This window comes from Herpailurus yagouaroundi, unplaced genomic scaffold, assembly GCF_014898765.1.
Source record: "Herpailurus yagouaroundi ecotype Mexico unplaced genomic scaffold, PumYag 189, whole genome shotgun sequence".
Lineage (NCBI taxonomy): Eukaryota > Metazoa > Chordata > Mammalia > Carnivora > Felidae > Herpailurus > Herpailurus yagouaroundi.
This window is the reverse complement of record NW_024412420.1, coordinates 6,057,969-6,202,147: the sequence shown is the minus strand read 5'-3', so window position 1 is coordinate 6,202,147 and position 144,179 is coordinate 6,057,969.

Here is a 144,179-nt window from a genome sequence, read left to right as displayed (position 1 = left end):
CTTTATCTTTATTGATTTGTCATCCCTTGAATATTCTTCTTCTCTTTGTGGTTGAAATTGGCTCACTGGCACCAAGATCACATTCTATCATTCAGAAAAAGAGGAAAAGACAGCATCTTATTTTTCAGAAAGTGACCAAAACTTTCACATATTACTTAATTGCAAGAGAGGCTATAACATACAGTTTAGAAACTGACCAGGTACCACCTGGTGAGGTGTCAATTTGGCTACTAAGTAGAAAGGGAGAACGGATACCAGAAAACTACCTATTTTCTGCCATAGGCAGTATATAAAGCCCAGGGACTGGATGTGCAGGGCTTCTCAATGTGGTCACTATTGACATTTTGGACTGGATAATTCTTTGTTGTGGGAGGCTGTGCATTGTAGGATTATGCATTCGCCACCAATATTTATTTTTTATTTTTATTTTTATTTTTTTGATATAATTTATTGTCAAATTGGCTAACATACAGTGTATACAGTGTGCTCTTGGTTTTGGAGATAGATTCCCGTGGTTCATTGCTTACATACAACATCCAGTGCTCATCCCAACAAATGCCCTCATCAATGCCCATCACCCATTTCACCACCAATATTTAGCAACATCTCCATCTTCTACCCTCTAGAGGTCAATATCATCCTCCCACTCTTGAGAGTCAAAAGTATCCTTAGTAATTGATTAATATCCTCTGGGAGAAAAATCATTCCCTGTTGAGAGCCATTAGGGGGAAGGGATAGAAAAAGAAGGTGAGAGTGTAGCAGCTGGGGTTTGAGGAGTGCCAACATTTGAAGACTTAGTAGAAAAAAAGCAAAGGAGAGGAGCAAAGTGAGCAGAGGAGACAGGCAAGGGGTAGTCAATGGTATATAAAGAAAAGCAGGACTATAGAGTGTCACAAAAACCAATATAAAAGGTAGGAATAGTTGACTATGTTAAATGTTACTGTGAACTCAACTGAGATGAGGAAGAAATGTGGATTTGGCAAGAAGGAAATTACTGTTGACCTAGACAAGAGCAATTTCTGTATAGGGGTAGACATGAAACCCAGACTGCAATGAGTAAAGACTGAGTGAAAATGAATAATTGGACAAGTTATTTGTAGACAGCCCTTAAGCAACTGAAAAAGTACAGAAAAATGGGGCAGCTGTTGGAAGGTTATAAGAGTGCAGGTGTTTGTTTGTTTGTTTTCTGATGGGAGACACTAGAGTATGTTTCTATGAATTGAAGAAAACAATCTAGTATAAAAGGGAGTGACTTATGATCCAAGAGGAGGAAAAGACCAAATGGTGAAAATCTTTGAGGGAATGAAACCCAGTGTACTTATTGAGAAATTGGCTTCTGAGATGAGAAGGGATACTAGGTGGTAACTGGCAGAAGGAGATGAGCATACAGTTAGGTTTACCAATGTGCTGATGGAAATATCAGAGGGTTCCCATAGGTTGGAAGCTTTGTATGAAGTTGGAGATGGGCTCCTGGGCAGAGAGTGGTAGGGTCACAGAACTGCTGGGGCATCCATTGTATGGGAGTGCAAGGGATAGTGCAGAAGTTAGCTTTGAGGCAGGCATGAAAATAGTAGGGATATTGGACAATGTTGCATCTGTTTAAGATCTGAGGTCACTTGTCTAGAGTGAATTAGTCTTTCTGGTTGTACGAACACCACAGGAATGAATGGAATTTCTTAGCATTCCAAAGTGAAGCATACAACAGTGCATACAGAGAATGTACCCAAAAGCTTCTCTCCTAGACCAAATGAAAGTGACTCTTCTCTTTGCTCCCATTTCTGGAAGGGGGCCTGGCAAGAGCAAGAAAGGATGAAGTCTTATACAGCCATGGTGAACTAAGGTGAGACTTTGTGAATTGCAGCCAAGACAGGTTGGCTTCTCTAGAATGAGAGGCTGAGATGGAATTTGGGATGTAAGATGTTCATTACTGATTGTAATGGTTAATTTTATGTGTCAACTTGACTGGGTTAAGTGTTGCCCATAACTAGTAAAATATTATTTCTGGATGTGTGTGTGAGGTGTTTCCAGAAGAGATTAGCATTTGAATTGGAAGACTGAGTAAGGAAGATCACCCCATCAATATGCATAGGTATCCTACAATACAATGAGGGCCTGCAAAGAACAAAAAGGTGGAGGAAGGGTGAATTTACTCTCTGCTTGAGCAGGACATTAATTTTCTCCTGTCCTTAGATATTGGCACTCCTGAGTCTTGGGCCTTTGGACTGGAACTTACTCATACTATTGGCTTCCCTGGTTCTCAGGCTTTCAGGTTTGAACTGGAACTATAGCACCAGATTTCCTGGGCCTCTAACTTGCAGATGGCAGACTGTGGGACTTCTCAGCCTCCATAACCACATGAGCCTATCCCTCATAATAAATATCTTTCTCAATATATCCTATTGGCTTAAGTTTCTCAGGAGAACGCTGGCTAATATAGGGGATGAATACTTGTGAAAGAAAGAGGGGAAGCAAACGAGATTGGTCAGAGGAAGCAGTAGAAGTGGGAAGCAGGCCCGACAGAGTTTTGGCTAACTCACTGCGAATTAGAGCAAGTATTGCTCAACTGAGTTGTCTTGCATTGGGTAGAAAGGGCTGGGCATTATGCATGTATTGATCCTACCACTGTATGTGAACTGCCCTGGGAAAGGTGTGACCTTGGGGAGGTGGCTCTCTGCTGCTGAGGCAGACCCTGTTCTTCTGACCACAGGAGGCTGTCTGCTGACTTCACTGCCCTCAGCTGGGCAGCAAGTGTTTCCTTGAGGGGAGCTCTGGGTGGTGTATCTCTATGTCTACCACAGCCAGGTAGCACTGAGTCCCTCTGGATCTCAGTCTCCTTCCTCATCTGTATGAGACATCTTGCCTGCTCACAGGTACTTACATGAGATAAAAAATGCAGGAGAGAAAGAATGTTGCATTGAACTATTTTTTTCTGTTTCTTTTACCAGATCTTTCCCTTTACAATTCAATCATGAGACGGCACCTTTTTTTAAATCAAAATTTAAACATATATTTTATCATATTATTTATAATCTAAAGATTCTTCTATGAGGAAAATCTCTATTGATTAAGTCTTCTATATTCAAATGCTCTTTTGGTGTGAATTTCAGAAAGATAATTTTCTTTTTCTTTCTTTATTGTGGTCAAATATACCTAACATAAAAGTCACCATTTTGACCATTTAGAAAATTTTTTTTATGCTTATTTATTTTTGAGAGAGAGACAGAGCGCAAGCAGGGGAGGGGCAGAGAGAAAGGGAGACACAGAATCCAAAGCAGACTCCAGGCTCTGAGCTGTCAGCACAGAGCCCTATGTGGGGCTTGAGCTCATGAGCGTGAAATCATGACCTGAGCGGAAGTCGGACGCTTAACCGACTGAGCCACCCAGGCGCCCCACCATTTTGACCATTTTTAAGTACAGTTCAGTGGCATTAAGTACATTCACAATGTTGTGCAACTGTCACCACCATTCAGATGCAGAACTTTTTCATCTTCCCCATCCATTAAATAATACTTCTGCATTCTTCCCTCTGTCTAGCCCCTGGCAGCTACTACTTTGTTTTCTGAAGAGAGAACATTCTGTATATATTTCCATAGCTTAAGTACTATTGTTTCTGAAGAAATGCAAAGAGAAAGAAAAGAGTGATTGCTCAAGATTTGGAGCACTGTCATCTTTTCATCTGGGCATTCAGGGCTCAGAGGTCCTGTGCTTCAGAAGGTGTCTTTCTGCTCCATCATGCTTACATGCTTATGTCCCCACAGGGTGAGGAGTCCAGGGGGACATGACCACCTGAAGTCTGCCATTCTCCCACCCTGAAAAATGGCCTAATCATCAGTCGCTCTCAGTCACACTGAGAACTTGGCAAGGAAGCCCACTACTCAGCGAGAGCACACTCTATAACTACTAGAACAATAAAACAGCTTCATATTTCTATCTTGTGGCTTGAGACTCACCACCTAAACAAGTGTCTTGGTTATTTATATATTTTGTATGCTACTCTATTATCTGTCATATACATTACACCAGCTTTAAGTGGGGAATTCGAGCTCTTCAACTTGTCTTGCAGGTATTTGAGGTTTTGCCTCCTTTTTCCAAGGCCTTTGTCAATTTCTGATTCTGCTGAGAGTTCCTTGGCTTTGTCCACCATCCTCTTCCCCGGCTTTGAGCTCCTATTCTGTTTCTGGGACCTAGGGATTTTTCTTTTATTATATACATTTTTTCTTTTTGTTATATTTTCTCCAGTGTTTTGTGTGTTTGATGTGGGAGGACACTTTCCACATTAGTTCACTGACTAAAAGTCACTCTAACCTACTCATCTGCATTTTACAGATGAGGAAATTAAAGCTCATGAAGGATAATCATATTATCCAACATTTCCAGCCAGCCAGTGATACAGCCAGAAATAGAATCTGCTTCTTTTAGACTCCAGAGCCCCTCCTCTTCACTTGCCACACTGTTACATTTGGGTGGGAGAGGTGGATAAATGGCCCATGCCAAGGCTTAAAGGTGGAAATGAGCAAGTTTTAGGTAGGAGCCAGCGATCAGGAGAGGAAAAATAAACCAAGTGGTAGACTAAAAAGGCTAGCTTATAATAAGGACCTAGAAGGAAGGTATTATGAATGGCCAAGATCGGCTTCCAGTTTTCATGTGTGCTTTACACATAAAAGAACATCTCTGTGGGTTCTTGACTGTAAGAACTGACACAATAGGTGAAAGTAATCGTCCATACTGCCCACTATGAAAAACACACGAAAACACAAAAGTATTGGAGTCATTGCAAAGGAGAGCATGTAAGAAGCTAGAATTGACCCTGAGTGGAGGATAGACCTTTTCATACAGGTCTCTGGCATTTACTGGAACTGATTAGAATAACAAAAAAAAACCCAGAAGATTTAAACACACAGTGGAAAGAGCTACTCATAATTTTAAGTGTATTACTGAAGATAACTAAATTTGATTGCAGTTGTGACAAAACTAATAAATCCAGGCTATCATCTCCTGAATGTTCACCAGTGGCTTAAGTCTACAGCAAGGATTCTTAAACCTACCTGTACAGCATTATTGCCATTGTGCAGAGGAGAACATCAAGATTGCAAGAGGCTAAAATTTTAGCTTTAGAGCCCACAGTTGATAAGTTATGGCTGAGCTCCAAGTACCTGACTCCAGCTGTTAACCACTCTGTTCTAAGCTTCACTATGGCCAAAATATATTTGTTTTTAAATGTTTATTTATTTATTTTGAAAGAGAGAGAGAGAAGGGGAGCGGCAAAGAGAGAGGGAGAGAAAGAATCCCAAGCAGGCTCCCCACTGTCAGCACAGAACCTGATTTGGGGCTCGATCTCAGAAGCCATGAGATCATGACCTGAGCCAAAATCAAGAGTGGGACATTTAACTGACTGAGCCACCCAGGCACCCCCAGCGAAGAAATATTTCTTGAACATGTTTTGCAAAGTTATATGCTAAACACTGTGGGGGGTAGAAATCTTAGTTAGACATAATACTGATTCATAGTTGAAGATGTCATAGTTTACTAGGAAAATTCTAATCACCTACAATGCATGGTGGACAATGGACTTAGGGATAAAGAATTCACATTTAAGAAGACTCCCTGGGGGGTGTAGCACATGACGTGGGCCTTGGAAAAGGAGAAAGATGTGTCCATGATGAACCAAGAGGATAAAGAACAGAAAAGAAAGAGGCTAGCTGTCCCGGTGGCAGGCAGAACAGGAGCAGAAATATAGAGATGACAGAGAGAAGCAAGGCATTTTTTGGAAAAGTTAAATAGCCAGTTTGGGAAGAGAGGGTATGTGTGGAAGTACAGAGAAAGAGATGATGCTGAAAGATACAGTGAAGATGTAAATGGTGTGAGTAATAATTATAGCTAATATTTCCTAAGTACTTGGTATATGCCAAGCAGTGTCCTTGTGGCTTTAAATTTATTACGTCACTGAAAATTTCCAACTAACCTGTGAGATTGATATTATCCTTACCACCCAAGCCCTCCATTTTACAGATGGATAAATTGGAGCCTAGAGAAATAATTTGTCTAAAGTCGCATGGAGAGTACTGATGAGGTTGAGACTCAAACCCAAATTTGTCTAATATTAAAACCCATGTTCTTATTCATGGAACTTTATGGTCACCTAGAAAACACCACCATTGATGCCAAATGGGCTCTGCTTCAGAGCAGATGGGGGAAGAGTTGGCCCTCATTTCATCCCAGTGGAGAAAGAAGAAATAGAAATTGAATCAAGTTATCCTCTGCTGAAAAGTTCTTCTCCCCCAACTTAATTATATGAAGGTTAGGTCACATTCTGCTGTAAGAGAATGGACTCATTCAACCTTAGACCTACACTGGGAGAGGGATCGAGGGGATCATTCCCTAAAGCTCTGGATAATATGTCATTTGAAGCACCTTAAAAAAGGGGATATCATGTTGGCTTTCACATAGGGTTACTGATTCAGGGTAACTGTACAACCTGGTTTGCCAAAAGTAGTCTTTGTCTTTGTCTGTGCCTGTTAACCTGTTAACCTGGTATAAATATTAATAGTTCCATCTTTCACTCTGAAGTTGTAAGAGTTAAGATGATTAACTATATGGCCACTCTACTGAAGGTCAGACTAGCCAAAGAAGTTGGAACAGTTCCCAGTACTGTCACTTTGGGTGAGATTTCTGCCTTACAGGGAGTTGCAGCTAAGAGTCTGGACCAATAGGCTTCTCCAGTTGTGTTCCTTCACAACCTGGCAGAAAAAATAATGCCTTAGGGATGTGGACCTTTCCCATTAAACCGGATGACTGCTGGTGTTCTTGGCTGCTCCAGAGACAATGACATCAAGTGCTCTTCTGGGCATCTGAGGGGATGATCTCAGGGTGATAGAAGAGGAGAGGCTGTACTCATCCATGAAGTCAGAAGTTTTGGGAATGGTCTAAGCACTTCAGTCCCAGGAGATCCCATTGAAATCAGTCATGTGCTGAGTCCCATGAAAGGAGACGCAGATTGAGCCCTGGCACTGGAAGTCTCCTTAATGAGTCATTTCTGAAGACCTCTTTTGTCTAGGAAAGAATGTATCTATACTGGAAGAGTTACTTGTAGTCATTGAAGTTTCCTTACCAAATATTAAAAATTGTATAAAATAGTACTTATCTTGGGTAACCTCTTAATTTGGCAAACTTTGATTGTTGATGATTTGAAGGATTTTTTTCTCACGCAATTTATTCGGAAGATATTTGTTGAGTACCTACAAGAGGCTGAGTCACTGGGTTCAGGGATGTGATTCTGAGAAATAGAAACCACATTAAGATAATGTTATTCTTGCTCATAAAGCTCATTCTCACCATCCAGTATAATGTGCCACTTAAACAGATCTTTTTAAACACCCCAAATACAACTGCATATTGTTTGTGGAAACATTCATATATAATAAAAGCACAGAACATGCATGGGAATGATCAACAACTCTTGGATATCAGTTAACCTTAGGGAGGTTGGGAGGGAAGAAAAAGGAAGGGCCTGGCTTTAGCTGTGTTGGAAGAATTTTATTTCAGAGAGAAAAAGAGAGGAAAGGAGGGAGAGAGAGAGCGCGCTGGCAAGAGAGTGGGCTGAAACATGAATGGCAGCATTTCAACATCTAAATCTTAAAATGTGATCAGTGATATTACTTTCTGTAGTTTTCTAAATGTTTGAAATATTTTGTAATTAAACACTTTTTAAAATTCCACAACTGCTTCTGAGGAAGGTGGGTCTATTAAAACAGATGTCCCTTTGGAAGGACAAAGACTGATCCAACAAGGAGGGAATGAAGAAATACAGAGGGAGGAAGAGGGGCCAGTGAAAATGGATGAGGCTGGGGCCTCATGGGGTCATGAGGTCTATGAAAAATCCCCAAGTATGGTTTGGCTATTTCACTAAAAGGGGTATCTATATGGAAGTTGAAGTTGTATGTATGTGGCTCTAATATAAACCTCTCGAGCTACTCAGACACATGTGCCTGGTGAGCACTTTTCTTTTTTAAAGCTGATGAAGCTGTCAGGTTCTTACTTGGGTAACTCTGGTGTAGAGAGAACAGCACAGCAGGTACAAGATTGACAACCCACACAGACTCCAGTGGAAGCAAGAGTTGAGAGCCAAGGTTGACTAAAAGGATATACCTCTTGAGAGGTTCTCAGAAAATTCGTGGAGAATTTTGGAATTTCATAAGGCAGGGCATAAGAGAGAGGAGACTTAAGGACAGGGAGACCTCAGAGGACTCTGGGTAAAATGATTTCTCACACAGATGAGGTGGGAATTAGTACATCCTTCAACCACAGATTTTATAAGAGAGATTCCAGGAAAATAAAAGGGGGGGGGTTGAGGAAGTGTGAGGGAGATAGAAAGAAGGAAGTAAAAGTACAAGTGCATGTGATAGGAATTTCTGGAGGGGCCCATGGGGATCCCCGAGGTCTCGCTGACACTGGAAGGAGAAACAGGCAGCCAGCTGATGCTCGTTTGTTTAAGAACATCCCCCAGGTCCTGATGGAACCTGTCAAACAGTAGAGGATGTTCAGTGTGTTCCAAACACATTCACAAGTTCTGGGGGCAATGGCATTGCAGCGTGACGGTGGTCTCATCCAACTTTATCCTGCCTTTTGAACTGTGGGCCACCAGTAATCTCACAAGGAGTCCTGCTTGCAAGGTTGTGGTTGTAACCACAAAATGGACTGGGGTCTGTAGTCCCTTTAACAACATAGGCAGGAAGGCAGTAACCTAGAAAAGGCAAAGGTTGGGGAGTTATATTTTGCCACCTGCTGCAGTCGCTGACCAAACTTTAATCCATTTATTTTCTAGGTCTTGTATTAACTAGGGTCATGTATCAACTTATTTCCTAGACAGGGAGGAGTTGATGAAGAGGAGATGGGGTTAGAGGTGAGGCAGGGGGAGGGAGCAGGGCAGGGGAGGGGAGGCAAGAGCCCGGAAGAGTGTAAAGGAGGAGAAGCAAAACAGGTTTCTTGGAAATGAAACTGCTTCCAATAAAGAACAGCCTGATGTGATAAGAGCGAAGTAATCAAAAACAGACAGCTCACATTTCCCTGGAAGTGGAGGGAGCAACTGGATTTTGACTGTTTCCAGATTGTAGTATCTGCCCAAGTCCTTCCCTAGCCTTCTTCAAAGGCTCCCCACTGACCCTATGGCAAAGAGTGCAAAGCCTTGGAAACAGTGAGCTCTTCCTCCTCCACCTCCCCCAAACTATTACTCCTATCAGACTATAATTCATGAGTGGAGAGTCTCCTTGCTCAGCCCACCCCTCCTTTCGAACCTCCCCCACCACCCATCTGTGCTCCCCACAGCTACTTCCCTAAATCATCCAGCTCAGAAAGAACTGTTCACATACTCGCCATTCATCCTTTGGCTGTGTGGAGGGCCTGTCTAGGTGACAGAAGGTAAGTGGCATCTCCAATTTCACACAGCTCACTGTGAGAGGGCTTCATCTGATAGCCTTGTTCAAAGGAGTCGGTTTTAGGATTTGACTTGGCTGAAACAGCTTATTCTTCCCACTCCCTCCTAAACCTTAGTTTTTTGGCTGTTCTCCTCCTTAGCAGGATCCCCAGAGCTTTCCAAAGTTTGTACCGACACACAGTCTGACTTCTTACATCATCAAAAGGCTGCAGTTTCTGAAACCTGGCTGGAGCACTCTGTTTTTTGGCAGCTGGAAAAGGGAAAGAGCAGATCTCTAAGAAGAAAGTGGGACCCTGATTCCAAGCTTGGAGATCAATGGACCTGGAGGAATAGGCCGGTGTTAACCCAGAACTTTTCTTTACTCCTGAGAGCGGCATCAAGGCCAGCTCCAGGGCACAAAGAGCTGTGCAAAGGCAACCATGATCATTTGACACTTCAACTAAAGCCTAGTTGGGGAAATGAAGAAAATAAGAAAGTCGGTTATGCAACTTTCCAACATGTTAGCTGGAGACCGAATCTGGGCACTGGTCCCTCCATGGGCTTTCCTCTTGTGATCCAAATGGGCTCTGGGTATCCTAGTCCTGAAAGCAACTTAGCGGAACATGATCTCTCCTTTACTTTTAATTGTCATGGAGCCCAGCACAACATTAAGTTCAGATTGTGTGGGGGCCCTTCGATGAGTTAAGTCCTGGGGTGGCTGTTTGCAAGAATTGAAGACATGATTTGTGGTCTAACAGGAGAGGAAGGGCACATTTTGTGATTTACAAATAGTTTAGTTTAGACTTACAAGGTGTACAGATGACTGCCAATTATTATAGTGAAGGCATGGTACAAAGCAGTCTGTCTGATACTTGGAGAAACTTTGTACAAGATTCTTATCCATTAAAATTTTAGCTCTAGGGGTGCCTGGGTGGCTCAGTTGGTTGAGTGTCAGACTTCGGATCAGGTCATGATTTCACGGTTCATGGGTTCGAGCCCTACATCAGGCTCTGTGCTGATGGCTCGGAGTCTCGAGCCTGCCTCGGATTCTGTGTCTCCCTCTCTCTCTGCCCCTTGCCCACTCACACTATATCTCTCTGTCTCTGTCTCTAAAATAAATAAACACTTTAAAAAATTTGAAAAAAATTAAGCTCTATTAGGTCAGGGATTTTGATATGTTTTATTTCCTATCATATCCCTAATGCCAAGAATACTGTCTAGGGATACTGAACATATTACTCAATTAATTCTGTTGAATGAACATATCTATTCCAAAACCAAATCTTTTCTATTAAGTACTGGTTAGAACTCTTTCCTAAAATTTTTATAAGTTTTACTGGCACCCTAAAGATAAGGGACTAAACTTAATTTAAACTTTGCTTGGTAGCTCAGGGCCCGATTCCAACTTAATTACATTGTTATAGGAAGAAAGTAGCTTTCATCAGATATGATTGAGATATGTGTCTGATTGCCCCTACTTGTCCCTATGCTAAATCACCTTGAATGTGATGAGTTCTTCTGTTATATTTGTGTTGTTTTCCTGTATCCTTTTTCAAGGGTAAATTGTGGTTTCAATGTGTGTGTGTGTGTGTGTGTGTGTGTGTGTGTGTGTGTGTGTTTAGTCTGTAAGCATCTACCTATAACCTCCTGAGTTCTGATTTGCTGCTTTGAATCTATGACCTGGAATGACCTGGAATCTATGACCTGGATTTAGTGTGACAAAAGTACAGGCCTTGGGGATCCTGGTTTGGATTTTCCTCCTAACTCTCTATATGTGTAATTGGACAAGCTGATTAACCCCTGTGGGGCTCTGTATCCTGATCTGGAAGCCGGGAATAAAAATACTTTGCTAGTTATTGTGAGAACTTAAAAAAGTAACTCGTGTAAGTCAGATGCCAAGGAACTCACAAGCCTCTAAAAACAAAATATAATTATTTTATATAAGTATTTCTCCCATGTCCCTCCCGCCCAGTCCTCAGCACCTCTTAACCAATCCTCCGCTATGTCTTCACACTCTCAAAGGCTTTTCTTCAGCTTCTACTTCGCTTGCCATGTATGATGCTCTCAGAATAGTCCCTCAGCACTGCTGTAGCCACTTAGATGAGCTCCAGTGTGTACAGTAGGGAGCTGCTTTCAGATGATCCTGCATGTCAGTGGGCTGGAACACTGCTTGGATCTGTGCAGAAGGAAGAAGGAAGGGTTTCTCCCCAGCTGAGCAGCACCTGGGGTGCAGAATAGCCCTATCTATATGTTCAGAGTCTCACAAAGGTCTCCTTGAAGGGCTCAGACAGCTTCTGTGCATCATTTCTTGTCTAGAGTCCTGCCGTCTGTCATAAAAGAACAGCTCCATCAGTTTCTGGCCCTTCCCCCTCTAAGGCTGGCCATGTACTCCCAGCCAGGGGGGGGCTGTGTGGGAATGGGCACCATTTTATCTGCTCTATACCCATTCACTCTCTCCTTGACTCCTTCTTCCTGGAATCAAACTTTTTTACTTTAAGTCCAAGTTACAGAATCCAAGCTGTGACATACCTGGGGGTGGAAAGAGAGTAATAGGAATGAGACAAAAACCATCAGTTCTAATGAAAAAGGCGTCTGAACTGAGAAGCATTTGTAAGAGGGGTCAAAATGACAATAATAAGGGAAATTGCACATACGGTAACCCATCAGACAGGAAGCCAGGGAACTGTTCCCCCAAGTTTCCCTTTTAATTATGACTATAACATCTAACATGCAAGGCCAGGCTCTACTGTTGCAGGTTCATATCCAGCAAGGAACTATTATTGGGAAATTGATCTTGCATTTAAGAACAGATTGTGTAAAATCCTTCCATTCAGTTAATATTAGTGGAGCTTTTACTATGAGCCAGACACTCCCCTCTACTGGGAGTGTGCTGGCATACCAAACCTCATTGTTCCTTCTGTAATAGAGACTTCATTCTGGTGGAGGTGAGATATGTGTGTAAGGCTTGAGGTTGGGGTTGGGGATACAGACCAAAAAAAAAAAAAAAAAAAAAACCAGAAAGAGAAGAAATAAACAGGAAGAAATACCAGCTTATGGTGTGCACAGCCTTGCAGAGAATTAAAGTCAAGGGATCTCATGGATGTATTTTAGATAAAGTGATTAGGGAATATCTTTCCAAAGGAATGATATTTAAGGGGAAACCTGAATAATGAAAGGAGCCAGACAGCTCGAAGGCCTAAGTCAGGAATAAGCATGGAATGTTGGAAGAACTGACAGGTCTGCATACCTGTTACTTCAGGATGGTGCTGGGGTGGTGGTGGTAATAGTTACAGATGAAGTCAGAAGATACCAACATTAGGTCTTATAGAGTTGTGCAAGACAGTAGGAATTTGGTTTTTAGTCTAATTTCCATTGGAGGGACTTTAGAAGAAGATTGACATGCCGTGATTTACCTTTTGGATCGCTACGGCTGCTGTGTGGAGAATGGACTATGGGGGCAAGAGTGGCTTTGGGTAATGGTGGGAAACTGGTGAAAAGTGGTGGATTTGGTGTATCAGGAGGTATATCAGGAGAGCAGAACTGGCAATATTAACTGGTAACTACTTTGGAGGGGGAAAAGTGAGAGAAGGAGCAGTGTCAGGGATAATTCCTAAATTTTTGATTTGATTAGTTGGATGCATGGTGATGCCATTTACAAAAGTGGGAAATGCTGAAGGAAGAGCAGAGGTGGTGGTGGTGAGTCAGGCACTGAGAGTTCTGCTTTAGGCATGTAGATGTGAGAAGCCTACGTGCCATCCAAGTGGACTCTCGGGCCTGGAAGTTTGAGGAGAGGAAGGGCTGGATATGTTTATTTGAGAGACATAGGCATATACATGATGTTCACAGCTGTTGGAAAGATGTATAGGTAGGGAAGAGAAGGGGGTCTGACTACTCACCTCCTGAACATCATTCGTATTTTCCTCCAGTGTCTTCTTCCTCATGGATGCCTTCCCAGTCTCTAGATTAGACTAATCCTTGTTGTAACTACTCACAGCCATCACATACTTCTCCTTCTTAGCACTCAAACAGTTGAAATCTAGGTGGGTGATTGATAATGTGACAACTGTGTCACCCAGGGATAGCTCCCTGAGGGTAGAGACTGTGCCTGCTTTTGTTGATCAGGTTAAGAAAGATCACCCAAAACTTAGAAATAAGGCATAAAGGATGGCTACATTCTTTCAAGTACTCATAGAGAATTGTGTAATAAGCTTGTCCACGGGACTCTGGTTATCATTTGAATGACTATTTACCATTAATTGGGGCCTAAACTTTGTTAAGTTAGGACTGAACTTGTAGAAAACTGATATTACATAAGTGATTTTTGTCCAATAGAGAAGATTATTACTACAAGGGTATGGTTTTATTATACTGCAAGAATTAACTGGTTTTGTATACAATTTAGCAGTTTTATTTTAGCTTTTCTCCTTTTTAAAATTTTGGTAAAATAAACATAACAAAATTTATCATCTTTAAGTTTACAGTTGAGTGGTATTAAATATATTCATATTGCTGTGCAGCCATCACTACCATCCATCTTCAGAACATTTCTTATAAAACTGAAATTCTGTACACATTAAATGGTAGCTCCCTTTTCCCCTTTCTCCAACTCCTGTCAAAGCACCATTTTATTTTCTGTCTCTGTGTATTTGATTACTCTAAGTACCTCACATAAGTGGAAGCATGCAGTATTTGTCCTTTTTGTGACTGATTTATTTCACTTAGCATAACATCCTCAAGGTTCATCTATGTTGCAGCACATGTCAGATTTCTTTCTTTTTAACGCTGAATCATATTCCATTGTATGTGTATACTACATTTAGGTTATACTTACATTTCTTGGTGAACACTGAGTTGCTTCCATGTCTTAGCTATTATATACAATACTGCTATGAATATTGGTGTACAAATGTCTTTTCCAGGCTGCCTTTAAGTCTTTTGGTTATATAACCAGGAATGGAATTACTGAAAACAGATGTGGATGTAGGTATGTACACATTTCTTTAATTTCTTTCAGCAATGCAAGTCTTTCACAACCTTGGGTAAGTTAATTCCTAATTATTTTATTCTTTTTGGTGTCATCATAAATGGATTTTCAAATAGTTTTTTAGTGTGTATAAATGAAACTGATTTTTGTTTGTTGACTTTGTATTCTGCTACTTTGCTGAACACATGTACTAGTTCTAACAGCTTTTTTGTATGTAGAATCTATAGGATTTTTTACATATGTCATATTATTTGAACACAGATCATTTTATTTCTTCCTTTCCAGTTTGGACGTGTTTTATTTCTTTTTCTTGCCTAATTTCTCTGGCCAGTAGTATTCAGTAGTGTGTTAAATAAAAGTGGTGAGCATGGGCATCATTGCCGTGTTCTTGATCTTAGAGGAAAAGCTTTCAGGTTTCCACCACTGAGTATGATGTTCGCAGTGGGTTTTTCATATTTGGCTTTTATTATGTTAAGGTAGTTTCCTTCTATTACTAGTTCTTTTGAGTGTTTTTGTCATGAAAAGTGTTGAATTGTGTCAAATGCTTTTTCTACATCAATGAGATAGTCATATGTTTTTTCCTTCTTCATTCAGTTAATGTGTTTTATATTGATCAATTTTTGTACGTTGAACCATTCTTGCATTCCAGGAATAAATTCCACTTGATCATGGTATATCATCCTTTAAATATACTGCTGAGTTTGGTTTGTCAGTATTTTGTTGAGGATTTTTGCATCAATGTTCATAAGGGTTAGTCTATAATTTTCTTTTATTGTAGTGTCTTTATCTGGCTTTGGCATCAGGGTAATCCTGGCATATTAGAATGAGTTAGGAAGTGTTCTCTCCTCTTCAGATCTCTGGAAAAGTTTGAGAAGGGTTGGTATTAGTTTTTTTAAATGTTTGGTAGAATTTACTAATCATCAGTCCAGGGCTTTTTGTTGTTGTTGTTGTTGTTGGGAGATTTATTATTACTTATTCAATCTCCTTACTAGTTATAGGACTATTCATATTTTCTATTTCTTCGTGATTTAATTTTGGTAGGTTTTATGTTTTCAGGAATTTGTCTATTTTATCTAGGTTATCTCATTTGTTGGTGCACAATTGTTCATGGTACTTTCTTATAATCCTTTTTATTTCAGTGTAATCGGTAGTAATGTCCCCACTTTCATTTATTATTTTAGTAATTTGAATCTTCTTTTTTCTAAGTCCATCTAGCTAAAGGCTTGCCAATTTTGTTGATCTTTCCAAAGAACCAAATTTTGGTTTTATTGATTTTCTCTATGTAACCCATGTTATGGAATAAACAATATGCACTTTACTAAGTTGCTAACCTAAGCATAAATATATATGTATAATATACATATCATATAAAAGGAGTATACAGTGTTGTTTCAGTATTGATTTGTGCTCCCTCATTAAGAAATTGGTGAAACTCTTACTTAGTTGTAGGTTAGGGAAATGCCTCTGACTTGCTCTATTCTAGATTATTTCTCTCCCTGACCTTGTTCATGTTTTGAATAGCCCACTGATTTTGTTCTTCATCTTAATTTTTTTTATATGTATGTTACTATTTCCTCCTTCTATAAGTGACTTTATTTTATTTATTTATTTTTAATGTTTATTTATTTTTTGGGGACAGAGAGAGACAGAGCATGAACGGGGGAGGGGCAGAGAGAGAGGGAGACACAGAATCAGAAACAGGGTCCAGGCTCTGAGCCATCAGCCCAGAACCCGACGCGGGGCTCGAACTCACGGACCGCGAGATTGTGACCTGGCTGAAGTCGGACGCTCAACCGACTGCGCCACCCAGGCGCCCCTATAAGTGACTTTATATAGAATGCAGAAAATTCTCAATCTCTGTGTGCAACTGATGAAAGTACAGATTTTATCTGTCAACAGTATTTCTGTAGGTTTCAGTTACTACTCCAATGCTAAAATCTGGAATGCTAGAGGAAGAGTTCACCTTCAAAATAGTCAGTAAAATGCCAACTGTAGCTGTTGCATTTTTTTTTTTTTTTTTTTTACAGTTTAAAAACCTGCCACCTCCTGGGTTCATTTGCCTCTACTTGTCACTCATAAATTACTTCAGAAACAATGCATCTCTTCTTGTGTTTCCTTTCTGCTGAACCTGCTCCCTCCCCATCATACTTTTCTCTGTTCTGTGCTTTAGAAAGTAGGGGTTGTTGGATACCTCTATGGCATTTGTTGGGAGATAGCAGCATTTAGGATGGGCCTATCTTGAAAATCTCTCTTTTGTGGTGTAGAGACTCTTACTGCAAACACATTAAGCATTTCTGTGGGTGATAAACAGTCCAGGGACTTGCTACTTAATCATCTATGTCCATATGAGATGCCCTTGGACACACTTGCTCTTTTGATGGTGTAGAAGTCTTTTGTATTCATCTCAGTGTCCTTGGCAGTTCAGTGACCTCTGTGCAACTGAACTACTATGTCATATGGTTCAGGGCGATATGGCATAAGGACATGGACAAGGGAATAGTTGCCTAGAGAAGATGGGCTTATAAACTGGGTTTTAAATAAAGATGGTATTGAGGAAGCATGCTGGTGGTGAAAAAGGAGGAAGCCTTTTAGAAAATTATAGTTTAGGCAGAGATACCAGGATAATATCTTTTTTTAAAAAACTCATTCAACAAGTATTTATCTACCATTTACTATGTGTTCAGCATCTTTTCAAAGAAATGAGGAACAAAGATCAATAAGACACTATTTGAGGCAAATTCATAGAGACAGAAAGTAGGTTAGAGATAATCAGGGTCTGGGAGCAGGGGGAAATGGGAGGTTATTGCTTAATGGTTACAGAGTTTTTGTTTGGGGTGATGAAAACGTTTTGGAAATACATAGTGGTGATGGTTGCACAACCTTATGAGTGTAATTAATGTTACCGAATTGTACACTTAAAAATGGATGAGATGGAAATTTTTATTTATGTATATTTATGCTCAAGCTATTGAATTGAATACTTAATCATGTGAATTGTAAGGATGTGAATTATATATCAATAAAGCTGTTAAAAAATAAGGCACTACCCTTGCTTCATAGGAGCTCACTGTCTAATGGAAAAAAATCTCCCTGTAAGCAGATTATTACAGAAGGACAAATATATCAAGACTGGGTGGTTAAGAGGATATTTAGAGAGTCATGTTGCTCTGGTTGATCACCACTTTTCTGTTTCAATAATGTAATGATATTTAATAATAATTATTTTGCTGGGCATTACAGCCCAAAATAGTGAACGACATTTTTCATGTATGTTTGTGACTCTTCCTTCTACTGAGTTATGATGGATGTCCATTCACTCACAACCTGAATGTAGTACCAGCAGGCACAGCATAGGGAGCATAGGTAACACAGGATACCTATGTTACTTGCTTCCTTAATTTCCAAGTGACATCTCAATTCTCTCATCACTTTTTCTGATTGCACAACTATAAACCTTCATTTAAGCAGTGCTCTGTGGGGTCATTTGGCCTTCACTTAGTACCAGTACGTTTACCATCACAAATATAAAAGTGGCCCTGAAATTGTGTGGGAGAACTCAGCTAGAAAGTGGTCACCTAGAACATACAGCATGTACTTGGGTTCATTTTCAGTGATGGGTTATTTAAGCCCACTTAAATCACTTAAATAGGCTTAAATGATTAAGTTTAGACATCATTTAGAAATTCACATGGAACTTTAAGACCTCAGAATGCACTTCTGTTTTTCACTCAGATGTATCTGATGTTGCCAATTTACGTGGTAGTGTTATGTATTGTTGATGTTCCTATGCTCTCACTTTCTGTTTTTCCTTTGTAACCTTCCCCCCTGAAGTCTTATCTGTGCATGGTCTCCTACATCATCATCCTACATGCAAATCAAATGTCTATATATGGCTACATCTACATTTATACCAATATTTATGTTAAGGTAAGAAAATAGTATCATTATGTACCTTTTCAAAATTGTTTATTCTATCTTTTTCATATTATTCATCAATAATGAGGACTATTATGATAAATGCAAACAGAGCAACTATAATCATAATGGATATTTTCTTTAAAGTTCATGCTTAAAATTTTGAAACACAAGTTCCCAAATCTAATGTAATAGTTCATATCAGAATATTTGGCTGCCATATTCAAATTAGAACTTGATCCTTTCTTTGCCTCAACTTTATTTTCTGTAAATATTTGAAGATTGCACCAAGTAAACACTGATGCTCTCATTAGGCCAACTGTTCTCAGATTCTTGGTTTTCTCCTCTGATTTAATTATGCTCTTCCATGAACTACAGAAATATCTCCACTGGATAATAAGATCCATGAGGGTTGGGATTGTGTTTATTTTCTTTACATTTAATCCTCAGTGTGGAGGATGAAACTTCACACATATTAGACACCCAGTAAATTAAGTATAGAGTGAAAATTTACTGAATCTCTGACATCATACTTGCTTTGCTTCAATCTACCAGCCATACAGATTTGATAATGCTGTTGTTTCACAATCTCTGAATGGACTCAGAGTGCCTACTTAGAGAATCAGATCTAAACCCCTTCCTATGGCATTTAAGGACATTTACAATAGGGTTCCATCTACATGGTGGTGCAGAAAACCATACACAGATAAGATGTCAGCCAGGAAGCATAGGAAGAGAGGAAAAACAGAAAGTGTTAGTCCCATTTCCTGACACTCTGTCCCTGTAAAACAGCCACATTAAACTACTTACTGCTGTGTCACTGCTCCACCCATCAATTTTGAAAGTTCTGGCTGCAAATTAGTGATATATTTTTATAAATTTGATTTGTATCTCCAGTAAGGACAGAGACCTGAGATTTTCTCAGATATTTTAACGAAGTTACCTTCTTTGTTTTTATTGTAAATACTGTTGATCTTTCCTCCCCCCCCCCTTTTTAATGTGGGCATTTCAATGACTTGGGGTCGATGTCTGATTCTTGCCATGTGACTGACCACTACTAATTTTTATGAGAAATCCTTCTCATTATGTTATTATTCCATTCATTTATTCTTTTAACCACTGTCTCACAATTTTCCTTTCAGACTTAAATATTTTAATTTGTGTAACCTAAACATTTCCTGGAGGTATGCAAAAAAATTATTTTCCCCAAATATATGCTATTTGGTTATGTTTGTTTTATGTTAATTATTAATCTTTTCCTCAAAATGTCTTGCAACTTGTTTACTAAATTTACACATTATGGCATTTGGATGCAATTAATAAAGTCAGCCCTCAAAAATCACTAAAAAGTGTATAATTTAGTATTTCTGTTTTCTCTCCCTTGTTTTTGTTTTCACTTGAACTATTTCTAAACTTCCTTCAACTCATCACCTAATGTTACGATGTTTATCCTTTGATTTCCACTTGGAGGTTTTGTTTGTTTGTTTGCTTGTTTATCTTGCCATTTGTAAGCTAAAAACACTGGATGTTGAACTTTTTAATTCCTTAAAAAGGCTTATTGAGATTTTAGGGAAAATTGAAAGGATGTAGAGATTTCTAGGCAACTAAAAGTTTGTATTTTACTTATTGTAAAAGTAATTCCTATGCATCTACTTAACTAAGTAATTCCTAATATTAATAATTTATTTTATGTCACTTAAAACATACTTACTCTTTGCCAGGTACAGAGCTAGACTCTGGGTAAGACAGGTACATGGTTATGCTCCCTCCTTTCAGGGAGCTCTCCATTTATCTAGGGAAGCAGACGAGGAAGAGCTGGTATATTAGTCAGGGTTCTCCAGACAAACAAAAGCAACAGGTACATATACAAATAACATATATATTATATATTAGGGGGGATGACAGAGGGGGAAAGATTGATTTGAGTAACTGTTTCACATGATTTGGGAAGCTTGGCAATCCAAAATCTGCAGTGTAGGTAAGAAGGCTGGAGACCTAGGGAAGATTGATGCCCAAGTCCAAAGGCAGTCTACTGGTAGAATTCCTTCTTGTTTCAGGGAAGTCAGTCTTTGTTCTATTAAGGCTTTCAACTGATTAGATGAAGCCCACCCACATTATGGAGGGTAATCTGCTTTACTCAAAGTCCACTGATTTAAATGTTAATCTCATCCAAAAAACACCTTCACAGAAACATCTGGAATAATGTTTAACCAATTATCTGGGCATTATGGCCTGGCCAAATTGACACATAAAATTAACCATCATAGAGAGTGGTACTGCACTCCATACATTCAGGGTGATGCCAGTTGTGTGAGCAACAAGACACATGAGTGTGTGACAGTGAGGAATAGTGACATCTAACATTTCTAAGGTGAATCCTATGATGACTTCATAAAGGAAGTGACTCTTACAGACTTAAAAATAAGGTTATAACCAGTAATAAAATGATGTTTTACCTAGATCATTCCCAGTAGTGCATCTTTGAAGACTTCATTTTCCATTGCTTTAAATGACTGTATTTCCTTTTTAAGTATCCAACTTTTGGGGGGCTACAGTGCCTTTGATATTGCTAAATGCTCTTTTTACTCAGTCACACTACTGAATGTGATCAAACCACCTCTTGTGTAAGGGATTCGTTGTGAGGTATAGCATGCCATTGTTACAAAGCTGTTTGCTTCCTTCTGTATTTTTATTTTTTCTAATAGGACTTGCCTAATATTTTCTAAAGTGTGCTCCAGGACATACTGGGCCTGAAGGTGCTCTGGGGAATAAAAGGTCAGATATACATGCAAATAGCTACGTGCGATTCCATTCTTCGGGATTAACCACACCCATCTATATTTATTGGCCTGGTGTTACAGTGAGGTTGAAAACATCCTACCAGTAGACACTGGATTTCCTTTTACAAGAAAGGGTATTATGTTTCTTTAGCAAAATACCTTTATGAGCTGCTAGGAGAAGAAGGTGAGGTCCCAAGGACTTGGATTAGCAAAACACAAAGTCACAAGGGAGACAGCTAAATCATAGTGTACTAGAAATGCTCAAGGGTTTGGGGGTGGAAGGAGAGTAGGGAAAAGAGATGAGAAGAAGTAGGAGGAAGGAGAAATGAGATTAACTGAGTGACAGGATAGATATTAGTTATTTGTATTGTTGCCATGTAACCCCCATTTATCATAGTTTGTTCCACACACAAAAAACTTGTGTGGAAAGAATGTGACTGATTTCCTCATTTAGGTTGACACCAGACTGGTGCTAGAGGAATAGCTGTAAGACATAGTAGGGAACCAACATTCAGGGAATATGGGAAATCAGACAGGTGGCAATCATGAGCATGAGCCCTGGAGTATTTCATTGGAATCATGGGGAAGTTAATGGATTTCCCACACGAGGCAAAGAGAAGGGGTTCAGAACAATGTTTTTCTAGTCTTCTAAAGCACAGAAGACCCCCAGTTGGCAATTGGATTGTGTATATACATTTTAAAAAAAAATTTTAATGTTTATTTATTTTTGAGACAGAGAGAGACAGAGCATGAACGGAGGAGGGTCAGAGAGAGAGGGAGACACAGAATCCGAAGCAGGCTCCAGGCTCTGAGCTGTCAGCACAGAGCCTGACGCGGGGCTTGAACTCACAGACCGTGAGATCATGACCTGAGCCGAAGTCAGATGCTTAACCGACTGAGCCACCCAGGCGCCCCACGTATATACATGTTTTCACAGACAGGTGATAGAGGTTTACTAGAATGCTAATAATTGTCCTTTATGAGTGATGAACTCTTATGTGGCCTTTAATTTCTTCTTTATACCTTTCTGTATTTGAATTTTCTTTATTAAGCGTGTATTATTTTTATAATCAGATTAGTTTAAAATTCTATTTCTATTTCCAAAAAAAAATTTATCATAGTTTGTTATTCACAGGCAGGTTTTTGTTAGATATTTGGCAATAGTGTGCTCCCTAAGATTGTTTACCCCAAGATTATGAACCTTAGGCTTGGAGGAAAGCTAACCAACGTTTCTCATTACCAATCTACACATCTTAAGAGATAGTATAGCTGGGGCAGAGTGGATATTCCTTTAGGGAAATAGGTCTGAGAGCACAAGTAGTAGATAGAAGGCCATCCCATCTCCCCTATGAAGTGGCCTATGGGAGCAACACCAGTTTGGAATCTCACAGCAATTGATATATTGGTTCAGGCTCAAAACATTCTTTAATTTATTATTGGTCTTTTCTTGTTTGAGGGAACCAGGTAACTGGTTCCTCATCTAATTCTAACTTTGAAGGTAATTATTCTTTCTTGAAGAGGTCTTCATACTGTCTCAGTTCTATTTTTAACAACCACGATCCCTGGAAAATGAGCTTTTTCTGTTTGGTCCGTAGGTCTGCCTCTCAGCTTTAGGTCATGACCCCAGCTACAAAACATTAACATCCATGCTGTAGGTTAGGCCTGGACCAGCAGTGATCTCCTAGCTCTGGTATATCACACAGGGTCCCAGTGCTTTTACTTGGCTTTGCTTCCGCCCATATGGCATCTTTTCTCCTATCTTTTCCTTAAGAGTCAATGCGGCATGGAGATGAAGAGCATGCAATTGGGAGCAATGCAAATTTTGGCTTGGCTGTTTAATAACAGCATAATCTTGTGTAAGCTACTTGACCTAAGTCTCTGTGACTCATCTATAATGTGCAAATAAAAATAATTTCTTCTTCAGAGATTGTTGTGAGGATTAATTAGATGAAAAATCCTTAGTGGACTTTTTAGCACATCATGAGGGCTTAATAAACATAAGCAGTTATTTAAGAAAAAAATTATCTCAATTTCTGTTTACCTTACACCATCCATGATGTTCTTGTGAGGCTGACAACAGAGCCTACTGAATTGCCATCCATTTCTACACCTTCGTCTCTTTTCAGCAGGATGCAGTTTTTAAAAAGCATGGATTTTGAAGTTATAGAGATCTGGTTTGTACAACTTACTGTGTCACTCCAGTGACTTATGGTACCTGGGTGGCTCATTCAGTTAAGCATTTGACTTTTGATTTTGGCTCAGGTCATGATCCCAGGCTTATGGGATTGAACCTTACATAGGTTCCTCGCTGAGGGTGGAGCCTGCTTATGATTTTCTCTCTCTCTCTCTCTCTCTCTCTCTCTCTCTCCCTCTCCCTCTCCCTCTCCCTCTGCCCCTACCCCGCTGGTGCTCTCTTTCTCTCGAAAAGAAAAAATAAAATAAAGTGGGGACAATAAAACCAATTGAAGGAGCTTATTGTGAAGATGAATTGGTATCCTCATCACTCTGATGCCAATTATCAGATGCTCTACCTGTGCCGTGGTTAATGATGAATGAAAGTAAGCACTACACTCGTTCCTTGGATTTGAATTTCTCTAAGATTTCATTCTCCAGGTCACCAAACTCCCATGTGGGATCAACACCACCCTCCTCCTCCACCTCCCTCACTATAAAAGCCGTATCTTTGTCTCATCCATGGATAGATTAGGAGGGTGTTTAAAATCTGAATTTGATTCCTATTTTTCCCAAATCTGTGCCGGGTAACTGGGACAATTTTAAAGTTTCTGACATTCTATTTTCCTCTTCTTTAAAATAGACATAATGAGGGGCGCCTGGGTGGCGCAGTCGGTTAGGTGTCCGACTTCAGCCAGGTCACGATCTCGCGGTCCGTGAGTTTGAGCCCCGCGTCGGGCTCTGGGCTGATGGCTCAGAGCCTGGAGCCTGTTTCCGATTCTGTGTCTCCCTCTCTCTCTGCCCCTCCCCCATTCATGCTCTGTCTCTCTCTGTCCCAAAAATAAATAAACGTTGAAAAAAAAAATTTTTATAAAATAGACATAATGATACCTACTTCAAAAGGTGGTTTGGGGACCCAATTAAATTTACTGCCTCTGTTTATTTTGGGCACCTACTATGTGCCAGCCATCATGCTAGGTGTTGGGATTCCAATAGCAAGCCAACTGGATAGTGCATTTATATGGTGGTTAGCACCATGCCTGGCACACATGAAGCTTCAACACATAATGTCTAACAACAGCAGCATCATGGTCATCATTATTATATCTGTGCTATATTCCATAAGCACAGAACAAACCAATTCCATTTTAAATTCTTCTGGTCTCAATCAAAATAAAGGAATACTTCAATCTTAGGAATTCTGGGGTGATAAGTTTTCCCACAGAGGTATCCATAATCCTCATGAACACCACGGTATAGTAAAAGCCATGAGTAAGGTAAAAAGTTATTAGGGGCGCCTGGGTGGCTCAATCGGTTAAGCGTCTGACTTCAGCTCAGGTCATGATCTCGCAGTTTGGGAGCCTGATCCCCCACATCAGGCTCTGTGCTGACACCTTGGAACCTGGAGCCTGCTTCAGATTCTGTGTCTCCCTCTCTCTCTGCCCCTCCCCTGCTCGTGCTCTGTCTCTCTCTGTCTCTCAAAAATGAATAAATGTAAAAAAAAATTTTTTTTTAAGTTATTCAAGTAATTTGAACATACATCTGAGGTTGCCAATCACTGATGTAGAGTTTACTGCCGTGGTGTTGTTAGTACTTGAATGTAGGGAAAGTGTAGCCTGGATACTCCCAAAGAGCAAAGAATATTTTCAAAATCAAGTGATTGAATAGTAGGATGGATAAACTGTGGCGTATTCATAAAATGGCGTTTTCTTACTACACAGCCATGAAAAAGAGTAAACTATATTTTGCCAAAGTGAGTGGAAATCTCACAAACATGATGATGAGAAAGGAAGTCAGACACAAAAGAATACATACTCTGCGACTTGGTGTACAGGAGGAGCAAGACAAATAAAACTTATCTATGCCAACAGAAGTCAGATTATCTTTGGGGGGTGGTAGGTATTGACTAGGAGGGACATGAAGGAAGCTTCTGTGGTAGAAATGTCCTATATTTTTGGGTGCCTGGGTGGCTGGGTCAGGTAAGCATCCGGTTCTTGATTTCAGCTCAGGTCATGATGTGGTGGTTGGTGACTTTGAGCCCCATGTTGTGCTCTGTGCTGACAGCGTGGAGCCTCAGGATTCTTGCTTTTCCCTCTCTCTCTCTGCCCTGCTCTCTCTCCCTTTTTCAAAATAAATAAGTAAACTTTAAAAATATGTCCTACATTTTGCTCTAAGTGATGATTATACTCTCCTTCTCTCAGCAGCTTGATACATTTTAATATGTTCATTAAAGATGTGTGTACATTATTAAATGTAATATTACCTTTAATATGCAACATTTAATGTTAATTGGAATATGTAAGAATAAATGTTACAATTAGTGCTATATCAATACAAAGTAAAACATTTTTAATTAGGTAACAAGTATCTATCTATGTATATACATTTTCTCTTTATCTCTTTTTCTCTTTCCTAGTGACCTTTCTGAGCACACATTGTTGAGGCTGGTATTAAAATGAGTTTGTGTTTTCTTTACTTTTTAAAAATTTTTAAAATGTTTATTCATTTTTGAGAGACAGTGACAGAACGCGAATGAGGGGAGGGGCAGAGAGAGGGGGAGACACAGAATCTGAAGCAGGCTCCAGGCTCCAAGCACAGAGCCCGAGGCAAGGCTCGAACTCACGATGAGTGATCATGACCTGAGCCAACGTTGGACGCCCAACCGACTGAGCCACCCAGGCACCCAAGTTTGTGTTTTCTAATTGCATTCTTGGCATTTCTCTTCTTTCCTCAAGCTCCTCAGCAGTTCTTATGGGGGAACAACTTGATCAGTGGGTGGTGGGGTAAAGTCACAAAGCAAATACAAAAGTCATATTTGACTTAAAGTGTGCTGTCAATGATTCTTAAATCAATAATTGTTGAGTCATCTGTATGTAGGTAATTGTTCATTATATAAAGGTGTTATGATTTTTCTCCAGGGCATCAGCAATGGAGCATTAAGGTGCCTGAGCTCTGCCCAGAATTCAATAGGATAACGGTAATTACGACCAGGTCTCTAGTTCTCCAAGTTATTATTTTGGGTGGGTGATAATGGCCTTGGGAATAGAGGTAAGAAGCAAAGGGGAGATTTCAGGACTTGAGTGCTTTTCTACTTACAGATTTTGGCCTCTGCCAAAAATCTTTAGATTTGACTGACATTTGAGGGATTAAGGGATGTTGCTAGCCCTTCAGTTACCATCTTCTTCCGACTTTAGGGACCGGCCATGATGGTGTCTGTGGCAGAGTGCAGCTCACTCCCTGAGGTTTGGAAGAGGAGAAAGGCAATAGTCAAAATACTGCTTCATAAGTGATCACGTGCTCCGAGAGTTCATTTCCCAGCTGGGCCCACAGCCCTGGGAGGGGGCAGGCGGGAAGTAGCAGAAGGTCTAGAATGCAGAGGGAGGAAGCAACTCAGGAAGGCATCGGAGTAAATAGAATCTTTTTTTTTTTTTTTTTCATAAGAGTGGATGAGAGAGAGAAACTGGGCTACAGAAGAGAAAATAGGAAATGAAGTGGAGGGAGGTGGGAAAGACAGAAACCAATGACTAAAGAATAGTTACTTGACAACCTCCAAATCATAATTAGGAGAAACTTCCTGGCCTCACATTTTCCACATAAACACTCGGGCGCTGGGCAAAGTTAATGGGTCCCTGCACAAGAGAGTAGCCTCTGTCCAAACCCAGCAGCAATTGACGTCACAGACGGAGTGTCTCAGAGGAATGTGCTCCGCTCCCCTCATTTATATGTTTGACCCTAACCTTTCCCAGATGTGCAACTGTTGTTCCTTCCAAACAGGGACTTTCAACCCTGGGCATTGTGTGCTCTCTCAATCCCGTCCTGCGGCAAAAACAAAAGCTCCTGAGCTTTAGAACTGGACTGGTGTGCTGGGATCTCTCTAGGCCGCCGAGTGTCCCCTCTGGAGGCTTGGATAATGGGGTTTCTGTCTTGCCCGTGCTTGTGTTCTCACGCCTCAAGCTGCTCCTCAGCATTTGGCCCGCCGCCTCTCTTTGTCTGGCTGTGGAGAGGTGGGAGCACAGGGCAAGCCAGGTCCTTTATGGTCGAGCTCCAGCCTGTTCCTCCTCTCCTCCTGCCTGAACTCCCTGCCTTCCTGGCTCCAGGCACATACAATCTTTGCAGTTGCGCTAACACTTCTTGGTGACTCATGGCCCTGTGGCTTTGTCCACTCTGTTCAGGCGGTTGGAATGTCCTCTCCCCCTTTCCCTTTTTGAGTTGGTGGACACTGAGTCCTCATTCAGTACTAAAGGCAATGCAAGCTTCCCCTACTCCTGGAAGCCTTTTCTGACTCCCTTCCTGTTCCCTCCCAGTCTCAATTGGCTTCTCTCTCCATAGCTCTGAAGCTCTGCTTTATGTAGACTCCTAACCTTATGCTTCATGACACTGGCGTGTTTACTTTTCTCTTTGCTTCACGTTTGAGTTGGTTGTTCATGTATCTATTTCTCCAACTGGACTGTAAGCCCTGTAAGAATGGGAACCCTAGTTTGCCCATCTTTAATCGTCTTTTAGCACTTGGTACCAGTTTAGTACTTAGCCTGATTTAGTATGTAACCTGATATGCAATAGGCTTCAATAAATGTTTGTTGAAGGAATTAATGGGTATGCCCAAGGAAGTGAGGCTAATGATAATGTAACAGAAGTCAGGTATCATGATGAACGTGGAAGAGTTAGTATTGGCAAAATAGCAAGGCCTCGTTACCATTGATGAAGAGCAGCATTAAAAAAAATAAACACAAAATTTGCACAATAGGAACAATTACTGTTGCTGTTACAGGTCCTTAACCCTGTCACTTCCTAAGTGCTTCATCAATATTACCTCATTTTCTTCTTGCTACATCCCGTTTCCAAGTGGTATGGGGGTTCTATAATTGCTGTTTGTATTATTTCAAGTTTCTAGACAACATAATTCTGTAGCCTACAGTGGAGACATGTTCCAAGACCTCTCAGCCCTTTGGATAGCCTGGAATCCCTTTGCTGCAAAGCAAGTGAAGTGTGCTCTCTGTTACAAAGCAGCTGGGCAGAGGATTGTGGCTTCAAAAGTCCCTCAGTGCTTATTACAGGAAAACCAAACTTCTCCTCCCCTCTGCACTCAGAGTTAGTAGTCTTCTTTTCCTCAAACCTAAAGTCCCTGATATGAGACCAGATCCATGCAAAGGTAACAGGGACCACCAGCTGGGCTTAATTAGTATGCCTTTTCCCTAGAAGTTAAGAATGTGTAATTAGGAAAGAGCTACTTATATCTCAAAAAACCTATGCTCCACACTGGACTTCCATCTGTGAGGAAGAGGATTGGGAGTTGTATCAAAATCCTCAAGTAGGAAGAAATGAAAAGAAGGCTGAGGAAGCATTTTTGACAACCTGTCTTCCTAAGGTCTGACTTGGGTCCATCCACCCATGGCACATCCTCCTTCTCCTCCTCAGGGAACCTGGCCCCAAATGTACAGAACTCAAAGAAAGCAGGAAGAGATGTCACCATGTCCTCATTTTAAACAGCCAGGAAGCAGTGATCTCTTTCCTGGTGCTAAACAATCATAAGGATGATTTCAGGACTTACAGCAGCTTGGAGGGTGGATGACACAAGTTATCTGTTTGTTATCATTTCGATAAGTGGAGTTGGGCAAAAAGTCTTCTTGTCTGACTATCCTCTGGGAGACAAGCCAGAAGTGGTGATGTCTTCCTATGATCCAGAAATTTTTCTAGCCTCCCACTGGGAAGGGAATTTCCACAAGGAATTTTCAATTGGCCGCCTCTCACTCTGGGTTCACTTTTATCAGAGTTAAGGGCTAAGTGGATTAGGCCCTTCAGAGTTGCTCAGGATTCATAATTATATAAAATAATTGGTAAATTCTGTAATATAATTATGCATATAATTACATTTACCTAATTATATAATATACATAAATATAAATTATATGAAATAATTTATAAATTGTATAAATAATATAAAAACCAGGTCTTAAATATTCTGCCACTCCCATTTTTCAGCCACCTTAAGTACTGCCTTCATGCAAGTAGGACAAAGTGGCTTCCCAGAGTTCTAGGGATTTTCCCAAGGATGCTGTGAATGTGTTAAAGCTGGTAGCACTGTGGGAGATTCATATTTTGAATCAGAAGCAAAAGATGTGTGTTTTTCCAGAGTTATGGTGGATAGGAATTGTGGATTACATTATTTTAATTTCAAACTTGTTGTTTTTCTTTAAATTTAATATCAGTGCTGGGCAAAGAATGTCAGCTTGTGCTCCTTTTCAAATCATGGAGCAAACCCAACATTCACTTAAACTTTCATTAACCGATATTTCTAGGGAGATAAAGAAAATGATGGGGAAAAAGTAAAAAATCCCTAGCCAAATCAGAGAAAGGAATAATAAGATGAGGAGAGGCAGGGAAAGAATGAAACACACACCAGCACTCCAGAAAGGTGGCAGGGAACCCGGGAAAGGGGAGCTGTTCTGTTACTGCCCCAGTCAGCAAATTCTTGCTAAGTTAATTTAGCCGGGACAAGGGAAGAGTAAAGTCAATACACGATGGCTTTGACAAGAGATTTAAATGCTCAGTATCTCAATGTTTGCAAAAAACATTCCACTCCAATGAGTACAAGGTGGGAAAGAATACTGATGCTTATTAGTGCTGCTTTAGGAGTTATGGTCCCCTGAATTACCGTCTCTAACAAACACTTATGATATACCTACTATGTGCAAAGCACAGGCAAGGCATTTGTAGGTATAAAAGTGAATAGGCCACTTGACTTACCATCAGTGTGGCCCTGAGTTCTTTGAAGGGATATGAACCAAAGAGAAAAGGGAGGCCAGGAAAACTGATTATTGTCTTGGCTGAGTCTCTCCTGCCTCAAGTTTCCAAAGTTGCACAACTAGCATTATGAATCATTTTTATATCTTGTCCTTCTCTGTGTCTTCCTTCCCTGCCTCCCTTCCGCCTGTCTTTTCTTTCTTCCTAACTTCCTCACTTCCTTCTTTCCCTCTCCCCCCATACCCCTCTTCTCCATCTCTCTCTCTTGCATGCTTGCCATTATCTGATTAAGGAAGAGTGCTAAGAATTTTTTAAAATTACTAAAATATTGTTAAATTTTATGACATTTTTTCCCATCTATGAAAGTGATTATATTGTTTTATTTTTTTTATTCTATTAATTTGGGGAATCACGCTGGTTGACTTTTGAATGAACTAACCATGCATACTAGAAATAAACACAACCTAGTTGTTCATTTTATATAAATCCCAGAGTTGGTTTACTAATATTCCATTTTGGATGTTTGCATCTATGGTCATGAGTAAGAAACTGGCCCATAAATTTTCTTTTTTATAAGGCCTTATGTATTTTTTTTAAATATATGAAATTTATTGTCAAATTGGTTTCCATACAACACCCAGTGCTCATTCCAAAAGGTGCCCTCCTCAATACCCATCACCCACCCTCCCCTCCCTCCCACCCCCCATCAACCCTCAGTTTGTTCTCAGTTTTTAACAGTCTCTTATGCTTTGGCTGTCTCCCACTCTAACCTCTTTTTTTTTTTTTTTCCTTCCCCTCCCCCATGGGTTTCTGTTAAGTTTCTCAGGATCCACATAAGAGTGAAACCATATGGTATCTGTCTTTCTCTGTATGGCTTATTTCACTTAGCATCACACTCTCCAGTTCCATCCACGTTGCTACAAAAGGCCATATTTCATTTTTTCTCATTGCCACGTAGTATTCCATAGTGTATATAAACCACAATTTCTTTATCCATTCATCAGTTGATGGACATTTAGGCTCTTTCCATAATTTGGCTATTGTTGAGAGTGCTGCTATGAACATTGGGGTACAAGTGCCCCTATGCATCAGTACTCCTGTGTCCCTTGGATAAATTCCTAGCAGTGCTATTGCTGGGTCATAGGGTAGGTCTATTTTTAATTTTCTGAGGAAACTCCACACTGCTTTCCAGGGCGGCTGCACCAATTTGCATTCCCACCAACAGTGCAAGAGGGTTCCCATTTCTCCACATCCTCTCCAGCATCTAGAGTCTCCTGATTTGTTGATTTTGGCCACTCTGACTGGCGAGAGGTGATATCTGAGTGTGGTTTTGATTTGTATTTCCCTGATAAGGAGCGACGTTGAACATCTTTTCATGTGCCTGTTGGCCATCCGAATGTCTTCTTTAGAGAAGTGTCTATTCATGTTTTCTGCCCATTTCTTCACTGGGTTATTTGTTTTTCGGGTGTGGAGTTTGGTGAGCTCTTTATAGATTTTGGAGACTAGCCCTTTGTCTGATATGTCATTTGCAAATATCTTTTCCCATTCCGTTGGTTGCCGTTTAGTTTTGTTGGTTGTTTCCTTTGCTGTGCAGAAGCTTTTTATCTTCATAAGGTCCCAGTAATTCACTTTTGCTTTTAATTCCCTTGCCTTTGGGGATGTGTCGAGTAAGAGATTGCTATGGCTGAGGTCAGAGAGGTCTTTTCCTGCTTTCTGCTCTAAGGTTTCGATGGTTTCCTGTCTCACATTCAGGTCCTTTATCCATTTTGAGTTTATTTTTGTGAATGGTGTGAAAAAGTGGTCTAGTTTCAACCTTCTGCATGTTGCTGTCCAGTTCTCCCAGCACCATTTGTTAAAGAGGCTGTCTTTTTTCCATTGGATGTTCTTTCCTGCTTTGTCAAAGATGAGTTGGCCATACGTTTGTGGGTCTAGTTCTGGGGTTTCTATTCTATTCCATTGGTCTATGTGTCTGTTTTTGTGCCAATACCATGCTGTCTTGATGATGACAGCTTTGTAGTAGAGGCTAAAGTCTGGGATTGTGATGCCTCCTGCTTTGGTCTTCTTCTTCAAAATTCCTTTGGCTATTCGGGGCCTTTTGCGGTTCCATATGAATTTTAGGATTGCTTGTTCTAGTTTCGAGAAGAATGCTGGTGCAATTTTGATTGGGATTGCATTGAATGTGTAGATAGCTTTGGGTAGTATTGACATTTTGACAATATTTATTCTTCCAATCCATGAGCAGGGAATGTCTTTCCATTTCTTTAAATCTTCTTCAATTACCTTCATAAGCTTTCTATAGTTTTCAGCATACAGATCCTTTACATGTTTGGTTAGATTTATTCCTAGGTATTTTATGCTTCTTGGTGCAATTGTGAATGGGATCAGTTTCTTTATTTGTCTTTCTGTTGCTTCATTGTTAGTGTATAAGAGTGCAACTGATTTCTGTACATTGATTTTGTATCCTGCAACTTTGCTGAATTCATGTATCAATTCTAGCAGACTTTTGGTGGAGTCTATCGGATTTTCCATGTATAATATGTCATCTGCAAAAAGCGAAAGCTTGACTTCATCTTTGCCAATTTGGATGCCTTTGATTTCCTTTTGTTGTCTGATTGCTGATGCTAGAACTTCCAGCACTACGTTAAACAACAGCGGTGAGAGTGGGCATCCCTGTCGTGTTCCTGATCTCAGGGAAAAAGCTCTCAGTTTTTCCCCGTTGAGGATGATGTTAGCTGTGGGCTTTTCATAAATGGCTTTTATGATCTTTAAGTATGTTCCTTCTATCCCGACTTTCTCAAGGGTTTTTATTAAGAAAGGGTGCTGGGGGCGCCTGGGTGGCGCAGTCGGTTGAGCGTCCGACTTCAGCCAGGTCACGATCTTGCGGCCCGTGAGTTCGAGCCCTGCGTCGGGCTCTGGGCTGATGGCTCAGAGCCTGGAGCCTGTTTCCGATTTTGTGTCTCCCTCTCTCTCTGCCCCTCCCCCGTTCATGCTCTGTCTCTCTCTGTCCCAAAAATAAATAAAAAACGTTGAAAAAAAATTAAAAAAAAAAAAGAAAGGGTGCTGGATTTTGTCAAAGGCCTTTTCTGCATCGATTGACAGGACCATATGGTTCTTCTCTTTTTTTTTGTTAATGTGATGTATCACGTTGATTGATTTGCGAATGTTGAACCAGCGCTGCATCCCAGGAATGAATCCCACTTGATCATGGTGAATAATTCTTTTTATATGCCGTTGAATTCGATTTGCTAGTATCTTATTGAGAATTTTTGCATCCATATTCATCAGGGATATTGGCCTGTAGTTCTCTTTTTTTACTGGGTCTCTATCTGGTTTAGGAATCAAAGTAATACTGGCTTCATAGAATGAGTCTGGCAGTTTTCCTTCCCTTTCTATTTCTTGGAATAGCTTGAGAAGGATAGGTATTATCTCTGCTTTAAACGTCTGGTAGAACTCCCCTGGGAAGCCATCTGGTCCTGGACTCTTATTTGTTGGGAGATTTTTGATAACCGATTCAATTTCTTCGCTGGTGATGGGTCTGTTCAAGCTTTCTATTTCCTCCTGATTGAGTTTTGGAAGAGTGTGGGTGTTCAGGAATTTGTCCATTTCTTCCAGGTTGTCCAATTTGTTGGCATATAATTTTTCATAGTATTCCCTGATAATTGTTTGTATCTCTGAGGGATTGGTTGTAATAATTCCATTTTCATTCATGATTTTATCTATTTGGGTCATCTCCTTTTTCTTTTTGAGAAGCCTGGCTAGAGGTTTGTCAATTTTGTTTATTTTTTCAAAAAACCAACTCTTGGTTTCATTGATCTGCTCTACAGTTTTTTTAGATTCTATATTGTTTATTTCTGCTCTGATCTTTATTATTTCTTTTCTTCTGCTGGGTTTAGGCTGCCTTTGCTGTTCTGCTTCTATTTCCTTTAGGTGTGGTGTTAGATTTTGTATTTGGGAGTTTTCTTGTTTCTTGAGATAGGCCTGGATTGCAATGTATTTTCCTCTCAGGACTGCCTTCGCTGCGTCCCAAAGCGTTTGGATTGTTGTATTTTCATTTTCGTTTGTTTCCATATATTTTTTAATTTCTTCTCTAATTGCCTGGTTGACCCACTCATTCGTTAGTAGGGTGTTCTTTAACCTCCATGCTTTTGGAAGTTTTCCAGACTTTTTCCTGTGGTTGATTTCAAGCTCCATAGCATTGTAGTCTGAAAGTATGCATGGTATAATTTCAATTCTGGTAAACTTATGAAGGGCTGTTTTGTGACCCAGTATATGATCTATCTTGGAGAATGTTCCATGTGCACTCGAGAAGAAAGTATATTCTGTTGCTTTGGGATGCAGAGTTCTAAATATATCTGTCAAGCCCATCTGATCCAATGTCTCATTCAGGGCCCTTGTTTCTATATTGACCGTGTGTCTAGATGATCTATCCATTTCTGTAAGTGGGGTGTTAAAGTCCCCTGCAATTACCACATTCTTATCAATAAGGTTGCTTATGTTTATGAGTAATTGTTTTATATATTTGGGGGCTTCGGTATTTGGTGCATAGACATTTATAATTGTTAGCTCTTCCTGATGGATGGACCCTGTAATTATTATATAATGCCCTTCTTCATCTTTTGTTACAGCCTTTAATTTAAAGTCTAGTTTGTCTGATATAAGTATGGCTACTCCAGCTTTCTTTTGGCTTCCAGTAGCATGATAAATAGTTCTCCATCCCCTCACTCTCAATCTAAAGGTGTCCTCAGGTCTAAAATGAGTCTCTTGTAGACAGCAAATAGATGGGTCTTGTTTTTTTATCCATTCTGATACCCTATGTCTTTTGGTTGGCACATTTAATCCATTTACATTCAGTGTTATTATAGAAAGATACGGGTTTAGAGTCATTGTGATGTCTGTATGTTTTATGCTTGTAGTGATGTCTCTGGTACTTTGTCTCACAGGGTCCCCCTTAGGATCTCTTGGAGGGCTGGTTTAGTGGTGACAAATTCCTTCAGTTTTTGTTTGTTTGGGAAGACCTTTATCTCTCCTTCTATTCTAAATGACAGACTTGCTGGATAAAGGATTCTCGGCTGCATATTTTTTCTGTTTAGCACACTGAAGATATCGTGCCAATTCTTTCTGGCCTGCCAAGTTTCAAAAGAGAGATCAGTCACGAGTCTTATAGGTCTCCCTTTATATATGAGGGCACGATTATCCCTTGCTGCTTTCAGAATTTTCTCTTTATCCCTGTATTTTGCCAGTTTCACTATGATATGTCGTGCAGAAGATCGATTCAAGTTACGTCTGAAGGGAGTTCTCTGTGCCTCTTGGATTTCAATGCCTTTTTCCTCCCCCAGTTCAGGGAAGTTCTCAGCTATAATTTCTTCAAGTACCCCTGCAGCACCTTTCCCTCTCTCTTCCTCCTCTGGGATACCAATTATGCGTATATTATTTCTTTTTCGTGTATCACTTAGTTCTCTAATTTTCCCCTCATACTCCTGGATTTTTTATCTCTCTTTCTCTCAGCTTCCTCTTTTTCCATAACTTTATCTTCTAGTTCACCTATTCTCTCCTCTGCCTCTTCAATCCGAGCCGTGGTGATTTCCATTTTGTTTTGCATTTCGTTTAAAGGACTTTTCAGCTCCTCATGACTGTTCCTTAGTCCCTTGATCTCTGTAGCAAGAGATTCTCTGCTGTCCTCTATACTGTTTTCAAGCCCAGCGATTAATTTTATGACTATTATTCTAAATTCACTTTCTGTTATATTATTTAAATCCTTTTTGATCAGTTCATTAGCTGTTGTTATTTCCTGGAGATTCTTCTGAGGGGAATTCTTCCACTTGGTCATTTTGGATAGTCCCTGGCGTGGTGAGGACCTGCAGGGCACTTCCCCTGTGCTGTGGTGTATAACTGGAGTTGGTGGGCGGGGCCGCAGTCCGACCTGATGTCTGCCTCCAGCCCACCACTGGGGCCACAGTCAGACTGGTGTGTGCCTTCTCTTCCCCTCTCCTAGGGGCGGGATTCACTGTGGGGTGGCGTGGCCCGTCTGGGCTACTTGCAGACTGCCAGGGTTGTGGTGCTGGGGATCTGGTGTATTAGCTGGGGTGGGTAGGCAAGGTGCACGGGGGCAGGAGGGGCAGGCTTAGCTCGCTTCTCTTTAGGTGATCCACTTCAGGAGGGGCCCTGTGGCAGCGGGAGGGAGTCAGATCCGCTGCCGGAGGTTTGGCTCCACAGAAGCACAGAGTTGGGTGTTTGCGTGGAGCGAGCAAGTTCCCTGGCAGGAACTGGTTCTCTTTGGGATTTTGGCTGGGGGATGGGCGGGGGAGATGGCGCTGGCGAGCGCCTTTGTTCCCCACCAAACTGAGCTCTGTCGTCCGGGGGCTCAGCAGCTCTCCCTCCCTTTGTCCTCCAGCCTTCCTGCTTTCCGAGCAGAGCTCTTAACTTATGACCTCCCAGACGCTAAGTCGCGCTTGCTGTCGGAACACAGTCCGTCAGGCCCCTCTGCTTTAGCCAGCCAGACTTGGGGGCTCTGCTTGGCCGGCGAGCCGCTCCTCCGCCCCGGCTCCCTCCCACTAGTCTGTGGAGCGCGCACCGCCTCGCCGCCCTTCCTACCCTCTTCCGTGGGCCTCTCGTCTGCGCTTGGCTCCGGAGACTCCGTTCTGCTAATCCTCTGGCGGTTTTCTGGGTTATTTAGGCAGGTGCAGGTGGAATCTAAGTGATCAGCAGGACGCGCGGTGAGCCCAGCGTCCTCCTACGCCGCCATCTTCCCTCTCTCTCCCTAAGGCCTTATGTATTTAACTTCATATCAAGATCATACTGATTTCAAAAAAAGAGTTTAGAATTTTTATTTCTTTTTTTTCTATTCTCTGGAAGAGTTTGGCTAAAATTAGTTTTATTTCTTCCTTAAATGTTTGGAAGAATTTTTTGGTGAAGTTAACCTTGGCCTAAAGTTTATTTCTTTTTTTTAATTTTTTTTAAGTTTATTTAGTTTTGAGAGAGAGAGAGGAGAGAGAGAGGGAGAAACAGCGTGAATGGGGAACGGCAGGGAGCGAGGGAGACACAGTCTGAAGCAGGCTTCAGGCTCTGAGCTGTCAGCATGGAATCCGACCTGGGGCTCAAACTCATGAACCCATGAAATCATGACCTGAGCTGAAGTCAGATTCTTACCCAACTGAGTCACCCAGGCGCTCCTAAAGTTTTTTTTAATCCATTAGTTAGAATTTAACTTCTTTAATGAGTATAGGACTATTCATATTTTCTATGTCTTCATGTATCAGTTTTGGAAAAGCTTATCTTCCTACACCAGTTTGCATGCTATAAATATATTTTTAGAAATTTATCCATTTAATCTAATTTTCAACTTTGTTGGAATAAAGTTAATCATCATACTTTTTACATATACCCTTTTAATATCTGTGTTATTTGTAGCAATGCCCACTTTCACATTACTGATATTAGTATATTTCCCCCCTTTTATTGGTCTAGCTAGGGATTTATCAATCTTACTATATCTCTTCAATGAATTAATTTGTGGCTTTGTTGAAACTATCTTTATTGCTTGTTTGTTTTCTATTTCATTAATTTGTATCCTTTTAAAATTATTCCCTTTTAAATTTAGGGGATTTAATTTGTTAAATTTGGGAGAACTTTAACTTTTCTTAAAAACTAATTTCTTGAGATAGATTCTTAGTTAATTGATTTTCATTTTTTATTCATTTCTCTTTTTTAATGTTTATTTATTTATTTTTAGAGAGAGAGAGAATGAGTGCTAGTGCACATGTGTGCATGAGCCAGGAAAGGACAGAGAGAGAGAGAGGGAGAGAGAGAATCTCAAGCAGACTCCACGCTGTCAGTGCAGAGTCACATAAGGGCCTCAAACTCACAACTATGAGGTCATGACCTGAGCCAAAATCAAGAGTCGGACGTTTGGGGCACCTGGGTGGCTCAGTCAGTTGGTTAAGCATCCGACTCTTAGGTTTTCATGGATCCTGCTTGGGACTCTTTATCCCTGCCCCTTCTCAAAATAAATAAAAATAACATTAAAAAAAAAAGAATCAGACACTTAACTTACTGAGCCACCCAGGCACCCCACCTTTTATTCTTTTCTAACATATGCATTTAATGAATGAATTAGCTTTCATTTCAAAATGCTAATTTCCACTGTGATTTCTACTATGATCCACTGATTATTTAAAAATGAATTATTTAATTTCCAACATATGGGATTTTGTTATACATTGGTAGCTTAATTCTATATTCAGGGAACATGCTGTAGATTGTTCCTATCTTTTGACATTGTTTGAGACTTGCTTGATAAACCAGCATGTGGCAATTTTTGTCAAATCTCCAGTGTATTTTGGGGTTTGTAGATATTGTATGTAGGTCTCGCCAATTTTATCTTTATATAGGTTGAGGCTAAATCATTAGGTGCATATAGATCAAGAACTGTTATATTTTCCTGTTGAACTGAACTTTGGTCACTAAAAAATGTCCATGTTTATCTCTAGTTTTTCAGTCTATTAAGGGGATGTTAACACTATCACAGTAGCTTTCTTTCAGTTAGTGTTTGCACAGTTTATCTCTTCCTATTCTTGTATTTCCAGCACGTGTATGTTCTACATGTCTCTTGGAAGTAGCATGTATTTGTATTATTTTGTTTATCTACTCTAATAGTCTGTCTTTTCATTAGATTATTTAGTCAAAGTTTTTAATTTCAGTTTATCCCACTTTTTAGAAAGTGTTTATTTCGTTTGAGAGAGAGAGCATGTGCACTTGCATGTGTGTGAGGGGGAAGTGGCAGAGAGAGAGGGAGAGAGAGAATTCCAAGCAGGCTCCATGCTGTCAGTGTAGAGCCCGACATGGGGCTCAATCCCATGAACCATGAGATCGTGAGTCAGATGCTGAACTGACTGAGCCACCCACGTGCCCCTGTACTACTTCTTAAATTTCTTTTTAGTCCTTTCTTTTTCTTTGAATTATGATCACTATATAACCCCATGATGACAAGATGTTAGTCTATTCTTATATGATTGTTCTCTATCTCCTGTTTTCCCATTATATTGATAATACTCAGACTAATGGTTCAAATTTTTTAGGCTCAGACACTCTTTATACTCTACAAAGATATTTGGAACTTCAAAGACTTTTTGTTTATGGAAGTTATATCTATTAAAATCTTTCATTTTAAAAATTAAAACTTACAACATTTAAAATATTTATTAATTCATAAAAGAATAATAGCAAACTCATTACATGATAACACAAAAAACATGTTTTCATAAAAAATAACTGCATTTTCCCAAGCAAAAGAGTGGCATTATCTCACATTTTGTCTGCCTTACAGAAGATACCTAGATTCTCCTATTTGCTACTACATTGATTTAAAAAACAACAACCACCTTGTATAATGTTATAATACTATAACATTATAGTATTATGATGAACATTGTTTTGCCCTTATGGATCCCCTGAAAGAGTCTCAGGGATTTCTAGGAACTTACAAACCACACACTGGGACCAGTGACCCTCAGACTTTACCAGTGCATCAAATCATGGGGAGGCTCATTAAGGGAGCCTCATGGGGAGTCCATCACTTAGCTGGGCTCCATAATCAGAGTTTCTGGTTCTGCACGTCCACTTTAAGAATCACCAATCTGGACTTTTAATTCTGGATTATTATGGATGTAATTTTTTTTGTCTTTACTTGTAGCTACTTAAACATTTTTTTAATGTTTATTTATTTTGGGGGGGGAGAGAGAGAGAGAGAGAGATCACGAGTGGGGGAAGGGCAAAGAGGGAGACACAAAATCTGAAGCAGGCTCCAGGGTCTAAGCTGTCAGCACAGAGCCCGTCGTGGAGCTTGAACCCATGCGCAGTGAGATCATAACCTAAGCGGAGGTCGGACATTTAACTGACTGAGCCACCCAGGTGCCCCTACTTGTAGCTACTTTTAAAGACAACATCAAAATCTACTAAGATATTTGATCACTGTTACCTCACATACACCTTACACTATCTCTTCTCCAATTAATTTTTCTCTTCTCTAATTGAAGTACTTAATATAATACTGACTTCAGTATGAGTGTTTTTGTGACAGTCTGAGGCTTTGGATGCTTGAGAATACTCTTAGCATCCCTTCATATTTAAATAGCAATTTGAGCGATATCAGTGTCTTGGATTTATGGTTCTAGATACTTTTCCCCAAATATGCTGAAAACATTAATTTTTTCATTCTTTTTTTTTACATCTGTTTCTTATGTTGCTATTGAAATAACTTGATCTTTGCTTATTAATTAATGCAGGATCTGTCGTTTTCCTCTGGGAGTGTTTGCAATTTCCTCCTTGCTTTTGATGCTCTCATGTTTTCTTATTAGACATCTAATGTGAAGTTGTTCCTTGTATCTTCTCCTTGGGAGTCTCTGGCCCTTTGAATCTGGAAAGTCCTCCTCTACTTTTTCCTTCTTCTCTTTCTTTCAGGGAAACTCATCTCCATTATTTCTTCAAATATTTCCTCGTCTTCATTATCACTCCTTCTTTGAGGGATTTCTGTTATCCCATAGTTAGTACTTCCACTTCTATTTCATTTACCCCATCACTTCCTGGATATTCTTTTATATTTTATATGTTTTGCCTTTTAATTCTTCCCTCTGGGAATTTTTCTCAGTGCAGTCTTTCAATTGTTAACCTATTCCTTAGCTAAATCTTTCTGCTATCTTCTTCATGCATATTCTTTATTTCAACTAGTTATCTTTTCATATCAAATATTTCTTCTTGGTCCTTTTTATGCTTTCTTCCTATTTCACATCACTTTGAAATAACTTCAATTATCCCCTTTAAATTTTTCCTTAGGCAAACTTAAATTTTCGGTGCTAATATTTTTGCTTTTGGTGGAATACGTAACCCACTATTTTCATTTGAAATAGCTGTGTTCTTCAAATGTCTTATTATTTTGGCTTGTGAGCTCATTTTCCCCTGAGATATTGGTTGTTTTGTCAGGCAAGCACAGACTTTGGTTTGTAACAGCCCTAATTATCTCAAGTTAGGGAGCTAAGCCCTGTGTAGGAGAAGGCCAGGCAAAGGAAGACCAATCAGCCACTTTTGGCTCTTAGGTCAGGGCTGCAGTCTTTGCCCACCAGAAAGAAACATCCTCAGATCATATAAACTAATCAGTCCCAGGAGTTTGGAAGGGAAGGAGAGGAGAATTGCTGCTCAGAGTCAGCCTCCACTTAACTTAGCACCTCACAAATACATATGCTGGGAGCTACTTTATTTGTGCTACCTAGAGTACCTGGACCAGAGCCATGAGTGTGACGGCAGAAACTGCTCAAGACAATGACAGAAGAGAGCAAGAGCAGAATGTCAAGAGTCCCTTTCTTATTGTACCCTCCTGAAGTGTGCAGTTATGCTCCCTGTTAAAGGCCAGAGCCTCACCCATGCACCAGTTCAAAATAGTGTAACTCCAGGTCTCCTGGAAATTTTTTGGTATTTCTTTTTTTCAGGTCCTTGGGGAAGGCTGTCAGCCTTTATACTGGTTCAGTGTCTTGGGGAATCTTGATCCTAATCTATTTCTAATTTTTCCAGAAGTGTGATCTTGGGCAAATTACTTTATTTCTCCTTAGTTTTCTTGTTCATAGAATAGGACTAATACGTAACATCAATAGCAATGTAAAAATTAAAAGTAATATATACACATATGCTATTTTATATGCATTAATATATAATACATGCATATATACATAGATGTATATACATATAGATGTACATATTACATATATTAATATAGTAAAAATTAGTTAATATTATTGTTGACATAGAGTACACACTGCTCCATAGCTGCTATTATAATTGTTGTGGTTGACTAGAGCTGAGCCTGCCTTTCTATTCTGTGATGGAATGTTCTGGATAATGAGGTGCACTATTGCTGTACCTGTAATGTAAAAAGTTGTCTTTATTGTGTTTAAATCATGTCACTGAAGATTATATTTCCTTTTTCATTTGGGGTCATATATGTGCAGTTACTCAGAGGATTTGGGGGTCTGGGTTCCAAGAAAGGGAGGTGTGACTTATGGAAGTCTCACTGAGGGGAAGTAACTGACCCAGTGGGAGGGTATGGATGACCATTGTGGATAATGGGAATAGCCATATCCATGATCTAGCACTTACTTTTCTTTTTGCACACTGTAATTTTCTTCTGCTAGAGTCCAATGCCTTCAACAATGTGGTATTACACATGGCAAAGTGGTCTTGCTCATGCTTGGGTAATTAAGGGATAGAAACGTGTCCATCCTTGGGGTGACAAGTCTCAAGCAGCTGATCGTGAGATATTGAGTCTTCTACAAAAAGCTGATCTAGTCTCAGATGGTTGACTGAGGTGACAAGGGACAAACAGAATGGACCTGTGGGACACCCCAATATGCCACAAGGATTCTCAGAAATATCTGAGGTGGGGAATCTGGTGAAAGAGTGGGCTTCCTACAACAGCAGGATAGGGGATGGACAAATTAACATTTGCCATTAAAGGCAGTTGTGACTCACTATAGGATGGACTCACGACTTTTGCACTGCCCTGTTAGTTCTGAAAGCTATATATTAATATTACCACACCCCAGCACCCCGTATGCATAATAGTGACAGATGTCTGTTCCTACTTTCTAGCTTGGATAGCTCCTGGGGGCATATCTCTTGACCTTAAGTCACTTGATTTGTTGGCCCCCAGCCATGAGTATTTGGCCACCCTTCATTCAGCAGCACTGACTTCTGAAGTGGACCCAGTGACATCGTAGTCAGCCACACCTACGTGAGGCCTCAACAACAAGTATCCTCAATTTCTTTCTTCCCAGGGTGGGTATGGGATGGGAAGCAAAGAAAATATACCCGCTGATTTCTTAAACTCACACATTTTATTTTTGAAATATATATTTATTTTCTCCCTCAGGGGGCCAATGAAATGTGCTCAAGCTTTCATTTCCACATCTAAAATGATGTGGCTCATTTCTTATCCTCTTCCTAGGAACAGCCAATTGCTGGTGGGTCAATGAACTCCCAGAGGGGATAAAATGGAAGCTGATGCTATTTTAAAAATGCCAGGAAATCTTCCACTGTGCCTAAATATGGACACAGGAGACCTAGGTTCTTTAATTACATTTTCCCAAGTTCAGTAATTACTTAGAGAAGCTTCTTGGAATGTAGGATATCTGAGCAATTCTCTTGGAGTCAAGAATATCTGAACAATTCAGAGGGGCTTTGACTGCCTCCTAAGCCACTTGCATAAACTCCACTCTGCAGAGCTCATAAATTCCAACAAGGCAGGACAAAGCAAGGCCCCCCTTCCTTGGGGACAGGGCCTGTTTCCTTCTACCCTGAGCAGCAACACTACAGCCTTTGTTATGGCCTCCTTGGAACTCTGTACATAGCAACCAGGGCATAAGGTGAGCTGGTCTCTTCCCATTAAATATGATGCCACCAAGCTGTTACTGTCAGTTACTGCCATTAAAATGACAGCTGTTGGTCAGCCCTTAGTTGAAAGGGGCAACCTTCTCCCTCCTCCTGTTTCTTAATCAGAATGAACTTTTCACTCTATCCCAAAATGTGCATACCGGCCCAAAGAGGGTTATTCTGAGAATTTCCCAGGCATCATCACCCAGCAGGCTCAGCTTTCTGAACTTGAGGACAGAAATATGCCAGGATCTCAGTGGAGATCAGTGGTTTGGCTTTGAGCCTCCACCATTCCTACCCTCCCCAGACTCCTCCTAAGCTACCCCAATGGTTGGGCGCTGAACTAAGAATGGTTTTCTTTCTTCAAAGATGAAACATCCATCAGAAACTACTTTCCCTCCCACACCCAAGTCAGGGAGTTGTCATGGTGGCAAGAAAGAGAGACTGTGTGTATGTGTGTGTGTGTGTGTATGCATGTGATGATGCATGCATGTTCCCACATGTACATGGGGCTCTGACATGCGCATTTAATTGGCATATGTGAATTTTTGTGTGCATGTGTATCATGTGGGTAGTGTCTTGACAGTCAGAGAACTTCAATCCTCTCTCCTCTGATTTCTCCATTCACAGCCTGATTTTCTTTATGGCAAGGTAACTTCTTATAATTTATTTATTTGCTTTATTTTATCTGTCTCTGTGTGTATGTAAGCAACAAAAAATTGATCAGAATTTTAGCAAAGACTATTGTTTGCAGATATGAACAGTTCCTCTTTGGAACTGCTTGGTGGAGGGCTTTTTCCTAGAACCCAGTTTTGGGGGCCCATGTAGTAGAAAGACACTGTCCTCTGTTGATGTCATAACCTCATCTCTCCTCCCCACCTGCCCATCCTTGGTTAGAATGCTGTGTGCTTGGGGTGAAAAAGAATGACCTGAGGCAGTCTGTTAGCCAACTCCTGACTGCTTTTTAAATCAAGTCCAAGTGCCTGTGTTTTTTCCAAAGCTGTTTGTTTAACATGTCCTGAAAACATCTCTTGGATTTAATATCTCATGATGTTTCTTCAGGGACTCACTGATACAATCATGTTAACCCTGTCTCTATCTCCTGCATATTTCTGGAAGCATAATATGAGATTTGGAGTCAGACAGGCTCAAATCTTGAATTGGGTTACTACTCATGTAACCTTGAATTCATTAATTCTTATTTACTTCTTCTAGATAATAGGGATAGTAACAATACTGGTCTAATGAGGCTATTGTACAGATTAAACGAAACTAACCTTGTAAAAGTCTTACTGCAATACTTAACAAAAAGTAAGTGCTCTGTTAGGTGTTTTTATTCTCCCCTCCATGCTCCCAGCTATTGCTGAATCTACTCCTCTGACTCCTATCCCTCCCTCTTGTTTCCCTACTGTGTTGGTTTCCTCGTGCTGCCATAGCAAAGTACCACAAATTAGGTGGTTTAACTCAACAGAAACACACTCTCACACAATGTGTGAGGCTACAAATTTGAAACCAAGGAGTCTGAAAAGCCATGATCCTTCTGAAGGTTCTAGAGAAGGACCCTTCCTTGCCTGTACCTAGCTTCTGGTGGCCCCTGCCATTCATTGGCTTATGGCCACATCACTCCAATCTCTGCCTACCTTTGTCATGTGTCCTTCTCTCTGTCTGTGACCTCTCTTCTTATTGTAAAGATGCAGTCATTAGATTTAGGGCTCGCCCAAAATTTAGTATAATGCTATCTTGAGATCCTTAACTAATTACATCTGCAGAGACCTTATTTCCAAATGAAGTAATATTCTGAGGTTCTTGGTGGACATGAGTTTGCAGGTGGAAGGGGACACTAGAAAACATACTATATCTACCACCCTAGGCTCCTATCTTTTTTTCAGATCATCTCAAGATTTGTAACTATCAAATTCCCTTCTCTTACTCTATTTGTATTTTGCTTCCTTTCCTCCATCCTCACTGCTGTGGCCTATAGCAGCTTTCACTTGTGTGACTCTTCTATTCTGTGAACTGATCTTTCTTCTCTGGCCTCTCTCATATCCATTCTCCACATTGCCTTGAAGGTAGTCTTTTTTTTTTTTAATTTTTTTTCAACGTTTTTTATTTATTTTTGGGACAGAGAGAGACAGAGCATGAACGGGGGAGGGGCAGAGAGAGAGAGAGAGACACAGAATCGGAAACAGGCTCCAGGCTCTGAGCCATCAGCCCAGAGCCCGACGCGGGGCTCGAACTCACGGACCGCGAGACCGTGACCTGGCTGAAGTCGGACGCTTAACCGACTGCGCCACCCAGGCGCCCCAGAAGGTAGTCTTTTAAAAGTATAGGCAGATCTGATGAAGCGTTCTTTAAAAACTTTAAAAACCTTTAAAAGCTCCCAGTATCATTAGGATAAAATTCAACACCTTAGCATTCAAGGCTCTTCACAAGGTCCCAAACTGTTTTCCTAATATCCCACTGCACTCTGTACTAATCACCCTCAACAGTCCAAGTCCACACTAAGGCAGATCTAAGGAACAACGTCACTATTGCTGCAGCCATGACAGACTTATTTTAGGGTGCAGTCTTGGAGATCAGGCTCATTTAAGTAGAAGGTTTGTTGAGAAATCCTCTGAGCAGGTGTTAACTTGGGTGTGGGTGTGAGGAGGGAAGTTAAAGACCAGTTCTAGAAAACCTGGGTCAAGCACCAAGTTCGAGGGGTGAGTTTGGTTTCACAAACAGATATGGGAGCTTTGGAGCCAAGGAAGTCAGGATCGGGTTTGGAAAGGGAAGACAGTTGGTGAAGTAGTGAGGCTCTAATACCTGAACTGAATGAGTATGATGTACTCATTCAGATGTTAGGGGCTAGCTACGGGTGTAGACTGGGTTGGTTTAGTATCACCAGGGCAGGATTGAAAGTGCATTCTGTGGTCAGTCCCTGTATATCTCTCTGGTCATCAGGGAGGGATGCATGGGACACAGAGCCCAGTGACCTAATCCTTGTGATTCTTTGTTCTCTTTTTTCCTTGTTTATTCTGTGGGATCTAAGGCACTGTCAACCCAGGTCATAACTTGTGTTTGTGGCTGTTTGCTGTTGTGGTTTTTTAAATAGCTGGGCAAATGGAAGAACTGAGCTTTCACTGTTTTTGAGAATATCAGGCCCTTTTGTTTTGACTCTTGCTCTTTTGCACTTTTAGTGTCTGAGTCAGTTTGGATCTAGGTTGAGCATGAATCAGGAGACCCAGCTTGACTTGATGGTGTCTAAGGAGTTCCTTCTCTGACACCTTATGACTCTGAATCCAGCAAATTAGCTGAATGAGACGGCATTTTCTCTTCTTCCTAGATTTGGCCACTAAGCTTAATGCGTGACTCTTGCTGAATAACTAACATCCTGTAATCCTCTGGCAGTGGCTGCAGGATAAAGAAGCAATGAAGGACTTAAGCTGCTTCAAGTGATTTGCAAGGCTCACAAGATATAACCACTTCTCAAACCCATGTTTCAATTTATTACAGAAAGTTCTTTCTTTTTCTCCCTCTTCTTCTCCCTCCTCCTGCTCCTTTTCTTCTTCTTTCCCTCCTCCTCCTTCTTGTCCTCATCCTCATCGTCATCCTCCTCTTTCTCCCCCTTCTCCTTCTTCTCCTCCTCTTCCTCCTCCTCCTTTTCTTATTTTCCTTCCTCTTCCTCCTCTCCTTCTCCTCCTTTTCCCCCTTCCCTTCTCTTCCTCCTCTCCTTCCCCTCCCCCTTGCTTCTCTTCCCTTTTCTCCTCTCCCTTGTCCTTCTTCATCTTCCCCTTCTCCTTCTGCCTTCCTTGACCATAAGTTATTACAGGAATTAACAGAGAGTTTCATGTTGGACTAGTCCTTGGGAGTGACTATATTTTCAGGTTAGTCATTTCAGGCTGCTAGAACAAAAATACCATGGACTGGTGGCTTAAACATTTCTTTCTCACAGTTCTGAAGGTTGGTAAGTACAAGATCAAGGTGTAAGCAAATCAGGTGTGTGGGGAGGACCTGCTCCCTGCCTTATAAACAGCTACCTTCTTGCTGTGTTCTCACATTTCGGATAGAGATCATCTCTCTCATTCTCTTCTAATAAGGGCACTAATCCCATTCATGAGGGCTCTATTCTCATGACCCAATAATCTCCCAAATGCCCTACCTCCAAATAACATCACATTGGGGATTAGGCTTTGACATATGGATTTTGGGGGACACAAATATTCAGCTCATAGCAGAGCCTAGCATCTTTATTTAATAGAAGGGAAAATTGAGCTGCAGCATTGTGAGGTCTCTTGCAAGTGTCTCCAAGACAATGAGCAACAGGTTGTCTGGTTTCCAATGCAGGGCTTTTTTCTCTTACATCACAATCATGATTCTTTCTGCTTATTTAAGTGATGTAATTTTATTCACTCAGTCCTGCCTTAACTATTTTTTTAAAAATTTCTTTCACTTAGAAGACAATTTGTAAGAACAAAGAGGAGCAAGGGTTCTGGGAAGATGGCCGCCTGGCTGTAGCTTTCTTCTCCTTAACCTCCAACTCCTTCTCTTGGGCTAGATGGGAGGGACATGGGGCTGAATTGAGGAGGGAAGACCAGGCAGAGGGCTTTCTTCCTCAAGAGCAGAGTTGGATCTAGAAAGGAGATTACCCTGGGACAAGAAAAGGACAGTCTGAGGGGATCCTGAGAAACTGCTGGTTCTGAGATATGTGGTCCTGGAGGAAAGGGAGATGTTAGCCTGAGGGTATCTGGTTTCTCTAGTCCCTGTGAGACCAAGAAGGAATGACACTGAGGTGGTAGAACAGGATGGCTTATGTTAGATAGAAGGTGGAGGTAACCTCTGGGTGACTGACAATCTTTTAGTTTCTAAGCCAACACTGTCTGGGGAGTAGAAAATATTTCCCCCACACTATTTGTGTGGCTGACACCAGTTAGGAGACTCCAACAACCAGACCTGAACATAAATGAGCAGACAAGATGGAAAGAAAACACACACACACACACACACACAAAGGCAGCTAGAAGAGGAAACAAGTCAGAACTAATAGAGCCCCTTCCGTCAATATGACTTGCTAAAGTGCAACAGGTGACAGTCTGAACCCAAACAAAGACGTTGAAGGAGACTCAAGTGCACCACAAACATGGAACTAAACTGCATTATTTCCCAACTCAACAATTCAGCAGATTAACTGAAGGAGAGGATAGTCAGTGGAGGCAAGTGGAGGATGTATGTCAAAGCCCAGAGCAAAGATATAAAGGAGGATGCTATGGGGAGAAAGAAGTTTGGGGAGAGGTATCCCAAAGACTCAACATGTGAAAAACAGAAGTTCAAAAAAAGATTGGGAAAATAATTCCTTAACAAATAACAGGGAGAGAGGGTATCCTGAGTTGAAGACAGATCTGAATTGGCCTATTAAAGGGGATCCTCAAGTTCAAGGCAGGACCAATGACAAGTAACATGCACTGGGAAATATTCCGGTAAAATTCCTGAATTCCTAAGATAATGTGACTACATTGCAATCTTCCAGGTAGAAGGAACAAGTTACCTACAATGAAAAAATAGTGAGAAAAATATTGGACTTCTCATCTATAATGACTTTTAAAGTCTAAAAGATAATGGAACAGCATGGGCAGGCTATGTAAGAATACCATACAAAACAATATGGACTTTATTACTTGCTAAGGCACAATGCAAATATTTGTTGATACTCAAGTCAAAGATCCATCAATTTCCCCTATATTCCATTGGTTAAAACTCAGTCATGTGGCTTCATCTTTGCAAGGGGATGGGACAGCTGGGGATCACAAGCAGACTGACATGCTATAAAATAAAATAGTAAAGAAGAGAAAATAGAGGTGAAGACCTTGTAATTATTTCCTTACTTGGGATTTTCTGATTTTTTACTTAATTCTCATGGTAAAATAAATCAGATCCTTGATTCAGCCTATTAAATAGATGGTGCCTTTCACTCATTCACTCGATGGTTCTTTTTTTTTTTTTTTTTAATTTTTTTTTAACGTTTATTTATTTTTGGGACAGAGAGAGACAGAGCATGAATGGGAGAGGGGCAGAGAGAGAGGGAGACACAGAATCGGAAGCAGCTCCAGGCTCTGAGCCATCAGCCCAGAGCCCGACGCGGGGCTCGAACTCACGGACCGTGAGATGGTGACCTGAGCCGAAGTCGGACGCTTAACCGACTGAGCCACCCAGGCGCCCCTAAAAAAATTTTTTTTTCAACATTTACTTATTTTTAGAACAGAGAGAGACAGAGCATGAACGGGGGAGGAGCAGAGAGAGAGGGAGACACAGAATCGGAAACAGGCTCCAGGCTCTGAGCCATCAGCCTAGGGGCCGACGCGGGGCTCGAACTCACGGAGCGCGAGATCGTGACCTGGCTGAAGTCGGACACTCAACCGCGCCACCCAGGCGCCCCAGTTCACTCGATAGTTCTTATGAGTTTCTGCTACCAGCACCTGATACACAGCAGACCCTAAGACCAAGAAAGATTCTTGCCTGCACAGATCTAGTGGGTGTACTGATGCATATGACAATTATGAAGCATTGGAGGCCAGCATACAGTATTGCATAGTGGTTTTGGAACCAGATAGACCCCAATTTAAATTAAAATCCTGGCCATGACAGAGCCACTTTGAGACCTTGAGAGAATTATTTAACCTCTTCAAAGCATAATTTCCTCATATATAATGTGGGTGTTGCCATATACCACAGTGTTGTCTTTGTGATAAATAATCAACCAATAATGCATGGAGCACAGACATTCTAGATCTTAGAAATCTGTGGCTACAAGAAAATAAGGTCTCATATATTTATTAGAAAAATTAGTTTCTTAACATTAAAAACTTCATGATCACTATTAACATCTATACAGTAGTACAGAAAGGTATAACGTGAAAACGAGAAGTGCTCGTCCTTTGCTTCCAGTCCTTTAGGTAATCATATTTACCCATTCTTGCCTATCTTTTCAGAGATTTTCTGTGTTGGCAAGCATCTGCACATATATGTGTATGCTTTAAAAATTACAAATGGACTTATGCTAAGCAGTGTTCTGTATCTTGCTTGCTCTATCACAAAATGTACCTTGGACATTTTCCTGTATCACTGTATGTAGACCTATCTTACTCTTTTTAATAGCTCAGTAATGCTTTATAGGATGTGTGTATGTCATGATGTAAATGTTCCCTATTGGTGGATATTTGGCTTATTTTCCAACTTTTGCTGTTGGCTACAAAGCTGCCACAAATGCCTGTGCATATGTGTATCTGTAGGGTGAATTCCTAGTAATTCAGTAATGAGCCCAAAAGATTGTGCATTTTATATTCTGATAGAGTTTGCCCAGTTACCTTCCCCATGGTTGGTACCAATTTCTATTCCCATCAACAATTTATGAAAGTGCTTCCCACCCCCCACTATAGTCATCACTAAATCACTAAATTACTTTTGAGATGAAAGGAGTATCCCCTTGCTGCTCAGTATAAATTTCTTTAATGACTAGTGAGGTTGACTATCTTTTCCTGTTTATCACCATTAAATTTTTTAATGTTTATTTATTTATTTTGAGAGAGAGCAATAGAGAGAGAGCAGGGGAGGGGCAGAGAGAGGTGGAGACTGAATCCCAAGTAGGCTCTGCACCATCAACACAGAGCCTGATGCAGGGCTCGAACCCACAAACCATGAGCTCATGACCTGAGCTGAAATCACGAGTTGGATGCTTAACCCACTGAGTCACCCAGGCGCCTCCTCCCACCCCCCGCCACATTTATCACCATTTTAATGTCTCTCTTTTCCCCTCAGATTTATGTCCTTTGCCACTTTTTGTATTTTCTCTCTTTAATAAGTGCTTTTAAAGAGTTCTCATTATAAGGATATTATCATTTTTGTGTCAAGGCATTATAAATGTTTTCCAACGTGCTATTGTTTAAAACTTTTGTTCATGGTATTTTTGCTATTCCAAAGTCATATTTATTATCATTTTAAATGCATGGTCTCTGGGTTTTGTACCATCTTTAGGAGGAACTCCCATACTCAAAGATTAATTTGAAAAAAGCACTTATGTTTCTCTTAGCACATTTGGGGTACCTTTAAAAAGTGTTTGAATCTTTGTTACACCTGGAATTTATTTTTGACTAAGGATCAGGGTAGGTATCTAGCTTTATTTTTTTTTCTAAATAACTTGGTAGTTCTAATATCACATAATGAATATTTCATATATCTTTCCACTATACTTATTTGTATATTTTTCCCACTATATATCGATATGTATTTTGGTATTTTTGGTGTCTCTGTACCATTCCATTGATTTATCTGTCTTTTCAGCACTAATATTAAATAGTTTAAATTCATGTAGCTTTACAATTGTTTAAATAACATCTAATTCTCACTCATCGTTCCTCTCTTCCTGAATCTCCCTGACTACTCCCACATTTTTATGTCATGAGAGAAATCATTTCTGTGAAGTGAATATATTTGATTGGATTATAATGAATTTATAGATTATTTTAGGGAAATTTATTACTTTTTAACATGGGGTATTCCAGTCCTTTATGTTCCTTAGATGAACTGTAACATTTTAAAATAAATGTCCTGGATGTTTCTTATTAAGTATTCCTGAATATTTTAATCTTTCATTTACTATTGTAAACTAGGTTTTAAAAATTCTATTATGTTTTCTAATTATTTTTTGTTATCAACCACTTATTCAAACACTTACTTTTATCTAGTACTTACTCTTATTTTTAAGAAGGATTTTCAATTAATTCTCTTAGACTTTCCAAGTGTAAATCACAGTATTTATAAATAATGATCATTTTTCCTTCTCTAATTTTTTTTAACTTTTGTTTTTTTGTGTCAGACTGCACTGAAAGGTATTCCCAGAAAGAAATTACATAAAGGTGGTAATAATTTGTTTTTTGTTAATATTTGTTTATATTAGTGTTAAATATGTTCATATTTTGTTTTGTGACGATTTGCTTTGTTTTTTTTTTTAACAGGAATATTTACAACAATTTACCATTAAGCAGGTTGTATAGTTTGAGATACTATTTTTTTTTTTCATAGTAAAGAGGTATCAAGGGGTGTCTGGGTGGCTCAGTCAGTTAAGTGTCAGAGTCTTGATCTCAGCTTGGGTCTTGATCTCAGAGTCATGAGTTCAAGCCTCACATTGGGCTCTGTACTGGACGAAAAGCCTACTTTAAAAAGAAAAAAGATAGAGCAGTATCCATTATGACTTTTTAGCACCTATTGAAATGAGTGTATGCTTTGGGCCCTTTTATTTATTACTGTGGTGCCTTGTAATAACATATTTCTTAACATTGAACTATCCTTGGATTTCTGAACAAGCCTCATATGGTCCTGATACATTATTGCAGAAAGTACTGCTAATTCTCTTTGTAATATTTATAAGTTTTGCATTGAAACACATTAGTTACATTGGGCCTTACATCGTAACTTTGTCAGATATTTGTGTCCTTATTATGATGCCTATATAATTACAATATGGAATCTTACTTCTTACTCTGTCCTCTAGCATGGTTTAAAAACACTGGTGCTCCAAGGCACCTGGGTGGCTCAGTCAGTTAAGTATCTGACTCTTGATCTCAGTTTAGGCCTTGATCTCAGGATCATGAGTTCAAGCCCTGCGTTGGGCTCTGTGTTAGGTGTGAATCCTAAAAACACACTCATGCTCTTTGCTTTTTACAATTGGTCTGTTTAATTTTTTTCTCTCTGAAATTTTGGCAGTTTCTATTTTTAATGGAAAAAGTATTTTTCTGGGGTGCCTGGGTGGCTCAGTCGGTTAAGCCTAAGACTCTTGATTTCAACTCAGATCATGATCTTGTGGGATCGAGTCCCATGTCCAGCTCCATGCTGACAGCACAGAGCTGCTTGGGATTCTCTCTCCCTCTCTCTGCCCCTTCCCCATTCATGTGCATGTGCACTTTATCTCTCAAAATAAATAAATAAACTTTAAAAAGAAAAAGAAAAAAGAAAAAAGTCTATTTCTTCCAAGTTTTAAACGATATTTCCCTTAGCAAATATTTCTTAAAATTATTTTCATTTCTTGTCTATGGTTATTTTTCTGTTCTTGTTCCTTCTCACTTTTTCTCTTGATTAGTCTAGGTAGTGATTTACCTAATTTATTGTTCATTTTAGTTACTGTTCTTTTTCAAAGACCCAGGTCATATATGCATCATCTTTTTAAAAAATTTATAATAAATTACATTCTGTCTTTACATTTGTTGATTCCTATACTTTAATTTGCTTAGGATTTTTTTGTTTTTCTTTTACTACTCTGTAGAAGGCATTTTGCCAAATGCCTAATTAATTAATATGCTTTTTAATTAATATATATAGTTATTAATTTTGATTAATTTAGTTCTAAATACAGCTTGATTTAGATCATACAGATTTTTTGTTTTTTCATACTTGTATTATTAAAATTTATCGAAGTCATGTATTTATATTATTTATAGGCTCAAATAGTTATGTAAAGATTTGTTACTGGCACAGGAACTCCCTGTTCTTGACATTTTAGTTGCAGGTAGATGTGGAAATAGTAAGATCAATTCTAATACTTACTCATTTACGCTTTCTTCCACTTATTGCCCACTTGATCCGCCATATGCTATGGAGTTGACTCAGGAAGGGGACCCAGGGGATATTCGATGGAAACCTTGTATGTGAAAGGGGCTCTATTCCTGCGTCAACCAGAACAGTTCCTTTTATTTCTTTTGCCTATACTGCTCCATTTGAGCATTTAATAAGAAGACAAATTTCAACAGCTGATAGTGTTTAAAACTCATTAAACGTACATACACGTACAGTGCTTACATGGAAACCCAGTTATAAAAGCTCGGTACATTATTGGACTCCAAGAAGCCATTGACAGTAAAATTCATTATTATTTAATGTGACAAGAAGAAAAAAAAATCCTACGGCCCATTAGACTATGGCACATAATCTTATTTTTAGAGAGAGACATAGCAATTTGAGAGATGCTAAAATATGAAAAAAAATATTATTGTAGACTAAATATGGCATATGCCTTTTAGTTGTGAATTAAAGTCTTAGGTTTGCTTGACAATTTTGTGACTTTGTTCAAAGATTAAGTGCCCAATGAAATCTAAATTGAGGAGAAAGTCCAGCAGAAGATCATTGCTAACTGGACATCTGAATTCAGCTTGAAAAGTGACATCTCACACTTTCCTTCTCTATGTTCTCATTCCTGATGATCCAGACACCATCAGCTTTGTTCAGTCTCCTTGGCAAGACTGCACATCCCTGGAGCCGGAGTCTTCTGCTTAGTCGGGAAGGGAAGATGTCCTATGTTCAGGGCTTGGAAATGTCTTCTTGGATAAGTGTAAGCCACTAAGTGCCCAGATGAGCTCCTGCTGTTTTGTGCTCCCTCCCTGGACCACGTGTAGCACAGCTGGGGCCTCGTCTGCAGCGGTCCCACAGTCTGGAGGACGATGGGTCATCAGCCTCCTTCTCAGTCTTGGCATGCATTTGCTGCTTTCTTGACAATAGTCCAGAGCTTCTCAAATGTTTCCATACAGTGGCTCTGATGACCCCAGAGTGTGAGAGTGTAGAACCTGGAAGCCTGGAGGTCGAGTTCAAAGCAACTAGCTCTAAATCTGGAAACATTTTATGACTCCCCTCATCTTAAACATTTTTACAAATTAAGTATTTAATTTTGTGGGGTTTGACTATGAATATGGTATTTTCCCAAAGATCTTTAAGTAAAATGGCCCCAGGAAAACATGCCATACGTACACATTTTTACTTTGTGTAACCCACACACCACTTAAACTGTGACATTACACATCCTCCACTTGGAGAAGCATGGATGAAAGAACCTGGAGGGATCTGAGTTCAGGTCCTGGCTTTGTCATTAAGGAATTATGGGATCTTGGAAAGTTAACTAAACTCTCCAAGTTTCAGTTTCTTCATCTGTAAAAGGGAGATTAAAGGCACCAAACTCACATGATGATCTTTTTTTTTAAGCTTATTTATTTATTTGTTTATTTTGAGAGAGAGAGAGAGAGAGAGAGCATGAGTGGGGCAGGGGTAGAGAGAGAGGGAGAGAGAAAATCTGAAACAGGTTCCATGCTGTCAGCATAGAGCCTGATGTGGGGCTCAATCTCCCAAACTGTGAGGTCATGATCTGAGCCAAGATCAAGAATCAGACGCTTAAATGACTGAGGTGCCCCAATCACATCTTTATCCATTTATCAATCAACAAACATTTGTTTGCTTCAAACATTTCATAGTTTGGCTATTGTTGATAATATTGTTATAAAAATCAGGAGGCATGTATCCCTTCGAATCTGTATTTTTGTATCCTTTGGGTAAATGCCTATTAATGCAATCTCTGGATCTCCATAGACTTTTATTAATCACATAGGATGTGCATCTTTCAGGAGCTGGGAGCAGATGGATGGCAAAGGATTATTGTAAATGCTTCCCAAGGGAGGGCAAATGTGAGCTAAGACCAGAGAAGTAAAGGTGAGAAGGGGTTTTGATGGTCCATTTCAGGAAAAACCTCAGAGATAGCATGATTCAGGAAAGTGAAAGGTGTGAAGGAAGGAATGGTGATACATATCAGGAGGAATGGTGCAGACAATGAGGTGGTAGACAATACACATACCCAACTTTGCTCTAGTGAAAATAAACTATATAAATCAGATGACATAGAAAAGAGAAAGGTTACTGTAGTAATCCAGGTGAGCTGTTTTGGAAGTCCAGCCTAGCGAGTGAGGCAGAATGCGAAGTTAGGATTAACAGTCATGAAGGAGGTAGAAATTTCAAAATAGTGTAACTTACTGGGTTCCATAGAATTTGTCTCTATCATTCTTAACTTCCACTTCCCACATGGTGTTCAGAGCACTTGGTATTATATCACTTTAGAGTGGTTGCTAAAAAAGGAGGTAATAGAGGGGCGCCTGGGTGGCGCAGTCGGTTAAGCGTCCGACTTCAGCCAGGTCACCATCTCGCGGTCCATGAGTTCGAGCCCCGCGTCACGCTCTGGGCTGATGGCTCAGAGCCTGGAGCCTGTTTCTGATTCTGTGTCTCCCTCTCTCTCTGCCCCTCCCCCGTTCATGCTCTGTCTCTCTCTGTCCCAAAAATAAATAAACGTTGAAAAAAAAAATTAAAAAAAAAAGGAGGTAATAGAAACACTGGTTAAGAAATTTGATATTTTAAATCTGACAGTAGTAAATTATTTATTTTTTTAGTGTATAGAGAATATACTATTTATTGCTGAGCTGAACAATAAAATTAATTTTATAAATCATTTTATTTTTTCAATTGTTAATTAATTCTATGAAGTTAATATATCTTTATGTTGATGGGAGAAATATGCATAATAATAATGTGCGTTAAAGTTTACTATAAACTATAGAGTGCTTTTATATGTATTTGCTCATTTGATTCTCCCTATGGCCCTATAAGATAAATGTTTATCCTCATTTTACAGGCAAGGAAACTGAGGCATAGATTTACTTGAGGCCACTCAATTGTTAAGGCAGGAATTGGTCTCAGACTGGGTGACTCTAATGCCACGCTGCCTCCTTTTGTGATGTCAGTAGTGGGATCAAGATTCCTTCTCCTTTTGGGAAACTGGTAGGGATTCCGGGTTGTAGCAGGAACCTGCAGGAGAAGATGAGAATGCACCTTGGTTCATGTAACTCTCTCCCTGACCTCCCGTAGACAAATTACTTGGCATGCTATTGGAGGGGTGGGAGTTTATTTAGTTTTTCTGGGTGTTTCTTTAAGGATGTTAAGAGGAAAAGGCCAATAGTAATCTCAAACAGGATATCCTTTAGGGAAAACACTCCACACTAAATACAAACAAGAGATTTCAGACTGAAGAATTGCAGACACCGAAGAATCCCTTTAAGTGTGTGTGTGTGTGTGTGTGTGTGTGTGTGTGTGTGTAGTTAGTTAGTTAGTTTCAGGTTCAGAGTATCTCTTAGGCGTTTTAGTGGACCACCTACTAGAGATACATTTGAGTACTTCTAGTACCCTATGCAAATCTTGATGAATGTTTTTCAGGATTCTTCCTCCTTCTACATGTTCGGTGCACATATTTTTTTTTTTTTCTGTAGATTTCTGATCTTTCTTTCTTTCTTTATCTTTCTTTCCTTTCATTCTTTCTTTCCATGCATTCTTTCTCTCTCCTTCTCTCTCTCCCTCTTTCCTTTTTTCATTTTGCCAACAGTCTTGCTCCTGGAGTAGTTAAGTCCATGAGGATACTTAAAAACAAGAAGGATCAATGAGTGCATTCCCCCTAAGTTCAGCCAGGACCACCCACAATGAATCATGTGTACGAGGACTATTTTCAATGGGGACAAATCCTCAGCAGATTTTGCTGTCCTCTGGCTTTAGTGTTTGGTTTCCATCATCTCTTGGGTCACGAAAGTAGGAGGCTACTTCTATAATCATCTGACTGAAGTTCAATCAGTGATCAGTGACCATGGAAGAAGAGGGAGTGACAAATCAGTCCCCTAAGCCTCTGTTGCATTTGTGTTTGAACATCCCCTTCCTGCCTACCAAGTGTTCTTCTGAATACCCCATTGTTATAGTCACACTCACCACCCTTTTGAGGGATTTAATGGCTAAATCAGATCTTTTTTTTCATGGCACGTCTCAAGGCGGACCCCAACCCTTATCTCAGCAACTGATCTTTCCCACTGCAAACCTGGTGCCAGTGTGTCCCAGAACCCTCTCAGCCCCTGAGAGAGCACTTCAGAGTAAACAAATTGAAATACCAAGAGGATATTTACAGCCACTGACCAAGCTCCCAATTTCCTTGGCTGGCCCTGTAGACAATGTACTCTTGCATTAGCCTTCAATTGTACTGTCAGAAATTGATACAAGACCAAGATTGAGAAAATATTATGCTAAGCCAGTCAATAGGCAAACAAAACATTGTCTACCATTTCTTTAGAGGATCTTGGGATAAATGTTTGTTTGCTTTCCCAGTGATATCTCAGTCACCACAAATTCTGGGCCTCTCCTGCTTAAACTTCCTGATTTATTTCCCAGGGACACAAGAGAACCTGGCTTTGGAGATGGGAGAACCCCATGGCACCTAACAGCTTATGCTTTCCTAGTGTTAAGGGACCAAACTCTCCTCAGCAGGCTTCTGCCCACTCAGCCCACTGCGAAAACTCATAAAACTCACATTAAATCAATTATGAATGGAAGCATCTTTTTAAAAAAAGTGTTTATTTTATTTATTTTGAGAGAGAGAGGGAGAGCACGAGTGGGGAGGGACAGAGAGAAAGGAAGAGAGAGAGAATCCCAAGCAGGCTCTGTGCTGACAGGATGTGGGGCTCAAACTCATGAACCATGAGATCATGACCTGAGCTGAAATCAAAGGTCGGATACTTAACTGACTGAGCCTCCCAGGAGCCCAGAAGGGAAGTATCTTCTATTCCCATCTAAATGCAAGTGTCCCAAGCCTTGCTGTGGGCTAATGCTTACAAATTGAAGCCTCTAGATTTGTTTTGAGTCTCTGGAGAGAAAGGCAATCAACTATAGAATGTTCTTAAATTCATTTCTTGAACTCTAATTCTTTTTCAAAAATTTAACCATGTGTTAAGAATCTAGCCCAGTGTTTTGGAATCTATGATCTGTAATAAGGTCTTATTAAATCCTGTGTGTTTTCTCTCCTTCATACAGTTAGGTTAATTTCCTCTAACTTCACACACCTGCCTTTATTCCTTTGCATTTGTTTACTGAACCTAGAATGAATGTCTTTCTTTTCTCCACCTTGCAAAAGTCTACTGATTGGTTCAGATTTGATTTATCGGTCTCTTGTTCAACTGAACACATCCATTAGGAGGTAAAATACACATCCCCAAGGCCCCTTCCCTCTGCTTACATTCCCTTATCATTTCTACCATCCTTATGGTGTCTAGTACTGTCCCCTAAGGCTGGGACGAGGGTGAGGCAAATGAGATGTCAAGGGCACAAAATTCAGGAGGCACTCACTGTCCAGGAGGTACACTTAAATTGTGAGCCCTGTACATCCCACTTGTCCTCCTGGTCTGGACCTTGCTATCCCTGCACAAATCCTCTCTCAGCAAAGACTGGTACATGTCATATAGCCCTAAGTGTATATGTGCTGCCTTATATTCAAATAATATGCTTAGGCTGTTGTCTCTTGGTTTTCAATTTAAGATACTGGCTAACACTTTCTTACCATGGCAGAAGACGATTCAGCCCTCTTCAATAGTCACCCACCCCTTCTCCTGACACATACTCTCCTTCCCCCACCCTTACGGTATGATCCCATGACACTCTCACAAGGTTAGATTAATAATCTGTGTTTATATTAGTATGGTCATGTCAACATTATCACAGCTGAGCCCGTAGAATACAGTGTTTGCATTTCCTTTCTCCATAACTTTTGCTTTTCTTACAATTGATGGCTTCTTGCACACTTTATTTTTGCATAATTTTTCATTTACTTTACCACTCCTGGAAACCTAAATCATTTCCAGAACTACAAACGCCTTTCAGTATGGTTAAACACCAGGGAACTTATGGATTCCATCTCCATCTCCCTGGAGTCCTCCGTTCTCCAAGCTGGGTTGAGATGCTCAGCTGGCAGAGGGGGATTGCCCTTCACCTTGCTGTGTGTGTGGGATCCTTATGTCCCAGAGCCCAGGATGTCTTTATTCTTGGCTTACTCTCCTCTGGCAGAATAAATCTTTGAGAACTTGCATGTAAAAAAATGTATTTATTCTGGCCTCATACTTGATTCATAATTTGACTGAGAATAGAATTTTTTTCAATGGCTTTGAAGCATAGCTTCATTGCCTTCTAACTTCCAGTCCTGTTAAGAGCACTGATTCCTACATTTATATGTGGCTTCTATTCCCCACCCCCTTTTTCCTTATCTTTGGAAAGTCTTAGGATTTTCTCTTTATCTCTAGTATTCTGAAATATTGTGATGATGTATCTAGGAATAGCTATTTTTAAATGCACTGTGTTGGGCACTCAGTATTTTGCTTTTCTTTTGGTTTAAATCTAGAGACTCATTTATAGGAATTTTCCTTCTATTATTATTTTGCAAGTTTCCTTCCTTCTATTGTTTCCTTTTTTTTCCTTCATCTCTTCATCTCTCTTTCTAAAATTCTTATTGGTCAAATATTGGTCCTTGTTCCATTTATCTATTGATATATAACAAGTCATCTAAAAACTAAGCAGCTTAAAACAACAGCAATCATTTGTTTTCTTCACAAATCTGCAATTCAGGCAGGACTTGGTGGAGGATAGCTTCATCGCTGCTTTATGTGACATCACTAGGACATCTCTAATGAGATTACAGTAACTACTTCCAAATGGCCCAGTTACAAGGCTGGTAAGTTGGTGGTGGTTGTTGATGGGAGTCTTGGTATCTTCCCACATGGGACTCCCCACAGCTTCTTGAGCTTCCTCAGTGCATGGTGGCTGAGATCCAGAGTAGCATTACTGGAGAGAAGTTGCGAGGTGTCTTATGACCTAGGTTTGGGAGTCCCAGAACATCATGTCTACCATGTTCTATTGGTCAAGCAAGTCACCAAAACCAGTTCTATTCAAAAGGAGGGGATTTAGATTCTACCTCTCAATGAGATAACAGCAAGGAGTTTTTAGACATCTTTAATTTGATATTATATTTGTTCCCCTAATATTCATGTATTTCTCTTATGTTTCCTTTTTTGACTTTTCCCCCTAGATTTTGAAGGTATCCTCAACTTTATATTCCAGCCCTTCAATTGACCTTTAATAAAAACAATTTTTTTAAAATCATATTGGTCTATTTCCCTGTACTCTTCTTTAAATTCATCCATTCTTGCTCTGTGGATAATGATATTTTTTATCTTCTGAGGATAGAATTATAGTTTGTTAGTTTCCATTTTCTTCTCTATGCAAGCTCCCCCTTTCTCCTATTCTTCTCCTTCTTCCTTTTCTTCTTCTTCTTCTTCTTCTTCTTCTTCTTCAGTTTATTGGTTTTCATCTCTGCATTTCATGTTAGGGACTTTCCTCAAATACCTGGCATTCTTTAGCTAAGTAAAGCACTTAGACACTGACAGGGAACTCTGGGTGCAGAGAGTTTGTTGAACATTAAAACATCATTGGTGATCAGGCTTGAGCCAGCTTTTTCATCAAATGAAATGACAGTATCTGTAGTCCCCCCAACCCCCTGGGGCCAGCCCACTTCCATGGGGAAGAAATTTCCAAATCCTGTCTAGGGAGTAGAAGACCATCTGACAGAAGTCTGGAAGCTAAGAGTCTTACCATTCAGAATGTAAACATTTATTTTAATAGCCTTGTTTTCATTATAATAACTCACCTTGCTCCTGTCTGCACCTGGCTTCTCCAGTTCAAAGCCTTTGTTATTCCCTGCCAAGACATGGAGTCTCCCATGTTGACAGTCTGAGTTGGAGTCTGAGTTGGGTGGTGGAGGTGGGAGAGCTCTATTTGCTCAGAAGGAAGGAGATGGCGGAATTGACTGCTCCTTTAGTGTACAGACCATCAATCTATCTTCTTTGTAGTCTTTTCCTGCAACTCTACTCTCAGAGGTATCTGGGATCTCAAATTCCTGAGCCTTTTTGGAACTCCATGCCCCCAAATCTGCTTGCTCCCTTTGGACTTCCCATAGTGGTCTTTGGGCTGTAACCATGCAATTAATTATCCTTTCACCTTCAAAAATATTAACATTCTAAAATCTACTATCTTCTCTTCTATTTTCTCTGTCTTTGTGAATTTCCACTTCCCGCCACTTTCTATCATTTCATTGGAATTTTGAGAAGGGGTGGAAATATGTATTGAATCCGCCATGTTTAACCAGAAACCCACCTGTGTTTTTCTTCCCTCTGGGGAACTGTTTAGTGTTTCTTTTGAGATAAGAACAAATTCCTTCCAGATGACCCTGAAGAAATCCACAGAGTAGACTAAGACTCTCTCATTTCTGATCTGCAGGACAAAAGCGCTGCTTACTATGGCTAATCCAGACAGTGAGGGAGCAGCAGCTAGCTTCCATGGCTGCTTCAGAGCCCTTATAGACTCACATCACACAGAGGCAGGCAGAGCAAACTACAGTTGTGTCTGCTTCCACATTCAGGGACCAAAGAAAAGCCACATTTATTGGATTTGTCAATAACTAGGCTAAGCACTTAATGTGGTATAGATCTCATTTAATTCTTATAACAAACTTATGAGATATGTGTGATTATTACCTACATCTTAGAGATAAAGCATCTGAACCACAGGGTTTTAACATCTTTCCAAGGCCACACAGCTGACACATGGCAAAGTTTATCCAGGAGGTCTGCTTTTGAGATTGTCCCTACTCCACTTTGTCTCCCAATTATATATTATTTGTGTGATTATGCTTTTTTTGTTTGGAGACCATCACATCTGGGCCAGGGATTTTTGTCCTGGCCTGACTACTGAAGGGAGGAGAGGCCCATCTCCTTTTCAAATTAAAAAAAAAAAAAAAAAGGATATAAGGAAAGATGTTATGTTAGGCCATTGTAAGTTGGTTAAGGAGGATGGAAGAGGGATCATGGCAGTCAGTAAGAAATGTATCCCAATAAATGCATGAACAAGGATTAGGTTTTAACAAATAAGTGCCTTTTATGTACCAAGCATTATGACAGACATACACAAACTTACTGCTTTGTTTAAGCTTTAAAACAGCCTTAAGATGGGGCACTTGGGTGGCTCAGTCGGTTGGGTGTCCGACTTCACCTCAGGTCATGATCTCGCAGTTCATGAGTTCAAGCCCCACATTGGGCTCTGTGCTAACCACTCAGAGCCTGGAGCCTGCTTAGGATTCTGTGTCTACCTCTCTCTCTCTGCCCCTCCCCTGCTTGCACTCTGTCTCTCTCTCAAAAATAAAAAAACACTAAAAAAAATTTTTAAACAGCCTTAAGATAAAGGTGACACTTCTACTTTTCAGATGGAGTAGCTCAAGTTCAATTTGGTTAAGGTATCCATTAATGTCACACTGGTAGAAAAGCACAAAGCTAGGATTCAAACCCAGACCTTTTGATTCTAATCAAACCTGGTTCCATTTTCAAGGGAAGATTTCATTGTTTTTAAGAAAAATATTATCTAAAAAAACCAAAAAATAATATCTATAATGGAAATCTCTTATCACATAGTTTGGTATGTATCAGGCCTCAGAAAGGTCTAACACATAAAATTAATCTCATCAATCTTCTATTAAACAATGGCATTAGCTATAGATCTTGGGCAAACAACTTCACCTCAGGTTTTTTGCCTATTAGATGGAGGGAACAACACTTTCAACTAAGAGATAACAAACAGAAGACACACTGTACTGTGGCACATGCAGTGAATTATACTATGCATCACAACAAGATGTATACTCCAATGTATATGTATACCGCATCTTCTTCTTTATCCATTCATCCATCGATGGACATTTGGTCTCTTTCCGTACTTTGGCTATTGTTGATAGTGCTGCTATAAACAATGGGGTGCATATGTCCTTTGGAAACAGCACACCTGTATCCCTTGGATAAATACCTGGTAGTGATTATGCATGAATTTTTAGGCAAACTTCTGAGGTTCAAGATCCACTTGCTAGCCGAGAGACTTTATAAATTATTTAATACTTGAGCCTCAGTCCTCCCATGAAGTGAGACTGGTAATAGTGAAGGTTGTGCAAGTAATATGAGGTATTATATGTGAAGTATCTAGTAGTTAGTAGGCACTCCATTTATATTAACTAATTCTATGCAGAAATGTTCAGGTATGTAGATGACTTGGTGGGGTAAACTTTCTCAAGAGGTCTATTTTCATGAATTAATTCAGGGCAGAAAGGTTGGTGTGGGATCCTGGGGTGTGAAAAGTGGAGTGGGAAAAGAGTGGATAGTATAGAACCTTGTTACTGAAAGTGGGCCCCACAGACCCTGCTCTGGTTTATTCACTTTATTATCTTTTTAAATTTATTAATTTAAATTTAAGTTAGTTAACATACAGTGTGGTCTTGGCTTTAGAAGTATAACCCAGTGATTCATCTCTTGCATATGACACCCAGTGCTCATCTTGAAAAATGCCCTCCCTAATGCCTGTCACCCATTTAACCCACCCCCCACCATCACCCCTTCAGTAACCTTCAGTTTGTTCTCTGTATTTAAGAGTTTCTTGTGGTTTGCTTTCCTTTCTGTTTCTATCTTCTTTTTCCTTCCATTGCTTAACTAAATATAAAATTGAGTTCACCTATAGCTAATAGGAGTATCAGCAGATTTAAACTTTTGCATGGGCTCTTATTAGGTGTGTTGTTTGAAAACTTTTGAATAAAGTCAATTATAAGATTTTAGGAAAAAATGTAAAATTATTTTTAAAATAATAAATAAAAAAGTTTTCAAAAATTCACACCTAATGAGTCCATTCAAAAGTTCAAATTGACCAGCTACTCCTGTTGGCTATAGGTGAATTCAATTGCGTATTTAGTTAAGCAATGCCCAGGGTCAACTGTGAGGGCTTTACATGCATTCTTTAGTCTTTACCACAACCCTCTTCATTGTGGTTCAGTCAATGTGCCTGACTTTGTGAAGCTAACATTCTAGCAGGGAAAAGACAAAAGGTACACAAATGAGCAAATAATCTAGTCTGTTTTAAACCATTTTAACGGTGACCATATGCACTGAGTTTATTCACTTTAAAAACATTTAGCTTAAAAAAAGAAAAACATTTAATTTTCAGGATTAGTTTCTACAGATGAGACCACAAAATAAACATCTAGAAACAAAGAACATTGCTTTTAAGTAACACAAACATAAAATTTTTGTCTTTTTTACTGTAGGCCCTTGTTTGTGGGTCAGGGAACTCTCTATGCTCCTTTCAGTGATGCTGTCATTGATCAGAATATACGGGGATGTAATTTTGGCACATGCCTTCAGAGTAGGTTTATGAGAAAGTTACTCAAGAAAATTAGTCTCATTGGGTCTTATTTTTGATAATTCTGTGTTTTTTAGTTTGACCATTGTCATGGTTTTAATATATGTCTATAAATTTGGCATTTATCCCCTTAAAAGTAAACTCCAAATGCCTATCTAATGAATAGAATTTTTTTTTTAATTTTTTTTTTCAACGTTTATTTATTTTTGGGACAGAGAGAGACAGAGCATGAACGGGGGAGGGGCAGAGAGAGAGAGAGACACAGAATCGGAAACAGACTCCAGGCTCCGAGCCATCAGCCCAGAGCCTGACGCGGGGCTCGAACTCACGGACTGCGAGATCGTGACCTGGTTGAAGTCGGACGCTCAACCGACTGCGCCACCCAGGCGCCCTTCTAATGAATAGAATTTAGCAGAAGTGATGCTCTGTGGCTTCTAAAGATAGGTCATAAAAAGGATAGCTTCTCTCTGGCTTTCTCTGTATCTCTTAACTCACTCCTGAGAGCGCCAGATGCTCTGTCATGAGGACACTCAAGCAGTCCCAGGGAGAGGCCTGTGAGTGGAAGAACTGAGCCATCACCAACATGGTACTCATTGAACGAGTCCCTTTGGAAATGGATTCTCCAGCTCAGTCAAGCCTTTGGATGGTTCAGCCTCTGCTGACATCTTGACCACAACCTCAGAGAGCTCCTGAGTCAGAGCTACCCAGGTAAACTGCTTGCAGATTCCTGGCCCTCCAAAATGGTGAGAGAATATTTCTTGATTGTTCCTACCCATAAAGTTTTTGAGTAATTTTTTATGCAGTTGTAGATAAACAAGCTAGAAGTGATACTTGAAAATAGGGTGTTACCTGGAGGTTCCTCAAAAAATTAAAAATAAAACTACCATATGACCCAACAAGAGCACTGCTAGGAATTTACCCAAGGGATACAGGAGTGATGATGCATAGGGGCACATGCACCCCAATGTTTATAGCAGCATTTTCAACAATAGCCAAATTATGGAAAGAGCCTAAATGTTCATCAACTGATGAATGGATAAAGAAAATGTGATTTATATATACAATGGAATACTACTTGGCAATGAGAAAGAATGAAATCCTGCCCTTTGCAGCAATGTGGATGGAATTGGACAGTGTTGTGCTAAGTGAAATAAGTCAGGCAGAGAAAGACAGATACCATATGTTTTCACTCATATGTGTATCTTGAGAAACTTAACAGAAGACCATGGGGGAAGAGAAGGGGGGGGGGGGTTACAGAGAGGGAGGGAGGCAAGCCATAAGAGACTATTTTTTTAAAATTTTTAAAACGTTTATTCATCTTTGAGAGACAGAGAGAGATAGAGCATGAGCAGCAAAGGGGCAGAGAGAGGGAGACACAGAATCTGAAGCAGGCTCCAGGCTCAGAGCTGTCAGCACAGAGCCTGATGTAGGGCTTGAACTCACAAACTGCGAGATCATGACCTGAGCCAAAGTTGTATGCTCAACTGACTGAGCCACCCAGGCACCCCAAACCATAAGAGACTCTTAAATACAGAGAATAGGGGCACCTGGGTGGCTCAGTTCATTAAGCATCCGACTTCAGCTCAGGTCATGATCTCATGGTCCGTGAGTTAGAGCCCCGTGTCTGGCTCTGTGCTGACAACTCAGAGCCTAGAGCCTGCTTCGAATTCTGTGTCTCCCTCTCTCTCTCTGCACCTCCCCACTTGCAAGTTGTCTCTCTCTCTCTCTCTCTCTCTCAAAAATAAATAAACATTAAATTAAAAAAAATAATACAGAGAACAAACTGAGGGTTGATGGGGGTGGGGGAGAGGGGAAAGTGGGTGATGGGTATGAAGGAGGGCACTTGTTGGGATGAGCCCTGGGTGTTGTATGGAAGCCAATTTGACAATAAATTATACTTAAATAAAATAAAATAAAATTGATACATAAAAAGTTAAAAACAAAAAAGAAAGAAAATAGGGTGTTACCAAAACAAAAATCTGAAACATCAGAGTGGTATGTAACCAGGTAGTGAATGGAAGCTGGAACCTCACAGAAGGTTTGGGGAAAGCCTCATGAGCTTTGAAGAGACTATGAATAGAAATCCGATGGCTGTCAAGGGAGCTGGCTGGAGGAAGAAAAAGAAAATGAAGAAATGCTATTGGAAGAAAGGGGTGCTTATTCTTTAGTGGCAGAAGGTTTAGCAACACTGTCACTTGTGTTAATGTGAAAAGTAGGGAACATGCTTTATGAACTGGGTGATCCAGCTAAGGAGAGTTACAGGCAGAGTGTTGAAGATACTGCCTGGTTTCTCTTGGCTGCTTTTGGTAAAATGCTATAAAGAGCTATTATAACACTTATAATTTATTGAAAAATAATGGACATACATCACAGTATAAGTTTAAACCACACAGCATTGATTTATATATGTTGTGATTACTATGGGGGATTCAGCTAACATCCTCCCTCTCATATAGATGTGATAAAAAGGAGAGAAAGGAGAAAAGAAAATAGAAAAAAAAATTTCTTGTGATGAGAACTCCCAGGATCTACTCTCTTAAATTTCCTGTATGTCACACAGCAGTGCTGTAATTATCATGTGGTACATTACATTATTTATTTTAGAATTAAAATACTATGTTTCAAGTATATATTGAAATATTTAGTATTATTTATCTTATAATTGAAAGTTTGTACCTTTTGGCCACCTTCCTCTAATTCCCCCACCCCTACTCTCTGCCTCTGATGACCACAAGCCTGAACTCTTTTTCTATAAGTTTTGAGATTCTACATAAAAAGATAAAAAGCATTTCTTTCTTTGTCTTATCTATTTTACTTAGCATAATGTCTTTAAGTTCCACCCAAGTTGTTGGAAATGGCAGGATTTCCTCATTTTTTTGTGGCTGAATAATATTCCATGCTGTATACATCCCACAGCTTCTTTATCCTTTCATCCTTCACTGGACACTTGCGTTGTTTCCATGTCTTGGCTATTGTAACTAATGTTCAGGGAAACCTGAAGAAGCTTCTGTGTGAAGTACTGAAACCTCTCACCAACGTCCAGCTCCAATTTGCCAGCCATGCAAGGAAGCCTTCTTGAAAGTGAATCCTCCAGTCTCATTCAAGCTTTGCAATGACTGAAGCCTTGCCCAATCATAACATCATTTGAGTATACACCAGGAAATTGGACCATTTCAGATGTACAGTTCATTGATTTTTAGTAACTTAGTGATGGAACCATCAACATTTATCAATTTAGGAACACTTTTATCACCCCAATAACATCTTTTATGATCATTTACAATTAATCCCCCTTCCCACTTCCAGATTTGGACAACTAACGAATCTATTTTCTGCCTCTATGAATTTACCTTTTCTGGGCATTTCATGGAAATGGGATCTTAGTATATGGTACCTTGTGTCTGGTTTTTCATTTAGCATGTTTTGGAGATTCATCCACGTTGTAGCATGTTTGTTCCTTTTCTTGGTTGAATAGCATTCCATTATACTGATGCGCCACATTTTTGTTTTATTAGTTGATGGGTGTTTGGCTTGTTTCCAGTTTGGGGCTGTTCTGAATAAAGCTGCTATGAATATTCACATGCAAGTCTTTGTGTATACATATGTTTTCAATTCTCTTGGGTATCCATTTGGCAGTGGAATTAAGTATGATCACTCTGTGTTTATCTTTTTGAAGGACTGCCAAACTTTACCTCAGCGGCTGCACCGTTTTATGTTGCCACCAGCAATATGAGTGCTCCTGCTCCTCCACCAATTTTTGTGGGTGAGAAATAGCATCCTATTGTGGCTTTAATTTGCATTTCTTTGATGACTGATGTTGAGCATCTTCTCCTGTGCTTATCAGCCATTTGTATATCTTCTTTTGTAAAATGTCTGTTCATATCTTTTGATCCATTTTATTATTGGGTGGTTTGTCTTATTAAGTTCTAAGTGTTCTTAAAATTCTGGATGCAAGTCTTTTAACAGATTAGTGCTTTGCAAATATTTTCCCTCAGTCTGTTGCTTGGCTTTTCATTTAGATTGTCTTTCAAAGGACCAAAGTTTTGAATTTTGATGATGGACAATTTACCTTTTCTTCTCCCCTGTTTGAGAACTGTACTTTAAGTGTCATATCTATAAAAATCTTGCTTGGAGTACCTGCGTGGCTCAGTTGGTTAAGTGTGTAACTCTTGATTTCAGCTCAGGTCATGATCTCAGTGTTCATGAGTTTGAGCCTCACATTGGGTTCTGTGCTGACAGCATGGAGTCTGCTTGGGATTCTCTGTCTCCTCCCTCCACTCAAAAATAAGCAAACTTTAAAAATATTGTTATTATTTTTAATGTTTGTTTATTTTTGAGAGGGAGAGCATGAGCCGGGGACGGGAAGAGAGAAAAGGAGACACAGAATCTGAAGCAGGCTCCAGGATCTGAGCTGTCAGCAGAGAGCCCAACATGGGGCTCAAACTCACAGATCATGAGATCATGACCTGAGCCAAAGTTGGACGCTCAACCCCTAAACTTAAAAAAATTTTTTAAAATCTTTTGTTACCTTGAGGTCTTGAGGATTTTCTTCTACGTTTTCCTCCAAATGTTTTGTTGTTTCAGCTCTTACATTAAGCCTATGATCTGTTTTGACATTTGAGTATTGTGTGAAGTGAGGGTCTGTGTTCAATTTTCTTAACGTCATTTCATGAACAAACCTGCTCTTTTCCCAGTGAATTACTTACACCTCTGTTAAAGATCAATTGGCTGTAATTGTCAGTACTTATTTCTGACATGGTGCCACACTGATCTTGATAACTATTGCTTTACAGTATATTTTGAAATTGGGACATAAAATTCGTACAACCTTGCTTTTTAAAAAATTGTTTTGTCTAGTCTAGATGTTTTGCATGTTCACATAAGTTTTGGGATCTGCTTGTCAAGCTGCTCCATATTTTGACAGCAGTCTCCTGGGAGACTCTGAGCCAGAACTGCTCAGCTAATCCAGGCGTGAATCCTTGACCCACAGGGATGATAATGATAAGTGTTTGTTCTTAAGTCACAAACTTTTGGGTAGTTTGCTTCATAGCAATAAATAACTAATTCAACCACCCAATTCTATTTAACTTGCCCATGCATGATATTTGGCATCCCTAAACATCCTGCCACTCCTATATTTGAAAATTTGTTGCCATTGAGGAAAATGAGAGAAAATGTGGCAGGTGGCAAAAGTAAGAGAACTAAGGAAAGGAGGGAGTGGTAGGACACGGATTAGAGAGAGGTCTGGAGCAGCAGTGAGCGAACTGTGGCTTGAGGGCCAAATTGGACCCAGAGCCACCTTAAGAATGTCTGTTACATTTTTATGTTAAAAAGAAAGGAAAACAAAGAGGGGAGGGAGAAGGGGAGAGAGGGAGGAGGGAGGGGGGAGAAGGAGACGGAGGGAGAAGGTGGAGAGGGAAGAGGGGGAGGGGGAAGAGGGAGGGGAAAGGGAGAAAGAGAGAAGGAGGGAAAGAGGAAGAAAGAAGGGGAGAAAGGAAGGGAGGGAGAGGGAAAGGAAAGGAAGAAGGGAGAAAGGAAGTGAAGGAGGGAGAGAGAGAGGAAGGAAGAAAGGGAAGAAAGAAAGGAAGGAGGAAAGAAAGGTAGGAGAAAAGAAAGAAAGAAATGACTGTGTGGTCATTTTCCTTTATGGAAAAAGTTTGCTGCACCAGAATTACTCTAATAATTGAAAGAACCTAAATTGCTCCTGCCAGTATCTGTGGAAGTGACTATGCAAGTCCTCCAGATCTCAGGAACAAATGTGTTCCATTCTGTGAGATGTCTCATTCTGTGAATTCAGTTGCCACCCATCCTTCAAAACTCCATGCACTCAGCACTGAGTATGCACAAGCCTCTCTGCTTTATGGTTTGCGAATCCCTACAGCTGTAAGCCAAATCAGTGTTTTCTCTTTCTGCTCTCAGTTAAATGGAGAATGGCTCTTCAACTGGTGTTTACTTTTCAGTGGAAGGTCTGGAGTTCCACTCCGTTTAGCATAAATAACAAATGACAATACCAACGTCATTCATCGGTTGTGTTTCCAGGGAAGTGGAGGGCAGGATTGTAGATTCTTCTGCAGATTTCTCTGGTGTGGTGAAAAAAACCTTCCAGATTTGGGATACAAAGAACTGGATAAAAATTTCTAGCTTTGAGTGACCTTGAATAGTCATTTACCCTGACTGAGCCCCAGGTTACTTAATTTTTATTGTGGCATCATGCCTAGGATTACATATGATGGAATTTTAAAAGGCATTTGTATCCTGTACATTTCTACACTTAAGGAAAGGGATGTCTTTATTTTATTTTCAAAGGTGGGGAAATAGTTCAATTCTTTGTTGACAATGTAGAGTTTCTGTTTATCGTAATTCATATCACAGATTATATAAATGAACAGAGAGTTCCCAAGTTGATGTTACCGTGTTTCTCAAGAGAATCCAATTACATCCAGTTAACAAACTCTTTTCATAAACAGATGTCTCTGGAACTGATGATAGATGGGGAGTGAACTTGCTGTGCTAGTCCCACGTAAAATGAAAGACAACTTTGAGTCTTGGCTAAAGCAGAGGAGGATCAACCCCAAAGAAATACTATAGCACTCAGGGTCTTTTTCCCACATACTCCTTTTTCTTCTGAAATTGGTTTTCCCTTTTTGTGGTTGTTTTTATTTTTGAAACATTAGCCCATTGGGAAGAAAACTCAATATCTACAAATGTTTTCAATAGAATAAATTTCAACCACCCCAGGTCAAATGCAATGGGAAAGTGAGTTTGAACTTGCTCATGAAACAAACATATTTGTTCATTCACTTCATCATTCCCCTTAAAGTTACAGCTTCATTGAAATGCTTTTATTTTTTTTTTAATTTTTATTTACTTTTTATTTATTTTTATTTTTGAGAGAGAGAGAGAGAGAGAAAAAGAGAGAGAGAGAGAGAGAGTGCACATGGGAGACACAGAATCTGAAGCAAGCTCCAGGCTCTGAGCTGTCAGCACAGAGCCTGACATGGGGCTTGAACCCATGAGCAGTGAGATCATGACCCGAGCTGAAGTTGGACGCTTAACTGAGCCACCCAGGTGCCCCTCATCAAAAAAGTTTTAAATTACCAGGACCCAATACCTATTGGGTATCCCTATGGGGATAGGCAGGCCACCTCTGGTCTTGGCTGGGATTCTAGGCATGTCTGGAATGAGGAGAGGTAGAAAGATCTGGCATGGACTCTCATAGGTCCCTGTCATTTTTATCTGCTAACCTGGGTTTTCTTTTTTCACCTCACCCTGTTTGGACTGGTGTCTAAATTTTAGGTGATCTGTTGTTTCTGACTTGAGTTTCTTGTTGCAGTGTGCATCTGAGAGCTGCCTTTTAGGTTCTTATGCCACAACCATGGGCAAGAGGTACTGTTCCCCTTTCCTGGATCATGTTTGTGAGCACTTTCAAAGCCACTTATTGGTATTTAAAAGTTACTTCCTTTACATTTATAATAATATCTAAAGCAACTGGTACAGCATATGCCTTAGGTAAGGGGCAGTTTTCTTCCACTTTCCCTCCTTCAGTTACAGTATAAAACCATGGCACTGTCCACCAATGAGTTCATTCCATCCCTCCATCACTTCCCAGGCTTTAGGTCCAGGTTTAGTCTGCTGAAACATGGGATTTTAGAGTCTGCTCTTATAAATTCAAATTCTTGGATTGAAACCCAGATCCATAGGCAACTAGCTCAGTGCTGTGAGGCTTCGACAATAAATGGGACATAGAGGAGTTTCCTTGGAATCACTTGCACTGGCTACCTTTCCTTTGCAGTTCTATTGTTTCCAGACAGAATGGCTAAAGGTTATTTCTCATCCCTTGAGAACTCTATCAGGATTTATATCAGTAATTAAAAGCATGCTGCGTGAGGCAGCTGAATGCATCCAACAGTACAAATTTAGGCAGGAAACAGTGAGTTACTCCCATTCACTCCCAAGCCACTATGGCACTTATTTGAACACTTTATCTTGGTCCAGCTGCCAGAAAACTTTTCATTCTCTTCCCTTACATACAGGGAGCCGCCTTTCCTTGGCTATCTGAACTCGGAAATATTTAACATTCTCCCAGGAAATAACTCCATTCAAAGCCATTGTTTTTAAGTGCTGGAGTGATTGACTTGAAAGTAACTTGCGTAAATCAGTGCTGTTGATTACTAAACACAATGGTAATTACTAGGGAGGATAATAAAAACACAACACAGTCGTATGAATAATATGTCACAATTGAAAGTAGAACCTATAATGGCCTTCAACTGCAGTATATGCTATTAAAAGAACAGTGTTGGCAAGAAGGTGGCTTGCATGCTTCTGCTGATTTTGCTGTTTCCCCACATGGCAAGTATGGTTAAGTGATCACACTTTTCTCCCTTTTGCCTGTGGAGATCTCAGAATCCTTCTCAGCTGGTACTCAAGGTGGCCATTGTCAACCAATTGGATTTGCCCAAAAGATGCAAGTGATCTTCTATCCTAATGATAAAGTGTATGTTTTCATACACTAGACTTGAGTTATTTGAGGATGGAATTCTTTTATTCACCTCTGTATTCCTAGCACTTAGACTTACTACTTGACATGTAATGATCACTCAGGAAATAGTTATTAAACTGAGTGCCTGACATTACTCAATTACTAATTGAGTACTCTATTCAGTCAAGAAGAGCTTCCCACCACTATGGGTGTCAAATGGGGTATAGGTATGTGAACATCCTATCTCCTTTGGTTCTCAGGGCATGAAATGGTCTGAGAGTTGTCAGAGACCCAGAGAAGTCAGAGGCTTCTAACTGTGGGCAACCTCATCTAATTATGCATTGTGCTTTACACATCTTTTCTGTGCTTGTCATTATGTGAAAAAGATTGAGGAAAAGGTTGGAAAGCACCAGGTAAAATAACCCTTTCTGGATAACATTAAGGAACCACACTGATATTAGGTTATCTAGAGAAGAGCTCTATATTTCTTTATGAAGTATTTCAATTCCTGAAGATTGCAGATAATGACAAGCAGAAAAAATAGGTCAATAAAGCAAGGAAGGATTTATCATAATCAAATCCTTGTGTGTGTGTGTGTGAACTGAACAGCAACATAGAGAGTTCCTGCAGCTTGCAGAAAGGGCTCTCTTCTCTTAGAAATGGGGTAGCCCAGAAATTCTGCACATACTGATTAGACAACATTAATGACCCTTTTCTATGAATTGGATATAAATACTCTTCCTGGAAGATAAATTTGATAAATCTCCAAAGAGAAATGAGAATTTTCTTCTATTTTCTGTTCATGGTCTCTGAATTCTTAATGGGGTAAAGAAATGTTCAGAACCAACATCAAAGACATGAGCTGACATCAGGACCGTCTATTTGACATTGAGACTATCTTTGAAAATCTGGGACATGTAAGCTCCCATTCTTCTAATGGATGTGTATGCACCCCAGGAGTGTTCTGAATGAAGTATTTGCAGAATGTGCATAGCATCATGGGACAAAAGCATGGGTGGGGTGCTCAGGTGTTTTGGTCATGGCAAGTTTCCAGTGTTGTGCAATGGAGAAAGAATGGACATGAAGACAGACAGCTAGGTATAAATCCTGGCTCCTGTCTCCCTAGCTGTATGGTTTTGAGGACTAAGCCTCAGTTTTCAATCATAAAAACCCCTGAACAATGTGTACCATACAGGTTTCTGGGGTGGAGGTGGGGGAAGGTGGATAATGAGATAATGTATACAAAGCACTAGAACACCTGGCACAATTAAACCCTCTGTATATCCCTGGGTCGCTCCCATGACCCAGTGACAGCCAGACCACCAGAAAGGACAGATACAGGCTTGGCTGGGTAGCAGAGTTAGGACCCTTGAAGTCTGCCAGACACACATTCCTGTAGTGTTAGTGACAGAAAGCAGGGCTCCTAAGGCTTTGGGAGACCTGGAAGAGGAGCTATGTGTGAAGCAGTGTTCTTCCCCCCTGGTGTATACTTCCTGAATCATCTCCTCCCCTTGAGCATGGGTAAGGTTTGTGAATATGATCAGGTAGTCACTCTTGTTATGGTGTTACATGGCACACTTAACTTCAAGAAAGGAAGATTATCCTTAGTGGAACTGATCTAATCAGATAAGACCTAAAAAGAGACTGGGTTCTTCTTGAAAAAGGAAACCCAACATGTGGGAAGGTTTCTGGTTTTGTTTGTTTATTTGTTTTCGTTTTTGTTGTTGTTGTTGCTGTTGCTGGCTTTGAAGATGGAGAAGGTCAAGCAGCAAGGACCTGAGAGTGACTTCTAGGACCTAAGAACAGCCTTTAATAGTTGAGAGAAACCCTCATTGACAGTGAGCAAGGAGCAAGGAACTGAATTCTGCTAATAATCACATAAGCTAGAGGACCATGGACTCCAAATGAGACATAGCCTAGTCAATGCTTCCAGTTTAGCCTGTAAGACCCTGAGTGGAGAACCTAACTATACTATGCCCAGATTTCTGACCTACAAAAATTGTGAAATGAGTAATGGCTATTTCATTAAGTCACTAAATTTGTGGTAATTAGTTACGCAGCAATAGAAAACTAACAAATTATTTTGAATCTAATCCATTTAGGTCTTTATCAGTCTCATTCAAGATTTAATTTTTAAAATATTTTTATTTTTATTTTTTTTTTTAATGTTTATTTTTGAGAGAGACGCAGAGTGTGAGTGAGGGAGGGCAGAGAGAGAGGGAGACACAGAATCCAAAGCAGGGTCCAGGCTCTGAGCTGTCATCACAGAGCCTGATGTGGGGCTCAAACCCACAAACTGCAAGATCATAAGCCAGAGTTGGACACTCAGCAAACTGAGCCACCCAGGCTCCCTAAAATTTTTTTAAAAGTTTATTTATTTTGAGAGTGAGAGTGAGAGAGAGAGAGAGAGAGAGACGTGGGAAGGAGCAGAGAGAGGGAGAGAGAATATCAAGCAGGCTCTGCACTGGCAGTGCAGAGCCAGATGTGGAGGTCGATCTCACGAACCATGAGATCATGACCTGAGCCAAAACTGGGAGCTGGACACTTGACTGACTGAGCCCCCCAGGCACCCCTTAAGATGATCTTTCAGAATTATGGAATTATCCCACTCTGTCAGGTATTATAGATATCTGTTTTCATGTATGTCTTCAATAGCTAGTAAGCTCATTGATAGTGGGCTCTAGTTCTTGTCACTGTTGTTGCTCAAATTGTCCAGTGTAGCACTCAGTAAACATTTGTTGAGTTGGATATTTCTGTAGCATTTGGCCTCCTACAAAGCATTCACAGCCTAATCTCATGTGATACTCGCTGAAACTGTGATGTTGTGGCAAGGTAGAGAAGGGAGCTGAAGTCAAAGAGGAAGAGAGACTAGTCTGTGTTTAAAAGGAGAATCCCTTGAGGTCCCTGAGTGGCTCAATTGGTTAAGCATCTGACTTCAGCTTAGGTCATGACCTCGTGGTTCATGAGTTTGAGTCCCTCATCAGGCTCTGTACTGACAGCTCAGAGCCTGGAACCTGCTTCCGATTCTGTGTCTCCCACTCTCTCTGCCCCTCACCCACTCATGTTGTTCTCTCTCTCTCTCTCTCCCCCCCCCAAAATAAACATTAAAAAAAGGGAAAAATCCCCATACCCTCTTAATTCCCAGTACTGTAGTTTTGCTACATTAGAGCTTTCTCCATGACAAGGATTAGGATATGAAGTATCTTATACTTTGAGCAGAGTTTTGCTGCAAAGGACCTTGAGGGTTCTGATGGAGCCAAGCCAAAGGGAATAATGCCCAGACTGTTGAGTCCCATCTCATATTTTCCAGAGATTTGAGGAGTTACATGCTTGTTTTCCATGCTCCATTTCTGAAGGACAAGCTAATCAAGGAAAATGTTCCTTTGTCTTACAATAACCTCAAAATGAGAAACATATTGCCTTAAAGAATTATTTCAAAGGCAAGAATTCACATGAATATCTTGGCAGCTTACTGTACTCTGAGCATATTAGAAAAATTGGGGGTCTTGGCACTTTTAAAGTTACCCCTGCTGGTACTCATGGCCACTAGAAGATTCAGAAGGACTCTAGGCTAGGTATCTTGTGTTTCTTGGTGCCAAGACCATATGGAGCCTCTAAATGTTAGCATAATCACTACCTGATTAATTCATTAATTTAACAAATATTTGAGTGCCTGCTGTGTGCAAGGTACTGTGCTAAGCACCAAGAGTATAGTGGTAAATAAAACCAGACATGGTCTCAGCTCCCTGTGAGAAAATCATGTTCTGGAAAGCTGTCTTTGATTCCCAAGGACAGTTTAGGAACTTCTTCTGTATGTTCTTATTATAATTGAGGGACAGACCTATTATATCAGTATCTCATTGTATAATAGTTCTTTGGTGCCTTTGGTTTATCAAGCCAGTGTATAAGGTTCTCTAGGTCAAGGAATGTAGACCCTCTTCATTGTATACCTAGGACTATTGTGCTTGCGCAGAGAATGTACCCTACATAAAGCTTATTAAGTAACTAAATGAGTAAATGAACAAATGGCTTCCTTCGGGTACCATATTTGGAGGTGATTGTCTTTGTAAACTCTACCTGGATGGAAGTTTTAGAAAGCTCTCTTCATTGCTTGGACCACAGTAGATATTCAATATGTATCTTTTGAATATATGTATTCTTCATAATCGAGGACATCTTATTTGTCTCAGACGTGATAGAATTCCTGAACCTACTTTGTAAGGGGTCTTATTCCCAAAGGAGAAAACTCAACTACCAAAATCCTGAACAGTCCAAAAGCAGGTTCCCTAAATCACCCCCATTTTTGCCTAGGAATCTGGAAATGTTACAGCAGCTGTTTATTGAGTGCAGCCCAAATCCCAAATTAGCAAGGCTAAGTGGAAGAATCGGCCAGCCATCACTCCTGGCCCCTGAAAGTATCTAAAAAAATGCCAAAGCGACATTGACACTACTGTTGGAGGCTTTAAATAACCACCAGTTCTGTTCACGGTGCTTAAGCCGAGCAGCCCCTATGCACGCCGTGTCCCTGGCTCCCTGGGTAGGAGATAGCTAGTCAACACGCCCTGGGAACCCCTTTTAGACCTCAGGCTCCGTTAGCAACAACACAACAAACAGTTGAAAGGGCTTCTGGGTGTAGGCTTCTGGCTGCTTCAAGAATTGTTGCTAAAATAAGGGGGGCGGGGGCAGAGCTGCAGGTGTTCTCAGCCTTCAGAAGAACAAGCTACTAGGGCTGAGTCAAGGCCAGGCATGTTTGGCTGGTCCTAAGTAGAAGTCCTTAGGATAAGAGTCACAGGCTAGTCTACAGACAGAACTACAAGGGAGCAGGATAGATGTATTTGTTTTCTAACTGAACGTATCAACTATCTAATTGAATTCCCTGACCCCAGGTTCTGCCCTTCCAAGTCATTATCAATATTGCTTCGGTTATCTTTTTGGAATTTAGGTTGTACTGTGCCATTTATGCTTAAAATTCCCATCTGAATTTCCATGGCATAGAGAACAATGTCTAATCCATTGCAAGCACTGGATCCCTTTCTACCACCTGACCACAAATTACTGACCAACCTTATTTTTGTCTTATGTACTAATGTCTATGAATACTGTGCTTCAGTCTCCTGAAACTTCATCCCCTTAAACGTGCCATGTGCCTTGACTTCCAGGGGATTTTTGGTAATGTCTGGAGACATTTTTGTTTGTCACAGCTGGGAGGGGGTAGTATTGGCAAGTAAATACTGGTATTTAGTGAGGAGAGGCCAGGAATGCGGCTAAATATCCTACAATGCACAGAATTTTTCCCTATGATAAAGAACCATCCAAAATGCCCCAAATGTCAATACTGCCTAAGTGGGGAAACCCTGGCATACGCCATTAACCCTACCTCATATATCCTTCCTTCTTCCTATCTCCCACCCTCCCCTCCTTCCTGATCCGGTGAAATCCTTGCTATTCTTTTCTCAAACACTGCTTAAAATTTCCCCTTCTCTGTAAAGCCCTCTCAACCCTGGTCCCGCATCTCTTGTTCCTTTACTTTCTCTATCCAATCCTATAATCTCTTTCCCTAACCTCCACCAAAGTACTTTTACCATTTCACTTCATGTTTTTCAAAGCAGCACATATGACGAAAGTCACTTTCCCCCATATGAACTTAAGCAGTCTTCCTGAACTTCCAATTCTATGTTTGGTAGAGGTCCAGACCACACATCCTGCCCCCAGGGTTTCCACACTGGGCTCACGTGACCTTGTCTTTGGCTTGTGGGTTGTCACCATCCTGCGTGTGCCCTGCAGTGTGTGTGGGTTCTGCACCATCTCAGCCCAGACGGGAAATGCAGGCCTTTCCTCTGTATTTACAAAATCCGCCCTTACCACAGGCAATTTGTACAGAGTGCATTTTCCTGGAAGGAGGACTGGAGGGAATTTACATAGCGGCAAGACAAACAATTAAAAAATGAACATTAGACATCTCTGTTCCATCAGCCTCAGCCACTTCACTCTGGAGATGCTTCCATAGCTGTCCTGTTCCCCAGGCACAGCACCAGTCCAACTAGTGGCTCACTCCCTGCCTTCCTCTGTTGTGTCCTCATCACTTTTGCCCTCTAGGACTAGCCCTAAGAAATGTGATTTATTTTCTCCATCTTATGTTTGGTCCTGCAGCCTCTTTTTCTCCAACTCAAATCTGTGTCCACTTCTGCTCAAGCAAATCAATCAAGGTACCCAGAAGAAAGAAAGAAAGAAAGAAAGAAAGAAAGAAAGAAAGAAAAGGTGGGTTTCCAGATAACAAACTTGGAAGGAAGTTTTAGTGAAAAAATAGCAATTCTTTTTTCTTTATTCTATTTTGCTATCTGATGCCCCATCTTGAAAAGACATTCTTCAAAGACAGAGACTGGTCCTCATTTATGTGCATTTCAGGGCCAAGAACAATGCTGGGTATATCATTAATGGTCAGAGAATATTCAAGATCTGTTCTTCTGTTTTAGTGTTGATGTGGAGAGAGGTTTAGCTGTTATCCCCTGTGGGTCGTGGACAGTGGGGACTATGTGGAGCCTGAATTTCACTTAACTAATGGTGAATATCGTGAAATGAAAAAAATAAAGGATGCTAGGGGTACCTGGGTGGCTCAGTCAGTTGAACATCCGACTTCAGCTCAGGTCATGATCTCATCATGGTTCATGAGTTTAAGCCCTGTGAATTCGAGCCCTGTACTGGGTTCTCTGTTGTCAGTGCAGAGCCTGCTTCAGATCCTCTGACTCTCTCTCTGCTCCTCTTCCCTTCTCTCTCTCTCTCTCTCTCTTTTTCTCCCCCTCTATTTCAGAAATAAACATTAAAAAAAATAAAGGGTGCTAAATAGGAACAACCTCTTTCTTTGCTCTCACAGCTCATACATATATCCTTCACACTTGATGAACATCACTAGAGGAGGTTCTAGCTCTGCCAACATTTAGTTCCCTCTGCACCACCACAGAAGGGGAATACCATCAACAGCAATGAGGCTTTTTTCTTCCCTGGTCATTTAGTGCCAGGACACATGATATGCACAGCTTTGCGAGTGGGAGGGTTTCTGACATAGGGAGGCTAGTAACCCACTTATGATATTCAACTTAGCAGAAACTAGTCCTTGGAAAGGCTGCTGTTTGGTCCCCATGCTGCATTATGGCATGCAGGCACTTAATCTTAGAGAACCGACGTCCCTCTGGGAAGCTCCAAGCTCACTGGAGCTGTGCAGAACTTTGTACTCTAGGTGAGGGAGGAAGATGGTAGTAGAATTCAGGGTTAAGTGCTATTGTCGGTACTGCTTCCTCTATTATGTTAGGGTTTTGCTTTGAAACTATAACCACAACATTTTTATACTCTCAATGGTAAAGTGCTTTATAAATAAAATTTTTAACTTGAAGAATACAAACCTTCTGGGTGAATAATCGATTTGGAATGTCCTGTAACACTAATAAGAATAAGAACACCATTGAAATAGTGTTTCAGAGCACTTTCAGCAAGCACATTGATAGGCTGTGCATACAAACATCATGAGATGAAGCTTAATAGAGTGGAAGGGAGGGAATGGGAAGGCATGGAACATGAGAAGACCTAATTTCGAATCCCAGTCCTGCCGACAGTTAGCTCTGAGGACTGAAATCATAATCTCTGTTCCCTCATGTCTCTGTGAAAACAGGATAACAGAGGTTGTCCTACCAACAGTATAGATTTTCAAGGTGGATCTAAGGAAACAGAGGACTTGGAAAAGCTTGGGAAGTTAAAAGAATTTTGCAGAGAATAACAATAACATTGGACTTATCTGGGCCAGAGTGGCTAGACCAAGTGATTGTCTTATGGCAGGGTTTTTTCAAAGAGTGCGTCATGATCATGGCATACTGACATTGTCCAGACCTTGTGCTTTGAGGGGCCCTGTGTTGCTTGGAGACACAGTCACTGACAGTTTCTAAGTGGCTTAGACATAGTATGGGGAGGAGAAAGATGGGGCATGGGATGATGGTGGGGTGAAGATACCAAAGCTACTATGGCTAGGATCCTCTGGTAGATTTCCCTAAGACCACTGACTAATGATTAGAAACATTTTTTAGGATGCTTCAGGGGTGTTTACTGTGGTAGTTGGATGGGGCCTGGGAATCCCATATGCCAGGGACCTCCCTAAAGGAGACCCTACAGTTCACTTCACCATGTTAGCCACAGAAAACAAGCATTTCCTGTCCAGTTCCAAGGACCACTTCTCATAAAGGGATTTTAAAGTGCTTGTGTTGTTGGTACAGGACCAACATTAGCTTCCCAAAGACAGTCCTAGAAGGATCTTCCTTTACTAATCCATCAATTTTCTGTTACACTGAAGTGAAGATCCTGTCCATGAATGCCCATCCCATACCTTATGTATTGGGATGGTATTTCCTCCTTGAAGTTGGTGGAAATCCCATCTGGAGGCTCAATGGGGCATCTTGAAGTAGGAGAGAGTGGGCTTCTATGGATACTGCTGGTCTCTCAGGAGCCCCACACAGTAAACATACTTTACAAGATGTGAAATATGCCCACTAGCAAGTTTGAGAAAAGCAAAATGGTTCAGAGGACAGGTGCTTTATGGCTGAATGGTATAAACAGAGATTCCTTAACAAGCCTTTATTAGTCCTGGTTCTGAAAGGAAATAGAGGGTCCCCACAAGTGTGGCAATAGAGGAAAATTTAATGAAATGACAATTCAAAAGAGGGCTGGAGAGTTAAGGGAAATCCACAGGGGATGGGGAGACATGCAAGAACTAACAAACGCTGGCAACCATTACCATCCCTAGATCTGATGTGGCTGAGAGGAAAGAGTGGTTGTCTGATCTCAAAGAGAGGCACAGGAGGACACTGAACAGGAACCAAAGCCTTGGGTGGAGGCACACAATGACAAAACCCGGCCCAGCAGTGAAGGGGTGGGGATGAGACTACTCTGATCTCATAATTTCCACACCCTTAGCCTCCAGCCAGGGCTCCCTATTGACTGAACTCAATGGGAAGTCAAAGGACAGGGCAGATGTAGAGGCTGCCTGTAGTCTCTCAGAGGGTGGGGAATCTTCTCAGGCAGGAAAATAGAAGCTATCCAGCACACTTTTCTTGGCTAAAATACCCTATGTTAAAATAAAACATTCAAACAAAAGCAAATATAACTTAGTGGAAAGAGCATAGAGTCACCAGTGAGGAGAACAGGGTTCTAATCCCAGCTCTGCTACTCACTAGCTGAGAAGTCTTGGATCGCTCATGTTGCCTCTCTCTGTGTTAGTCCCATTCTTTTTTCCTTCTTCAGGGTAATGTTCAGTGAGTTTATCAGTACAGGGTTGTGGTGAACATGAAAACACAACTCTCATTTATCAGAGGGGGAGAGTGAGGAGCTACAGATGTTGTAATGTAGGAAGAGGGAGGATAGTGATGGGGCCATTCAGATTACTTGGAACCTGATGGGGAAAGAATAAGAGCAAGAGGAGCAAAATCCTGAGAACAAGCAAATCCCTGAGACTCTTCCCTATTCCCGTGTTCAGCAAGGCATTCAAGGATATTCACTGGCAGCTGCAGATGTGAACATTGAAGCAAGAAGACAGGGAGGCTCTGTTAATGCCTCAGTACAAGGAACACTAACTATTTTCATTTAGCGGTTGCTTGCTGTTCTTGCCTAGTTGCCAGAAAGCACATCCGGGATTATGCATCTCAATGACCATTTGTCTCAAATTGACTCTGTCTTTGCTGCTCACTCTTTAGAATGTATGGTCCAGAGAGTGTTTGTGAGTAAAGGGAATATTATAAGAAACAATATCTAAGAGATATTAGGGAAGTAGAGGCTTACTCCAAGTGTCAAAGTAGGAATATAGAAGAGGAGCATGAGATAAAAGGACTGGATATAAGAGAGAAGTCAAAGGTGAAATGTGTTCAGTCCCTTCCAGGCAAGGCTAAGTCAGGTATAGACAATATCTGGATATACAGGTCACTGCTGGGATGGGATCTAGATGCATGGAGCCTGGTTTCTTATCCTGGTACTCAAAGCCCCACCAAGATTTGGAAGGGACATAAGTTCTCACCTACTACTCAGAAAGTAGAGGTCCACAGGAAGAATAGTAGACAAAGCCAAAAGAGTTCAAATGTAAGAATGTTGAGCATCTTAGGGCCCTACACAACTTCAATCACTCTTTCAAACAGGCCTTATAAGAAGCACCTGAGACCTGGAAGACTGCCCCTGAGGCTTGACATTCCCTTTATTTCAGCCTGAGTCGATGATCATCCTGCTGATCTTAGTTCAATTGTCTCTTCCTTAGAGAAATCTTTCATGACTTCCCTGATCAAGTCAAATATTTCTCACATTGTTCTGGGGACATCACCTCTGTAGGACTTACCTTGGGTGGGATCTTATAAGTATTTGACTGGTGCCTGCCCAACACATAGACTGTAAACTCCACAAGGTCATGCCTACTGCAAATCATTACACTCCCTGATCCTACTTCAGTTAAATGGACAATGCCGCCATGAAAAAAAGTTCTTGTTTGTCAGATTCTTGTTCCTGTTCCTAGTACCTAGAATCTCCTGCTTAGCTTGGCCTCTTCATATTCATGATTTGGTTGCATATTGTGCTTGACTTCAGTTTCAGTTTCTACCCTAAAGACTGTCTTGGCTCCAAGATCTATATCTAATTAACTAAATAATAGTAGACATAGGAACCACACAAGTAAGAGAAGAACAAAATATTTAAAGGAACAAGCAAAAAGGGTCAGGACAATTGATAAAAAATAGAGTGCTATAGAAGGCATGTTTATGTATACTGATATTCATATATTGAAATCTTAACTCCCAATACGAAGATGTTAGGAAATGGGGCCTTTTGGAGAAAGTTGGGTCATGAGGGTGGAACCCTCATCAATGGAATTAGCGCCCTTATAAAAGAGATCCCAGAGAGCTTTCTTGCCCCTTCCATGAGGAGATGGCCATCTATGAGTCAGGAAGTGAGTCCTTACTGGACACTGAATATGCCAGTGAAATTAAGCCAATTTGAGTAAAAGGGTATTGAGCTCATCAGTACAGATTGTTGTAACTTAAAAATTTTTTTTAATGTTTATTTATTTTTGAGACAGACGGAGACAGAGCATGAGTGGGGGAGGGGCAGAGACAGAGGGAGACACAGAATCTGAAACAGGCTCCAGGCTCTGAGCTGTCAGCACAGAGCTGGACGCAGGGCTCGAACCCACCAATCGTGAGATCATGACCTGAGCCGAAGTCGCATGCTTAACCTACTGAGCCACCCAGGCGCCCCCAGATCATTGTAACTTTAGATCTCTATGAGATCCATGGCTTTCTTACTGTTCTCCTGCCTCTTACACTGCTTCTAGTTTTGTTCAGAACAATGTCTCCAAATTAATCTTTCGAAATACTGTTAGCCGTGAAGTTGCTTTCAACCTGCACTTCTGCAGAAAAAACATGCAAATAAAAGCATTTATGTCTGTAATGAATATTTGTGTTATGTTTTCCATCTGGAAGCCCAAGTCTTCAGAATTTAATCTGGAATTAAATGATAATGATGTCATTTATGGCTAATATTTATTAAGCACTTATTTGATCCTAAGCTTGTGCTGAATGTATGGCAGCTAGTTTCATGGCTAATCTTCACAAAAATGCTTTGGGATAAAAACTCTTATACACAATTTTTAGATGAGGAAAAAATAAAGTTTGAAGATGAGTAACCGCCTAACATCACACTGCTAGTCAGGAGTAGAGCCAGGGTCTGAACCATGTCCGTCTGATTCTGGGGTTTAAGCTTTCATGGAGGTACTGGCAGAAGGGTGCAAGCCTTTTCACTATTCCAAAAATCATCTTGGAGCTGGTAATTGAAATACCCTGGGGATGCAGCCAGAGCCTCTACAGTGAGAAACATTCATCTTCATTTGTTGTAATGCCCATAATCATTGTCATTATGGTAAAAATTAATTGAACACCTGATTTGTGCCAACCATTATGGGCTAAGCATTTTATTTTCATTGTCCTTGATCCCTGCTCCACAGAAGTGGATTTGGGTGTTGCATCATTAGACTATAAGTTCCATGAGGACAGTGACTCTGTCTGTTTGCTTGCTGTTTTATCTCAGACTTTGGCCCAGAAGAGTGGTCAAGAAGTCAATATTGATTAATGTAGTCTATTTGATTATAAAGTATCTGTAGACTTTCTATGCCTTTAAAAGCTGAAAATAATTATAATAAAAGAAATAAGAATTTTTTAGAAAGAGGGACATTTTTGTTAATAAAGTAATGGGGACTGGTGCTGGTCAAGGGGAGGAAAGAAGCTCATGGCTGACAGTAAGGAATTACTTGAATATGAATAATGCTCAGGTTGGGGTGCCTAGATGTCTCAGTCTGTTAATTCTCTGACTTCAGCTCAGGCCATGATCTTATGGTTCGTGAGTTTAAGCCCCACATCAGGCTCTCTGTTGTCCACCAAGAGCTCACTTCAGATTTTGTGTCCCCCTCTCTCTCTGACCCTCCCCTGCTCATTCTCTCTCTCTCTCTCTCTCTCTCTCAAAAAAAAAAAAAAAAAAAACATTAAAAAAACCCAATGCTCAGGTTAGAATATAAGCTATATGGAAGTTTTGTTAAAGGGTGATATGTGGAAAGGAAAATTAAAGTTAATATGTATAAAATTAAACTGTATTAAACATGTATAGAAATGAAAAATTGATTTAATAATATAGGGAACCACAATGCAAGCAAAAAGGAGATTGTTTTTTGGATTATACTTCAAATGCATGTCCAAAAAAGAAACAAAAGTTGGGGAGCATCTGAGTGGCTTAATTGGTTAAGCATCCAACTCTTGATTTTGGCTCAGTTCATGATCGCACTGTTTGTGAGATTGAACCCCACACCAGTCTCCATGCTGAAAATGCTGAGCCTGCTTGGAATTCTCTTTCTCCCTCTCTTCTTGCCTCTCTCTCACTCTCTCTCAAAATAAATAAGTAAAAAGAAAATAAAGTTGGATATATGATATTTTTAAAGCCTTATGCATTGAAATCTTTCAATTTTCCCATAATAAAAAAAGATTAAGTAATACCAATTTGTATTTGCTTGCTGACAGGTCAGACAGTAGAAGTTTTATGGTTTATGGCCAATTAAGGTTGTGATATGTAAGGCAAAAGCCACTATAATCTCTTTCACACACTGATTTATTTTCATTTCTCAAAAGCTGAGGCATTTTGCAGAAGCCTATGAAATCTCATAAAATTCTTATGGGAACAGGAAGTAAAGAAGCATAAATATATCAAAGGCGAAACTTGAAAGCATGGTATCTGTCATCTTTTTTCTTGATATCGTAAGTGAGGAATTATTTTGGGGTGATAAAAAGAAAGCTCTTAAATGAGTAAAAAAAAAAAAAAAACACCTCTGAAGTCCTTGAAGAACAAAACAGATGTGCATGATAAAGAAAGGGGAAGAAGGTGAAAAACTGTGAGTCTAAATGTTGAAAATCAAATTCAATGAAACCTATCTGTTGACTAGTTCAACACGATGGAGGAAGAAAGAGATCAAACAAGACAAAGGCTCTGCCCTACAGACACATTCCGGAGTGTCCAGAGGTGACCAGGAGAAGGGTGATGACCCTTGTAAAAAGAATGGATAAAAATTGTGCCAAGAAATAATCTGCTGATAACTAAGAGTCTTTCTTCTTTCCAGAACTTGTCTGAGACAACAAAAGGGGCACAGAAAAGGACAAGATGGAGTCATCAAAGGCTAAACTAGATTAAGGGCAGAGCCCGTAGTCCTAGACACGAAAACCAGGACATGATTGTCCCTGGGTATGCTGGCCTCCTCAGGGGTGATGTGCTTCAGAGTCCTGTCAGAACAGATTTCTGACTACAAAATTTGGGTTTACGGGAGAAGGACTTGACAAGCTTGATGTAATAAGGAAGATTAAGGGTGATATTTAAATGGAAAGAAGATATATATTGTACTGGTTTTCTATTGCTACTGTACAAATTATCACAAACTTAGTGGCTTGAAACAACACAATTTTTTTATCTTCTAGTTCTGAGGTCAGAAGTCCCAAACGGGCTAAAATCAAGATGTTAGCAAGAATGCATTCCTTTCTGGGGCTCTCCTTCCTTCTTTTTTCCATCTTCCAGAGGCTGCCTGCATCTCTTGGCCTGCGGCCCTCTTCTATCTTCAAAACCGACAGTGTTTGGTTTAGTCTTTCTCACATCATGTCTCTCTGACGTGCATTCTTCTGTATCCCTATTCCACTTAGAATGACATTGGGTCCATCCAGACAATTCGGGTAATCTCTGTCTCAAGGTGAACTGTTTACCAAGCTTAATTCCATCTGCAATCTTAATTTTCCTTTGCTATGTAACCTAACATATTCATACTTTCTGAAGATTAGGATATGGACATATGTGGGTGAAGGGAGGGCATTATTCTGTCTTTTTGCCTATTTGAACATGCAGCCACTTTTGTTGTTGCCATTATATGGAAAGAAGGGTTAGAACCTGGATGCCTGAGATTCATACCAAATTTAACCTTGTGAGATTACATACAAGCTTCTATCTGTGTGTGTTCTTCCAGGGAAGGATTTCTAACTCTGTCAGGAGTTTCTGATTCTCCAAAATATTAATAAACACTGATTTGGAGAATGGTTCAAGACCAGAAAGATCCTGGAACCCAATGATCTTTTAAAACATTTCTTTTTTGTATATTTTTTCTTACAAAGGTAGTCAAAGAATAAAATGGACTATAGTGCATAAATCCTTCGGTGTTGCTTTGCCATTATGTCCTTTATTCATCAAGGTTGTTTAAGGATCTGATCATGCAATTTACATTAATAAGAGTAACTAATTTCCCATAGTAATAAATATATTTTTTTCTGAAGGATACTGTAAAAAATACAGCATTGCGAAGAACTGCCTATGGCCACTGCTTTAGGTTTAAACACCAGCAGTAGTAGAAAGTGTTAACAGCATGAGTTACTTATCTGTAACATAGTTTGAATTAATATGTTATTCATTCTCCTCAAGCACTAAATTCTTGGAAGATGTATACTTTGCTATTTTTCTATCTACTGGTTAGGCACATAATGTTTACCAGTGTGCCATGGTGAATATAACTCAAAGAAATAAATTATTGCCAATGTCTATCATCCAAAAGGCAGAAAAAAAATTTTAAATTAGAATTCAACACATCCTGCATAAAGGAGAACTCAATTCTCAATTTTATTACTTTATAAATATTTTCATGAAATGTAGGAAATCAATTTCTTGGTTTCCTAGTTCCTAATAGGGGTAATTTAAGTAAAATAAACAGAGTCACAGTTTTGCTCTAACATCATTTATTGATACATTCATGCAACGTTTATCCATTGAGGGCTGCTATGTCCTGGACCTACAGGATAAAGGAGTGAACAAAACATAGGAGGGGAGGGAACCTGCCGTAGGTAGGAGCTCAAAAATGTTATTTCCCTTCTCTTGTTATGGGATGGAACGACCATGCCAAATAATTATTGTTCAGAATTCTTGTTCAACCTTATGTAACTGGAATGTATTTGGAACCACTGATGTATAACTCAGGACTCATTTTCAGAGAAAGTGTCCATGGGTTTATGTCAAAGAGAAAAGGCACAAAGAAGTGAAATCTTCTATGAGAATTGTAAAATTTATGGCTTGTTTCTAAGCCAAGGGCAGGGAGAACATTCCTAAATAAACACTGCTCTCATCTCGATGAAGAGAAGTAACAGAAAACAAAGCTAGCAAGCTTCCCATAACTTCACTGCAATCCATCATGTGACCTTCTGCAGGCAGGTCAGACACCCCGTCACATTTCATCTCCAGCAGGTGCAGAAGCCCTGTGACAAGTCACCTTTAGGGAATCATTATGATATTGATGAAAATATTACACTAAGGTTGGGGCCAAGAACTTTCTGGGCACCACTATGGAGAATGACCTGGCTGGACCTAACCCTGTATTTTATCTACATTAAAAGAAATAAAGACTATCTATCCATGACCAGTTTGCTTTCCTTTCCTTCCCTCCTTTTCCCCCCTCCCTCTCACCCTTTTTTTCCTTCCTTCTGAATTCCTTCTTTCTTTCCATCCCTTCCTTCCTTCCCCTCTATAAGTTCCTTACAGCCCTAATCAAGTCTGTATTTTTTGTCATAGTGTTTTAGCACCATCAGTATCAAAGGGTTGAATGATTCAATGAATGAATGGTTGAAGGAAGGAACGAAGGAGTGGATGAATGAATGAATGAATGAATTCAGCAAATATGTGTGGAGAACCTGTTATGCATAAAGAGTGGTGGTTGGTCTTGGGAGTCAGGGTGGAAAAAGAAGTGGATCCGAGAATAATGTAGCGGTCCTTCGTTAGTGCAAGTCTATGCCCTTGTATTGAGCCAGGATTTGACCTGGGAACAGGGCCTGAATCAATCAGAAGTGCCAGATTTGCCTTCCCTCCTACCACATTCTTGCTGCGTGAGCTTAGGGAAATTACTGAAACCTCTTGAGCCTTATTTCCTCGTTTCTAAAATGAAATAGTACCTACCTATCCTACCCACCAGTGTTTCTGTAAGGATAAATTGATGTAATGTGTGAGAATCCCTCTGAATACTATTAAGCAATTAAGATATTTTGGCCTAAATAGAGATGATCTGCATAAAAACACTAATAATTAAAAAAGTAAAATGATTATAGCATGAGAGCAGCTCAGATAAGATGCCCTGGATATGGGTCAAACTGTAAAAGTAGTACAGAAGTTAGAATAGTACAGTAAACTTAATATTACTGTCTTCAATTTTATAGGTGAGGACACTGAGAAAAGTGAAGTGACTTGCCCAGGGTTATACAGCTAGTTAGTAGCTCAGATGGGATGGCCAGATCTCCTTTTTCAGAGAACTCTGTCTAATCAGTTCCAATCAATTAGTATGGCCAAATATTAGCCAAAATATGGTGGTATTATTGCCATTTTTCTACCATTTCACTTTTGGTATTCCTCTGAATTCAGATTTAGAGCATACACAGAAGTAGTTCTTTTCTACATGTCCTTAAATGATGCCAAGAGGGGCATCAGGCATCAATCAGGAGAGAAATACGTTTTTTTGTGGATTAAATGATGAAGTGATTTCAAATTATGGGAAACCTTGGCATCATTGGTTCAGAGGAAAAAGAACTATATTTCTTCTTCAAATAACCTGGCAGTCAGCTTCCAATAAACGGCAGCCTAAAAGGCATGCAGTGCGTGTTCACCTGTCACTCAGGACGTTTTGTCAGGGAAAGATGCCCTGTTCCCCCAGGAGAAGTATAGCCTTGAAAGAGGAGAGCAAAGATGAAGCATGTACATCAGTGTGAGCTCAGCGCATTGTCAGCACAGGATATGTTTCCTTACTCTGTGATGGGTCCCTTGTGACCTGGACTGGGTCCTCCACATGGAGTTCTGCACCTCTGCCGGTGTGGATGATGTAGCACATGTCCTCGGGAAGACTGACAGCTGCTTTCTTGTGCCACTCAAGTTTAAATGAGAACATTACACACATACCTTTGGGGGATGGGGGATGGGTTTCCTGGAAATGACAGCTGTAACTGGGTGAGCACTTATTCCAGGTGGTTCCAGCAGAGTGCCTTTGAATGTGTCCTCCAGACATCCTACACCTGTACTCTCTCATTCTTTCCCTTCAAATTCCCTTAGGCCATGACATCTCTCTGAAAGTTGGATTTCCTTCAGCTACTGTACATTAGTGTGTTGCTGCATCCTTTGGGGCCGCAGAAAGGCTTATGGTGGCCCTTATAAAGGGACTCACTGGTCTCTATTGCCTGCCTGTTATCCTATTTTCCCTCAGCCATTTCCTGGGAGGCACCTCTAGCCTGGGTACAACATGTGCATTTTACCACCCTGCTTAATTAACACTCTTGGTGTTTTATCTGTATGTCCAGGACATTCCTCCAGAACAGAGACTCCTTGGCAGGTTTCACCATTTACTCAATGTGTAACCTTGAGCAAATTATTAAGCTCTCTGTGCTTCAGTTTTTTCATGAATAAAATAGGCAAGTTCCTAGCACCTGCCTCACAGGGGCAGGGGAAAGAGGCGAAGCAACTCAGAGTATGGGTCTGTGGGGTTTCAAATTCCAGCTTTGTCATTTCCTGCTTATGGGCCCCTGAGTAAAATACTTCCTTCCTGTAAGCCTCCAGGTTTTCTCTTTTCAAATGGAGATCATAAGAGGACATATACCATAGAACTGAGAGGATAATTAAATGAGATAATATTGATGAAGTTCTCAGCACAATGCTTGGTGCTGAGTGTGACGTGATCAGTGGGTGAGGGTGAGGACAAGCAGCATCCACAACCTTATGTTGGTTCTGTTGGGAAGTCATTCTCCTCTCTGTTCTTTTACCTAAGAGAGGTGTTGTTCTTTTATCTAAAAAGAAGGGGGAGGGAGAATAATCATACTTTGCCTTTGCCAAGTAACAAGCATGATCAAGAATGATGATGTGTATGAATGTGGTTTAAGACATACAAAGAACACACAGATGCAAGGTAATAATATTCTCGATATAGCCTTCTCAGGGTAAGGATCAGAACTGCTCTGGGTCCATGCAATTCAGAGTAGAAGCTTGTCTTCAGTTCCTCAATTTTTCAATTGACACAGTTCAAGCATAACACCTCTCCTCTCTCCAGAGACCAATCACTGTCATTTGACACATTTACAGCATGCTTCCTTCAAAGAAAATGCTTACTGAATATTGTACAATAATCCACTTCCTAGTCCCAGTGCTGAACAACATGGGCCCCTTCTCCATTTCCTTGAGCAACATGTTGTTTCTCTAATAACCTAACCAACCCAGCTCCACGGCTCATTCCCGGAGGGTTAACTCCTGCTCAAAGGAGCACAGGCTCATTTTCAGCCAGCAAAAATGTATTCATTATAAATCTGCAAACACAGCAGGATAGAACAGATCATTTTAGTTTTCATAGAGGGCTGATGCCTCTTCACTCTCAGATCAGATTCTGCATGTCTGGACTCACCATTTGCACTGAACCAATGACCAGGACTCCAGAGGGTAAACCTACGTGAATGCCTTACAAGAACGGTAGCATCTCTGCTCTGCTAGTGTTGTTTAGGGTTTTACCTAAAGGTCTCAAAGTCTTAATATCTCTTAGTCCTAGATTGCTGTCTTCAGCAGTCCCTTTAACAAGCTTCACTTGGGACTTTTAGCCATTTAGGCTGGTCTTGTTGCCTGACTCTGAAGTCTTGATATTGACACCACGGACCCTGCCTGCTTCCCCCTACCTTGTCAGCTTTAGACCATTGGTCAGGAAGCCACAAGACCTCGGCTTGAATCCTGATGCAGAGACTTCCTAGCTGTGGGTATAGCCGAGGCACAGGTCCCAAACAGACGAAATACAGACGTTTGCCACTGACAAAATCCAAACGAAGGGATTTGGTAATGAATGGTGGTAAAACAAGAAAGGAATTTATTTCAGTGAGGCCAACACCAGGAAGACAGTGGGCTAGCATCTCAAAGACTGTCTCCAAAGTGCTGAGAATACTTCCAAGTTTATATAAGGAAAATGTGGGACAGAGGTCAGTGGGTACATGCAGGTGGGCAGTAAAGGTCGGATCATCATTGTTTTGGGGTCCATCATGCCAGATCTTGCTGGCTCAGGGCAGTCCATGTTATTTGAAGGAGTAGTCTCAGTTCCCATGACAGGATGCTTGGATCACAGAGTCTTTTGCCTGAGTTAAGAGATAAGCAGAGTTTGAGGTCAAAATGGAAGTAGCTGAAGTCCTCTTTCACTGGTGCATGGTCAAGTCAGCTTAGCCCCTTTCTTTGAGCTTGAAATTCCTTATCTGCAGAATGAGATTTCATCAGTTTCCCCCTTTGGCTGTTGTGAATATTGAATGAGATAATATGTGCAAAAGTTGCTTTTCCAATAACTAGTACATGAGTCATTCTCAAGCCATATTAATTGAAAATGGATGCTTATCTGTTCAGATATCTGAGTCCATATAGCATTCATATCTTCCAGATTCTTCCAGTCTTAGCCTTCACTGCCTAACCCTTCATCATTGTTGTTTATACCCCTTCATGTGGACACACTGACCTTTGCATGGGATGCCTGGAATATGATTTGTCTCAACATTCTAAGTTTGCCTGTCAATTAAAATAAATTTAGTGAATTTCTCAAGCCTTCAAAGTTAATTTCTACTGGAAAAATCCAAATGCAAATGAGGCATCTGGTTCTCATGTGCAGATGGTTCATGCATTACTTGCATCTTCGTCAAATAAAGCTAATGTGAAACCTCATGTAGATACAGTCCACTTGTCCTCTGTTTTCTGTGTTAGGGATTAGAAGGATATGATGAAAAAAAAGACAAGAGTATGATGAAACTCTTTTCTGAAGTCATTTGATTTGTGTTTTGCTGTAAGTTGAATCATTTTTTCTTAGCAGATTTTTTTTTTATTTTTCCCACGTGTATGGAACTGTTTGCAATTCTATAGGAAGTTCAAGAAAACCATAGTGTAAATTTTGCTCCAAAAGGTAACATAAACTCTCTCACAAACCCTATCTTTTTATATACAGAGTCTCAAACTGTGGTTTGCCAATCCTAGGGCTGTGTTTTCTAATTGGAATCATGATTCCCAAACTCTGGGTCTGATTATTAATTTAAAATCAATAAAATTCAATAAATATTAAATAAATGCTACCATTAGCTGTGGATTATCAGTGATAAACAAAGTTCAATCCTTGCCCTTTGGAAGAGTTTAGTTTACTAGGGGGAGGCAGACGAGTAACTGGATAATTATGTTACAGTATGATCAGTGCAAATGTCAGAGCTATAAGAAAAAATTGAACACACACACACATATACACACACACGCACACAAAAGCTGGGTGGGTTTTATTCCAGGTTCAAATGCCAGCTTCCTTCTCTGAACTACCCTAGCATTTTGTCTGAACTGCCATGATGGTCCTTTTCCATTTTTGCATTCTCCACAAATATTTGTAGAATGAATGAACAATTTCCTTACCTTTTCCAAACACAGGAAGCTGGTATTTATAGCTGAATAGTTACTGTTCGATATCTGATCCTGTATACTGTTAGATAAGCTGGTAGCAAAGTGATAAAGTTCCTTGGAACCCCACCCCTGAGAACGTACATCTTTTCATGACCCTAAAAGGGATAGGAGCTTTAATGAAATGCATACATAAAAAAAAAAAAAAAAGAACCCACCTCTGGAACTTTAAACATGTCTGATTTGGCAACACATCATGCTAGAAGATGAAGAAGGGGTCATAGGAAAACCAACTTAAAGGATCTTTACAAACATCCATCCAAGAACACCCTGCTGTTCCCTTCCTTAGCCCATGGTCCTTTTTTATTTCTCAGTTCACTTGTTCAACTCCCATGTTTAACCTGGCTTCTATCTCCACGTCTGAACATTCTCAGATTTGGCAACCTGCCCTATAACCCTCACTTAATCTTTGCTTCCACCTTTACTTTGCATTCTTTCTGCCCTCTTTTTTTTTTTTAAGTTTATTTATTTTGAGAGAAACAGAGAGAGAGAGAGAGACAGAGAGAGAGAGCACGAGCAGGGGAGGAGCAGAGAGAGAGGGAGAGAAAGAATCCCAAGTGGGCTCCATGCTGTCAGTGCAGAGCCTGATGTGGGGCTTGAACCCACAAACCGTGAGATGGTGACCTGAGCTAAAGTCTGACGCTTAACCAACTGAGCCACCCAGGTGCCCCCATTCTTTCTGCCCTCTTGATATCACTGTTAACTATAGCTTCAAATAAAGGACCCCTACACAACGGCTTCCTCCCTGAGATAGACTGACAGGCTGGTTGGGCCTTCTGTCTTCCCCGAAAATTAGGACTAATAAAGGAAGTTGGGATTGAGATGTCTGAGTCCCACGTATGCCACTTACCAACTGTGTGATCTTAGATAAGAGTCTTTGCCTTTCTGTATCTACATGCCCATCTGGAAAAATAGGGGTAATATTTCATAACCACTCAGGTGGCTCTGAAAATGAAAATTGAATATACTTACAAGTGTCTGGGACAAAGATGACATTCAACAGATGGTAGTTTTTTCCCTTGTCACCTTTCCTAGCTATGGCCTTTGTTTCCTCCCAGGCCCTGAGGTCAATGTGACATTTCTCCTAAGGCAAAAGGATTAGGCAGGCCCCTTTCTAGGGAAATTCCAGACTCACTTACCTTTGGTGCTTCCTCCTGCTGTTCAGAATTGTTTTCTGTCTGCTCTCTCAGTTCATCTCAGGAACATAGGCGTATTCCTCAATCTAACCCATGCCAATTATTTTGCAGCTAACTCATTGATAGTTTAATGTGACATAAATCTGTGTATTGGTAATACCAAAAGAGTCTAGTTAATCAACAAAAAAGGACTTGTGATGTGTTACATTATTACCATTGGTATAAAACAAGGATGTCTTGGCCATCTTATTTTTAACTTGTGCCTTAAGGATTTTATGTTGCCTTTGTGTATACATAATTCTATGTACATGAACTAAGATGCGAGAATATTTTTGCCCTAGTAACCTGGACCTAAGTGGCTCCTTATCCCCTGAGCCTCACTCTGCTGTCCTCTTGAAGAGGGAATGGTAACCCCCTGCCCTTGTGAACTCAGCAACAGTGTGGGAGCACTAAGAAAGAAATGCAATTTAAAAGATTTCTCAAGAAGACCAAAAATGCATTCTAAGACATGGAATCAAAAGAATATGTCAAAAGGAGCCCAAGTTTTCAAATGTTTGATTTTTACCCTCTACTCTCCCAAAATGGGGGCTAAACAAATATCTTTTGCCCTTGATCCTTAACCATCCTTAGGGGTTGAGAAGGCAAATGGGACACTTGTCATCCCAAGTATTAGGGTTCTCCAGAGAAACAGAATCCATAGAACACAGTGTGTGTGTGTGTGTGTGTGTGTGTGTGTGTGTGCGCGCATCTGTATGGATTGGAGTACTGGAAGATCAAGTTCTTGGCAGAATGTTCAAATATATTTGGGGCAGTGTAAGTCTGAGATCCTTCCAAAAAGGCAGTTAATGTAGGAGTTCACAATATGAGGGATAGATGAAGACAACTAGTTTATGTTGAATGATAAACTAGGAAATTGTATGTATATAAAAGCTACATGTGTTCTTGGGGATGTTTTATATCCAAAGTGAGTGTTTGGTTTCACCTGATTTCAAAACTTTTTAGCCTAAAATGATTACAGTCATGCTGTCTGGCATGGAGTTTGGAATTAGGATTTTCCATCTGTTTGTATGCTGGAGAAACTCCATGATTACTTTCTTAGTATTCTTATGGGTATTCCTTCAACTCCCTTCCTATCAGGGTAGGGAAGGGGCCTTTTCTTTTTCCCACCAAGCACAAAGAAATGTCAGTCTTACTCCAAAATCACCTGGTTATTAAGATAAGTAATTCTGCCCTTAGCTGGTCTAATGAGCTGTCATGAAATGTGGTTTTAAACACAGCTCAGAAATAATGTATTTATTGTTTACACTAAGCCCTCATTTCATATTCCTCCATTAACCACACCTTACCTGAACATTCTCTCAACCTCAACTCAAGTGATCCCTGATTCCCCTTAAAGGCATCAGTTCCCCATATGGAAGCTCTCTGTATCCCTTTGTACCTTCAGGCGAGGAAGGAGCATGAGAGTTCAGAGTCTAGAGTTTTTAGGTAAAAATTCATGCTCCTTCATACCATCCAGCTTCACCATTATTTGTCTTTCATTTATGCTTCCAAATACTAACTTCCTGACTATCTCCTGTCATTCACTGAGTTTGGGTACCTATCTCCATCTCTTTCCCTCTGCCTCATGTTCTACCATCCTCCTGGATGATCCCAATATCCTAACCTTTTATTTAAATGTTTCCTAAGGCACTCTGGGTCAGGCATTACATAAAGCAGCTGGGGGGGGGGGGAATTATAACATATGTAGAGAGTCAAATATTATTTGAAGATTTTGGATAGGAGTTGTGCACATTAAAATAAGCACAGGTAGGAGCTCCTGGGTGGCTCAGTTGGTTGGGTGTCCAACTTTGGCTCAGATCATGATCTTGTTCATGGATTCGAGCCCCACATCAGGCTCTGTGCTGACAGCTCAGAGCACAGAGCCTGGAGCCTGCTTCAGATTCTGTCCCTGTCTCTCTGCCCCTCCCCTGCTCGCTCTCTGTCTCTTTCTCTCTCTCAAAATATAAATAAACATTAAAAATAAAATAAGCATAAGTAGAGTATGAAGTAGAATGTAACTATATGGAGGTTTTAAAGACAAAAGAGAGACAGGTTGCTTATGACTAAGCCTCCAGACACCCAAGGCTTCACATTTATTATGCTTTTTCTTTCTTGGTGGAGAAGTGTGACAAGTGTTAGCCCAGATTCTAAGTTCCTTGAACGCCTCAATTCAACCACCAATTCCCATGGCCACACCCCCAGAATCTTATTTATCAGCCAGAACTTGTTCATCTCTGAATTTTTATTTCCAAACCTCATAGTCTCTTGTGTAAACTTTGTCATTTTACTTGCAGGAAAATGGTATTTTGTTTAAATTCACCTTTCATTTGATTCCTAATGAAATTGATTTTTTTTTCATGTTTGTTGGTCATTTTGATTTTTTTCTTGTTCATTTTCCTACTTGGGTGTCTATTTCTTATAGCTGATTATCAGTAAAAATGTTTTATTTGATTTTTTATCATTTTTTAATAAACAATTTTATTTTAAAAAACAATCAAGTTTTCAATTCAGTTTACTAAATTTTAAAAAATATTTTAAGGGGTGCCTGGGTGGCTCAGTTGGTGAAGCCTCTGACTTGAACTCAGGTCATGGTCTCACAGTTCGTGAGTTCAAGCCCCGCATCAGGCGTTGTGCTGACAACTCAGAGACTGGAGCCTGCTTCAGCTTCTGTGTCTCCCTCTCTCTCTGCCCCTCCCCCACTTGCTTGTGCTGTCTCTTTCTCTCTCTCTCTCTCTCAAAAATAATAAATAAACATTAAACAATATTTTAAGAATAATTTGGTTAAAAATTCCATTACTGGGGTGCCTGGATGGCTCAGTTGGTTAAGTATTCGACTTTGGCTCAGGTCATGATCTCATGGTTCTTGGGGTTAAGTCCTATATTGCACTCTGCACTGTTGGTGCAGAGTCTGCTTAGGATTCTCTCTCTCTCCACCCCCCCCCCACTTGCTCTCTCTTTCTCTCAAAAGAAATAATAAATTTTAAAAAATACTATTACTTCAGGACTAAACTGTATCTTAATTTTGTAGGTGGGTAAGTCTCATCTGGTAATTGACCTGTGTCCAGTTCTTCTGTAGTGGACCTTTTTCCTACCTGTGGTTGTTATAAATATTATATAGAGGCTTATTTAAGAATTTCTAAAGTCATTTTTTTACTAATTTTTGTGTTCAAAATCTCATATTCCCTGAGAGAAGTTTTCTTTATGAAGACAGATTCTTTTTTTCTAAGATTTTATTTTATTTTATTTAAAGTTTATTTATTTATTTTGAGAAAGAGAGAGAGAGCAGGAGTGGGGAAGAGAGAGAGAGACAGAGAGAGGGAGAGAAAGAATCCCAAGCAGGCTTTGCATGGTCAGCACAGAGCCCAACTCAGGGCTCAAACTCACAAACCATGTGATCATGATCTAAGCTGAAACCAAGAGTCAGATGCTTAACCAACTGAACCACCCAGGCACACCTTTTAATATTTTATTTTTAAGTAATCTCTATACCCAACGTGGTGCTCGAACTTACAGCTCTGAGATCAAGAATCAAGAATCATATGCTCTACTGACTGAGCCAGCCAGATGCCTTTTTTTTTTTATGACTAATCAAATGAAACATCTAGTTAATGATGTATATAGTGTCACCCCAGACTGTGGAACTACCAGGAACTTGGAAAGGACCCAAGTAAGTAAATCCCAAATAGACCTTTAGACCCAAAATGCATAGGTAGCAATACTCCCAATTTTGCCAGATGTTAAGGCAGCACATAATATTAGACTTTAATTTTAGGCCCAGTATTTGGGACCTTAACATTAGGACCTTAATACTGGGATCTTGCACACAGCCTTCCTATCTTTGTTCTCACTGTGGGAGGAATGCCTCCCTCCCCTGTACTTTATAGTTTGTCAGAGGCTTACCAAAGCAGTTTTTAGTATAAACAGACCTTTCAGTTTTGTTTTACTATTCGTAGAATCCCTCTTCACAGGGAAAGCATCCAAATTATAGACATGAAGCTGTACTCATAAACCCAGCCCCTTTGGACACTAGGACTTTGTTTCTGGTAAAGCACATCTGTCTGCTTTCCCGGGGGTCCTCTCAGACCCTCAAGCAAATAGATCCATGGTGGGCCTTGCCCGGGAGTCTGCCCAACATTCACAGATGTGTCAGAATCTAGAGGTGGCCAGGGTCTCAAGCTGGCATCTCTGCCCACTAGCAGGGGGTATTCTGGAGCCAGAGGGTAAACAGTGGTAAAAATCAGGGAGAACAGCAGCTACTTAGCCTCTAGGGCAATTCCTGTCCATGCAGCCACAGGCATTTCTATTGAATGTTGCCACTCACAGCACTCACACAGGATCTGGAAGACATTTGGAGATCAAAGGCACCCACAGACTTCAGCAAAGCAAAGCTAGGGGCAGCTTCTGGCTGTACAAAGGACATTAACATACACATCTGTTTAAGAGGCTTGGAGGCTTCCTGGTGGAGTTTCTGGCTGAAAAGTTGCTGAAGAAAATCCATGGCTTCAACATTTTCTCCAAGCCCGTACTTAATTGGGTTTGGATCAGGACCAGGAAGCACCCTTAGTAGAATCAATGGAGTGTCCAGAAGAGAGTCTGTCAAAGGGTAAGACATGAAGACACCCTCTCCACACCTTCTCAGCCTTCAGATAGCAAGGACTTGGCCCTCTTGACTGTTCAGGATGCAAATGGGATCCCTAGATACAGTGAACCCAGAATCCATTTCTGCTCCTTGGAGCACACAGCAGATTTCACATGATTCTCAGCTTTGGAGTTCCTGGACCAAGAACAAAAAAAGACACACTCAATTCTATTTCTTATTTAGTAACCCCCATTCCATCCTTTCCTTCCCTTTGTGTTTTCTCCTCTGTGCTCCATCTTCTCATCTCCCCTCCATTCTTCCTTCTCTCTTCCACCCCTTTTTCTTCTCCTTCCTTCCCCTCCTCTTGCCCCCTTGCTTTTGCTGTTGAGCCTCTTAGAATCGAACTTTAGCAGAGGTTGGCACAAAATTGTTTAATCTAGACTTTTGCTTCCTTCTTAAAATTTTTTAATGTTTATTTATTTTTGAGAGAGAGAGAGAGAGAGAGAGAACCAGAGCATGAGCGGGGGAGGAGCAGATAGAGAGGGAGACACAGAATCCAAAACAGGCTCCAGGCTCTGAGCTGTCAGCATGGAGCCGACATGGGACTCAGACTCCCAAACCTTGAGATCATGACCTGAACCCGAGTCAGCCGCTTAGCAGAATGAGCTGCCCAGGCGCCCTGACTTTTGCTTCCTTCTTGATCAGGGTCCAGTGGTGCTTCATGGCCAAGAGGAAAGAGTGAATTCCTTTGGGGTTCATAAGTCTGAGCCCTGTGACATTTCCTGTAGCAACCCCACTATCAACTCATCACCCCATGGAGAAGCTGGGCAAACTTCCAGAGACATGGATGCAGAAACAACAGGGGAGACCCACTAGGGGTCACTAGAGTGGGTTCTAAGAAGGGACAGGGCATGGAACCTGGAAAGAAACAACCTGTGATCTAATTCTGTCTTCTATTTGTGAGTCCTTGGGCAGGGCACCTTCCCTCTCTGTGCCTCAGTAGTTCTGTCTGCAAAAATTAAGATGCTGGACTCAGAGGGCTTTTCCAGTACTTTAGTTTTTTGGTCTCTTTTTTTATGGCATTGCCATAAGACCATAGGCTTTTTCTCCCATAACAAATCTTATATTCTCTGATAAATGGGCAGGTTTATAATGTAAGCGACGCTTGAAAAAAATTTCCAAGTAGAGAAAGGGGAGAAATTCCTGTTTGAATCTGACCCCGGGGTAATGGGTGGCTGGTTTCACCCTGTCTTCTTCCCAGCCACCCACAGTCTCTGACTCCTGCCTCAGTAGCTCCTCTCTTGCTCCTCTCTTTTCCCACTAGTCTGGGAAAAGCTGAGCTCCTTCTCTTTCCAGTGTGTGCCGGGGCAGGGGAATCTTCTTTTTAGAAATTGCAGAAGATTTAGAGGTTGAAAACTGAACGTTTACTGGAAAAGAAACGAAAAAGTGAGTATTTCTGAATATAGTCTTCTGAACATATTTGGAAACCAAGCTAAGAGCTACACTCTCTATCAAGATTGTTTTAGATCTACTGAGATCTTCGGACTCTCCAAAGACTCCCTCCCTCCAAGTTTTATAGAAACAAAATTACAGTGTTACCACAAGATATCTGACAGTCCCCAAACTGGCTCTGTGATGGGAATATGACCAGTGTTTACTAAACGTGGTGTCATCCCAGGGGTGGGCCATGGGAGCAGATCAAAGATAACCTTCATTCTGCTGAGAATGCTCTTTCACCACCTACTCTGTTCCCCCAGACCACAACTCTGGTCCTGATTGCTAAGTTCCCTTGTAGGAGAGAAATGTAAACACATCAGGCTCTCTGTTCTACAGCCAGTAAAGCCTCTGGGAATGGAAAACCAAATTCAGGAATTCATTTGGGGAAAGAATCGCTGTTAGTTGATTTGTTTCATTGTCATCAGACTTGGTTTTTATCCCTGATCATTATTACAGATGGCTCCCATTGCCCTGGCACGAGCCAGACCTACGTGAGGGGGGTCAGTTACAACCTTCTTTGCTCCACTTCTATGGTGAGGGGCTGCCAGGAGCTGTGGGGGAAGGGGTGGGGCTCAGAGATGATTCTCATTTGGGGAAAATAGAATGAAATGTTAAGGCAAATGACTTGTACTAGGAAATGCATTGTTGTTTCTAGTGAAGAAGGTTCTCTGAAAAAGTGAATTAGGATGGAAAACAGATGGTGCTCCTAAAACTCTCAGCAGGAAAATGAGCCAGTCTAGTCTCTTCTTTCTAAAGTATCTCAATTCCACTTTCTTTAGTTGATGATACCTAGACCACACGGGCAAGAGACACCTCTGGTATTCACACTCCTATAGTACTTTATAAATTATACCCCTCATAAATTACTACAGAAGGAGATTAATACAGATTGCCATTATCCTTGTCGTTATGCCTGGAAATCTTTGGGATGGAATGAGATTGTCTTCTGGTTTCTCTCTGAATGCTTTGTGATGATTATGACTTTCCCAGACCTTGGAACTTTATTTCAATAAACACTGCTTTTCCTTCATAGGTGGAAAACAAGTCCAAGTTACTTAATATGACTGGATGCTTTGGACCAGTGTTAGAAATGAGACACCATCTAAAGCTGCAACTTTCTGGTATGTGTTTGCTTTGCTTTGAACCTCAGGAATGGGGAAGAAGGTTAGACATAAGTGTTATAATTTGGGTCCTCTGTTTGGAAACTCCAGTGAGTGATCCAAAGGTACATAATTTATAGTATAAAATGGAAATTGGAGTGACTGTGGATAATATCTTTGAGCATTAATGTGTGCAAGAATGTCAATGATTAGAAAAACCAATTCTGGGAATACTGGGGATGCAGGGAGATCCCCCTCAAGCCACATTCTTTGATCCCCCTTGCTGCTATTTGAATGACTTCCTGCCATCGCTGTCACCCAGACCATTAAGGATTCATTCTTCAAAGATGATGCTTCTGGGAACATCGTCTTGCCCATGAGTAACTCCTCCCTGATAAGTCCTGGGCCAGATGGTCAGAGTACAACTTTACTACAGTGTGTGGAAATACCAAGCTATAACTGCCCTCATGAGTAATGACATGCCTGGACTTACTGGTCACCTCAGCTCTGGTTGCCACAGTTTTTCACAGTCCTCTCCGCCTCAGCTTCCTGTTTCACCCTGTTTATCACCCCTCCAGTAACCTTCCCCTCCTCTCAAGCTGGAAGTCTGTCTTATGCTCTCCCTGCACCCACCCCCTCCCCCCCTCCCCCCAGCTGTCACAGACAAATGTCATCCTAGATGTCTCTCAACTTCATAATGCTGTGTCTATGCAACACAGGCTCCGCCCCACAAGAACAATCATTCTTGACTTGGCAGTCTCTGTGGGTTATGCACCCCCACATTCCCAGACCTAAAGTTTTCCTTTCAAGGCATCAAGCCCAGGAGAGAAGGTCTAGGAAATACATCTCCAACCTGATCTTTCTTTCAGCTGCCCTACTTCTCTCATCAGAGCACTTTGTAAATGTATGCCTACAATTTCTCCAAATCTTCATATTTGTTTTACCCACCACACAAGTCGTCAGCCTATTTGGATGACACAGAGTTCATATTTCCATATGATATTTCATACAAATACATATATGTAAATCTAATTTCATTTGCATTAAAATATACACACACATATATATAACAGATGCATTCATGTTTTACATTTTTAGTTATTTGAATGTGAAAGTGAAATGTGTATGTTATAACAACTCAAAAAATGTAAAAGGGATTGAAAGCCAAATTACTCTTTTCCCCTATTTTCACAGTTAGAGGTACCAATGGCATAGTGCACACAAATAGATTTATGGACATGTGTTTTATCAAAATGTGATCATTTGACTATTAGTCTTTAACTCTTTTTTACTTGATATACTATGACTATTCTTCATTAATGTACAAATCTTTCAAAATTTTCTACTGTTTTTAGTTGACTCATTTTTAAGAGTAAGTAAAGATATGTAAAGCGTGTCTCAAGAGTAAGAGCAATAAATGTACATTGTCAAAGAGAAGTGTCAACAATGGAAAGTGGGCATACACCAGAAAGTATCTTATCTTTCCTCAGATCTCTAGTTTCCCTTTCTCAGAAACCACAACTTTTTGCACCCTTACAACTTGTTATTGAAATTTGGAACAATGGCTCTCTTTCAAATAAATGTCTACCTCACTCCACCTCACTCCCCGTGCCCCCGCCCCGGCTGCCTTTCTTTATACTCATAGGTTAGAAAAACACAGAAAATCCTTAAATGCTCAGGGTCTTCATGACCTCCCAAAGCACTAAATGGAAATCATTTTTCAGGGAAGGCCACAAATCATCTGCAGCTGATAGAAGAGTATTAGGTTAACTCGGAACTGTGATGAGCCATGACCATTACAAGTCTAGAGGACTGGAGCTTTTTTTCAGGTCACTGGCCTATTGAAACTATTGAAAGATACAAAACATCTTCATAAATATAAGCACATATGTGTTTGCATAAAATTGTAAGAGGCTCACAGATGTCCTGAGGCCCGGCCAGGGCCTCCAGGTTAAGAGCACCCCTTCTTGTGTAGAGGAGAAACTGAGGCACAGGTGGGCAAATATCACAGTATGAGACAAAGCTGTAATTGGGACCAAGGTCTCCTGAAACTTAGTCCACTGCTTTGTTTAAATGGCATGGATATGAAGACTCTCTCTCTGTTTAATCTTACTCTACAATCAATAAAGAAGTAAGAGCATTGTGCAAATGAACAGCCTGGTGAATCTTTCTGCATAGTAGCCTATGGGGAGATGGGCTACAAAGTGGTTGGATGATAGATTGTATAATATGCCTGTTGTTCAGTGTATTAGTCAGGGCTCTCCAGAGCACCAGAACCAGTAGAGTGTGTGTGTGTGTGTGTGTGTGTGTGTGTGTGTGTGTAGATTTATTTTAAGGAATTGGTTCATGCTATTATGGAGTCTGGCAGGTCCAAAGTCAAGGTAGGCTGGCAGATTCAGGAAAGAGTCAATGATGCAGTTAAAGTCTGAAAGCCATCTGCTGCAGAATTCCTCCTTGCTTTGAGGAGGTCAGTCCTTGGTATATGAAGGCCTTCAAATGATTGGATTAGGCCCACTCATATTATGGAGGAAGAGCAAGGTGTTTTATTCAAAGTCCACTGAATCAAATGTTAATCTCATCCCCCAAATACCCTTCAAGTTGACACATAAAATTAACCATCACTGTCAGTCTTGTCCTGCTCTTTCTATCAGCTTCTTCAGATGTAGGTCACAACCCATGGGAATATATTTGAACCTGGAAGAGCATTTCCTGGAATGAGAAGATGCATTTTTTTTCAATGTCCATTTATTTATTTTGGGAAAGAGTGTGTGCATAAGTCGGGGAGGGGTGGAGAGAGAGAGAGGGAGAGAGAATCTCAAGCAGGCTCCATGCTGTCAGCATGGAGTTGGATTCAGGCCTTGATCCTATGAACCATGAGATCATGACCTGAACCAAAATCAAGAGTCAGATGTTCAGCTGACTGAGCCACTCATGCACCCCGAGAAGTTCTATTTTTATTATCTTCTGATGACAAAGCTAGAAATGTATAATTTCTAGTACAAACTAACTCACTAATGAGTTGTACGTATGGTCTAGCGATGTTATACAGGAACCAGAATTCTATGCAGAAATGATACTAAATTTGAAAACTTCCTTGGAGTCTAGAAAGTATCAAGCATTTTAGTGTCCTGAACTTCTCCTTAAAGGAGTCATTCATTCTCCAGATGGGTATATAGTGGACACCGTCTATTGGCCAGGAGTTGTGTTAGAAATTGAGGAAGTGTAACAGTTCTTACGTCAAGAAATTTACAGTGTCATGAGAAAAATAGACAAGAAAACTTCCCTCCAGTTAATGCTCTGAAAAAAGTTTGCATAGTATGCTAAGGGAAGCACATTCTCAAGGATACCTCTTCTATCACAATTCATTGTCTCTTCATGTTTACAGCAAACACTTACTTCTAAGATAGGGATGCAAGGATCCCTCCAGCTGACTTGCTTAACTTTCCTTATCTCTCTCCATAGTAAGTTTTTTAGCTCTAGAATCCAGTGGTTTCACAGAATAAAATTATTTCAATATTTTCCAAGTGCAATGCAGACTGGAGAATGAGGAGTTTGGGCCCAGAATATAAGTTATTGCTTCATCTGGGGAGGGAAGCCACATGGACTGATTTGGATCCCCAGAAGCAGAGCCTCTGGCATCTGCATAAATAGAAGCCCCTCTAAGGGAGGCAGCTGGGTATATGATGGAAATAAGGGTTCCATTAATAAGATCACTGTGTTGTACTGTTATGTTAGCAATTATCACAGAGGAAGTTCGTCTGGGATTAGGACCAGATTTTCCAAAGCTGGACTTGTAAACACCATGAAAGTAGACTTTCCTGTTGGTGATAGAAAGACTGACATTTAACAGCAGACTTTTGTGCAGCAAAGACAGGTCTGATTATTCTGAAGCATAACCAAGAGTGCAGGTTGATTAGATTATGGTTTCAAGGGTTTCAATTTCTGGTTCACTGAAATTTTACTTTAAGTACCTTGTTCTGTGCTAGCCCAGTGGTCTCTGCAGCTGAGGGAAAGGTTCTAGATTGTGTTTACTATCTAAAATTAAACAGGGATAGTATCGCACAGACTGGTTATGAAAAGCCCAGTTCTGACATCCTAAGTTGGCTACAAGTTCTGAAACCCACTGTACTTTTGTTCCAGAAGAATTTATATTCCAGTTCAGAATTAAAAAAAAAAATTTTTTTTAAGTTTATTTATTTTGAGAGAGAAAAAGAGAGAGCAAAGGAGGGGCAAAGAGAGAGAGAGAGAGAGAGAGAGAGAGAATCCCAATCATGCTCTGCACTGCCAGCCTGGAGCCTGATGCGAGGTTCAAACCCATGAACCATGAGATCATGACCTGAGCCAAAATCAAGAGTTGGAGGCTTAACCAACTAAGCTACCCAGGCACCCCAGAATTAAAAAAATTAAGCAATGGATGCAGTCACTGAATATTCAGAATGGGAGAGTACATGCTTATTATTTTCCCAAACTTGAAACAGAATGAACAATGTGGTTTACTTTTGAGTCAACAAAATAAAATATTGTTGGAAAACAACCTATTACCCAGAAGAAAAGGAAATGGGGAAGAAGTCCAATTAGGTTAATCCCAAAGAATATTTGACCTTACCTTACTAACTTGTCCTGGGTCATAAAAGGGGAACCCAAAATCACTTATAAAAATAATTATCATGGTAGTATGAATTAGGTATGCTTCTGATATTATTCTGTGCATTATCACAAAAAATTCAGATGTCCTTTTGTTTCAAGCTAATTATCTACAAAACCAAATTTCAGACACATTCTGGAGGAGTTTAGCAATGTATAAAAATTGGCTACAGGGGCGCCTGGGTGGCTCAGTCGGTTAAGCGTCTGACTTCGACTCAGGTCATGATCTCGCGGTCCGTGAGTTCAAGACCCGCGTCCGGCTCTGTGCTGACAGCTCAGAGCCTGGAGCCTGTTTCAGATTCTGTGTCTCCCTCTTTCTCTGACCCTCCCCTGTTCATGCTCTCTCTCTGTCTCAAAAATAAATGCTAAAAGAAAAATAAAAAAAAATTGGCTACAATTAGCCAATTCTTTAAAAATATTGTGGAAGAAGGGTGCCTCGGTGACTCAGTCAGTTACATGTCTGACTCCTGATTTTGGCTCAGGTCATGATCTCATGGTCATGAGATTGAGCCCCATGTTAGGCTCTGTGCTGACAGCATGGAGCCTACCTGAGGTTCTCTCCCTCTCCCTCTACCCTTCTCCAGCTTCTGCTCTCTCCCTCTCTCTCAAAAGAAATAAACTTAAAAAATATATTGTGGAATAAACTTACAGGCAAGTGGTGAAACATAATGTTTAAGAAGGAGCAGAGACCTATGTGAAGTCAGTCATGATCCTAGTGCAAAAAAATATTATTTCTAATAGTATTAAAAATCACTGACATTAATAATTTTAAAACCCAACGGATATGCTCTTTTGCTGGGTGATGTAAGCAATAACATGAGCCACTATTTGTGATGGTGTTGAAACAGGGTTCAATGATGATTACATTGGCAGCATATCCTTGGGAGTCTCTTATTGCTTCACAAGAAACGGGGTGATGCCATAGTGAGAAATGTTTTCTTTAGCAGTGAGTCTCATTGAAGTCTATGGAGTGATTGGCTTTATCCAAAAACACGACATGAAAAGACATCTCCGTGACCCTGGATATTGTGATTTAATAGCTCAAATATTTTGGTGGATTTGAGCCCAAATTAACCAAAATAGGGTTTCTGGAAAAATATTAAATGGCTAGTAGATATGAATAAGAATGTGATATACTTTATACAAATCCTAATAGTATAGAAATTTAAAACTGTTCTACAGACTTCCCTGCTTGTATCTTCACCTTCCTTTAATCTCATTGGCTCCTTCCCTCAACTTAGGAATATGTTTAATTATGATTTCTTAAAAGCTTCTTTTAATATAGTTTGTCATTCTAGCTATTATTTTTTTACATTTCTATTACATGCAAGATTAGTATATTTTCATTATATGTAGTTCCTTATCTGCATCATTTTGAAGTCACTAAAGTTATTTTCATAATAATTGTTCTTGCTCAAGTCATCAATGATTTCCTGACTTACAAATGCCAAAATCAATGGGTTCGGTCCTCATCCTATTTGATCACAAAGGCACTAACACTACCCATAGTCTCCTCTTTTAAAATCATCTTTTGAAACTCAGAGAACATTATTTTCTGGCTCGCCTCCTATCTCTTTCTTCTTTATGTGACTTCTCTTCCTCTTCCTGAGAGATTCCTTCCTAGTCTTCTCCTCAGTCATTGTGAACAATCTCACTCCTCCTGTGATTTCTGCAAATACATATTCTTGGCCCATGATTCTCAAAGCTCAATAACCATTCATAAGTTCAATGATCATTCATTAAGGAAATTTTCCATACTAGGCACTGGGGGATACAATGAAGACAAGGTGTCTGGCTTCAAGGAGTTTAAAGTTGAGAGTGGAAACAGACATAAAGTCTTTATAGAGGGGAAGAATGAAATTATGCTAAATGAACTATTTGAACAGAGAGGATCACCTCCCTATAGCTCCCATCTCCCTTTCAAACTTCACACACATATTCTCAACATCTTCAACTGGATATTTCTGTCACCACAAACGTAATATGCTGAGGTGAGAATCATATGTTCCTCCAACCCACACTTGCCTAGCACCCTAACCCCTCATCTTGCACTGATATTCCCAACTTGGTTGATAATAAAACCATACCTGCAGTTGTCCAAGTGTGAAGTCCCATGCCCCTTTTCGTGTATTTGCTCTGTCTCACACTTTATACTCAAATAATCACTCCCTAAACATTTCTCAAACCTATTGTTTTCTCCTCCTTTTCATAACCTCTGACCTTTCCTTATTTTCATCTCTCTTCCTCTCTGCACAATATTATTTAGTCTTCTGACTGGTTTCCTCATTCCTTAAATCTTCCCTCCCAATCCAGATTATTATTAGAAATAGCATTTTACATCTTAGGGTTGTTATTAATTTCATTCATCCAGACATGTGGTCAACTTTTTTTGTTCTTTAGACATGTGGTCACCTTAAAAATTCTTTGTTAGGTACCATCCACTCTGCCAGGCACTGGGGACATACATATGTGTATAGAATCAATTCCTAGCCTTAGGAAACTCATGATCTAATGGGGGTAGAAGGTCATTTAAACATCAGTATTCATAAATATAGGCACTGAATATTAAGTATAATGTTTGAAATATAAGGCAAAATATCAAAGGAGCCATTAGAGAAATGCAAACAAAGAGCCCAAAGATTTAAGAGAAATGAGAGAAACTGCCATTGGCAATGTCAAGAAAGTTTCTCTACAGAAGTCTTGTAGCTGTGTCTTACCCTCTATTAGGGATTCTACACGGGGACTCCAAAAACCTTAGAATCCCAAAGGTGAAAGAGATTAATATTTATATGTTTAGAAATTACTATTCCAGGAATTATAAGATGCCATACATGCATTAGTCATTTGATATTTATAAGAAACCTATAAGATAGATGTTTTTCATCTCTATTTTATAAATGAGGGAACTAAAGCTTAAATAAGTTAATTAATTTGTCTTTTATTCATCTAAGAGATGAATAAAAGAAACATTTAAAAAAGTCATAGGCAGCAAGCCATTCATAAGGAATGAATTCCAGAGTACTCAGAGTTAGTAACAGAGAGATACCACTCACCCCGAGACCCAAAGGGGCAGAGGAAGGAGTGGCCACCAAGACCTAACACAGAGAGCTGTGTGGTGAGAGCCACCTGACCATTGGAGGATGCCATCAACCAACAGTGACCCTGTAGTGGGGAGCTACAAGAATGAATATCCTGACCTCACTTTCCACTCAACCTCTGATCTCTTACTGTTCTTTGCATTGGGCAAACTGAACTGCAAGTCTGAGGGCAAGGTAGATCTTGGGAGAGGCTGGCAAATAAAAGAATAAGGTACATAAGAAAAAATGGAATATGTCATCATGTTACTGTGGCTGAGACTATTAGGCATAATATTGCTGCTGTTCCTACACATAACAGTGAATCTTCAAACTAGCCTGACAGGTAGAGTCTTTTGAGTTCCAGGACTGTGTCTCATACAACTTTCTATTCCCAATGTCTAGCATGAGACCTAGTATGTTAGCAGGCTCTCAATGCATGCTTACTAAATTAACTTGAATTAATAAATTGTGTTGCCTGATAGGTATGAACCTAAAATGTTTCAGAAATATAATTTTCACCTGGGGGAGAGGGTGCTTCCAAATTTCTCAGATTCTCAGACTCATAGTAGGAGTAGAAACTGGATAAAGGCTTGAAAAAATGTGATTAGATAACTAAGAGAATTTGTGTGTGGCTGCCTAGAACAATCTGTCACTTGTGGACATGCAGCTTTGATTTATTCCTCATGAGGTTCCCTGGGAAGAGGGAAAGGAGGCTGACTCAGCATGGTTGCATCTTTATTCACAATCACTGAACACATGCTGAAGAGCAAAGATGATGCTGTCAACACCTCCTTGCAGAGCAACGTGGAAGATTCCAACACAGTGCATGTTGCTGTAAACATACCCTCCAAGCAACGTGTAGTGAACAACGTGTGATAGAGACTCAGATCCCTGTCTCTGCCACCCACACATTTGTCTTCATGGCAGTCATGAAGACACTTTTTGTCACTAGAAGCTATTCAACAGAGTTAAAAGTCAGAGAATTCTAGATCCAAACACGCTTAAGTGTGTTTTGTTGTATTCTTTCATTCTGCAGCTGAGGAAACTAAGACCCAACATTAAACACCAGTGGGATGCCTTACTTGCATTAAACCTGACAACGCCAACAAGCTCAGCCCCCTTACCAAGCAAACAAGTGCTGTGAAAAAGCTGACCTTTGCCTTTCAAATTCCTCTGGCTGATTTGGAATGTTGTTCTCATCCACAGCCTTACCTATCCAAGCCTCCATTTTCTCATTTTATAAAAAGTATCATAATAGCCTCCCAAGTTTATAATGATAAAAGTGAGTGAATGCATGTAAGGTCTGTAAACCCTAAAATGATACAAAATCCATTCAGTGATTCACTAATAAATGAATGATATTCACTGGCAGCCAACACTAACACTCCTCCACTCAGGCTTTGGAGATCAGCCCCTCTTCAAGGATCTTGTCCTTAAAAGTTTTCTTTCTTTTGCTTCATCATCAAACTTTTTATTTTAGGGGTGCCTGCTTGGCTCTGTTGGTTATGTCTGTCTCTTGGCTTCAGCTCCTTCTCTCTCCCTCTCTCTCTCTCAAAATAAATAATAAAATTATTTTTCACAGAAAGCCCTTTCATTTTAGAGTGGTTTTAGAGTCACAGAAAAATTGGGAAGATAGTTACAGAATTCCCATGTACTTCACATCATTTCTTTCTTGTGGACCCTTCCTATTAGTGGAACACATTGTGCCTCCCATCTTAAAACAGAATGACGTCACCTTTTCCTTTCACATCCTCTTCAATTATTACTCCATTTCACAGGAAAACTACTCAGTTATTTATCTCTACTAATGGTCTTCTCTACTTCACTCCTACTATCGCCATAGCCACTTTTCCCCCCCGTGACTCCACTGATGTGACTTTGTCAAAGTCACGTAATCCTGTTGCTTGGTCCAGTGGTCACTTCTCCATCTTCATTTTATTCTGCCTCCGATCAGCTTTCAGTTAAATTTCTCTCTCCCTCTTGCTTGGAAACCTCTATTTCCTTGTCTTCTGTGATAGCACACCTCTTATATCACTGGTTGTCCCGCTTCAATCTCTTTTTCCAGCTACTCCTCACTGCTTGCTCTCTGAATGCTGCCATGCCTCTGAGCATGGCCAAAGGTCTTATGTCTCCCCTGTCTATATTCAGTGTCTGGGAGACTTCATCCATTTTCATGACTTATCCACTCCAATGATTCCCACATTGATATTTCTAGTCCTTATCTCTACTTTGAGGATTGAAATTGCATCTTCACTTGCTGAGTACCCATCTCCTCTTGGATGTTTAATAGTTATCTCAAATTTCGTACAGTGAAGACAGAACTCCTTATCATTCTCTGCCCCAATTAGTACCCTCTCCTATCTCTCAACCCAGTAAATGGTACTACTATCCAGTTGCCCAAGCTAAAGAACCAGGCATTGTCCTTGGTTTTGTTTCCATCAACCCTTCATATCCATTGTAGCAGCACGTCTCTTCAACTCTACTTCAGACATAGATCCTCAAACCATCCACACTTCCCCATCTCCAAACATTCCACTCTAAGTCTTCTCAAGCCCAGCCTACTGGAAGGCTTCTAAAGTGGTCTCCTTGCTTCGTTTGCCTCTTCCTCCCCCAATTACTCACTATTTCATACCTCAGTTTTAATTCCTCCATTGCACATGTAACTATTTTATTTTATTTTATTTTTTTTTAATTTTTTTTCAACGTTTTTATTCATTTTTGGGACAGAGAGAGACAGAGCATGAACGGGCGAGGGGCAGAGAGAGAGGGAGACACAGAATCGGAAACAGGCTCCAGGCTCTGAGCCATCAGCCCAGAGCCTGACGCGGGGCTCGAACTCCCGGACCGCGAGATCGTGACCTGGCTGAAGTCGGACGCTCAACCGACTGCGCCACCCAGGCGCCCCACATGTAACTATTTTAAATCTCATTATTCATCTTTCTATTCTCCTCCCTCTAAAATGCAAACCTCTTGAGAGCACCCTGCCTATCTTGTTCACCACCAACCCCAAGGCCTTGACACTGCTAGCACATAGGAAGGAGTTCAGTAAATACAGATTCAATGAATAAATGAATGAATGTGCTCAGTGATAGAGATGTCATGGGGAACAAACATAATAGCTTGTGATTGTTTTTACCACCTTCACAACAGGGTACTTTTGATATTGGCCATAGTATCATAGAACCACCCATTCAAAGCCACAGAGATATTCCCATCCTGCCTGGACACACAACGTGAGTAGACAAATGAGTTGTTTGTTGAGAGCTTTGTGGCGGATTAGTGGAGGGTGGGTGACTTCCAGACACTTGCAGGAGCCCTGGATAAGACCGACATTTATGAGATGTCAGGACTACACATCTACTAGGCAGTGCAGAGGCATAATACCAGCAACTGAACATGTGCTCTGTGCTGGGAATGCATCTCAGTGCTTCCTTCATACCACTTCATTGAATTATATACCAATCATTCCACAAGGTATTTCTTTCTTGCCCCCAATTTTCAGATGAAATAACTGATGTACAGAGGGATCAAGTAAATTGAAGAAAGTTACAAAACTAGTAAATGACAAACCAGACATTCCAAAGACTGTTTTCTCCCCACTGTATACTGCAATTTTGAGAACTATATAATACATATTCCCAGGTTATAATAGCATTAAGGTGAACCAATAATTGGATCCCAGGTCCCAGTAAGGGTAGAATTACCCAAATAACTCTTATCTGAGGTCGAATTCTAAGTGTACCAGGTATTGGCAAGAAGAAGAATCTTTTTGTGAGAAAGTGGAATGATCATTAAAACTGTTCCAATATTAAGAATTAAAATGAGAATTTCCCCCCCTCTTATTCATTTCCCAACTCCCAGTAAATATTTACTGGTGTCTACTATGTTACAGGCACCTGCCAGATGCTAGGGATGTAGTGGTGACAAGACTGACATAATGTCCTCTTAAAGTTTCTCTTGAGGGGCACCTGGGTGGCTCAGTCGGTTAAGCGGCGACTTCGGCTCAGGTCATGATCTCGCGGTCCGTGACTTCGAGCCCCGTGTCGGGCTCTGTGCTGACAGCTCAGAGCCTGGAGCCTGTTTCGGATTCTGTGTCTTCCTCTCTCTGACCCTCCCCGTTCATGCTTTGTCTCTCTCTGTCTCAAAAGTAAATAAACGTTAAAAAAAATTGAAAAAAAGTTTCTCTTGAAAGAAATGAGGCTGCTTTTAGCTCTTCAATACATATGCCACTAAGTTCCAGTACCTTAATAGTAATGGGGTTGTTCTTGGTCTGGAGACGCCACGGGTCCTACAGTGGTCTCCATGGAGACGATGCATTAATGATGAAGCTAGATGACCCCATTCCCATCTAGGCCATATTTGTTTCAACTTAGGAATGTGTCTTCCTTTAGTTAGTTAAGCTTTGCAAAATTTTCTTATAGTGGAGATAACCTTGGTACATTGTAAATTTATTGGATGGGTCTGCAAATGTTTTTTTTAAAGTTTTTATTTTAATCACCTAGTGCTTATCACAAAAAGTGTACTCCTTAACCCCTATTTCACCTATTTCACCAATCCCTGCCCCCCCACACATCCTCTCTGGTAACCATCTATTTGTTCTATATAGTTAAGAGTCTATTTCTTGGTTTCTCTCTCTCTCTCTCTCTCTCTCTCTCTCTCTTTCTCTCTCATTCTCTCTTTCCCTTTGCTCATTTGTCTTGTTTCTTAAATTCCACATATGAATGAAATAATATGGTATTTGTTTTTTTCTGACTGACTTATTTCACTTTGCAGTATACTCTCTAGCTCCATCCACATTGCAAAGGGCAAGATTTCATCCTTTTTGTGGCTAAATAATATTCCATTGTGTATATATACCATATCTTCTTTATCCATTCATCTATTGATGGACACTTGGGCTGTTTCCGTATCTTGGCTATTAGAAGTAATGCTGCTATAAGCATCAGGGTGCATGTGTCCCTTTGAATTAGTATTTTTGTATTCTTTGGGTAAATATCCAGTAGTGTGATTGCTGGATCATAGGGCAGTTTTATTTTTAACTTTTTAAGGAATCTCTATATTGTTTTCCAGAGTGGCCACACCAGTTTGCATTCCTACCAACAGTGCAAGAAGGTTCCTTTTTCGGGGAAATGTTTAAGAAGTGGTATTGAGAGGCTTTGGGAAATTGATTGTAGATGAAAAAGATGAAGAAATGGAAGAGTCAAGGATGACTTCCTGGCTTTGGGTCTGAGCAGCTGGGTAATTGGTTTTTGTCATTTATTAGAAGAAATGCACTAGAAGAGGACCAAGATGTTTTGTTTGTTTAGAAGAAAGATCATGAAGTCAGTTTTGGATATGTTGACACAGAGGTGCCCTGTGAGACATTCAAGTAAGATGCTCAATAGGCAGCTGAATACACAGGGTGGGATCTCAAAAAAGAGACAAAAAAAAAAAAAAACTACGAAATTATCTACACATAATAATAATACCGTGAAAGTAGAAAAATATGTCTTATGAGAGGTGAACCATGGAATTCAATAATTCAGATGGAGGGAGTAGTTTTATATTGTTTAGACAAGGCATTTTTAATTCTGTGGATTTGTTTTCCTTAACAATTTTCTTACTTTGGGAAAAAAACAATGAAAACAAAACAAAAAGCAAAGCAAACAAAAAAATCTGACACCACCTTCTCTTCTAATAATTGTCTTTAAACAAGCTCATCTTGCCTAGTTGTTTAGCATCAAGTCGTGTAACCATCTCCCCCAAGGGAAGGATGGAGGAATGGAAATTGAATTAAATTCTAACAGAATAAGCCAATATATTTTCCCCCCATTTATGTGCAATCTTGTTTCATCCCAGTGGTGACTGATACCTCTGATAAAAGAACCCTGCATCTGTGGCTGATTTAAACAGTGTTGTGCAACACATTCTCTGTCATGATCAAACCTTTTGGTCTTTTTCAATTTTTGTGTTGTTTATAGCTTTTTAATTTTTGCTTTTTCCCTTGAGAATATGGTGGGATACACATGAACTTTGAAACAGAAGGTCTAGCTTTCCATCCCAGCTCTGCATCTCAGTTGAGTAACTTTTAGTCCCTTCTCTCAGAGACAAGGTAATAACTGCCATCAGGGGCTGCAAAACTCACACTTAGCCTCCTGCAAGGTGGGAGCTGGTGGCAGACACTGCCAGTGGCCTGCCCAATATCTATGCTCTCCTTTCTTTCCAACAGAACTCCAATTTCATTCAGGGTAGCAATGTGCCCAACTCTTAGGCTGAACAATATGAAATTGTTTCTTTGTCCGTTGAAAGTGCTGAAATATTGGCAACTTCATGTGGTTCATTCTTTTTTTTTTTTTTTCAACGTTTATTTATTTTTGGGACAGAGAGAGACAGAGCATGAACGGGGGAGGGGCAGAGAGAGAGGGAGACACAGAATCGGAAACAGGCTCCAGGCTCTGAGCCATCAGCCCAGAGCCCGACGCGGGGCTCGAACTCACGGACCGCGAGATCGTGACCTGGCTGAAGTCGGACGCTTAACCGACTGCGCCACCCAGGCGCCCCTCATGTGGTTCATTCTAAGACAAACAAACAAAATCTCTCTTCCTCACTTTTCTTACTGTTAGAGGTGGCACACAGTTCTTCTGGTCAGTGATATCTTGCAGAGATGTGTGTGGAAGCACCCTTTCCTAAGAAAAAGTTGAAGCCTATTTTATCCTTCTAGGAATATAGACATGATGCCTGGAAGAACAACTGACATATTTAAACTGTGAGGATAGGAACCATACACTACAAATGTTGGGGCAGAAAGCTAAATAATTTCCTTGACAAATAAACCTCTTACTATTTTAAGTCATGGGTTATTTGGACGTTCTGTTGCCTGCAACTGATGGAGATCCTTTCTGACATTGGGCTCACCAACTATGTTTCTCTTGACCTCCCTCTCAATAATCATCCCATTAAAAAAAGTCGAGATTACTAGGGCTCTGAGATAAGGTTTCTTCTCAACTCTGAAGTTGAGAACATCTAGTTTCAGGCTACTAGGTGGAAAGATCTCAGCATGAAATAGTTATTTGATGAAATGACCTCATCCTCAGAACAGTCACTATCATTTCTTGAGCATATGTGATGCCAGGCATTGTGCTAAGCCCTTTGCATACAAGGTCTCATTTAATTCTGTATAGAAAAGTAACACTAATTGGTGCTCATTTTAAAGGAGAAAAACAAGTAAGAGAGGTTAATCAACTTGTTCAAACCACACAGGTTCTAATGGACTAGACTAATTCTAATTCTACTAGAATTCATGTCTCTTTCTAGCTACTGTGCCACACTGCCTTGGTTCATTTCTTGTGCTATGACTAAGTCTGCTAATGGTTTCCCTCCATTAACGGTTTCCCTCCATGCCCAGTTGTTCATTTCATGTCTCTGTCCTACCTTTCTCTGTAACAATACTGTCCAATAGAAGAGCTTTCTGCAATGATAAAGATACTCTAGGGACAGATAGGTCTGGGTGGCTCAGTCAGTTGAACGTTTGACTCTTTTTTGGCTCAGGTCAATACAATAGCTATTACCCAATTTGAAATGTTGCTAATGCGACTAAGAAATGAAATTTTTCTTGACAAAAACTATGAGGTTATTTAGGAATAAATTTTGTTTTATTTTTTCCAGTTTTACTGAAATATAATTGATATATAACATTGCATTAGTTTAATGTGTACAATATGATTTGACATATGTATATATTACAAAATGATCACCACAATAAGTTTAGTTAACATCCATAATCCTACATATTTTTTTCTTGTGATGAAACTTTTAATATCTCCTCTCTTAGAAACTTTCAAATATGCAATACACATCATTAACTATAGTCATCATGCTGTACATTACATCTCCAGAATGTATTTATCTTATAACTGGAAGTTTATATTTTGGCCACTTTACCCATTTCCCCACCCCAAACTACCCCTAGCCTCTGTAACTAGCAATATGTTCTCTGTTTTTTTGAGTTTTTTAAAGTTCCACATATAAGTGAGATAATACAGTATTTGTCTTTCTTTGACTTATTTCATTTAGCATAATGCTTTCCAGATCCATCCATATTGTCCCAAATGTAAGGATTTTCTTCTTTTTCATGGCTTAATAACACTCCATTTTTAAATATATACCCTATTTTCTTTATCTATTCATCTGGCAGCGGCCACTCAGGTTGTTTCTGTGTCTTGGTTAGTGTAAAGAATCCTGCAATGAACATGGGGTGCAGATATCTCTCTTAAATAGTGATTTCATTTCCTTTGGATATATACCCAGAAGTGAGATTGCTGGATCATAGGATAGTTCTATTTTTAATACTTTCAGGAACCTCCATACTATTTTCCATAGTGGCTGAAGCCATTTAAATTCCCACCGATAGTGCACAGGTGTTCCCTTTTCTCCACATCCTAGCAAACACTTGCTATCTCTTGTCTTTTTGAATTTTTAACTTTATGTTAAGTAACCTAAAATAATTAGCTACATGTGGCAAGTGACTGCCATATAAGACAGTGCTGCTTTAGAAAACAACAGCCAGATCTAGTCCCTTAGGTGTCTATTCTCAGTGACTACGCCCTTGATACTCCTGATATTTTCCAGTGTTGGTGGTTGTCCTCTATGGACCTTGTTTTTGGAACTGACTAGAAGAGACCAGGCCTTTCAGTAGCACCCATATCTTTCTTTTAACTCACTCCTACCAAAATGATAGCATCTGTCTTCGGTGTGTCATGTGTGACTCTGTTGCAGTAGAGGTAAAATATCAAAGTCACTGTGAAACGATGGTAATAAATGTGACATCTTTGCAGGTTTTACAAAAGGGTTATGAGACCATCATTTCTTGAGGTGAATGATTTATCTGAGGAACTTGGATACTTAAAAGACAAAATGATATGAAATAAAAACCAAATGAAAGCGATAAAATCCCATAACCCTTTCATATTTCAAAGCTAAAATATCACTTAAAATTTTCCTACTTCCAACCTGGGTATTAATTCCTCCATTATTTCATAATTGGACTCCAGATGGTTTCTGACACGTTTAATTAGATCTCTACATCAGAAAGCAATTGACCTAGTCATTGGACTTTCTTAAGAAAATTATCTATTTATAGTCAAGTAGCAGGGGCAGGTACATGGCTGTTTACAAACTTCCTTCCAGTGATCAAACTGGCTGGTATCACAGAGCAGAAATGGTGATTGCTGTTTTATCTTCCTCATTTACTATAGGAACTTACAACTGTTAGATGTAGTGAACTGGAAAGAGCCCAAGGTAAGGGAATTAGGAAACCTGGTTTTCTACTAAGTTGCTGTGACTTTGGGCAAGTAATTTCACTTGCCCAAAGCTTAATCTCAACTTTAGTCTTATCATACATAAAAATTAGGATGATGTAGATAGTCTTTCTAACTTCAAAAGTTTGGACTTTATGGTGAATGGTGCATACTGGGATAGCAGCCAAAAGGTCCTTTGGGTGAGCAATGAAACACTGAGAGATTGAAGAAATGGTTGCAGTGGCCTAAATAGATTAAGATAGGAGGAGGAAGAAGACCATAAGTCAGTGATTCAGATTTGGGGACAGACAAGCTACAATAGCAACAGCACAACTATAGAAGTTTGGACATGTGTATCCCTGAAGTTTCTGCTTGCCTGACTTTGACAAAGAATATACTCTCAAATATGAATATGATGTTTGAAGAAGGAAAAAGACTGATCATGATGGAAAAAATGTCTGGAGAAAGAGAGGGAAAGACATAGGAAAGCAGGAACGAAAGAAGAGGAGAGGTCACAGAAGGAAAGTCTAAGAAAAGAAAATGCTACCTATTATTCTCTTCCATGAGTATCCTCTATCACAGTTTTGGGCAATCTCACCCATCTGGATTATTGCAATATGTTTCTCACTGGTACCGCTTCCTTCAGCCTTGCTCTCTCCAATCCATTCTCCATATGCAACCAAAGTGATTTTCCTAAAACACAAATCTGATGAGCATGTCATTCCCTTGCTTAAAATCTTTCATCAGCCTTTCTCTTGCTCCTCTGAATAAAGTCTAGATTCTTTAATATGCCTTTCTAAGATCATTGTGGTCTGTTTCACATCTTTATGGCAGCGGTTGGTAAACTTGTTTTGTAAAGGGCCATAAAGATTTTCTGTTCTGCCGGCCAAAAGGTCTCTGTGGCAACTACCAACTCTTCCCTCATAACAAGAAAGCAGCCACAGACAATATGTGAATGAGTGGGTATGGCTGTGTTCCAATACAATTTTACTTATAAAAACAGGTGGCTCTTTTGCAGGCCTTATTTTACTGCCCTTGTCCTATTGTCTCAAGGTCACCTCTCCCACCCAACCACTTAACCCTCTGTACTAAGACCCACTAAGTTACTTGAGATTCCCTAACCATACTCACCTCTCTCTCTCCACACTGTGTTTTTGCCTACACTCACTCTGGATCACCTTCCCCATTTCTTTGTCCAGTTCACCTCAACTCATCCTTGTGATTCATTTTAAACTTCCCTGACCAGCCTCACACCAACATCTTGTTCCCACCACACTGTAGTGTAACTGACCTGTTTGCCTATGTCTCTCATCCCTTACTACACCATAGGCTATTAGTAGGAACCACATGTTACTCATCTCTGCAATAACCAAAGTGTTCCTGGCAATTTATAGACATTAAAATCCATTTATTAATATAAGAATTTGATACCCACTGTTTCTCCTGCTGTACTGCCTAGCTAAGGAATGAATGCACTGACTCTGATACTGGAAAAATAGAGGCCATATTTTCATAGTTCCATTTCCTAAAAGTAAGGAGTTTGATTTTATAAAGCCCCCTAAGGGAAAAATTGAACTTAATTTGGAACTCATATCAGAAGAGGGCAGCAGAACTGACAGCATCATGTGACTTTAGGAAAGACCACAGGTCACTTAGGTAATGTGAATGATGCACATGGTCAGTGTAGCAAGCAGACATGAGATTTGGACTGAAAAGCACATGGGCAGTAGCACTGTGACAAGGCAGGGACACACCTGTTGTGTTGTTTCCATTAGGGACAGAGATGAGTTCTAGCTGGTAGAACTGACAGCCAGAGGCATTCTCTTATGTGGAGAATAGGGCTTACCAGGGCTTTCTGTGGAAGGAGATAATGAATAACTTCCTCAATGAATGTGAAAATCACCTAAAAGGGATGTCTGGGTGGCTCAGTCAATTAAGTGTCTGACTCTTGATTTTGGCTAGGTCATGATCTCACGGTTCCTGAGTTTGAACCCCATGTCGGGCTCATTGCTGAGTGCACAGCCTGCTTGGGATTCTCTCTCTCCCTCCCTCTCTCTCTGTCTCTCCCCCACCTCAAAACTAATAAATAAACTTAAAAAAAATAAAATAAAAATCATCCAGGAGATTGTCTGAAGAGTTGGGGGGGACAGAACCAACATTTTGTTGGGTGACAGTGTGTTAGGCACAGTGTATCTTACCACTAATAATCTTCACAAAAATTTAGGAAGCATGTCCCAATATCATGGGTGTTAAAAATGGGTTCAGGGGCTTACACAAGCTCTACAGGGTTACAGATCTCTGTTCTTCCAATGCACTAGCAGGTGCAGCACAGACAGTGTTTAGCATCCAAGAGAGGGGAATTAAAAGAACTGAGCTGGTAATGCCTGCCTAAATGGAGAGCATCTCTCTTGATTTGAAAAGAAAGAGAAGATAGGAGACTAAAAGCCCATACTGGGTACCTACATTGTTACATTCACTGCATTCACTCTCCTTTCTGTTCATTCCCTTTCCTTGACAGCACCCCAACATCCTGATGGAAAATAACCTACTTTCATTTTATATAAATTTACTGGAATTATAAATATAGATTTCTTTCCCTTCCTTTACTGGATGGAAGCTTATAGCATCCCTCGAGGCTATTTCTACCAGATCCTTTCTCTGACCAACCTGATACTTAGGCTTGGCCAATCAGATTTCATCTCCTAAGAATTTAAATCTTGAGTGGATAGACATAAGGCTGAGGAATTGGGTGGATTTCATTCATTTCAACAGTACCTTGATGGTTGATAGTTCATCTCCCGTTTCCAAAACTCTTTGTCCAACCTCCTAATTCTTTGACTTAATGTAATTGTAACCAAGACCCAGAGGAAAAGAATGTTAATCTAGTAGAGAAGAATCACTGAGTCTCACACAAATCACAAAGGTAGTAGAAGTCAAGTAGAAGGGTATGAGGAAAAGAAGAATTCAGAAGAAGTGCTAAAGCACTAATTAAAATTATATGATGATGAGTATAAGTTCAAATTCAAGTAATAATTCATCAGTCATATAACATAGGAAATAAGAACAAGGCATCAAGAGAAGAAATATTGGGTATAATTTTAGAGCAGTATACAAAGTTGGCTATAAAGAAGAACACTTAGGGGCACCTGAGTGGCTCAGTCGGTTAAGCATCCAACTTCAGCTCAGGTCATGATCTCATGGTTTGTGGGCTCAAGCCCCACATTGGGCTCTGTGCTGACAACTCAGATTCTGTGTCTCCCTCTCTCTCTCTGACCCTCCCCCATTTGTTCTATCAATAAAATAAAATAAAATGGGAAGTCATGTCAGATTTAAACTTACAAAACATTAAATAAACACTTACAATTTTTTTTTTAATTTTTAATTTTTTAATTTTTTTAAACGTTTTATTTATTTTTGAGACAGGGAAAGACAGAGCATGAACAGGGGAGGGTCAGAGAGAGGGAGACACAGAATCCGAAGCAGGCTCCAGGCTCTGAGCTGTCAGCACAAAGCCCGATGTGGGGCTCGAACTCATGGACCTCAAGATCATGACCTGAGCCAAAGTCAACCACTCAACCAACTGAGCCACCCAGGTGCCCTTTAAAAATTTTTAAAAAGGGGCTCCTGGGTGGTTCAGTCAGTTGAGCATCTGACTTCGGCTCAGGTCATGATCTCACTGTTTATGGGTTTGAGCCCTGGGTTGGGCTTTGTGCTGATCGCTTGCTCAGAGCCTAGATCCTGCTTCAGATTCTGTGTCTCCTTCTCTCTCTGCTCCTCCCCGAGTCGTGTTCTGTCTCACTCTGTCTCTCAAAAATAAATAAATGTAAAAAAGAAATTAAAAAAAAATGTTGCACCTGGGTGGCTCTGTCAGTTAAGCATCTGACTTCGGCTCAGGTCATGATCTCATGGTCCGTGAGTTCGAGCCCCCATTGGGCTCTGTGCGGACAGCTCAGAGACTGGAGCCTGCTTCAGATTCTGTGTCTTCCTTTTTCTCTGCCCCTCCCCTGCTTGAGCTCTGTCTGTCTGTCTGTCTCTCTCAAAAATAAATAAACATTAAAATAAATTTAAACTTACACAATTTACATGTAAGTTATACCTCAATAAATATAAGGGTGAATATGCTATCAAGGTAGAAAGGAAATTAGGGTGTTTTAAGAATATAGTCTCTTGCACACTGTAATGTAATGAGGATGGAGATGGAAATAGATTTCCAGTGCATGTGGGAAAGGAGGGGATAAAGGCAGAAATAAGGAACTTCTTCCATAAGTTTTGAAGCCAAGTATTTAAAAATAGTTTATAAGAGAGATAAAATTGAAAGGTGCTTATTTTATTCAAATTTTCAACAGACTGGAATGTACTTACCAAAACAAAAAAAAGTAGAACTGATAAGATTTACATAACATATAGGGAATAGAATTTATGACATATAAAATAGGAGGCCTAGCTGTTCTCATCAATTTTTTAAAAAGCCTGGAAACTTGACAAAAATATTTGGAGATTAAGCAAAATTTTGGTAGTTGAGAAATAAATGTTAAATTAGGAGAAAAGAATGGTCCAGAGAAGTGAAGTTTTGTTAATCTACGTCACCAGAGTGAATGGAGCAATTAACTAATATAAAAAGATATTTCTGAAGGGAAAATGTGAAGGCCACAGCTTGGAAGAATAACAGAAACACTACCATTTTCAGATACTAATAGAGAGGACATATGCATGGAAAAATAAAGAGATAAATTGGAACAAAAAAAGCAAAACTGTAAAATAAATGTGACAAAACTCATCCTATATGATCAAATTTATGACAGGAAAACAATAACCATAAGGTGAAATGAGACCAAAGCTCTTAGCCTGTGCCATGGCTATCATTTCTTTGACTTGGAAGAGCAAGTTCATGTGTCAATATAGATATGATGCTAGAATGGAAAAACATGGAGGAAAGGAGTGGCATTTCATAGGTCATCAACTTGTAAATTTAAAAAAATAATAATAACCCAAAATTGGGAATGGCAGAGAAAAATGGTTGGGAGGTGGGCCAAAGTCCTAAACTCATAACATTATGGATAGGAGGAGAGGTAGTAGAGTCAGAAAGATTTCAATACAAAATCTACCTCTGCCATTCTATAGCCCTGTGACCTTGGGCAAGTTGCTTAACCACTATGTAAGGATACACTATATCCTAGCTTATAAAATGAAAAAGGGAGAGGGAGAGAGAGATGAGAGAATTATTTTGGTCTTACAGGGTTATTTGTAAGAATTGCATGAAAAAAAATGAATGTAACACACTAGCATAGTTTTGAGCATATGAGTAAGAACTCAATAAATGGTAGCTAGTATTTCATAATCTTTGGTGATAATACTCACAATGAACAGATTAATACGGTATGGTACAGGACCATAGGTCCTGACTTCTAGGTACAGAGCAGTTGTGAGGACTGAGAGCTGGACCTACATTGTAGGTTTTCATCAAAATAACCAATGGAATAATGAAAAGATGAAAAAACTTTAAGAGTGTTTGAAACTAGGAAAGAGTACTATCCACAGGGCAGCAACTTTGAGGAAACGTCTAGAGATAAACTTCAGATGGGACCAAGTGTCACTCACTCTAAGTTTAATTTATGACCCTTCATCATGAAAAAAAAAGGAAGAATAGAAAGAAAGTAAGAGACCCCTGAAAATGGATAATTAGGAGAGGCCAGAAAAGGTCAAGGGACAAAGAAACACACTACGTTATCTGTCTATTCTCAGTAGTGGTATCTAAAACACTCTCTAGAGAGGCCCTAAGGTTAAAGCCCTTCTTAAGAAATCTAGCAAGTAGCCACTCAAAGGAGACTATATATACCACTGCAGCTTATGCCTGGGTTAGCAACCAGATGGAACACAATGTTGAAAAGTTAACTTTGACCCAACACTTTCAACAAACAAAAAGCAGAAAGCATGGAAATAGGGAGTTTCACTGGAACTCTTTCTTCTTAGGTAACTGAATTACTGAACTATGAATAAAATTTATGGTTAACCATTTCAGCAGCTTAAGGTCTCAAAGAAGTTTCAGGTGAACAGTGAGAAAAGTCAAATTGGTACATTATTCTCTTTCAGATTGAGAAAACAGGATAAAATCAATGAGCCCTAAACAGAGATTCTGGAAGATTGAACATGCCACCCAAAATACAGCTGTAGATCTTAGACAGAGCTGGCAGTCCTTCCAAGTGAATGATATCCATAAGGGGTAAAAGCAATATCCTCTTGGTTAGAACAGTAAAAACATATTCTTGCCAACAACTGGTGGGAATGCAAACTGGTGCGGCCACTCTGAAGAACAGTGTGGAGGTTCCTCAAAAAACTAAACATAGAACTAGCTTACGATGCAGCAATTGCACTACTAGGTATTCACCCAAAGGATACAAAAATACAGATTCAAAGGGGTACATGCACCACAATGTTTATAGCAGCATTATCAACAATAGCCAAACTGTGGAAAGAGCCCAAATGTCCACTGACTGATGAATGGACAAAAAAGATGTGATATGTATACATATACACACACACGCACACACACACACACACACACACACACACATGATGGAATATTAGCCATCAAAAAGAATGAAATCTTGTCATTTGCAACGATGTGGATGGAGCTAGAATGTATTATGCTAAGTGAAAGAAGTGAATAAGAAAAAGACAAAAAGGCAAAAGATTTCACTAATACGTGGAATTTAAGAAAAAAAAGAGATGAACATAAGAGACGAGGGGGGGAGAGAAAAGAGAGGGAAACAAACCACAAGAGACTCTTAATGATAGACAACAAACTGAGGGCTGATGGAGGGAAGTAGAGGGGGATGGGCTGGATGGATGAGGGGTATTAAGGAAGGCACTTGTTGTGATGAGCGCTGGGTGTTGTGTGTAGGTGATGAATCACTGTATCATACTCCTCAAACCAATACTGCACTGCATGTAAACTAACTGCATGTTAACTGAATAAAAATAAATAAGAAAAAAACAACAACTAAAATGTGAAAGAAGAAAAAACCCACTAACACAAACTACTCTGTGTCATAAGGAAAATTTTTGACTGAAATAATACCCTTGGAACCATCAGCAAATAGCATGAGGAAGAATGCACATAATTTAAAGATGAATGAAAAAGCAAGACAAATTACGTCTATAAGTACAACAGAAAAGATGCAGGAGAGAAGCAGAATTCTTAGAGTGATTAGGTAAATAGGAAATGCTTCTCTAGCTCTAACCCTAACCCTAGCCCTAACCCTAACCCTAGCCCTAACCCTCACTTCATGAGGACAACACAACCTTGCTACCAAAAGAACCTGTAAAGGATTTTACAGAAAGGAATTAAAGACCTAAACAAATGGGAGCACATTCAGTAATCCTGAGTTGAATGACCTAATACTGTGATAACCTTTCCCCAGATTAATCTGTAGATTTCATACAGTTCTGATTCAAATCCAAGCATGTATTTTAGTGGAATTGATAGGACAATTCAAAAATATTTGAAAATGCAAGGTGCTAAGAAGAACTATGTCTCCAAGAAGAACAAAATCAGAGGATTTATAATACTTGTACTACCTTATATGGAGGCTTATTTTAAAGCCGTAGGATTTTAAAAAGTGTGCTGTTGGAACAAGGACATTATTGTCTAATAATGAACAGAAAAGCAAATCTAGAGGGTAACCCACATATGACAGGCACAGTCATGTAATTTGCTAATGCAAATACCAATGCAATGATGTGGGAAATTGCTAATTGTGTAAGTAGACCACAATTCTTCCAGAATTCCCTAACTCCTCTCCCTTCAAACCTTTGCACCTTGACTGGAGGAAATCTACCCATACTTTTAAAAATAGTCCCTTTATAGCCCCTCCTCAAATTATTCTGATTTGAGTGTGCCCACTGTCTCCTGCTGGGTCGCTGAGAAACATGGGGCAAGTATCACTTAGAACATTTACAGTCATGGGGCACCTGGGTGGCTCAGTTGGTTAAGCGTCCAACTTCAGCTCAGGTCACAATCTCGCAATTTTTAAGTTTGAGCCCCACGTCGGGCTCTGTGCTGACAGCTCAGAGTCTGGAGCCTGCTTCAGATTCTGTCTCTCTCTCTCTCTCTCTCTCTCTCTGCCCCTCCCCTGCTCACACTCTCTCTCAGTCTCTCAAAAGTAAATAAATGTTAAAAAAAATTTTTTTAAAGAACATTTACAGTCATTTTTCTTGCTTTTAAGCAGAGACATCCATTCAACAGCCTAGCCTAAAGCTTTTCTATCCTCTCCTAACCATTTCTAGGGAAAGAGATTCAACATCTTGCTTCAATAATTTATCCATTATTAAACTTTCTCAATAATATATCCAGCATTATACCAACCTTTGCTGACGGGAATTTATATTTTGTACACAATAGTAGTAATCCACCCCTGTTTCCCTTTTATACCTATTACAGAGATCATAGAATGTTGGTGTTAAGAAAGGGCCTTGGATATCATCAAATCCAGAGGTTTCCTATTGGGTGTTTCTGTTTGTGCCCTGATAGGTATTCTAAAGTTCAAAAGAATCAATCTGGATTATTAGTTTGCCTAGAATAGGATCACATGGGTTATTCTGTTATTTAAAATGTCTTTAGAGGACAAAAATCCTTCCAAACACACATCCCATATGAAAAGGTGGGGGACTCACTGACCTAGTTTAACCTATTTATAGCTCAGGGAGGTTATAGTTTACCCAAATTGTGCCCAGTCAGCTTGTTGCATAACTTGGAATACAGTCCTTGCTCTTAATTAGTCCTCTTTCCATTACACAATCCTCCTCCTTAGATGAAGACTTCCTGCCCCAATACAGCTTTATTATTTATGTTCTCTCAGGATAAATCTTCTCCAACAAACAAACGTCTCGGTAATTGTAGCCACTACTCAAAGTATGGTCTGAGCACCAGCTGTATCAATATCACCTGGGAGATTGTTAAAAATGCAGCCCTTCAGGGGTGCCTGGGTGGCTCAGTTGGTTGAACCTCCGACTTCGGCTCAGGTCATGATCTCACAGTCTGTGAGTTCAAGCCCCGCGTCAGGCTCTGTGCTGACAGCTCAGAGCCTGGAGCCTGCTTCAGATTCTGTGTCTCCCTCTCACTGCCCCTTCCCTGATAACTCTCTCTCTCTCTCAAAAATAAACATTAAAAAAAATTTAGGGGTGCCTGGGTGGCTCAGTCGGGTTAAGCGTCCGACTTCAGCTCAGGTCATGATCTCACGGTTCATGGGTTTGAGCCCCGCGTCAGGCTCTGTGCTGACAGCTCCGAGCCTGGAGCCTGCTTCAGATTCTGGGTCTCCCTCTCTCTCTGCCCCTCCCCCACTCATGCTCTGTCTCTCTCTCTCTGTCAAAAATAAATAAACATTAAAGAAAATTTTTTTTAATGCAGACCTTCAGCCCCACAACCCCCAGCCACAATGTGCAGCATCTTCACAAAATCCTCTGGTGATTCATATACATATTAGAATTTTGAGACACTCTGGCCTCTGGGCTTGCTAATTTCACATCTATAAATGATGCCGGCCCATCCCCAGCATCCAGATGCACAGGTAAATGCCTGTTTTTCTCTACTTTTATCACCCACAGTAGAATTGTCTATAAGAAGGTTCACAAGGAGGAAGAACTGTCTGAAACCTCTTTTTTCCTAGAACAAAAAATTGATGCCACTTTAATATGACCCCCGCCTGCCACCTAAGAGTTGTTTCTAGAGCAAAATATTTCCAATCTGCCCAGTGTTGGTTGTCTTCATGAGTTAGAGCTTCTTGAGAACCCATGTTTCTTCTACCTCATTGCCTGACCTGCTAATGGAAAATAGGAAATGAAAACTGACAGAGATAGGGGCGAGGAGGGGGGAAACCCAGCTGGACAAAGGGAAATCATTTGGAAATTAAAAACAAAGCAACATATGAATCCAGGAGTCTGGGAGTTGAAAAGGGAAGTTTTATGTAATTCCAGCCAGTTGATGTCACTGCGGCCAGTTCTGTGACTGACTAAGGGAGGCCGAGGGGAGGGGGGATGTGGAGGTGGGAAAGACCCAGACATTCTCCTTTGGACCTGAGGCTCAGCCTTATGTGTGCAGGATGAGGTCAGTAGGAACAAAGAGACGTATCTGACCAAGAGCCAGGGCCATTTCCCTGCAGAAATGATTCTGCAGTCCTAAAGAGGTCCATCATCTCTTCTGAGCCTCCCCTTCCCTCAACCAGTCTTTTTGTGGCCTCCTGAGCCCATCTGAGGCACAGTGATACCTCACAGGCTTCTAGCTCATCTGTGTTCAGGAATGGGAGGGTCGGGGCCACTGACACACACCGGTATCCTGCAGCCTATTATTTCCTGCTTGTCCTGGCTCCCGTCCAAGGCCCAGCATGACAGGTGGATGAAGTTCACCAGAAAGCTCAGCAGTGGGCCAGTTTTCCAGGAATGCTGCTGCTAACTAGATTAACGTACTAGCCACCCCCACCACCTCAGGCTGAATGGAGAGCCAGCTGAATGGAGCAGAGTTTTTTCTTTTTTTTTTTTTTGAACTCTGTCTCCAGTCTGGATCCTGTGATTGTTTCAGCTGGTATAAGCAACTCCCTACTTAGGCTCCAGGGTCCCAAGTGCTTCCAAATCCCTGCAAGGAACAAAAGCGATTCATTCAGACCTTTGTTCTCAAACTAATGGTCCATAATTGAGGACTGGAAGGAAGGACAGCAGGTGCCACTGAGGGCATGGGAGTAAGGGAGAATGAGGGCTTTGGGCTGCTTTAGCAAGAAAAGTTTCAGGGCGATGTAGTAACCTGATTGAGGGAAGAGAATGTAGAGAGAAGTAAAAACAGATCATAACTTTTAATAGGTGATCCAGAAAGATATAGAGAATGAGATTAAATTTAAAGAGAGAAACTATTCCATTTGAACAGAGTTTAGAGATTGTAAAAGTGTCTGCTCTTCCAATATGCTTTTGATTATATTTCCCAAATATATTTCCCAAATAAACTGTGAGTTAATGAGACAAATAATCATGCAAATAATTCTTGTTAATTGTGTCAGGCTGACAGTTTAAAAAATTTTTTTTTCAACGTTTATTTATTTTTGGGACAGAGAGACAGAGCATGAACGGGGGAGGAGCAGAGAGAGAGGGAGACACAGAATCGGAAACAGGCTCCAGGCTCTGAGCCATCAGCCCAGAGCCCGATGCGGGGCTCGAACTCACGGACCGCGAGATCGTGACCTGGCTGAAGTCGGACGCTTAACCGACTGCGCCACCCAGGCGCCCCTGGGCTGACAGTTTAAAGCAGCCCCCAACCCCACTGGATTTAAGAGCATTTAATATGTGCTTCCCACTGCACTAAGTGGAAAGGAGAGAAGGAATGCCAAAATACATTTAAGTTCCTGACCTCCTGAGTTTCTCAAAAAATTAAAAATAGAAATGCTATATGCTATATGATCCAGTAATTCCACTACTGGGTATTTACCCAAAGAAAAATGAAAACACTAATTTGAAAATCAGACACATGTACCCCTATGTTTATTACAGCATTATTTACAATAGCCAACATATGGAATCAACCCAAGTGTCCATTGATAAAGGAGATGTGGTAAATGTACACACACACACACACACACGATAGAATATTGCTCAACTATAAGAAAGAATAAGATCTTGACATTTGTGGCAACATGGATGGACCTAGCGGGTATTATGCTAAGTGAAATAAGTCAGACAGAGAGAGACAAGTACCATATGATTTCACTTATATGCGGAATCTAAAAAAAATTTTTTTTAAAGCAGAAACAGACCCATAAATGCAGAGAACAAACTGATAGTTGCCAGAGGGTAGATGTGTGGGAAGATGGACAAAATGGGTGGAGGAGAGTAGAAGATAACAGGTTTCCAGTTACGGAATGAATAATCACAGGGATGAAAGGTACAGCAGAGGGAATACAGTCAATGATATTGTAATAGCTACAATGGTATTGTAGATGGTAGCTATATTTGTGGTGAACGTAGTGTAAGTACAGAGTTGTCAAATCACTATGTTGTATACCTGAATCTAAGGTAACATTATGTGTCAACTATACTTCACTAGAAAAGAAATGGTTCGTGCCCCTCTGGAGCACGCAAACGAGAAAGACAGACATGCAGGTAGATAAACGAGTATCGTGTGACCAGCAATGAGATGGAGGCATGTGTTGTTGCTATGGCAATACAGAGGAGACACAGGAAGAGAGCTCAATGTTTGGGGAAGGAGAGTTGCACTCTTTCCAATTCTGGCAAAGCAGAGCCAGAGTGAGATAGGGCTGGTCCACCAGATTTTAAAGGTTGACAATTTGCTAATGGAACTGGCAGGTGGGAAAGGTGCCTTTGGGTAAAGAGATAATCAATCTATGGGCCAGGGTCAGCCTTTATTTTTGCTTGGCCTGTCTCTGGATGCTAAGTCATCACCATCTGTTTCTGCTATAAGCCCAGACACCAACTTGGGAGGTACTTGCAGAAGTCCTTAGAAGGTTCCCAACAGTCTGCATAGCTCCTGGGGGAGCTAGCTTTAGTCTTCACATACATGTCCTGGAGATCTGGAGGGAAATTATTTTGGGATATAAATATGTATTTCAAGATCATGGCCAGTATCTAAATGACTTACATCTACTATTGCCTCCATGGGTAAATGCTAAGTATATCTTCCCCCTGCTATAGCATCAGTATAAAGGAATGAACCGAAGAGCCAACCATCTCCACCCCAAACCACTTCCATCCTGCCCACAGGTGGGGAGGGGGAAATTACTTGAATTTAATGCTAATAAACCCTATCACTGCCTCTGTACAAGGTTTAGATGAAGGGTTAACAAAAGGATTGACTCTTCTATCTCTTCATGTATAAACTACTCTCACTTTGGTGATAAGAGTCTTTGAAGACTATATTTTCTACAGGAAAGTGGTTTTACTTTCTTCATAAGATATAGACTACATTTTTTTAAATATCATTGATTCTTCTTGGGGAGGAAAGGAATATATTCATGTGTGCACACACACGTAAGTGAGCTTTTGAGCCAATATTTATTTGCTTGGAAACTAGGAAGAAAGAGAAAGCTTACCCAGATTTCATGATGTCACACTGATAAAGATCTATAAAAAGGGACCACACTTGGAGTGCCAAAGTTCACACTGGGATGTTCATTCCACTGTAATACTAAAGTCCAGCCCTGAACTGGCTTGCCAAATCCCTGTCTCCCTTATTCTCCCTTCCTCTCCTCTAGGTATTATTCTAAAGGAATAAATGCGACTTTGGAAAATTTCTATAATTTATTGTGTTCTTCTAGCAATTATGCTATTGTGGTTGCGATAGAGATGGGCTGGATCCTGCCCACTACTCTGAGAAAAGGGTGATGGATTATTACGAAGTGAGATTATTTGCAATGCAAAGGATTAATGCAAAAGCAAAAAGCAGCACTGTGAGAGAGAAAGGGATAATGTTAGAATAGAAGAGTCAGACTAGCTACATAGAGATTATGTTCATGAGAAGCTTCCCCTATAATGATTTTAAGTTATTTTGATCTTTTGCTTTGTTCTGTAAAAACAGTCATATTAAACCTTAGGTTTGCACTTGTCTTGTACCTTGCAATTTGCCTTTGCTATGACAACCCTTTGGTAAAATTTTAATTCTCCTTTAAAGAGTTATGGGAATCGTATTGTGGGAATTAGGGCCTTTCCATTTTCCTCTTTATTGGCTGAGATCCTTGTTACAGTAAGAGCATTGTTTTCGGAAAACACTAGTCCAGGCATTCTTGGTGGGAGTAAACCTCAGACCAAAGATCCTTTCCAAAAAGATAGCAGAGGAGAGGGCATGGTGAAAGAGATTTGGATATTCAGATGCAGGAGAAATTACAAAAGAAAAACAAAGAGAAGAAAAATTCCCATGACCCTGCTACCCTCAAGAATTTTAAATGAATTTAAAAAAAATATTTATTTTTGGGAGAGCACAAGCAGGAGGAGCAGAGAGAAGGGGACAGAGGATCTGAATTAGGCTCTTCAATGACAGCAGAGAGCCCGATGCAAGGCTCAAATCCACGAACTGTGAGATCATGACTTGAGCCAAAGACAGATGCTCAATGGACTGAGCCACCCAGGTACCCCAAGAACTTTTAATTCATTTAAGAAGATAGAGCATACACCCATGACTATTTTTCCAGCTATGGTCTTCATTCATTCATCCTGCCGTGGCTCAACTAGACTCCCCTATTTTTTTTAAATGTTTATTTATTTTTGAGAGAGAGAGAGAGAGGGCAAACACAAGTGGGTAAGGGGCAGAGAGAGAGGGGGACAGAGCATCTGAAGCGGTCTCTGTGCTGACAGCAGAGAGCCTGATGCAGGGCTGGAACCCACAAACCGTGAGATCATGACCTGAGCCGAAGTCAGATGTTTAACCGACTGGGCCCTGATTCCCCTAATTTTTTATATGGCACCACCATCCGTTCAGTTTCCAAGCCCAGAATTTGGGTGCCAAGTCTGATTCTTTCCTCTTCCTCACCCTCTACAAATAGCTAGTCTTAAAGTCCTATTGGTTCCATCCTCCCAAATACTTTCGATATTTTCATGCAATACTGCCATGAAGAATGGCCCTGGAGAAGACAAACTGGGGAAGCCGCTGGATTTGGCAGCGAAAAGACCTTTAATGACTTGCAAGGAAACTATTTCAGCAGCCATATTACAAGGGTGGAGCAAGCATGTGTGCCGATGAAGAAGAGATGGCTGTTGCAACCTGATAAGTGCTTGGGAGCAATAATATTCAGTATATGCTCAAACCAAAAATTATGCCTCCTTTAATAATTCAGATGGGCACTTGACTCTTCTCATTCCGCTGTTCTATTTCATAATTTCTTTTTCCTTTTTAAATTAATTTTGCCTTCTGGAGAATAGGGTATAAAAATCATGGTAATGGCATTTTGTGAAAATGTTAGCCTTTCTTACTAAAAGAGCCCAGGCAGCAAAATTCCACCATCTACGCAGAACAAAAAATAGAAGTTTAAGAACCTCCTGGATTCAATATGGTAAATAATTTTTTTGCTCCTCCAATTTTTTTCTTATGAATAATTCTATGAATACTTTTCTTGCGAATACCAGCTTTCATATATTTGCAGACTGTTTCTCAGCTTACATTCGGTCAGCTAAACCAGTTTCTTTACTATTTGTATGGCCGTGGCTTTTTTTTTTCCCTTGGCATTTTTATTTTAACTTATTTTCTCTCATCACTCCATCAGCCTATAATCTCAATGAACTTCCAATTTCAGCTAAAATATGATTTCAAAATGTAAAGAATCTGGCAGTCAGAGTTTTTAGGTTCGAGTATCAGGTACACCACATAATGGTGGTATGAACTTGGAGAAAAACCTAATGTCAGATCCTCAGATCTTCACCTATAAAATGGGGGAAATTATATCACCTTAGTAAAGGTTGATGCAAAGACTAAATAAGAGCAAATATGTGAAATTGCCTGGCTCAGAGCAGCCATTTAATAAATTTTAGTTCCTTCAGACACCTTCTCTAAAGTCCTATACTTTTTCTTGAGCTACAGACTTGCATTTCCAATTTCCTGCAGACATCGCTACACATAAGTCTTTCTAGTGGAAGTCACCATTTTCCATAAAACTTGTCTTTCACATTTCCCTCCATATTTTTGTTCATAATATCAGTCTATCGTTCAACACATTTTTTTTTTTTTTGCCCAACCCTGATTCCAACCTTTGCTGATATCTGGCAGAGACCATGAGATGCCTCTAAGGTATCCTCAGGTGGGAGCAGAAGCACTAGTGTCTAAAGTGAAGAAACAACAGGTGCAGAGAGCAGCAATCCACTTGGTAAAATTCCTTGGAGAGACTTTCTAAACCAGCTTCCCCTCTCCCTTTCATCCTTTTTATGGTCTGCTATGCTTGGCTCCTGATCCAGACTTAGGATCTGCTTTTATCTTTGATATTTGAGGATCTAACTCAACTTTTCTGGATTGCAGATGAATGGCTAATCTCTGGAACCTCAACTATTGCAAACACTCATGAACTGATCTCCCTTTCTGCAGCGTCTTCCTGTCTAATCCAGCCTTCCAAAAGGGATCACTTTAATTATCCAAACAATCCCTTCAATAGTGTTAGTCCTCGGGCACCTGGGTGGCTCAGTTGGTTGAGCGTCCGACTTCGGCTCAAGTCAGGATCTCACAGCTCATGAGTTCAAGCCCCACGTCAGGCTCTGTGCTGACAGCTCAGAGCCTGGAGCCTGCTTTGGATTCTGTGTCTCCCTCTCTCTCTGCCCCTCACCCACTCACATTCTGTCTCTGTCTCTCTCAAAAATAAATAAACATCAAAAAAAATTTAATAGTGTTAGTCCTCTACAGTTAAGCCTCAAAAAATGTCTCTCCCACCACTTACAGCATAAAGCCCAAATTACCTTGCCTGGAAATAATGGGAGTAACTGTGTAACTTGGTTCCTACCTATATTTCCAGCCTTATCTCTGACCATTCCCCAAGATGAATTCTTTGCTTTAATATCAATTTAATGACTTGCTTTGTAAAGTGTACTTTTTGTTTCAACTGTCCCCACATCCAACCACCTTGCCTTCTTATTTCAAGGAGAATCCTCCCATTATGTTTTTCTTGATGGGAGGTAAGGTCAAATGCACCATCTTTTCCCTCCTTGCTTCCATGGTATGAGCACTGACTTAGGCTTTGCCAGCCAGATGCTCCCATCCAGGACAATAAAAACTGAGTAATGTAGACCTAGAGAAGCAGTTGGAATTCATTTACAGTGGTGATGGTGGTGTTGGCCAAATCCTCCGGCAGGTGTAGCATCATCCTGGCTAGATTCTTTCTGCTAAAAGACTATTGTGCTTCCTGCTTCTTGGCTCTTGGAATACATTTGCTCCTTACCATTTTCTGAGCCTGATCCTCCAGCTTTCTGATGGTTCTGCAAGCCAGTGATATTATTTCAATGCATCTCCATTTTCTTTCTTACAGACAGAGATGTTTCTGTTGCTTTCAACCCCAAGAATCCTAACTTATATCCTGAGATGTCTAGCTGTTTTCACCAGTGTTTCTTTGATATGCTAATTCTATGTGCAGAATGCCTTTCTTACTTCTCTCTGCTTTTCTGGCGATCCCATGCATAGTGAAATACAAACATTTAAAGAACCATTACATTTCAAAAAGATAGATGCCAGGAGGGAGATATGTACTGTGTCCATTCGGGCATGAAGGGAACTCTTTTTACTTATGGGAAACTTCCATAGGAAGGAACCTGTCAGGTATTGAACTGGAGGAAAGACAGTACAGGCACAGAGTAGGCATGAACAGAGGCAAGGAGGTGTGAAGGAACATGGCAACACTGAGCAATGGCAGAAGTTCAGTATGACCACAACATAGGCTGTGAGGGGAAGGATGGTGGTGGGAAATGAAGTGTGTAAAATTCAGCTGGATTGCTTCAAGAATAAAGAGCTGGAGTCCCCAGTGAGTTAATGGAACTGAGCCATGTTCATCAATAACTACTAATATTATAAAAAGACAGCCAGACACTTAGTGCCCCCAGATGGAAGTATTCAATACTTCACACCACCTATGAAGTATTCCTGCCAAAACCATCAAATCTGAATCTGATCAATGCTTTACATTTAAATGATAATAAGGAAAGTATTGGTAATTATTATATAATTACTAACAAATAATAAATTGCAAATAAAATATGTAAATTATAAAATTAATTATGTAACATTATTAAATAAATTGAAGGAAACGATAGCAGTTGAAAGATATCTTAAGTGATACCAGTGAAATGCAGACCGTGGGAAACTCTACAGCACAAAAAACCCAAATTCTTCAACAAATAAGAAGCAGAGAGTGGAGGAAGAGTATTACAGGAGGGAAAAAAGAGACAAGGGATGTGTCAGCCAATTGCAATGTGAGGAAGTTATTTGGTTTTTGATTCAAAAAATTGTGAAATGGGGCACTTGGCTGGCTCAGTCAGTAGAGTGTGAGACTCTGGATCTCAGGGTCATGAGTTCAAGTCCCATGTAGGGCATGTAGCTTACTTAAAATACACACAACAAAACAAAAAATTGTGAGGGGCACCTGGGTGGCTCAGTCTGTTGAGTATCTGACTCTTGATTTTGGCTCAGGTCATGATCCCATGGTCACGGGTTGTGAGATGGAGCCCCATGTTGGGCTCTACCCTGAGTATGAGGCCTGCTTGGGATTCTCGCTCTCTCTCTCTCTCTCTCTCTCTCAATCCGCCCTTTCCCCACTCACACTTTCTCTCTCTCTCTCTCTCAAAATAAACATTAAAAAAATTGTGAGATAACATGGGAAATTTATGACTATGAAATTGTTAATTTTTAAAGGTATAATAAATGCATTTAGATTTTTAGAAAGTATTATTTAGAGATACACACTGGAATATTTCACACAGATGAGATGATACAATATCTGGTACTCGTTTCAGAATAATTTGGGGTGGGATTATTAACCAAATAAGATTGGACATGGTAGCTTATTATATTTTCCTCTTTACTTTTGAACATGCTTGAAATTTTTCTAATAAAATATTTTAAATTCAGACTGCTAGGTTTTGCCCCTTGGAGATTCTGATGCCATAGGTGTAAGGTGGCACTCAGAAATCCAAACTTTTAAGAAGCACCTTAGAGAATTTGAAATCAGATGGTCCCTAGTCCATAATTTGAGCAAATTCAGCCCAACAGTGCAGTGACTTCAATGGGGAAAACCAAGTAAGAGAAATTGGCAGTATCTTTAATGGAGCAGGTGCTCAAGATAAATATCTGACCATTTTATTTGATGATCGTTTACAAATAATTGTCCCAAATCTTCCTAGTGTTTGTGTATAATAATCATTCAGGGTGTGATTACTGGCGCTATTTCCTGATGTGGGCCTTTTTTCCATTAGATTTTTTGAGTCCCCTAATGCTTGCCTCATGAACCAAGGCTAATTCCCTGATTAGATAATCATCCTTGGGAAGCTTTCTTCCTAATCACAATGGTAGGAGAGATGTTGCCAGGCCTTCCAGGAAGGGAGAGACACCCAGTTGTGACCCATTAAATTGGCATCAGCTCTCACTCCACCCCTTCCAGGAGGAAAGGCTCTTATAACCCTGGAAGGGGAGGGAGCAGAGAGGTGACCCATCCTTCCCAGGGCTGTCAGGTCACATCATAATCTCACACACTCCCAACCCCCCTTTTCATTCCACTTTTGAGAATTTTTCAACTGGAAAGTGCCTGAAACCTTGGAGTTGTGGAATGGGCTGGGGTGTATCATGGAGACATGGCTGGCCACATGTCATAAGGCAAACTGACTGAAAATGGGAAGGTCCTACCATGACTCCTCAGAGACATGGGCCCCTCTCAGGCAGTTAACCTGAGGGTGGCTCTCCCAGCAAAGCCAAAACAAAACGCTGCTGCTGGCTGAGCCTCCCTGGGATTGCAAGAATGCTTTCCCATCCAGGCAAGCCCTGCTGTCCTGCCAGCAACAGAAAAGCAGCCTTCCAGAAGAATCTTCTCCTTGTCTGGAGCATTCTAGGCTTCAGACCTGTCTGGGATCAGCACACCTCAGGGTTGGTAGACGGAGTGGCTGCATTCAACCCCTCCCCAATACGATATGAACTGAAACAACCTTGCCTCTTCTTGCACAATCCGGGGAAACCTTGCTGTATCCCACTGATAAGGTGAGGAAACAATAATGGACAGAGATGGGTACTGTTTGTATCCTGAATTTATAGGCAGAGACCTTCAAATTGAAGGTCTCAGTGATTAATCTGTGATCACTCAGCTCAGGGTCAGAACTAGGATCAGGTAATCCTGCCTTAGGCTTTGTGCATGTAACTCCCTCAGAGGGTTTTTTGCTTTTTGCCTTAATGTAATCACCTCTCCTTTTATATAGTTTTTAAGTTTATTTATTTATTTTGAGAGAGAGAGAGAGAGAGAGAGAGAGAGAGAGAGAGAGAGAGATTGTGCAGGTGAGCAGTGGAGGGGCAGAAAGAGAGGGAGAGAGAGAATCCCAAACAGGCACTGTGCTCTCAGCACACAGCCCAGTGTGAGGCTCTTCCCCACAAACCACGAGATCATGACCTGAGCCCAAATCAAGAATTGGATGCTTAACTGACTGCGTCACTCAGGCGCCCCATTCGCCTTGCCTTTAAAACCCTACCCTGCTCATCCTCCCCAAAGGGAACCTACCTTCCTGCCACCGTGGGCTCTGCATTTCCCTGAACATGTTGCACTTGTTCTTATGTATTTCCTTTTCTTTCACTTTCCTTCTTCGTGAAAGGCTTTCTTCTCCTCAACTCCAATTTCTCTCATTGAAATCCTGCTCCAGCTTGCCAGACTTTTAGGATTCATTCACCACCCTCACATAAATGACATTTCCCTCTACATCTTCATCGCACTCTGCTGATAATATTTCTTGTCACGCACATTTGTTTTCTTGTCTCATATTTTTCTTTTGATGACCTTATGGCCATGTGTATACTTGCCTGCAGAATTCTGATGCACTGCAAACTCCTTGAGCCCTGTGACCATTTTTTATTCAACTTTTTATTTCCTCAGCATTTCCACAGTGCTCTGTATATAATAGGAGTTTTTAAATTTTATTGAATTGAATGTATGCAACCTTGCAATAATATATAACCTAGTTTCCATCTATCAAAATACAATAAAATGTCCAGGGGAAGCTGGATGCTACAAAGGATTAATACTGGGATTAATCCTTACCCAGTTGAAATGAAGACTCCTTAAGTAGCATTGTAATTTATGTCTTTGCTAACTCCATCTTTGCATGTACTAAATACATTGAAAGTGAATCGCCACTGGGTTTTGAATGCCCTGCTTCCACTTCTCCCCCTTATAACAGTGAGGAAGTAGAGATGAGGAGAAGATAGAGCTACAAAGCTGCCTGGGGAAGTTGGTATATTCAGATGCTCACCCCTAAGTTTCCTTGTCCTTTTGTGATTCCAGATTGGTTTGGGTGAGTGAGGAGGGAAAGAGCAGCCCTCTGGGGACATTAATAATAAGGTCTGAAGGATGAAGATCAAAAGGCAGCTTTGGCTGCAGACCATGGAGTAACCCTAGTAACGGCAGAGGCTCTCTGATCTCCGTGCTCCTCCATACCCCCTGTGAGCTCAACTACATTTTGCACCCCTTCCTGGGGTCACCACCCTTCTCAGTTACAATCCACTCTTGTTTCTTCCAAAACTCCATATCCCACAAGAATATAGATCTGCTGTTTATTTGCATATAACTCACTATCTAGCCATGAGATAAACCACCTGGAAAAGTTTTACAAAACTGGCATGAAACCAAATGTTAGTTAGTATGAAAGCTCAGGGAGAGCTTAAGCTTTTTAAAGAATACCTTTCTAAACTGAATGATCCAAATTGGCCTTCTACAGTATTTATCTTCGCTAACCTACAGCCAGTTCATAAACCTTGTAAAAGTTTGCCTTTTAAATCATCCATTGCATGTTTCCTGGGATTTATTCTGAAATAATTTGGTGGTTAATGGGAGCTGGGGGCAGGGCACAAAGGAACCAACACTAGCCATGAGTTGATAATTGTTGAAACCAGGTGATAGGGACGTGGGTGTTCATTATGACATCCTCTCTCGTTTTAGTAGATATTTGAAATTTTCCTAGCAAATATTTTCTTTTAAAAAATTTATTTTGTCTTCATATTCTGCCTCCATGCAATTCTAGTATGGTTAACTTTTCTGTTTTGGAAGACAGGAATTATCACATTGGGTCATCTCCTCCCTCTGCCTTTCTTATTAGCCCAACTTGTATCATCTTCTTTCCGTGTCCTAGCTTGGCAAAACAAGGGTCTGTCTGCTTGGTGAATCTCAAGTACTATGCACAGAGTGGCCCAAGTATCTTGGACATGGCCAGGGTGAATGCTCAGACTCCTTTCGTAACCATTTAAAAATATGCCATGGTAGCAAGAGTTCCAAGCTTGAGGGTTTTATTTTCACTGAGGACTTCAAATACTGCCGCTGGGCTGCAAATAGAAACTAGCATGGTGGCTTGTTTGCAAAAGTTGCTCTGTTCTTTATCTCTCTTCTCATTCCTTCTCTCTCTTTCTCCTCTGTCCTCTACTGGAAAAGCACCTGTTGGTGGACAGTTACCAACGTGAAGATACAAGAACTTTCTGGTGTTAAATACTTCCAGGATATCAAGAACCAAAGCTGTTTGGACTGCTAGGAATGACACAGTGAATCAGCACCCCGTGTCCCATTTTTGGAGACTTCAACTACGTTGTTGGTCTTGGAGGAAAACACGCTTAAAAGTCAAATGAGAGACCCTATTTGAGGAGGTGACATTCAGATTGCATTTCACAGGTGTTTTGGCACCAACAAGTCAAACAGGGTATTTCTCCAATCATGTAAGCAGACGGACTTGCCATTTGATCCACAGCAGAGCTTGTCCTGTGCAAACTGCATCCAAAATATCATCCCACTCAGTGGGCGATTCCCCAGCATTAGTCACTGGCAGGCGTCCTTTGAAAGCTGCTCTCAGGAACTTCTCCTGAGGTGTTGCCTTTCTCTGCAGCTTGTCTGATTCCATAAGGCCAAAGAGATGCGTTGAACAACTAAGAAAGGCAAAGTGGAAAAAAAAAAAAAAAGGGAGGGGGGATGTTCAACCAGTTAGAACCCTGGGCTGTGGAGGAAGATGGCCAAAGAGGCTGGATTTCCAGCTGTCCATCACCCCTCTCATTTTGCACAGGAAAGGCATTTCTCTAATCCACCTGTTCAATTATTTATCATGCTATGTGTTTCCTCTTAATTGTTACTCAGGCAAAGCCTTTATGTTGTAAGGTGACACCCTAGTATTTTTTAACGACCTTAGGCAAAGTGATTGACACTTGATCCTGGAGTCAGATGTTCCCAGTGACGCAACTTGCTCTCCCAGTAGCAGAAAAGCTTCCTGCCATGATTAAGTTGGAACCGTGAAAGTGCTAAAATGTGTTGTCAGTCTTCCTCTGATGCAAGCACTTTTATTATAGAGTCTGCTCACAGAAGAGGGAAGCAACACAAGCCTTGCCTCCAAATAGCCCTTTCTGCCCTGGACTAGCCACTCTATACAGAAGGGCGGCATGTGCCGGACGTTTCAGAGACCAATGATCACAGTCACGCCTTTTCCAAACTTACGGTTTTCCTGGGTCAGCCCCTTCCCTCTCTCTATTTCTTTTTCTGGGTTCCTATGACAATGTGATCCCAACTGATTTGTGCCTGGCAGGGTGCCACTCTCTGAACTCTCATTAACTGCCCCAGTCAAGCAAAACAAGAAGCAATCCATTCTGTATTTGAACTTGAAATGGAAAATCATCTGTGTTTGCTTTTCTTGATAGGAGGCTGAGATGGAGCAAAAGGGTAATTCTGTTTTTTTTGGACATGGGCTACTTCCCAATGAAAATGCTAGGGAACCTGTGAGCAGTGGGTATCAGACCCACTGTGATTCAGTGTTGGCTGATCCAGTCCGTGTTAAAACCACACAAAAGGCTTTTTCAATGCTCCCCCTCCCCACTTGGGTTTTCTCTACTACTCTTCAGGGTTCCTAGGCAAAGGGTATTTTTAGGGTGTGGCTGCCTCCTGAGGGAATAGTTTCAACTATTGATTCATTAATTTACTACTGTTATACCACAAATAATACAATGAAACCAAACACACATAAGGCTATGACCTAAAAAACTTATTTTTTAAATTTTTTTAATGTTTATTTATTTTTGAGAGACAGAGACAGAGAGAGAGAGGCGGAGAGGCAGAGAGAGAAGGAGACATAGAATCTGAAGCAGGCTCCAGGCTCTGAGCTATCAGTTCAGAGCCTGATGTGGGGCTCGAAACCACGAAATGTGAGATCATGACCTGAGCCAAAGTCGGACGCATACCAGACTGAGCCACCCAGGTGCCCCCCAAATTTTTGAATAAATACAAAGGA